At 42.3% G+C, this 121,896-nt stretch overlaps 9 protein-coding genes across 20 annotated transcripts in view; 6 read left to right on the top strand and 3 right to left on the bottom strand.

The window, feature by feature from the left end:
• Nucleotides 1-11,134: 11,134 nt before the first annotated feature.
• On the bottom strand, nt 11,135-30,709 carry LOC139340141 (rho GTPase-activating protein 6-like). The gene is made up of 13 exons (XM_070975780.1): nt 30,419-30,709; nt 19,044-19,203; nt 18,591-18,662; nt 17,557-17,819; nt 17,168-17,363; nt 16,926-16,981; nt 16,690-16,840; nt 16,422-16,570; nt 14,771-14,950; nt 13,855-13,952; nt 13,430-13,689; nt 12,503-12,577; nt 11,135-12,412 (listed from the first exon to the last, which is right to left on the bottom strand). The coding sequence occupies exons 1-13, from the start codon at nt 30,563-30,565 to the stop codon at nt 11,847-11,849; spliced, it is 2,373 nt and encodes a 790-aa protein (XP_070831881.1). The 5' UTR covers nt 30,566-30,709; the 3' UTR covers nt 11,135-11,846.
• Nucleotides 30,710-38,001: 7,292 nt separating this feature from the next.
• On the top strand, nt 38,002-69,857 carry frmpd4 (FERM and PDZ domain containing 4). 4 transcript variants are annotated; one of them, XM_070975671.1, is made up of 17 exons: nt 38,002-38,064; nt 51,486-51,602; nt 56,961-57,121; nt 57,407-57,509; nt 59,340-59,385; nt 60,348-60,452; nt 61,498-61,605; nt 62,003-62,134; nt 62,777-62,896; nt 63,064-63,200; nt 63,513-63,639; nt 63,841-63,930; nt 64,018-64,200; nt 64,391-64,523; nt 64,607-65,584; nt 66,541-67,749; nt 68,084-69,857. In XM_070975671.1, exons 1-17 carry the CDS (start codon nt 38,021-38,023, stop codon nt 69,322-69,324), a joined length of 5,034 nt encoding a protein of 1,677 aa, XP_070831772.1. In that variant the 5' UTR covers nt 38,002-38,020; the 3' UTR covers nt 69,325-69,857. The 4 variants fall into 4 exon arrangements, with proteins under 4 accessions (XP_070831772.1, XP_070831773.1, XP_070831775.1 ...); XM_070975672.1 differs by lacking the exon at nt 38,002-38,064 and adding an exon at nt 43,779-44,219; XM_070975674.1 differs by lacking the exon at nt 38,002-38,064 and adding an exon at nt 49,804-49,818.
• On the top strand, nt 62,759-75,039 carry tlr7 (toll-like receptor 7). Of its 2 annotated transcripts, none has more exons than XM_070975677.1 (2): nt 62,759-62,767; nt 71,893-75,039. In XM_070975677.1, exon 2 carries the CDS (start codon nt 71,893-71,895, stop codon nt 75,037-75,039), a length of 3,147 nt encoding a protein of 1,048 aa, XP_070831778.1. In that variant the 5' UTR covers nt 62,759-62,767. The 2 variants fall into 2 exon arrangements, with proteins under 2 accessions (XP_070831778.1, XP_070831777.1); XM_070975676.1 differs by lacking the exon at nt 62,759-62,767 and adding an exon at nt 71,572-71,586.
• Nucleotides 75,040-75,441: 402 nt separating this feature from the next.
• Nucleotides 75,442-80,205, top strand: LOC139340074 (toll-like receptor 8). The gene is made up of 2 exons (XM_070975678.1): nt 75,442-75,527; nt 76,999-80,205. The coding sequence occupies exons 1-2, from the start codon at nt 75,525-75,527 to the stop codon at nt 80,077-80,079; spliced, it is 3,084 nt and encodes a 1,027-aa protein (XP_070831779.1). The 5' UTR covers nt 75,442-75,524; the 3' UTR covers nt 80,080-80,205.
• A 16,246-nt stretch (nt 80,206-96,451) lies between these two features.
• Nucleotides 96,452-104,466, top strand: egfl6 (EGF-like-domain, multiple 6). Of its 3 annotated transcripts, XM_070975681.1 has the most exons (13): nt 96,452-96,689; nt 97,971-98,077; nt 98,387-98,479; nt 98,663-98,782; nt 98,910-99,029; nt 100,089-100,223; nt 100,307-100,429; nt 100,896-100,958; nt 101,342-101,590; nt 102,988-103,062; nt 103,158-103,253; nt 103,343-103,605; nt 103,847-104,466. In XM_070975681.1, the coding sequence occupies exons 1-13, from the start codon at nt 96,616-96,618 to the stop codon at nt 103,952-103,954; spliced, it is 1,626 nt and encodes a 541-aa protein (XP_070831782.1). In that variant the 5' UTR covers nt 96,452-96,615; the 3' UTR covers nt 103,955-104,466. The 3 variants fall into 3 exon arrangements, with proteins under 3 accessions (XP_070831782.1, XP_070831784.1, XP_070831785.1); XM_070975683.1 differs by lacking the exon at nt 100,896-100,958; XM_070975684.1 differs by lacking the exons at nt 100,307-100,429; nt 100,896-100,958.
• Nucleotides 104,467-105,158: 692 nt separating this feature from the next.
• rab9a (RAB9A, member RAS oncogene family) lies at nt 105,159-107,987 on the top strand. Of its 2 annotated transcripts, none has more exons than XM_070976785.1 (3): nt 105,159-105,288; nt 105,998-106,117; nt 106,246-107,987. In XM_070976785.1, the coding sequence occupies exon 3, from the start codon at nt 106,285-106,287 to the stop codon at nt 106,891-106,893; it is 609 nt and encodes a 202-aa protein (XP_070832886.1). In that variant the 5' UTR covers nt 105,159-105,288; nt 105,998-106,117; nt 106,246-106,284; the 3' UTR covers nt 106,894-107,987. The 2 variants fall into 2 exon arrangements, with proteins under 2 accessions (XP_070832886.1, XP_070832885.1); XM_070976784.1 differs by having other exon boundaries at nt 105,193-105,628.
• A 230-nt stretch (nt 107,988-108,217) lies between these two features.
• On the bottom strand, nt 108,218-109,509 carry trappc2 (trafficking protein particle complex subunit 2). Its single transcript, XM_070976786.1, has 4 exons — nt 109,339-109,509; nt 109,041-109,185; nt 108,564-108,649; nt 108,218-108,477 (listed from the first exon to the last, which is right to left on the bottom strand). Exons 1-4 carry the CDS (start codon nt 109,429-109,431, stop codon nt 108,379-108,381), a joined length of 423 nt encoding a protein of 140 aa, XP_070832887.1. The 5' UTR covers nt 109,432-109,509; the 3' UTR covers nt 108,218-108,378.
• Nucleotides 109,510-109,971: 462 nt separating this feature from the next.
• Nucleotides 109,972-118,604, top strand: ofd1 (OFD1 centriole and centriolar satellite protein). Its single transcript, XM_070976772.1, has 23 exons — nt 109,972-110,139; nt 110,244-110,368; nt 110,453-110,656; nt 110,763-110,831; nt 110,912-110,933; nt 111,021-111,128; nt 111,216-111,352; nt 111,512-111,685; nt 111,810-111,916; nt 112,020-112,139; nt 112,352-112,425; nt 112,512-112,603; nt 112,822-113,011; nt 113,810-113,940; nt 114,106-114,217; nt 114,689-115,408; nt 115,672-115,828; nt 115,931-116,022; nt 116,519-116,647; nt 116,815-116,978; nt 117,052-117,240; nt 117,331-117,395; nt 117,710-118,604. Exons 2-23 carry the CDS (start codon nt 110,273-110,275, stop codon nt 117,753-117,755), a joined length of 3,198 nt encoding a protein of 1,065 aa, XP_070832873.1. The 5' UTR covers nt 109,972-110,139; nt 110,244-110,272; the 3' UTR covers nt 117,756-118,604.
• An 860-nt stretch (nt 118,605-119,464) lies between these two features.
• Nucleotides 119,465-121,896, bottom strand: part of gpm6bb (glycoprotein M6Bb) — a 387,662-nt gene continuing 385,230 nt past the window's right edge. For 3 of the 5 annotated variants that reach the window (XM_070976783.1, XM_070976782.1, XM_070976781.1), the window contains exon 7: nt 120,383-121,896. This exon is cut by the window's right edge. Coding sequence is in view for 2 of the 5 variants with exons in the window: in XM_070976780.1 (XP_070832881.1) it covers nt 120,133-120,282 (150 nt within the window). In the remaining 3 variants the exon portion in view is untranslated. Of the gene's footprint in view, nt 120,283-120,382 lie in introns of those variants that run through there. The other 2 variants (XM_070976780.1, XM_070976778.1) reach the window with 1 other exon arrangement.

Here is a 121,896-nt window from a genome sequence, read left to right as displayed (position 1 = left end):
CACACAACCGATCTAAACATCAACCGAATAAATGAACACCAGGCCAATTAACAGTGACTCCAATTTATCTTTAACTTTCAACAGACGTGTTGTTTTGGCGCAATTTAACGTAGAATCACAGAGAAAATCTCCCCCCTGTAATGGTTAAAGCTATTTCTCTGCGTGCAGGGTAAAGGCTGAAGTTTGTAGAATATGTGCTGCATGCACCTCACGTCAGCCAGCGTCTACATGCATTTAGTGTGGTTTATGAGGGGCTCGCAGAACATATAGAACTGCTGTGGGCAGTGACCTGGAATTGATTCTTTTCCTCTGAGTACGCTGCAGCGTTATTGGTGCTGTGTTCGTAGTTTTGTCAACAACAGAATCAAATGTCAACCTAGTTCTCCTCTAATGTGGTATGGCAAACAATTAAAAGCTGTAATCTTAACTGGTGTGACTGAATTTAGTATAAAAGACAGGCAGTTCAGGGATGTCATGGACGACTTAGTTTAATATTCAGGAGAAATGCCTTAAAGACACTTAACATTTAAAGAGATATACCATGATACTGTACATATGTTGTATATAAGCTTAATGGTTTACTGTCTGTTTTATTAGCATGATTGCATCATAAAAACTACATTAAGGCACACATATTCACCATTGACTAGCATGCATGTAAGGAGCACATTGTCTCTTCATTAGTTGTTATAAAACACTTATTAATGCCTTATTCTACAACTTCTTGACCATTAACTAAGAGTTTGCCTCAATAACCTAATCACTGATTAATGATGGTATGTAAGGAAGTTGTGCATGAATTATGATCTTAATTACCTAAAACTAACCCTTAATGACCCTAACCCCCAGAACAAGGCATTAATAGGTGCTTTATAATTACTAACTTCATAATTACTAATTAAGTTAATGGTGAATATGTGTACCTTAATATAGCATGTGAACAAAAACGATCAAAAGAAAGAGAAAGCCAAAGGAAACATTCAAACAGCACGCACCAAGAAATCCTGTTAAACTTTATGGTTGAAAGCAACACAATGAAATACTGTGCTGTCTCACTGAAATGAAACAGTTTTGGGAAAGTAAGGTCATGTGTTGTGTTCAGTCCACACCACAGCCTGAAAGTCTTGGCTTTTATTTTTTCCTGAAAAAATGCATCCTTCAGAAAGGGTGCGGTGAACGCCTGCTACATTCTTTGCTGCTTGGAGACGTCTGTAATTGCTTCCAGCTTCTGAGGGGATCCACTGTAGAAAACCAGTGTCACATCTTTATCAAGAATCTCCAGCATCTTTCAACAACCCTGAACTTATCTTATCAGAGACGGTGCTCATGAGGCTTTCAAGTGCTCTCCTGAATGGTAACTCCACCTGAAATCCAGCCGCTGAACACTATATTTAGTCCTTTTATTGCAAGTAGCATTTAAAGACACCACAACTCTTACACAGACTGCAGAGCCTGTAAAATTCGACTCCATCACCTGCGCAGCTCCTCCACGCTGCAGTCTAAAAAACTGAGTCGCCACACACTGCACTCAGACCTCCTACACCAAGAAATGCTAGAGGAGGTCTGAACATCTGTTGTGCTGTGCTGTCTTCGTGTGTCCAAGGAGACCAAGTCAGAGCCAAAGGCAGAAGCCCAGCTGTTGGGATCTGGGTCGGCTGCATCCGGGCTGAGGGATGTTTTCAAAACTCCGCTGCTCAGGATAGGACACCTTTGACAGTGTCACACTCAGCGCTACCACTGATAAGCACCAGCGTATGTATAAAGCATATAGTTTCAAGCTGTGTTCCACATGCTCGAAAGGTTAAGAGGCAGTCAAACTGATCAGTTTTCTGCTTTTGCTGTGAGCCTTGGCTCAGCGTGGCCCCACAGAATATCCTCACTTCATCTACATGTCAACAAAGCATTCCTTCAAGACAGTGTAGGACACATTCCTCAGCCTTGGCCCGTGAAGCGCATTCTCTGGAGTTTGAAATGGATTAAACATTTGTCTTTTCCCGCAGAGGCATCACCGATACAAGACTGCAGCACAGTGGTGACTCCACACACACACACACACACACACACACACACACACACACACACACACACACACACACACACAAACACACACACATACAGTAGAGTTGTTTCTCTATCACTTTGCATAGAAGTTGCAGCGCTGAACATTTACTTCCTGGAGATTTTCCCTAACCATAACCGCTACTTGCCTAACACTAAACCTAACCCTAACCTTAACCAAAGTCCTCATCCTAAAATCTAATGATTTACATTATGGGCACTTGTGTTTTGTTCCCATAAGCAAGACAAGTCGCCACAATGTAAACAGATTTATGACCCCACAACTAGAGCAGTACACGTCCACACTCATACGAGCACCCCATTTCCATCCACAGTTACTGGCTCTGACACTGAGACTGTCACAACAAGCGGGCCCAGAGAACTCACAGCTGCCAGCGGAGACAGTTTTGTACATCATTTCGAACTAGGATCGTCAAAACATGGCTATGTAACAAGAAGAGTCAGATCTTAAAAAAATAGACCGAATAATCACCACATATTCAAAGCACTCAAGAAAATTATAGTACATTCAAAGTAACTGCTTTCCCTGTCTGCTTAGCAGTATGAAAAAGGATGGCTGAATAAATACAATTCAATACCAAAGGCACAAAAGACTCATAAGAATAGGAATACTTTTCTTCCAGTCTCTTAAAACTGAGAGAAGAAGGGCGTTTTAGAGCAATAGCAGAACCAGATGCTTGCACAAAGTGCAGAAAACTAAAATGAATTCACCAGAATTCCCTATCCACAGTTATTTGGCACAATTACGCATTCTGTTCTCTCTTAGAACAACATGGCATCGCTTTCACTCTCACCAAAACAAAGTCAGGAGGAGAATATTGCTGCTCATTGAAAATCATAAGCTTTCTTGTGAAAACACAGAAAATTGAAAATCTTGGACAACACTAGTATGACAACAAACTGCTGCCTGTGCACAGGAAATGTTCGATTTTTGCCAGTTCACTAATTTGCCGGCAGGTGTTTTATAAGCTGATATCAGTGTATTCCACTGTCAGCAGATACACAGATGCGTGTGCAAACAAGACTGAACTTGTCGGGACAACACATCTAGCTCTCTTCTAAATTAAAATTCTTAAAGAGAAGCACTTCTTCTTGCACAAACCTGGCTGTTCACTCCTGAGCATCCATGCATATGCGTCTCTAACATTTCCCTGACTGTGCAGACCTCAGAGTGGATTCACAGTGTGGAGAAATCAGCGCCCAAGTATAACAGATAATGTGCAGCGATTGGTGTGTAATACTATAAAACTGTTAAAGACTCTTCCAAGAATACACAGGAATTGTGAAGGATTCAGGCCCTCGCAGTCACTTTTTCTCACTCAAGACAAAAGTGTGAGTATTTCCATGAACTGCTCCCCCTCTGCTCAGTCTGAGACGACTTACATTGCCACTCTGAAACAAAATTTAAGACCTAGCACCAATTAAACTCCCTCATGCCACTAAACGTTTATCTATCAGATCTTACCTGCTTCCCCATGGCTGCGGTGCTATGTGTCTCTCCCTGGTGAATAAATACTAGGCTAATACAGAATGTGACTGTTAGGCAGCTGGTACTGTGCTTCCCCCGAGGTAAAACAGACAGGAGACAGGAGGTTGAAGGTGTATCTGTCTGCACGTACACTCCCCTTCATCGGGGTGTGTGCACACATACCTCACTGACATGCACTCTGCTTCCCATCTGCTCTACAGGTTCACACAGGAGCATGGAAAGCTCCTGAGAAGAGTACTTAACCCTTGCGCAAGCTGGCATTACATGGAATAACAGGGGAAGACGTTCATTATGCTGCACGCATAAAGATCATTTCTTGTTCTGGCATCGCTGAGGCTGGCAGTGGTGCTGTTAACGAATAGCTTTCCACATTTTATACAGGTGGGGGGAAGAAGTGGCAGAAAACGTGTGTCTAAGGCCAGACCAGGTATTGATGTATTGTAAGTCAGCATCAGATAATAGGGATAAAGGGCTTTTTCTTTGTCACCACAGGCAGCTCCATTGAGTTAGCAAGCAGAGAAAAATAAGGCTCAAGCTAGAAGATCCACAGCAGCCAGCAGGCAGGAGAGCAGAAAGAAAAAAAGCTTGCTATTAAGGAAGAGAGAATTGGTTTTCTCCACCCTAATGAGAATTCATCCTGAGAGATAGATGAGTCAGTCTGAAAACACAATTCCATACTTGTAATAATGAGATCATATTTGAGGAACTGGGTGTACATCCCTCAAGTGGGAAAAAAAAAGTCAAGGTTACAGAGAATTTCAGCGAGACCCCGCCGTACCCTGAGGAATTTCCCCTTTTCAACTCCTAATAAAATACAGTTTCTGAGTATTAACATTCAGAGTGCGTTCGTGTCAAGAAAAGGCTGCAAGGCTGTGATGGTCACCACATCAGGAAAAACTGCATGGATAAAAACAGAGCACGATCTAAACTGGGGCATAAAATTTAAAGCGTGTGAGGTCAGGGATGGGCCACGCCATGGCCAGGCCCTGCACTACAAACAAAACTGAACAAAGGATTGGAAACACGTAGACAGAGGCAAAGCCACTTGGGGAGGAATCAGAAATCTTGGACTGTAGGACGGGATTTTTGGAACAGAGAGAGCACACAGCACACAGGAGCTCAAATACTTACGTATACACTACTGGATGACAGAGCGGAGTGAACCATGCTGGTATCAATTATGGCCTGTGTTCCTACATGAGGCAGCGAAATCCCAGGCTGAGGAGTGCTCTTATAGAAACTGGACCTCTGAAAAGTGCTGCAGTTTGGTTCAGCGTTACCTCTGGGTTTATTGCACCCTGATAGCTAAATGGTTAAGGTGTAAAACACGTAACTGCATCATCCCCTTTGCATGTCTTACCCCCCTCTTCTCCCCTTGTTTTGTGTCTGTGTCTGTATCATCTGCTATCAAATAATCAAATAAAGGCAAAGCCGCGCCCCTGCAAGCCCTCCCAAAAAAGTCTATAGCAAGACTAAGAGTCTACAGCGACGCAAGCAGCTCAGTGTGAGGCTGTACTTTGTAAATTAGATCAAAGCACCACTGCTGATTTGGGGTTTTCGAGGGTGTTGTGGAGGCAGAGGTAAGGAAGTAGGCAGGGGGTGGAGTAAGCAGAGACGACTGGGCACAGGTGGCAATGAAAGATGAGGATGATGACTCATGGGCAGGAAATGGTCACAGTTCTTTAATCTAAGAATAGACATAATGGAGACTGTTAATCTGAGTGATAAAGAAAGTCTGGTTTAACAAAGCTGATGAGTTGAATAAAGCAGATATATTTAGACCCTTTAAAGTTTGCTAAAGTTTAAATCCTTTGCCGTCTCCTGAATTGCTTCTTGTTCTCTTTACCCTTCCTGTCAGAAAGTGGATGTTATAAGAGGTTTGCTGGGCTGTCATACAAACTCCATTCGGCTGGAGACAAACGAGTCTGAGTCTTGCTCCATCTTTCTGAAAGCCTGAAGTTCGAGGAGTAGCGATTGTAGTTTCATAACAAAATATTTGAAATTGAGTTGAGTGTATCCATTGAACTGATCTGATCTGGCTCAAAAGACTGCTGGAAAACTAGATAGACTGCCAAATGCTAACTCCTCTACTGGGACAGATCAGCACGGATTGAAAGCGTCAGTGCAATCATTCTTACTTAGGAGTAGTTTGGATTGTATTTCGAGCCTTCATACAGTCTAAATTATTCATGGGAAAAGGCGGCACCCACATGCTGCCTAGTTTTTTTGTTGCTCAGAGAGTGTTTGCAGCAGCTTTCAAGATGCCGGGCTGTGCCTACATATCAGGAGGCCAGGAGGGGGAAAAAAGTTGGGGATTAGAGGGACTTTTTACACACCTGTTAAGGTGGGATGATTATTACCTTTGCCATATGATTCATTTGAGTAAATAGAGTTTGATGACTTCAGCAGATTTCCAGCAAAGCCAACCCCCAACATCAACCTCAGCAGAAGTCTGATCGGTCAGATTAAGCGAAATGTTTGGGTGTGCAGTGATTTGAAAGTGCAGATCTGCAGCGTCGAATCATGTGGCACGGAGGGTCACGAGTCTCAAAAGCATGCGCTCGAGGGAATCACTGTTAGAACTGTTTTCCCAGCAAAAACAATATTCGACTGATATTGATAAGAGTGAGACGGACTTCAGTAATAGCGCCGTGCGTCTGTACTTTGTGCATGACATTTTGTTTTATCCAGATATTTCTCAGAAGTGAGGCCGTCACTGCTGAGATTGACGAAACAGTGGAACATTTTCAGATCGTCAGCTTTGAAGATCACAACAAATGTGCTGCCGGGACTACAGAGAAGATTCTTGGCACTTTAGCCTTGTGGGAACAAAAACACAGAACGAAAGCTTCAGAAAGATCCCAGAAAGCCACAGCATCAATCACAAGTCACTTATGAATCTGAAGCACGCGCTCAATTCCAATAAAAACTAATTTCATACTTTTAGGTGCCAGAAACGCAAATAATGATGATATTTATTGAAATTCAAATGATAATGAAACGATGAATCAAAACAGTTGATGTTTGGTTATTTATACAAATCCACTGATGCTGTCTTTGTGTCAAATCTGTCTGTACAAATAAGTTCTCTTGGTTTTGACTGTCTTTGCTGCCCCTTTCAAACTGTGAAAGTTCTGTTTAATTACCTGGTACAATAGTTTTTTGGTAAGTTTTTGTGTATTCTCTGACACTTAGCTACATAAAGGAGAGGTGGGGATCTCACAAACATCTGAGATAACAGTGTATTTCAATATCAGTACAAAAAAAGCTTAAAACTTGCATATGTGTGTGCTGACAGTTGAAATCCTCTGGATCAGGTGGCTTCCAGTGTTATAGCTTTGCTCATTGACACATATGATACAGACAGACAGTGATATGCAGGTCATTGTGGAAAAACTGCTATTAATTTGGCAATTTTAGGAGAATAAAGAAAACACATCTGAACATCAGGACCAAAGGGAATAAAGACAAAACCAAGATGGCAAGAAGGAGAGTGAAGGACACAGTGGGGAGAAGGTTCGCAGAGACGGCTGCTCACACTTTTCTTCAGGACAGCAGTGTGAAATCTCAAAGGTGCTGATTAAAGCCTTTCCTCTTTCACGGGTACACAGTCATATCGCCAAAGTGTTTGTGTGTTTGCATTGTAACTCTTAGAACTGTTTCATTTCTGAAGTCGTCCCATGATAATTACCCAGGTCGATCTTCTGCTTAATTATTAACTGCTGGCACTTTCTTTGATGCACAAAAAGCATGATTATATGTTTGAGGCTTGATTTAAAGCTATGTGTCTACTGCAGCCTCGAAGCAGCAGCTTCTGTTGCAATCAGTGTACAAAGGGGAATTACATGGTATTTTAACAAACCTGGCCTACAGCGTGCTGAGAACTCACTTTCTCTCCAAGAACTGAACGACTGAATATTTTGATCACTTTGCTGCAGAAACACACCAACAGAATACAGCAGAGAGTTGCACAGGCACTGATGTGAACAGGATGAGTCCCCACCCTTTTGTCTGACACGACCTGAATATAGAACTCATTTCACATGATAGCGCCGTGTCTTATCAGTTGCAAAATGGACATGTTTAAACTTGACAGCTTTATCCCAACAGAAAACACACATTTCACAGCCGTCTCGAAATTTATGCGAAGTGACTGCTAAATGACTCGCTGACAGGCCCGACGAGACTGTCAGCCATAAAAAAATAAATAAATAAAAAAGATAATAATAATATGAAATAAGACAGAGTCAGCATGTGTTCACAGCTGTCCCATAAAACCAGCTTGATATCAATGAGCTTTGGAGGAAAACATCTGGATGCTCTAATTCCCACTGCTGCATGGGAGTCGTTCTTTCAGCCACATAATTCTCTGTTTGTTGCGCAAGTCTGAAGGCTGAGCAAAACTCCCTGCTGAAAGCTGCCTTTTGGTGGCCGTGCTGAAGTGTGCTGCTAACACAGTTTGAACAGCAAATCATTCACTGCCCTGCCTGCCAATGAACTGACACACTGAGGTTGACCCAACTTGATCCCCTGTCCCACCCGATACACAGCCCGCATGAACTGCTGCGCTGCATCGTGTGGATTCAAGGAGAGAAGAGGAAAACATTGCTGGCAACCTCACTAAAAGCAATGGAGTGTTTGGGACAGCACAACCACACGCACGCCCACTGACATACTGCATTTCACAGTCTACGTGAACACTGATCATCTGAACGCAAACATCAATATGAACAAATTCAGCAGCGTTTCTTTTTCTGGGTGCAACGTGGGCCTTGTTTCAAAATGAGAAATATCTTTATCAAATTTATCCCAACTGGAGCTTGAGGCAGAGCAGATGGGGTGAATGAAATTAGATTTTGTGGGCTGTATAAACACAGCTCTGGTGTTGCTTCACTGAGATTGCAGGAGAGAGCAGAAAGCGTTTCTTGGTATACTGGCCCGATAATCTCCTAACATAAATAAATCGACTTGGAGAGCCTTGAAATTAAATTAAAAATTAAAGAAATCGAACCAGAAAGCTTCACTTCAAACAGCCCCCTCCAAAGAAAAGAGGGGAGTGTTGCTCGGAATTCATATCCGGCCCAGAAATTGCACCAAAATTGCTTGAACTTCTCTTATCATTAAAACACTTGGTTTGTAAAACTTTGCATTTTGTTCATAAAGTGCTGAACTGGACTAAGCTGAGAGGCCGAATACACTCGCTGCTGATCCTTTAATCTTGAACATTTTTTTCCTTTAATTAAACTTCATTACCCAGTCATGACCGTGACTCCTATAAGTCACTGGTATTGACATTTGGGCCGTGTCACTCTTGCATTCATTAATCGTCTGCTGACTATTGTATTGCACATTTTTCCATTAGTGAAATGATGGGCATTGTGTTCATTCATTATCGCCATATACTATTACTGCTATATGCTGTCCCTCCCTACCAAAGGCGTCCCAAAGACATTTTCAGACACAATGGAGGACAAGTGGAGTCATACTTCAGCACAAAACAGCGTTTTATCTCAACTTTTTAAAATGTTAATGCAGCAGTGACTGATGGCAGTTGTCTTAAAGGCACACTCCTGGATTTTCTTGTCAAAAAATCAACAGTTATTGACGAGCAGTCAGCATACAGGAGCATATCGAGCAGTCCGGACTTAGCATCTAAAATGACAGAGAATGGACTGAGGCTTTGCAGCATTTGTTTTCAAAGTGTTCTGCGCAATAACCAACACCTTAATGAGCTCCACTGAGCTCCATTTCTCCTCTGTAGAGATTTGTGTATCAATTTCAACCTTGAAACAGCAGGGCCACGGCTCTCTTGTTTCTAGACATTCAGACTCATTTCGGCGGTGACCTTCCTCTGTCCTCCCTGCAGCTGCTCCTGATGCCAGAGAGCGGACTCAGACAGGATGGACCCCCTGATGGGAACAGTTGCAGCTCTCTGCCAAAGGATCAACTTGCATCCATCAGCGCTGCAAAGATAAGATGTGAAATTAAATAGTGGATCTTGATTGTTTGCTTTCCAGAGGCAGGTCACAAATAAAGAAGAGGGGGGAAAAAAAGCATCTCCAGGCAGTTTTTTTCTCCACCGCTTGGCCTGTTAGTGGTTAGGACATGAAACGAGTCTTAAGGCTGACTGCTGCATTTGCGGCGCAGATACAAAAGCTTAGGAGAACTGCAGTGATTCTGCGGAAAACACATCCAGACATCCTGTTCTGTCTCTTTGGTCTCGTCAGAGTGGGACTGCGCGGTGGCCAAATACGGCTCTGCTCACACAGCTGTAAAGACAGATACGGCCTCAAAAGTTTCACCACAAACGGCTGTGTTGAGGAAATCCCCTGAGCTTGTTTAACAAGGGAGGCGTTATTGGCAAAACACTGTCACAACATAATCAACATAATCATCTATTAAGACACGATTTCAGTCATCTCAGTAATTTATGGCAACTAATACTGTTGCATCCTCAAATATGTGCTCCCAGTAATCCGCACCAGACTTCAATAGCATCCATTTCCTGCAGAATTGCTTATACTTATTGTGAGTATTTCTTGCAATCCCAGTTCCTTAAGAGTTTACCTCGGGGCAAACGTTCTAGTTATTGTCTCTTCTCAGATCTCTTATTCTAACTCACATAAAGCAAGATTACTGTTGTTGAAAGAAGATGTGTAATGATGTGCGAGATAGAGTGTAAAATTACATTTTACAGTACACAAAAAGAGCCATCATCGACAACACATGACATCAACATCATGCCTGTCTTGTTGGGAAAAGGAGTGTCACTGGAATGAAATTGAACTCATACTGTTCAAGGCGTAATGACTCGTTAAAACAGACTGAATATTCACAGGGTCGATTTCAAGGAGGCAAGAAAACAGAAAATCATTTCCTGGTCTTATGCTTCCCTCTTGTGGACAGTCAGGTAATTGTTTCGTTGACTGAAATGTAGCCGTAATTTGGGAACCAGTGGAGTTTCACTTCATGCTGATCCCTGAATGAACTCCGCAGGGAAAAAGTTAGATTACCATCTGACACCAGAGACCATGGCTCCTTAAAGGAGGTGCACCCTACTGACTTTTACACTCATTTTCTACAGTGGAGGTAACATATTCTGTTCAGCTGTAATTTAGATATTTTTTTAATGATATTACTGTATATGATTGGAAGATTCAGTAAAGTTTGGGATGTACCACATATGGCACCCATGGATAGGGTAACTTCTGTCCATAGTGCCTGTTTCAGTCCCATTTCATCCCAAAGCATACTGAACAAAAAAAAGATACCCATAACTGCACGTTCTGACCTACATGTGTCACTATGCACCAACTTATTCTACTTTTCTTCCATTTTTTACTCAGCTTGTCTAATGTGTCACCACAGAATTCAAATTCATGCTGCCACTTTCCTCACTGACCATCTGTCTGCGGTTTACTACACACTCCCACATTTACAGATGTGTCTAACTCACCAATCAACAGCCAGAGACTGAGGCCAATGATGAAATGAAAACATCACCTCGAGAGCTATTTGTTTTCTGTTGAACTTCAACGTACCAATCACGACAGGCTGAGATTTGTTGTATCATTTTCTCCATGAAACTAATCACCGTTTATTAAGAGGCAACTAGAAAAAGCATGGATAATTGCTGTTCATTAAATTACAAAGTGATGTAAATTTGCAAATAATATACATCCCTGTAAAGGATGCCGCTTAACCGTTATTCCTGCATCTCAAACACAAAAAGTAGTAGAGTGCTACACATAACATTAGCATAATAATCCATATTCAAAACAAAAAAACATGGATGTTAATTTGGATGCAATCTATTTCCACAAGGAAGTGCATTCTAATTGGAGCCTGTAACAAAAGTCAGTGTTAAGGCAGCTTCAGCATATAAGTTTAAAGCAACATTAAAACAGAAACAGAGTTTCTTTTCTTACATTCAGCATTAAAACACATTCATGGCTTCAAATTAAGCATTATTATCATTCAAGTTACGACATTCAAGTCTAAATACAACTTTATATAAACTAAACGCCAAAAAATAATGTACAAAATTACATAAAACAATTTATTAATAGCATGTTTACATATGCAGCAAAACCAATATAACATATTATATATATACAGTTAAAAACAAAATAACAACACATTTAAGAAGGAGTTGTGGTGTAAAGTTCCATCAGTCTCACAATGAGCAGAGCAGCGTTTCAACAGCTGATGTTTTGACGGGAGACGGACCACTTTCACTTAGAGTTTGCAGTATATTTCATCATGGTCAAAGGATGCATCACACCAAGGTTTCAGGCAAAGCATCTGTGTTCTCTTTTGACAGTATCTGCCATATATGCCACCTCTCCCTCTGCCAGTCCGGAGCACCAGGGCCCCTCGCGTGTCCAGACTCAGAGGCGTCGGCAGTATTTACGTTCTGCGGGGCCGGGCTCTGCTGGGACGGCTGTGGGGTTTGAGGGTCAGGCTGATATGTGAAAAGGGAGGGTGTGGAGCGAGAAATATGGGTCTCCCTCAGCTGTCCAGAGCAGTGACGGGGAGACAAACTATGCGTCCTGACCTTAAGTAACGGGCATGCAGGGTGTCCTGTCCTTCCTGCTAAGTCGTCCGAGCTGAGGGCTTCTGATTGGCCACTGAGCCCCTGATGTAATGATGATTGCGGTTGCGTCTGTCCCCTCTGGTCATGAGGACCACTGCTGCTGCGAGTCACCGGGAGGTGTGGCCTGACTTCCAGCATGCCCAATGAGGTTTGGGTTGGTCTGATGGGCAGCTTGTTGTTACCTTGGCGACAGCTCAGCCCCTCTGATGATCCATACGACTCACATTCTGACATGTCTCCAAGGGAGCCTGAGAGAAACTGCTCATTAACATCCAGCATTCATTACATATCTCAAGACCATCTGCAGCAACATGTACAGAGGAAGAGGATTGTATTACCAGTGATATGACGGCCAGTAAAGTCCTTGCTGAGCAGTTCCTGCCAGGTGTCCCAAAAATGATCAGCTGAGGCCTCTGTCAGGGAGAAAAGCACCAAGAGGGTCGCTTGCTTTGGTGTAATTGATCATTAAGTCAATATAAAATAAGTCACGCTCAATTTCTGGTCATGCTTCTATTCGCCTAACATTGGCTTTCATCTGTTTCATCTAAAAAGCTAAATCATGACACTGAGGTCTGTTTTGACCATAATCCAAAATAAATGACTGTCTACTACTGTAATATGAGTAAAAATTGGGAACCTTGTCAGTTTAACAAAGATAAAGTATCAGCCACTGCTGCACTGGGACCTGTTGTTTTTAGAAGCTAACAAAATAGCAGTAGTATAGTAAAAGTCTTTTAACCTTCTTCAAATTACATTATACCAAGTACAGGAATCACTGCATTTTCAAAAGTTCCTTTTTTTTGTCTTTATGACTGTTATTGACTGATTCAAAAGCTCAATTATCTTTGAAAAGTTTGAGTTTCTGCCAAAAGTTAGACGAGAAGATGACACTTACATCTATATGGTAAATATGAAGTTACAGCCAGCAGCTGGTTAGCTTAGCTTATCTTAGCTTTAAGACTGGAAACAGATGGACACAGCTGTTCTGGTTCTATCCAAAAGCTACAATTAGAAAAGCATGCACATAATTACACATGCATTAGAAACATTTTGGTTACATTGCTACAGAGCCAGGCCAACTGTTTCCCCTTATTTCCAGTGTTTATGCTAACTAATTAAACTTACCGCCTGGTTACATATTTACCCTACAGATGTAAGAGTGGCATCAAACTTCTCATCTAAATCTCAGCAAGAAAGCAAATGAATGCAATTCAAAAATTATACTTCATAACACTGAAAGATACATTGCAAAGAATCTCGTTCACCTTTGTCTGTAGAAAGCGCAGGAGAGGTGCTGCCAGATCCGTCTTTAGAATGGCCACTGAGTTTGCACTGCATAGAAAGTCTGGGGATCCTGCCTGAGAGCGGACTGCAGTCCTCTGGGTATTCACACAGTCGATCTGACAGGACAGGGGAGTTGTTGTCATAGGGAGACACCTCTCCACTCGATGCTTTGATGGAGTCATTGGATAAGCATCTCTCCGTCAGAGCGAAGGACTCTTGTGCTCTAAGAATGTCTGATTCTCTGCAGACACAACAAACAGAAGTGCATGATGTTGACCATTTGAAGGCTTGGAAGAGGGACAGCACGCGCACGCACGCACGCACGCACGCACGCACGCACGCACGCACGCACGCACGCACGCACGCACGCACGCACACACACACGAGACAAAAGGCGGAAACTCACGAGTGTTGAGAAGCCTTCCTCCGCAGTAAGTAATCCACAACATCCGGATCGGTTTCTCGTAAACTCATTAGCACCTCATTCTGCAGGTCAGCAGGAACCTGGACGAATGAAAACATGAAAAGAGACAACACCTGTAAAATTTTTGTTGACTTCATTTCACTGGGCCTTAATAATTAATCACACTTGAACTGAACCAAATAACATTAAGTACACGCGCCTCCTGCATACAAATGCCTGATCTTTTTTTTACCACATTCAGTGAATTGCTCTTTTACACCGACATTTTTATGTTGCCAGCATGTCTGCGATGCAGTATACAACAGAGACAGCATGTTGTCTGTATGCTATAAGGCAAAAATAATTAACAGCAGCTTAGAAAAGCAGAACTAATGATGCAGAGCAAACGTCTGATAGGCTTTTTTTGCCCTCTGGCTTCCTTAACAGATCATTTTCAGATACTCCAATTAACTGCATGTGCACTTAAGTTTGTGGGGAAAATCAGAAAACATCATGTAAATGAGGATCGTGCCCTTAATCCCAATCATTGTCTATAAACAAAAGGGAGGCTCGAATGACACTTATTAGCCTCTGCAGTGAGGCTTATCATTTGCCACGCACCAAAACGAGCATTCACTGAACTGAATTTCACAAAGTTCAGGAGAGGAAAAACAATTACATGGATTTCTGTTTTACTGTGAAACTGCTTTGTTTTATAAGACTGTAAAATGTCAAAACCTGCAAAATTAATGTTTACATTTTATTAGGTGGCTCCACTCTATTAAGCTTTATCCCCAAAACATTATTATTTATTTATTTTGTTTTGCCAAAGGAAGACCTGACTAAGACTTTGGGGTTGCTTGGTTGCACCCAGGCTTTAATTGTGCATGCCTTTTGGTCTGCAGTGAGATTGGCTTACCATAAAGAGTGTGTCATAGGTATTGATCATCCTTTGGACCACGCTGATGATGGCTGTGCTCTCCTCTGCACGGGCAAAACTCTGGACTGCAAACTCTTTGTCTGAGTTCTTCTGCTTGTGTAAGAGGTTGGGTCCAAAGATGGTGGCTAAATTGAGCGACGTCATCTTGTTTCCTGTGATCTGAACGAAACAGAAGACAGAATTCATTTGTTTGGATTGTCTAGAACATACACAGTCTCTTTCACTGCATATTTTAATAGGGTGGTGGTTCAGCAACAGTAATGTAAGCACTCCAGCAGCCCTTCTACATGGAAGATTTCTTTAATTAAAACTTCTTTTATTTGTAACAATTAATCCTTCAAGTTAAAAGAAAAATAATCTTGATCAGCAGCTTTGCAAGTGAACCTCGCACATCACAGCCAAAATGATCCTCTGTGATAACCCGGATTTGACCCCTGCAGTTACAAGGAATGTTTTCAAGACTGAAACAATTTGTATGAAAGTTAATAATGGAGCCAAATTACACTTGATTTTCTTTTCATCTGTCCATGTGCGCACACACAGGAATGAAAACTCTTACATGCAAAGAGTAATTATCCTATTAAGGGTCGGCGTCTTTTGTTGTACAATGACCCTCCGTGGCACCCAGATAATGTTGGGAATGTGCCCCTAACACAGCCCTGCCACCACCAATAAGGCTGGCTCTGCCTTCTATGGTTCAAAGAGACCAAACAGACCTCGCCGTTACACTATGTATACTCTAGGACTGAGGCCAGGAAGAAACTGGTTTTTATATCCGTGGGAAACAATTAATCTGGATTGTGGTCAAAAAGTAAGATTCTTTTAATAAGATGGTGATGACAATAAAAGGACTTTTAGCCCATGTTTAATAGCAAAAACACAATGATGAGGGCAAAGTGCAAGGTCTCGTTCACAAGGACAATGAGTTCATAAAAAGTGTGTGCTATAAAAAGAAGGGTTCAGCTAATCACATTATCAATCTCATATCTTTTAACCAGGAGCTCCAATCACAGAGGACTGACAAAAACCCTGTTGTCTGTGGGCGCAAATGTGTGTCCCTGTCCCACTCTGTCACAATTTTCTTACACTTCTTGTTGTTTACAACAGACCAACTGGGGACATAAATTATGACCAAACTGTATTGATGTATGCAGAAGCAAAGCGTTCGAGCGTTAAAGGGTGGTTTGTGTTGGTTGTGCATCATTTAATCAAGATACCCACAATGGATCATCGTGCATAATTTGCAGCACTTTGGCACAGCACTTTCTTCAAATTAGAGGCTGCAGATGTAACAAACATCCGTCGTACTGCCCTCTGATGGCTGCTGGAATTCATCACAATCACATTAAATTTGTAAACCATCTATTTACATTATTCAGCATTATCATGAGATAGTTGCTTGTTTCCTTAACACCTATTTTTGTACTTGCTGGTGGAATCAGCAAGTGTCAAGATACATGACAAAATGCCACCAGAGCTGGTCAACAGAAACCTTTGACCAAAATATAAACACCCAATCATGTGCTACCTGGTGTGTAATAAATTTCATCTTGTCACGGGCCATGAAAAAGCAGGCGCTTGCACCTTTTGATACGCTGCCATAAAATCAGAGCATGTACAGTTTCTTTACCTCCTGTCCCTCATTGTCCAGGCTGTCTTCAGCATGTGCAGCCACTGTGGACAACAAGCAGAGGAGGCGCTGCAATGTGTCGCTGTTACAGGGAGGAAGCAAAAATATCAGGAGCTGGAGGGCGCTCTCTTGGTCTGAATAATCCAGCACTGTAGAAAAAAGGCCACCACAATGACGTCGATTAAAAACACGACACAGCTGAAAATGTTACCAAAGCACAGTGCCTTTTTATTTTTTGCTTGAGTGTATGCGTGCGTGTGCTCCTCACATATTGTGTTGATGAAGGCCGTGTAGAGTTCTCTTGTTAGCAGTGGGTCAGGCATGTCTCTGAGGAACTCCTTCAGCAAGGCAGCTACATCATGGACACTGTGCTCCTCGTCCAGCTGTACCTCCCATCCCTGGTCAAACTCCTCGCGAAGCTGGATGAAATATTGTGACAGTGATTACAGCAAAAATGCTGCTCGTGGTTGAGACAATTCATGAGTGCAGAGGTGTGTAAAGTACCTGTCGCACTCTCTTCTTAGAACTCCCAACGCGGAAAATTCCAACCGTCTGCAGGCCTGAGCAAAGATGAAGTCCCAATGTTAGAGCTAATATTCAGCCTCACACACATTAAGATTGTATAATTCACAAGGTTATGACCAAAGTTTCCACAGACAAATGCTGGACTGGTCTATAGCATACACTGTACACTACCTGCACCATTGTCATACAGTGTGATTTTTTTCAACTTTGGTAATGCGTACCGTGTTTTTCCAGGTGCTGGCAGCAGAGATCCACTACCCTGGGAACCTGTCTGTAAATAGGGTTGAGGCTGAGCTTTTTGTCATGGCGCTTCTTCCTATTGCCAGCTGCCTCTACTGGCAGAGACAGCTGGAGGGCCTCCAAGAGCCGAGACTGGTTATCATCAAGGTCAGTGATGCAATCCACAGATACTCCGCCCTGTCAAGCAGATGGGTAACAACCATGCAGTGAGCGCCTTGAGTGATAAAATGTGGCTGCCTCCTCCACCCACTGAGTGAATTTCCAAAAAAAAGGTCACAAATTCCCAGAGAAATCTACTGTGCAAGTGTAATCAGACAGATTTCCTGTCGTTCTACAACAGCGTGTCGGGTTTCTGGTCAGAAAAGCCTACCCTCCTGCGTGTCCGTGGGGCTGCATCTGGTGTGCTGGGCAGAGGTGATCCATTAGGGGTCTCAGAAGTGGAGCTAAGGGATGAGTTGCTGCTGGAGAGCTCCTTGTTGGCCCTTTTGAAGCTGGCGGTGAGGTGAAGGAAGGATAGCATCAATTCAGTGGGGTCACTGTGCCCCTCCCGTGGGGGATCGTGCCGCAGCTTGTGTGTGCGGTCATTGGATATAACCTGTGACAGCGGTACGCCAAACGCCTGGGGCGTAGTCTCTGTGTGAGGGGAAAGGGCAAGATAAGGAGACTCACAGTTCATCTTGCTGGCCCCAAGTAAAAATATTCTATATTTCGACCTGTGATTCTTGTATTTCCTGCACAAAGTGCCTAAACTGTGTTTGTATTCATTCTTTATATTCTTTTAAAGAAATGCTGCTCTGAATAAATATGACAAGAGAAATGCCATGAACAGCGCTCTGCAGTGCACACTCAATATTCACAGTCAGGGAGCGCATACTTTTTGAAGTGCTTTTGTAAACAAAAGGGGGAAAAGAGGATAGAGGGGATGGGCCATGCCGCAGGATAGGCTGTAATGAATGAGCCACCACTTAAGATTGTTTTCGTTATTTCCCTCGACTGCCTGTCTGACAGAGAACATCACTTTCCTGCCACATTGTAGCAGCGGGCGCGGCAGTCGAAGACCACAGCTCCCTCTGAGACTTCTTTACTGTACTGTAGATTCTGATCGCTCAGTGCTCCACGGGTATAAACAGCTGAGAATGTCTGCTTCAGTGAGTTTAAAAGCTTTAGGATTGGCTTTAGGAGTATCTTTTCTCGTGTCGGAGACTGACTAGATACTTGAGGGGAATAAAAGTCTGACAGGGCTCAGTGGCTCTCGTACAGTCCTAACAAACAACTGTTTATCTTCACTGGTTTGGAAAGACTGACAATAATATCCCCAGTGTGTTAGAATTTTTTATCTAAAGACAATTTACAATGGGGGAACGTACATTCCCCTTATAGTATGGAGTATATCTAACACATTACCTTTGTCTTTACTCTTCTCCTTAGATAGTGAATCCAGCTTCCGCCTGAGTGACTTCTTGTGCTTGTGTCCATCTGACAAGAGGCAAAGGTGTCACAGTTAAATAAAGAGGCATACAGTATGCTCCTGCTCTCAACAGCTTCATTTGATGTTCTTGGGCTCATTTCCTAAATGATAACACGATTCGAAAGAGTTGGCAAACTGCTCACAACGTGTCAAGACAAAGAGGTAGAGGCCTGTGACACAGAGTGTATTGCAATCAATCATGAGCACTACACCACTGCACAAAAAGGAAAATAATTATATACATGTAAAAGAAGAAAATAAAAGGAACTTTCCGACTGTTTAAGAAGATATGCTGTGACAAGCTCTTGTATGAGACAGAACAGCAACTTGTTCAATAAGGAAGAGGACCATTAGCATGTGTGTGTGAGTGTGTGTGTGTGTGTTAATACATTTAGGGATGGTGATGTGGCAGCCCAGGTCATGATCCCGGAGCAGTCGCCCCAAGGCCACGTCCTGGAGACGAACTCTCTCCAACTCTGAGAGGCTTTGCAGGGGGACGGGCTTCAGGCCAACGCTACGTCCTGACACGCTGTTCCAGGTGAAGTCACCCTGAGGACACACACATACACACATTCACACAACACGTCTGATACATCTATCATTGCCATCATCAGTTCATGACCAATCACACCCTGTTCAGACTCTCCGCACGCCTGACAGACACCCATGCTTCACTTGCTGGCTGGAACAGTATCATTAATCATCTGCCGTTTCCCATGACAAAAACTGAAAGGTAACACTGTAAACACACCTTTGTCTTAAGTAGTTTGCAAACCAAAAGCTGAATTGGACAAGTTGTCTTCCAGTGAATAGTGATTATGTATATTATCCTATTTTACAAGTAGTAAAAATATGCTTTATAAATAATGCAAACGCACTTTACAGTGATATGTTCAATACCTCATTGTGATTCTGTCCCAGCTGCACTCAATAAAGAGCATGATGCTGCATATAATTTCAGTTCAGTACTCCACTCATCTTCAAATATCAAATCAATATAAATCACACAACACTGTGATCCTTAATAATAATACTTCAATAGTAAACATAGCTAGACATGAGCCATTCTGAAGTTTTAGTACTGTACTAATGACAGGGCAAATAATCTGATCTGAAATCCTCAACCTTTGAGCATCTCCACGCTGGAGATTACGGTGCTTTGATCCAGTACAATCGAGGCAATCATATGAGCCATGTTCCAAAGAGGCTTAGGAACTCATTATCAGGATAAGGCTTAAACTAAAGTGGCTCACTCCCATTAAAGGAGAATTAGGACCATGCTACAGAAGCAGAAGCAAGTTGTGGAAAGCTCCAAAAACACCTGTTTGGAACATTCCACAGGTAAACAGGCTCATTGTTAACAGGTGATAGCATCATGATTGGATAAGAAAGGGGCATCCTGGAAAGGCTCAGTCGTTCACAAGCAAGGATGGAGAGAGGTTCACCTCTTTGTGAACACATGACTGTATAAAGGATGTTACTGCATGGACTCAGGAACACTTTGTAAAACTGTCTGATTGGAAATGACTGCATTCTGTTTTTATTTAGGTTTTAAAAAGCATCTCAGGGTTGCACAGTCAGTGCTGTTCGCTTTTAAATAATGTCTTAACGGCATGATTTAAAGGGCAGACAATGTATTGTGAGTAAGAAAATAAATTCATGAATTGAACAGGCAGTAAATGATGGCAGACCTTAATGCATTTCAAATCAACTGCAGGGCTTCAGCTAACAATGATGTTCATTACAAATGAATGGATTTCCTTAATTAACCATGCTGCATATCAACTGTCAGAAAATACCAATTTCCTGGAGCTCAAGATGGCATTATCTGATAGCTTGATTTGACTAACCAATTGTCCAAAAACCGAGAGATAGTCAATTTACTGTCACATACTGCAAGACAAACGAAAGCAGGAAAACCTCAGAATTTAGACGCTGAAACTAGGAAATGTTTTTGCTTCACAAATGATTTTTATAATTAAGCAGCAATCATGGCTAATGTCTTCTCACCTGGAGCCTGATCCACAAAGCGAGATTAGTGGGTTAACCGCTATGTTTGGGCCTCACTTGGGTTTTCCTGTATCACAAAGCTAACGGTGGGTTAACATCAGAGGGTTAGATAAAAAACCTGTTAACAGCCCAACCACTGACCAATCAAATCAGTGGAAAAATAGAGACATCTCTCCCACAGGATCCTGACAGGGATTCTTGTTCTGTTCTACTTATGTGATTATATGATTGTAGACATTTTGCATATTGTGGCAGAATTTTCCTGTGGGTTCATTGCTGTTTCATCATATTTCATATCTGTTACTTATTGCAGTTGATTGTATGTTAGCTGACCAAACTACGCTGAGGTGTCCATCACTCTGCTTTGCAGCTTGCAAAGATTAAAATAAAACACTAGCAGAGACCAAATACAGGTCTGTATTCCATTATCCTTTTATTTATCTTGTCTCAGTATTTACTTTTTTTTTTGCCTCAGTATCATTTAAGCATGACTAGAGATGATCAGAACACACAAAACTAACCATTTTGTTCAGACATTCCTCTTACATGATTGCATGGAGTGGGACCCTTCTCCCCATCCGATGCAAGAATCAGCTGGGTTCCCACAGCTTCTCTTTGTCAGTGAAGTGACGTCAAATCAAAGCTAATTACTTTGGAATTCAAAGTACTGTGTGCAGCATTTTGATGCAATAGCCCTCCATAATCATAGGTCTGAGTGCATCGAGTGCACAATCACTTGGGTGCAGCATTGAAACTCACTTGTTTCTTATTATTGTCATTTTCAGATGGCGGATAAGAGACAAAAAATCAACTTTTATATAATAATCTTGAATCATCATTTTGTGGGATGGCTTTTTCAAACATAACCTTTGATCATTGCTTTTCAATTTATCACTGTGGAAAGTCAGACCCAAACAGCTGCTCCCCGTTGTTACAGAAGCCGTCTTTGTGGAAGTTGGATGGAGTTACTGTTTCTTATGATGCCGACCTCATGATTTCAGCGGTCACTCTTGAAGCCAGTGCTTTATAATCTTAACAAGACACTTTCAGATTTGTCCCGGCTGCCTCGCCCCAACATCATGAGCCATCTGACATTACAGAAAGAATCCTGCACAGTGTTTAAAGCCTTTATAATGCTCTTCTTCTTAACTTTTGAACTACTTTCAGTGTATTTAGTACACAGATTAGACTTAACAATTGTTACTTTCTGTATTTATTCATCTATTTCTATCCTGTTACAACAAAGTTGGCAACAAAGCAAGCACACCCATTGAAATGTATCAACAGATTCAATTTATCTCAGCCCTCTGCTGTTTCAGTGAAGGTGCACTTTCCCTTCCTTTAATTCAAAGCCTTGCTGACATGCAGAGCTTTTGTTAGCGCTCCCTGGAATACAAAGAGAGGAAATGTGCAAGGTAGTTCATTCAAAATAGCAAGATTGGAAACTCAGATTACACCAATCAGCCACACTTGAACTCTATCCAGTGAGGTGATGGATATTCCTCAGGAAGCCATTATATGGAGCATTGAGGGAAGAGTTTTCCACAAGAGCCCCGACACACTGTCCATTAGTATAGTGCAAATTCTGCATTAGTTGCTTAAAAACTGCAGACATTTAACCCTTGTCATATTTTTCAAACATATGTATAAGTGTAAACAACACCAAACTAACATTGGGGCAACTGTGCACCAGCATACAAAGCCATTCAGTTACTCACATCCTGTTATTCTTCAAGTAAACGCATAAATGTGCTCCACGTAGTGTTTGAAATGCAAGCTCACATATCTACTTTTTCTCTTTGCGTTAAAGGTAATGACACACAATTAGTAAACCTTTATTGTTAACCACTGGACTGATAATAAGTTAAATTGGATTCATTTTGGTGATGATAGTACTCTCCTGATAAACTAACACTTGCACGTCGTTTGTTTCTTCCACGCCTTCTTGGATGTTTCAGTACTTTTCAAAGTATGGCCAACATAACTTACATTTCCTGTGTAAAGTCAACACTTTTCTGTTTACTCGTCATTTTTTCCTCCACTTTTATGAACTTCTCGTGTTACTGGTGAACCTTTACAAAGCCGACAAATCCAACAGACAACAGCAGCTACTCACAAGGCGGGTGATGCTTCTCTCGGCGAGGGGGTGCCCCATTACAAAGAATAGTGTCGCCACGGATGAGAAGTCGCCCTCTCAAACTTGTAGACCACCACTTAATGCCAAATAAACCGACGCCATCTGACTGGAGAAGAAACGCCCATAAATACAGTCCACATGCCCGCAGCTGAAGGCTGGCACAAAGGCTCACGAAGTGAGAGAGGAGCAAGTTCAGCGGCTGACTTACGGTGAGCGACGCAGTCTCTGTAAACAACATTAACACTGATGGATGGACTGGGAGGGGTCAGTCCTCTCACCTGTTATTTAGCTAACGCCACATACACACAGGGTTCAGTCATACAAAAATATATTTCTCGACTGGAAGTAGTAACGTTACGGTGTATTGGTAAAGCATTAAGACTGGTTCCAGTCAGAGTGTTCAGTTACTGATTGTGTCGCATTTTAAAGACGAGGCTCCACTTCTCGAACTGCAAAACATTTTTTGGTCAGTTGGAAGACCGGCTCGTTCTAAATACTACAATACCCATGGGCCTTAGCGAGTGTTGCTACGGGGGGCAAGTGAAAAACGCGAAATGTCAGCAGTCAAACAAAAAGCAAAAATAAACAAACTATTGGACCAACTTACCAAACAATAACTTATTGCTCCAAATTAATCGTTGAATTTGTCCTTAATTGAACAAGAAACACAAGTGGACGTATTTAAGATGTTGAATGCATTTGAGCTGTTGAGCATGATGTGTAGCTAGCTAACATTAGATTTCTGTGAACAGGCTAATCCTCACCTGTTTTAGGGTGTTGGTAGAAATCTCAGAGACATGTCTCAAAATCTTCTAAAATATACCTGCATTACTAGAAACCAGTAACATTAAGTGATAAAATATATTGTTTCTTGGTTTGTGGTATGTGGGTGAATTGGTTTGTTAATGTCACAGCTGGGAACAGGAGGTGTTACCCGAGTAATTGATATGCATCTCACACAGGAAGACCAGAACTATAATGACAGCTCCCCCCCGCACAAGGAAGTCCAAGGCCTCCCTCCTGTTGATGTTTCCGAACACCAGTAGCCTAAAAAAGGATCTCCAGTTGTAGTGAATTACATAAATCAAATGATTATTTTATTGATAGCTTCTTACAAAAATCATAATCTGGAAATCCTCAATCACTTAAAGAGCTCTTTAGGCTGCACAGTATCGTGAGTAATAAAAACACTAAATCTCAATGATGAAAACCTCAACAAAGTCTCAGAAACTTTAATATACTAATAGCTTAATGTTTTGGACATTTAAAAACATAAACATAAACACATTTAAGTCCCATCTATTTATTTATTTGTGTGAACTCCTATTCTCTTGTGAACTCCTATTCTCTATTGTTTATTTTTTAGTATTTATTTTGAGTTTATTGTTTACTATAGTTGTTAGGACACATCTGCCTTTATTCTTTGTGTCTGTGCACTTTACTGTTTACTTCAGTGTACTTCAGAAATGTCTTGTCACACCGTAGGATAGTGGGAAATGTAATTTCAATCCCTTTGTATGTCTGGTACATGTGAGGAAATTGACAATAAAGCTGACTTTGACTTTATTGTACAGTGTATGCCAAATAATGAGTTTATATCATCTTAATATAGAGTAGCTACAGATCAGCAAATGAACAAGACATGGGCGAGAGGCAGGGTACACCCTGAACCAGTCGATTGCAGGGCCACATGCAAGGACACACTCACACTCACACCTATGGACAATTTAGAGTCATCAATTAACCTAATGAGCATGTTTTTGGTCTGTGCCGGAGTACCCGGAGAGAACCCACGCATGCACGGGAAGAACATGCAAACTTCACACGGAAAGGCCTCGCCTGACCCGGGGATTGAACCGGCAACCTTCTTGCTGTGAGGCACGCGCACTACCTGCTGCGCCACCGTGCAGCCCTACTGAACAAGACAAGCATTTATTATTTTCAATAAATATCAAGAGCACGTGAACAGCAGCTGGAGCAGGTGCTGCCTGGGTCCTAATATCATATTATCATATTATATCATGCTGTGAGCAGACTAACAGCTGCAACAGCCTGCAAATGGGCTTAAATACCCATTCTGTTGAAATGTAATTAGATGAATAATATCAGTTTTCCTCTTCAGCTACAATGTGAGGGTCCCTCTCAAATGCAGTCAAAACAGATTCTGTGTTCAATTATTTAGAAATCACTTATTCCTTAAATTTCTCTTGTTGCAGTGACAATTTGGCTGACATGGGTTTCAACTGAAAGCTTTAGTGAGTACATCTTGACGAGTCACTTCAGCTGAAAATATTTGGTTGAGTATCTGCCTTTAGAAACTTCAACTGGAGACCTACTTTCAGTGCCGTTGATGGATTTTATGTGAAAATATTTCCTCTTGCATTTACCAAAGCCAATTCCTTTTTTGTGAGACTCAAGTGACTATAACACAGAGAGAAGTTTTCAGTTTCCTCCGACCTCTTTGTCCTTCAGGCCGTCTCTCCTTCACGGCGCTAAGAGGAATGCAAATGGCATTCCATCGAAACACTCAGACAGCACAGCACTCTTTTCTGTCATTGCATGGACAAATTATTCCACCGACATGTTCAAGGAGCCACGGGACACTCAGATGTGTGTTATGACACAATGTGGTTTTTCAGTTCGGTATATTAAATATTTCAATATTAAACTTGCAGGTTTGCTTAGTTGTATTTGAAATGTCCCTTTAAAGCTACATTTCATCAATGACGTGGAACAAATATTAAAAATCAACATAGGAAACATGATATTCTGTGGGCACCTGAATCACTCTTAACCCATGTAGGAGGGCGGGGACCATGAATTCAGCCTCCTCCAGCCTGACATAAAAGGAATGAGATTAAAACGGCATTTGAAATATGTGGTCAAAAGCTAGCGCTGCTTTAGCACACAACAAAACCTGATGTTGAAGTAACATGCTATTTGTACAATGTCAAAACTGCAGTGCTGGTATAAATAACAGTGACAGGATTTCCGTGCACGTTTTATAAAATGCACAGTTGAAGAATTTTTGCTTTATACAAGATGAGTGCACACGTCTTCGGATACTACCCACTGTACTGTCAACCCTTAATCTTTGTCCCAGTGATTAATGTCCTCTTTTGGTCCCTGTATTACTGCTGCAGAATGATGAATGGCTCCCTCTAAAGGCTTTGTAAAATTCTACAATTTACCAACTTTCTAAAGGAAGCGTGAGTGAATGGGGATATGCACTCACTGGCCACTTCATTAGGTACACTTGTGCAGTCTGTTGTAATCTAATACAACAACTCTGCCATTAATTCTGCTTTTGCAAAGATAGAAGTGTAGTTTTGATTGATACTATCAGAGAGGTATATGTTTATTATTGAGACTGTAGTTTGCAGTGGTATTGAACTGGAAACTTTCAGTATAATACACTCCAGTTCGACACCACCAACCACTACAACCTCAATAATAAAGTAAAATTATTACCTTTCTGACAGTGTCAACAAATGCTGAACATTTAAAAACTTAATAAATGTAGAACTCATGGCAGAGCTGTTGTATTGGATCACATCAGACAGTACAAGTGTATCAGATCAAGTGGCCAGTGCAGTGTAATTTCATAGTTGCATATCTGATCTGGCTGTTTGGAGAGACTTACAAAGGTATTTCTCTGAAGGCTTGTGCATCATATCAAATAAATGAGGATTACATCACACACTGCCTGGGGGGCTTTCGAAATCACCATCTTCCGCAGACGAGATTTCATGTGGACATTATTAAAACAGAATGTGGAAAAAGAAAAAGACACTGAATTATAGTTAATAATGTTATGTTAGTTCTTTACGTAAAAGATTCAACAGAAAGGCAGTATTTTCCAGGGTCTCACAGGGTCTTCATATCCACAGGCTAGTCTAATAACAGCCCAAAATGAAATACAGAATTAGTTTAAGTGAATCTAAACATGTCTGTAACCAATGCGAGGCACTCACATGGATCAGAGAACGCATCCAACAGGGTCTCATTAAACAGTAATTGACTTGCAGTGGGGCGGTCATGCGTACTGTCATGACATTCAAAAGCATCCAAAAATCTTCCCGATCAGTTCTATAGTGCAATATGGCAGGCAGATGGATACAGGAGATGAATGCAGACCAAAGCTATTGCAAGCTGGAAGGGAAATAGCTCAAATTAACTTTAATGTGCATGTAGTTAATATTGCCTTCACAGCCTGTTTGAAGCTTCGATGTCTGTTTCTGTAACTGTCCTCTCCAACCCAAAAGAAATCCAGAATGATCTAACCTCATACAACTTTCACTGCTCCATCTTCTGTCTCCTCTCCCACAATTCAGTGTGTGCATTGCATTTTTGGGGCCTAAAACAATGTTCTACAGGAAACATACTGATCTTAGTTGATGGAAAGTTGCATTGTTGTTTGTGATACCCTGAGGAAAACTTGGGAAGATAGGATAGACTGGTGATAAAGTAATTGAATGTGCAAACCCCATACCATATTCTCATAGAGAGACTGTGAGCTGAATTTGTTTATAGAGTGCAGATATCTGGCTATTAGGCTGAGAATACCCTTTGACTTAAAAGATCATATATGCCAGTTATGTAACCATACAAAGGTACTTGAAAGTGAGATTTGATTGAACTGATATGAAGCAATGTTGTACCACCTGTGTTCACATCTAACCCACTGTTTGCTCTTTCCAGACACAAACTGGATGTTATGGGGCTACAGTTTCGAGACAGCGGGTTTAGTTCCGTGCAATGCAAGTGGACAGCCGCCCGTGGGAAGAACTATGTGCCTGAGGGACTGCAGCCAAGGATCAGGTCATGCTGCTGTACTGCGAGAAATAAAACTTGAGGCTTTCTTCATGTAAACCAGATGTCTCTGCTTTCCATCTCAGCCGACTGACACCCTGAGTGAGTATGCCTCTCACACAGTGATGTTCAACCTATGGAAAATACAAGGTCATTTATAGCATAGATCAGAAATACCGCTCTGACACTCCTTTTTAAACACGGGAAGGCATGTGATTCTATGCCAGGATCATGCTACTAAAAGTTAACGACCATTTGAGTCATATGCAGCACAGACATATAGCAGAGCATACCCTATCTCAGACAGCAGACCTTAATTAGGATATACTATACCTAAACACATTGCAATGATTGATTTCCATTGATTATATACTCAGCAAGCTGTGGCACCAGGTATGTGGTGTATGCCTATGGTAATCTATGTGACTTACTCTTCGCCAAGCGCAATAAATATACACTGTTTGGCATTTAAGAGACTAAATACTGTAACTTTTTATTTTTACAAGACTGGGCTACAAGACACATAGTACATCTCATAAAAGGAGAGTCTTGTAGAGCTGGGGCTATTATTGGGTGGAGGTGCAGCAGTATTTGGTGCAAAGGGAGAAACATTGTCAGCCTGACTTCATCTAATGTTGTTTGGACGGTATCTTAGATACTATTGTCCCTGGATGAACCGCTGGTTGGATATTTGCACACCCAGAAAATGTGACTTTCATTATGGACTTGGTGAGGTTTGCATGCAGCAAGGCACTTACTTACTGTTGGTTTAAGCTGACAGCACGGTCATGTGAGTCTCCAGGAAGGATCTCACACCTCAGACCTGAGCTCAGTTCTTCTCAGTGGCATGTTGGAGCTCTAGAAATACTGTGGTAGAGCTGTACTGTCCACAAATGCCCTGGAAGATCTCGTATTAGTGATGTTAAAATCATCAATGATTAATGAGAATATGTAAAACTACATTTTCACAGTGTGTCTGAGGCTGTTATCCACAGTGGAGTTAACGTTTTCCAACTTTACAGTGCTTGGCAAAAACTAGGCTGCAGTGCAGCTCTCTGAGCATTATGGTGTTGGCAGCACACAAGCACTCCCCATAGTTATAAATCACATTAAATACCCTCTGTGACACAGAGCTGTCTCCAATATTAATCAGCTTCATTCAGATTTACATTTCTAAGAGCTCTGGTTGTAGGACCTGGGTTATTGTTGATGACTGTTTGAGAGACCAGACACCTGGTATTCATTACAAGCCTATTATAATGTCATGTCTGCAATACATTTCCATTATACTAAACAAACAGTGTTTCCATGAGGACCAACTTCAGCACAGCAGTGCAGATTGGCTCAAATTATAATATGACAATTCTATGATCTAAAATAGATCAATCTCTAACACAAGAAAAGAAGCAAATGGACTTTGTAATGGATTTTTGGATGTCTTGTTATATTTTTCCTCTCCTTCCTGCTAATTATATGGCACAGTGAAAATCATGGGCAGTAATCTTTCTCCATGTGCCCAGGTCCTAATATGCAGTAATAACTCAGGTGATTTGTTTCCTTTAAACTGTGGAAAGGTGATTCTTAACAGAAATGTCAGTGCTTTTAACCTCGCATTTGCTGCACTGCTACCACTGCTTTACATGATGTGGCAAATGTCAGACTTTCATCTCTGGCTCTACTAATGAATAAATGCATCAATAAATCCAGAGTTTCTTTGCTTTCTGCATATCTAAAGAACAAGAGACAAGTAAAAGCTTCACTTCGAATGGAAGTTGGATTGAAGGGAAAACTGTTTACTGAGGTGGAGTGACCATGAAGAATTGCGTTTTCAGACTCATTAGGAGTTATGTAAGAGTACCTGCCCTGTTCTAAAGGGCCGTGCACACATTCACAATGTGCGAATTTGATAGTTTTGGATACTTTCATCACATTTTTGTTGTTGCCATGTTTGAACCATTATTAGGCTGGATGCTTCACTGCACAGGAAATGATTAAATCACCTCCCATTGCAGTCTCTTCCACACTTTTTCCCAGAACTCCACCTTAAAATCTGTTTTATGATGTGAGGACATAAGCTTTTTTTTTTTTTCTTTTTAGTCTAACACTTACCGAATGTGTGCCTCTAGTCACACATCTTTGACATCAACAAGTTACCACAAGCAAACGCTTCTGCTGACATCATTTCATGAATAGGAATGAGTTGAATCATTTTTGGCTTCCAGTGATGCAGCTACAAAGCAGCTTTGTTTTTTTCCTATTCGTCACAGACCTGGTTATGTTGCAATAGTGGGAGATTTCCTCTTATTTCCCATTTAATAGAAATAACAACATGCACCAAATGTGTAGTCAGAATACGTTTCGAAATGTGTCTGTTTAAGATTAAAGGACCCTCCTGACTGTCCTGTACTTGGCTGCATCATCCTTTTGGGAATTCCAGCTACTTCCGGAGTTTGGACACTATGACGTACAGCACTCAGCCTCGCGCTCAAGTTCTGTCGGCTCTCGAGCTTTAATTCTTGTGAACAGTCCTTCATGAATAAAGTGAGAAAATATAACAATCAAAAGTAGTACGCGTGAAGATTTAAATCGCATTGTGAGACGAGTTTTTTAGGGACATTTGCGACCCCCCAAAAGATCGTATTGTCACATTACAATCATCATCATCTTCAACATCATTTAATGCCATCGACGTCTGAATAGTGCAAGTCCAGACATAACTCTGGCTTTCTGGATGCTGTGTGATCAAATAAAACCTGACAGCTACAACCGCCCGCACCACGAAGCCGTCGGGTCACTGACACTGACCTTATACGACGTCTCCTCTGCTTCGGTCCCATAATGCCGCATCAACGCCGCGTCCAAGCTCCGGGTTTGCCTCAGTCTCCGCTTGGAAATAGTTTTGGGGCTCAGCGAGCATGAGAAGACGCTGCTTAGCAGTCCTTGAGCGGACATAGTCTCCTTTTTAAATGATTGAGATTAAATGAACGTAAAAAAGACGCATGTGTCTGCCACAAGTCCAGATGGAAGGAAGGAGCGGCACCGCACAGCAGCAGCGGCAGCAGCGGGTCCCCAGCGCGTCACCATGCCGAGTATTATGAAATACGCGCCTGGAGTCCCTGGTCTCCCCCCTCCGCCACCCACACACTCTGACTCAGTAGGCCACTTCCTCCTTTCATCATGCTAATAACGGTTTGATTTGTTCAGGTGCTTTTCCCCCACAACACCAAAACAAACAATTAAGCATCCAGCGAGAAATTAGGGCAAAAGTTCTTTATTAATGCTCGGCGGGGACGCAGTGTAGTCCTGCTGGTAGATTAAAAAGGTGAATTAGCATGCACACCAGTCTGTGTGAACACCAAGGTAATTGCTTTCAAATATGACTCATGTAGTTAAAAAAAAAAAAAAAAAGACCCACTAGGAAAGAATGTAATGTTCTGGTAGCTTTACAGCAGTAGCATTTATTTATTTATTACTGAATAAAGTAAATCAAAATCAATAAGCCCTTTTTACTCAAAACAAGACATTGCAAGTTATTTAAAAATTAAAATACACAGACTTAAGATTTAATATTGTGAGAAAGAAGCACATTGTTTCTAGGACACCTAGTGTATTGGATATTTAATGCCGCTGCTTTTTGTAAAGTGGTTATACAGTTCGACATTATTGTGTCACTGGGACGGTTAAACTGAAACTTTTGAAAGAAGTATATGGATTTGCAAGAATTCACAGCCTCTGAATTTTGCGGACCAGAATACATGAAACAAACTAAAGCTATGACAATTAACCTTAATTCTTCTAGTTTGGTTCACTTAGCCTTATGAGACCCTCGTGGTGACAGAAACACCGGACAAACCTTGCCTAAATTCACAGTCCTTTCTTGACCGCACTGCATTTTTTTTCCTCACCGTAAGGCAGTTGAGCTACTTGGCATGTAGTGCCCTGGGAACAGACTCTTCCTGTGGGAGCCCTGGGGAAGGGACCTGTGTGATAACATGACATGTGAACCAGCACTGTATGGCCACGATAAGGATTCATCAGATACCAGAGTCCACCAAACAGACAGGGGAAGTGGTGATAAGGGGGCAGCTTTGCGTTTGATCCACTTATTTGGTGGTGGCGAGGTTTGGAGTGCGACTCCTAGCAGATTCTCATCAGACTTCCCGTTATGTCATTTCTCAGAGGGATAAGTGCAGCTTTGGGAGCTTACATCCACTAACCTTGTAAAGGATGTCAGAATAAAGGTTTGGCCTGCACCGGCCATTTATGTGGTGTGTTTGTCAAATGTAATTCATCTTACTGAGTGTAGACGATGATTGCTCTCTTCACCAGCTGAACAGCTTTCCAAGAGGCACTCTACTGTGCAGTGCCGAGTTATACAATAGGAATATAATGAGGAGTTTAATGTGCAGCCTGCTGGCAGGGATGCTGTTAAGATTGCTGTCTCGCTGGAACCATGCAGGTTTCTGGGGATATATGTGGGAGATCATTTTTCCTCCTGATTTATTAGGTCAATTCTCCAGTGCCATTAGATTATTAGATGAAGGCTAATCAGGCTCTGAGGCAGCATTTAGATTCTCTTACAGTCTTACGAAGACCTGTTTTGAGAATATGATGACCACATGTTTGTCCACAGCAGTGCCATCAGGTGAAAATATATATTTAAGAGGCTGAATGCTAATATTGCACAATTAAAATCATTTTTTCAACACAACCCTGATTCCAAAACAGGTTGGATGCTGTGTAAAACATAGATAAAACAAAACGTGATAACTCCTTTTTAACATGTACTCATTAACACAGTACAAAGACAATATATTGAATGTTTCACCTCGTCAACTTCATTGATTTTTGTAAATATCTTCTGAATTTGATGCAGTGTGATTCGTTCACAAGCGAGGATGGAGCGAGGATAAACACTTTGCGAACACATGCTTGTGTAAAGGATGTTACTACGTGGACTCAGGAACACTTTGTAAAACTGTTTTGGGCAAACAGAGTTAGTTTGCTAATGACTGCGTTCTGTTTTTATTGATGGTCTATACAACATCACAACTTTTTTGTAACCAGGGCTGTACACTGGGGCTTGGCCACATCGGGTATATTATGAATAAGAGGTTATACTTAAGGGTTGCGATTGTGTGGGTCAGCTGAAACTATTCTCCCTTTGTGAAGAACCAACCACTGGACAACTGGCCACTAGATGGCGGTAGTACACCTGCATTGCTTCTTAAGCGTCAGCGGCAGAGTGTGTCATACTAATGACTGATTTGGAGAATTTACCTTGGTTGTTGCCATGACAGGTTTAAGCTGCTTGGGACCTTGGGAGTAGAAATTAGTTGCTGGGCTTCTATTAACCCCCTGTTCAACCCATTCCCTCTGCACTGTGTACTGTGTTTCTTTGGCAGACTACTATAGCCTCAGGTTTGCTGTATGGTAATTTGATTAAATGCAGATTAGTGGATATGCACCGTGGAACTAGATGTAAGAGTTTGTCACAGGGCCCCTCTTCAAGACTGGGCCACAGAATGAGGTATGCTAGCAGAACCTGCTTTAAGGCCCTTTTGTGTGAGTGGATATTGTGTTTTGTTGGTGTATATGATATGTCCCATATTCCCAGACAAAATTACAATTAATCTTGTTGCTACAACCAGTTGCCACACACTGAATCTGCTCTCTGGGCCCCTGTGGATCTCTTCCATTTCTTAGTGAAAAGAATACCTGCACAACACAATGCAATCTAATCCAATAGAAGCCAATTGTAGATTTGTGAGGCTTCCAGTATCTTATCTTCACTTGTGTTCAGTGTATTTACTGTGACAGATGCACTGATTGAACGCATGTTTGAGGCCTTGGTTTGCAGTGTAATGAGATTGCATTTTGCGGACAAAATAACATGAAACAAGTCTAAAGTCATAAAGTCATCTTAGACAGCAATGGTGGAAATGTGCACTTCAAAACTGGTGTTAAATCAACACTATGTATGTATGTATGTATGATGACCGCCCTTCGTAATATCCTGAAGCTGTGGGGGGAAAAGTATAGCGGTAAGTGAAGGAACACTGCGCCTGTCTTTACATAGCACTGATCAAATGCAGTGCCTCCTTTCTGTCACTTGTCTGTGCTAGTGAGCTGTCAAGCACAGATTTAGTGTGAGCAGCCCATGGCATCATACTGTTCTGAACCTTTAATTATACACATTAAAGAGAGAATCTGTCTTCGTGGGCCACCAAAAGAGAGTGAAACGGCACCATTGGAAGTGTTGCGCTCGCCATTCTCTTTACGACACCTATTTCTCTTCCATTAATGTGCAGATATAGAACAACAACCCCAATGAGCTGAAAGATAAATGGCTTGGTTCTGTCTGAAATTGTCGCTATACAGGGTTGATTTTAAAGGAAATGCCTGCTATGTTGCCAGGAGATATGATTTGATTGCATAATTTTTGCTGTATGTCTCCTTTTCTGCATTTAAGGTCTTAACTAAATGGTAGAATTCACTTTAACGCAGCAGAGAGGCAACATTTCACTGTAACCCTTGAGTCATTGAATCATTTCCAGGAGATCGTACAGTCTGGGGATCAAACATATGTATGCCTCATGTGTATGTCACCCGATGCGTTCGGAGCAGGAGTGAAAAACAGCGCATTTGTCTTTTGAAAACTGAGATGTTAAGAAAACCCTTCAGCAGAGTGCACCTACATCAGATTGGTGACGGCTGTTATTACTCTGATTACCATCGCATACATTTGATAGCACATCTCCTCTACAGTGAAGGGGAAAAATGGGAGTAATGGTGAGAGGAAAATGCAATCTAGATGTCAGACAAGCACTTGATTAACCACTTACAGAAGCTGCCTCTGCGTCAGTGCAAGGCCACGCCATCTCACATTTCCACTCAGCCTGATCCTTCAAACATTACTGGCCACGAGGTATTGATTTTTCATTCCTCTGAATATCTCCTTGCCGTTAATCGAATTTACACCAGACTATCAATGTTTCGAGGAGGCCTCCCCTCCCCTTCCCGGACTGCTGGGATCTGCTCACCCGGTGAGAGGGCACACTTGAAGCTTGCCCTCCATGAGCTCCAGTTGTGAGTTTCTACCTGACAGAGAAGACATGGATAGTGGCAATACAGGCAAAACTGAAATTTGTGTTAGCAGCAGTTTGGATAAAAACCAAGAACAGCAGAGGTGAGTCTGAGACTTCTCACAAATTCCAAAATGATTGACAACAGTGAATGATGAGTCATTTACAATAGGGTTGAAATATGTTTCCTGCCGATCTGTATTATGTCTTGCAGGAACAGATCCAATCTGTGACTGCATCAGTATTGATTTTAGACCTTGAATTCTGCCTGGAAGTTGAAAAAACGCTATGTTTCATTTCAGCTATAAAAGAAATCCAATTGAAAAGACATTTAGTGTGTTTGAGGCTGAGTTATAAAGCATGAACTAAAGCTAAACCATAACATGTGAAATAGTTCAGATCTTTTTTAGGACAGAGGTATAAAAGCTAATAAAATTAAGTCAGTCATGAGTCGTGTTGGTTCTGTGAAATGATTTCTATTGAAAATGAAAGTTTTCATCTGTACTAATAGATGACTGAAATCTATGCTGATTTTCCATTCTACCATGATCACATGCAAAAACCAATTATCTTCCATATCATCAGGCTAATAATTATCGTAATCCACGGCATTACAAATGATGTGAGTGTTCTCACAGATGCTGGCTGATAGGCTTGGAGCCCAGCCTGCAGCGACGCAGTGCTTCTGATTCAAGTGACAACGTCGGCTTGGTGACCTTAGCAGCTTTCCATGGGCACATTGATTTTTCTCCCACATTACAGATAATTGCTGGATGCTGTGAATCCTATCCTCCCAGGCCAGCAGGGAGGAGCCTCTGTAGTGTGTTGACACAAGAGTGGCTATCTGATTTGAGGAACGTGATATCCTGGCATTTCATTGACTGCCACTGACTTCTGTGTACTTCCTGTCTATGGTTTGAGTAGATATAACAGCTTATTGGAAGAGTTGTTTTCATGCCTCTTGGGCTTGTTGGAGTTCAATTTTACTGACAATTAATTGTGCCTCAGAAAAGTCTAATTATGACCGATATTCTGAGAAAACTGTTTGATTAAGTAGCACACTTGAATGTTTGATTCAAACAGCAAGAACACCTTTCAGACTTTAATGAGAGCAGCAGCCTCGTCCAACTCGGTTAATGGCTTTTCAACTAGTTTAATTAATTATGATTAATGACCTATTTGGCATTCTTCCGTGATGGCAAAAAAGATAATTATCCCAATTCAGATTTGTAGCCAAACAGTCTAAATCACATTATTGGAATGAATGCAGTCTGCAGCTTTTACAAATACATCGGTAACCTTTAGTGAGGGCCAAGCAGTATTACTGTATATTAATATGAGTTTTCCTGTTCTGCATGGAGCAACTCTCATCATTTTATGCAAATGACTGCATCTTCTGTTTGTTCTGCTCCATAAAGTAATGAAAAAGTCACTTCCTTGCTGTTATTATGTGAGGCACAAATCTGCTTTGATGGACTGAAAATTAACTTGGATCTTCTGCATGTGGAAGTAACTGCAGCTTTTGCATTTGCTTGTTTGTTGTAGCCATTATATATTAGTTGTTTAGAATACTGGGATGTCTTTGTTTCATGTGCCCTTAAGTGTATTTTACTAATTAATCAGAAATTCTGAGCTGTGTGTTGCTGTCATACAAGCTGTCAGAGCAATTTGCAAAGAAGCATGCAGCTTCACATTGTTCTAAGGAAACAAATGAGCCGTCCACCCACGCACAGCGAACAGCACATTAAAACAGACGAGTCTCCAAACACACACTGCCTATCATCACCATCTTAAATCATCGCTGTTGTGACCCCAAGACAACATGCTAAATGTGATTCTCAGTCGTGTGCAATGTGCAGGGTTATTGCACTTTGAACATCCCCTGTCCTCACTCTAAGTGGTGCGGCCTGTGTGTCACGGAAAAAAACAGGCCACTGATGCAGCCCGCTGTGGCCCAGGGGCGGGTGTTAGGCCACATGATTGGATGGTTTCATGTGCAGCATTTATCTCACAGAAAGGTCTGCTTTTGTCTGCTTTAACCTCACACAGCGCTCCATAGTGGCCATAGGACCATGCACAGCTACTCTATCCACAGAAAGAGAAACTGTGTTCAGTTTGCACTGTGCACTGAAACAGGAGCGCGGTACTGCAGATATATAGAACAAAATGTTTTCATGAGACTTTCTGTTACAGTGTTGTTGTTATATAGGAAGCTGAACTTTCAGTTGTCACAGACTGCCTTGCGTACATGGCATGGGATGTCTTATGCAAGCAGCTCTGTTTGCTTGCAGAGGCAAAGACACGTGCCTCAGTTCATAACTAATGGAAGACTGTGTATGCCATTCATGCATGAGAGAGTCTGCATGGCATAATCCAGCGTGAACTATCATGATGTTAAAATGTCACAGCTTTATGGGAGAATGCCCTGAAAATCCAAAATGTTGGCTTGATAAAAATATTAAATAAACCATATTTATTAGATTAAAAATATAGTGTGACAAGGTGCATTATTTGATAATATATGAGTTAAAACATTAACAATACAAAGAATAAACTAATACCTGATGCCACTGTATAGCATTTAGGTTAAGATCTAATTCTGTGGTTTATATAGGATTTAGGTTTGGCTCTGTTAAGGGTGACAGTTGGCAGGCAGATAGTGATAGAGTTTGGATTACGGCTGAAGCTTAATTTTTAAGCTCTCATGGATGATAAAACACATGCCGTTTCCAAATGCCTCGTACAGGGATCAGATTAATATTTCAGATACTGCAGTTTGGTTGTGTGCTGAAATGTTGTAAATAATGCCATTGAGATAAAAAAAAACACAGATGTTTGCTTCAGTTGCTGGAAGCGCTCTAATATGTTTTAACTCTCCTGCTTTGACCAGTAGAAGCGAGTCGAAATAGGAAAACACCGCAGGTGAATTTCACCAAAACAGAACATGTTTTTTCATGAGAGCCTTGCTCACTGAGGCAGCCTCGACCAGCACTGCAACTCGTTGGAGTCCAGCTGTTCAGCATTGATCCCTCTGTGTTTTCTGATGCACTGGCCCGGAATGTGATGTTATTTCATTACTGAGGCAGAAGCGACTAGCTCGGTCTCCTCCCCCAGGGCACCGGCCACTCACTTGGACAGGGGCGCTGTATGTAATCATAACTGAATGGCTTAGTCAGACAAGCTCAGTTGCCTATGGAAAGTCCAGATCAAGCAGGGAGAAACTTTAGACGGTAGGACGGGAGCACACATCAGTGAAAGCGGCTTGAAAGGCCTGGACAGAAAAAACAGAAACAAGTACTGCATTAAAGACTTGTCATCAGCAATGGACCCAGACGACAATGAGCTTGGCATCTTCACTGTCATTCAGTGAGTAGTGTGCTGTGGATTGGTGTTCTGTGCTTACTTTGTAATTCAGTCAGATCTGATTACTCACAACGGTCGTATTTCTGAGGATGAGTGCACTGATGGCAGCTATTGTGCAAAGAGTTTTGATTGTTAAGACTAAATACTGAATGCATATAGAGGGTAGCAGAGATAGTTGATCTTTTCACTTCAGCCCTACACCAGCCATTTTAATGAAAATTAATGATAGACTCAATTAATGCTTCGTGATTTTGTTTGTGTTGTGTTTGTTGTTGTGAAGCAGATTGCTGCCTGAAGGTTGTGGGTTACCCAATATATTATTTGCCACTGCATCGCACTAACGATGTATTGTATGTTCCTGTGGGATTGCCAAGGTTTCCCTTTGAGACCCAAAGCCCTCCTTGAAAATAATTGGTGTTTACAACTCTCTCAAGAATTTTTTTTTTATATCTCTGCACCTGAATGACAGTGCTGAAACTCATGTGTGGATATACAGTTTTCTACCAAAACATCAGGGTTGCAAGGCCATAGATTATACTGAAGATGGTTATTTCTTGGAGTGGGCTATCAATAGGATTGCAATTTCCGCTTGGGTTAATAGGCTTTTTTCACACTCACATTTTGACATGTCATAGTAGGAAAAGCACAGCTGTAATTAGTAACTGTTGTTGGTTGATGGCTGCATTCAGTTTCGATGTGTCAGTTCAAGGATCCAGTTATTGTGCATGCTAACTCACTGGCTTTGGCTTAGTGGAGCACTTAAATGGAAGTTTGCACTTAGATATAGATTAGTTTGACACGTAGCAAGCTGGTCATAAGAAAAATTAGGTTTGTAAGAATTTTAACAAAATGACAGTAGTTTGTTGAGCTGTGATGGATTGGCAAATATCCATGGTGTGTCCGGCCTCCTGCCCAGAGCATGCTGGGAGAGGCTTCAGCCCACAGTGACCCTGAGCAGGATAAGCAAATGTAGAAGATGAATGGATGTACAAACATGACCTGCCAATAACCCACGTTTAATAACCTGCCAGTTAACCAGACACAGAGTGACAAGAGAGGTGTCGAGTGTCTTGGCAGTATCCCCATTATGTTGTTTTATTCAGTCCACACAGAATAGGCTACAGCCTCCCAGTATTACTTTGAACTTTATCAGCAGGTGTAGTGAAACCAGCAAACCAAATACATAATCTTTTCCAAAGCGTAGCATAACTCAGCCAGGTAACACTTCACTTCTTATCCCAATTAGTCACACCACTGAATATTCATGGCAAAACAGCGTTCAGATCTTTAAACTCCCTTCTAAAAAGCTGTTTAATTCACTGAATAAATCAGCCGTGGCACAGGCATAATTTGTGTCGCACTAACAGGTTGGGAACGTTGAGGTACTGAGGTAGCTCATAGGCAGATGCAAATTGACAAGTACACACAAACAAACACAACACTGCAGATGAGATGTGTAAGTGTGGTGTCTGAGGGCAGTTTGATGTTGTGTCTGCTGACACACATCTGGTCCAGGTCCAAGGGCCACGATGCTAAGTTTGTATCAGAGGGCAGTAATCACTATACTGCACAATGAAGTCTATAATGCTGCTCAGTCTGCAGTGCAACACTTCATATGAAAACATGGTCTTGTAGCCCCACTCAGTGGATATTTTCTGATTCAGTTTTCTGATGCTCATGGGGGATTGTTGGTGTTTACACCATGGGCAACAGAGCCGAGCTCAGCAACCTCCCAGTGAACACAGCCAGATCGGGGCCAAACACAACCTCCAAGACCAGTGGAGGCCAGTTTAACGACAGGGAGAACAGTGCCAAAGTGATTTACTGTGGCTCCAAACAGGACTCTCCGCAGTGAGAGGAAGCTCGGTCCTTGTCTCAGCATCTAGAGCTGGAATATTTTCACAACTAACTCAGAGGACCAAACCAGAGATGATTTTTATAACAGTGGAAAGACAAGATGGTTTTGTCGAAATTTACTTTTTCTATCAAGTTTGAAGTGTGTTTTACAATGAGTTAACCTGGGTATTAAGCTTGTCTTAGTTTGGTAAATGAGAGAAACCTGAATTCAGATTGGCATATCTTACACATTGGACCTTTCAGTCATACCTTACAGACAGGACAATCTATGTTGGCCTTCCACCTCCAGCTTGCATTGTGGAGTTCCTCAGGGTCCAGTGCTAGGCACGGTTCTTTTCACCATTTACATGCTGCCATTGAGACGTCTCATAAGATCTCACAACACAATTTTCCATTTGTATGCCAACGATATCCAGGTTTATCTTCAACTTCAGTGACATTTTTTAGCTTATGAACTGTCTCAAAGACATTCAAAAATAGATGACCCAAAATTCCTTCAATGGATATTCCAACACTCAAATTCAACACTCAAAGACCTGATGTTTTAATTATCAGCAACCTCACTTAGCCACATTAAATCCATCACACACTCTTTTTTTCAACAAAATTTCTAAAATTAAATGTATAGTAGGTAATGTAACACACATTCTTTTGCTGAAATTCTCTCTATATCCAGACAGCAATCAATGAATCAAATGCTCTGACAAAAAAAGAAAAAAAGAAATCCAGTATCTGTGGCTGATGCAGGCCTATAGTAAGCCCATCCAATCAGTTCATTGGGGCCAAATGTAATGAGTGATAAATGATGAGTCTACCTGCCTGTCTACCTACATACCTGCCTACCTGCACGCTCTCTGGCCATGTGCTTATTTCACATAACCGTAGTCTTCCACAAAGCTTGGCAGATATATTGCTAAAGCTACAGCGAGCTAGCCAAGAATTGAAGGGAAAGAGCAGCCAAAATTTCCCAATACTTGCATGTTAGCTTGGCAGCTATGATCACTAACAATAGCCATGTTTGTTGTTTACAGTCATTATGATAATGTTGGTGTTTTCTTACAGATGAATGAGACATGAGGTACTTGGATACGGTTAGCGATGACAATGATGCGCTGCTCTTGTAGCACAGCACACATCCCCTGAGCCGGAGAAGAGGCATTCATTCCTGTTAGATTGTTGCAACTCTCTTGTCTCCGTCTGTAGCAAAACTCTCTCTCTATACCTGCCCCAAAATACAACCACCAGGATTTTAACAGGTACCAGAAAACGTAAGAACGTTACACCTGTCCTTTCACCTCTCCACCGGCTGTCTGAAATTTTGTTTATCACTTTTAAAGCCAGAACTGTTTGGCCCCAAGCTATATGTCTGACCTTTTAACTTCCCATGTGCCGTCAGGGGCCCTGCGGTCCTCATGTGCTGCACTCCTGCTGGTTCCTAAATCTAGACTGAAAAACAAAGGTGACAGAGCATCAGCCATCAGGGCCCCCAGACTCTGGTCCAACCTTCCAAAGGAGAGAGAGATATTTGCTGGCTAAGCTATCCTTGTGTATGTTGTGAACATCGTTTGGAAAGGTGCTAAATAAAGTGCATATTTATGCCCTTGCTATCTAGCATGGTTAGCAATTTATGCAAAGTGGTTATGCTCTGCTTATTTTAGCTTTTTACAGGCAAACAACGTGATCCAAAGGCACTGCTGGGTTTTAAGTGGCCAAGTGTGCCAGAATGACTGAAATCAGCTGTTTGAAAAGGGACTCAGAGAGCAGAGAGTTAGGGATCAGCAGGTCAGCAGGGTTTTATAGGTCAAAGCTTCATCCATAGTCTCCTTAGATCACGCTTCTGTCTGACCCTAATATCCTCTGCCACTCATGTTGGCCTCTGGGCCATGAGCCCAAATGGACAAACATGACTGTCCAGAATACGCTGAGTCTCTCAATCCTCCTGCCACAGGACACCACGATTGCACTTGCAGCAAATAGTCAGACATGTTCTCCTCGCTCGTCACTGTATCCTTGATGTCTTGTGTGTACCCAACAGAGACGTATCATCAGCTAAAGTACTGTGTTTTAGAATGGGATTAACACAATGATGCTCTTTTAAACAACTGCATCAACTCTCTGAGCAGATTCAGAGGATGTCAGTAAAAATTCAAATCTGTAGGGACAATCCACAGGTTCACTTTTTTTTATTCATCTAGTTGCATCTATTCTATGACAGCAAACAAATCTGAGGCTGAGTGGAAGTGACAACATTCTTTATTGCATGTATCACTCTCAGCAAAGGCACATTGACTCACCCTGCAGAGCCTTACAAGTTGTGGCATTTTAATATAGGATGGTTGCGACTTGATTTTGGAGGCAGTAACAAATTGTACCTTGAAATTCCTCAACTATTATCTGCATTCTGTGTATTCGTATTTATTTATCTATTACGACCTGACATTTTTGTCGATTACAGTGTTTATTGTTCCGCCAAGCTCCCTGCCGAGATTCAATTCAGTGAATCAATTCAGAATGAATACAATTAGGAAGGGAAATGTCTCCTTTTAACACATTCAGTTAATTTTGACATCGCTTTGGTATTTTGAAGAGTAAAAATGCTTGTTTCCACAGTTTGTTGCCTTTTTAAGCTATATTTGTTGTTGGCAGTAGCTGTATTCACACATTTTAACAAGTGGAGTAGATGCCTTTTATGGAATATATTTTGATGTTAGCTTTGTGTAGCTGTGTGTTTCCTGTCGCAGATCAGAATAACAGAATAAATTGCTGCGAGAATTTCCTTTTTAGCAAAACTGTCTGAGCAAGTATCAAGCCTCCCTGGATCAGAGACAAGGCTAATTGGCTCTTGGCGGTTTTCAGCGGAGGTACAGAGGTGCCTCGTCGGTGCCGTTTGATTAATGAAAGGTGATTCCTCCTGTTTGGGATCATAGATGCGTGGTAATTCTTCACTTGCCGATGGGACTGATACGTGATGTTATCCTTTGCCGTGTTATATCTGGTTTGAAAATTTCAGGCCTCCCCTCGCTCATTTATCACTTTATCAGCATTTGGACCCTGACGTGAAATAGAAAGTTCCCGAACACACTGAAATTGCCTTACATCTTGAGCTAGATGGAGCAAGATATGAAAATTTATGGAGATGTATTTGGATCTAAAGAAATATCACAGAGAGAACTGGATGCTCGAAGCATCTGTTAACATGCAGCCGACTACTTGAAGCACCGTGAATCACAACAGCCCTCGTCTTCTCCCCTCCGGGCATTGATTAATAACACGAACCCACTTATTATCCCCTGTTCCATTCAGCACGTGCCGATCTAACAATCTTTTGAGACCATTGCATCAGCTGCTCAGTTCTGTGTTTGTTTGTGTTGGGCGGATTGCTAAAATGTTTGGAGGCCCTCTCATGAATGGTCTCATTGAGAGTAAGCATTTAGCAGCTGAACTGTTTTGAAAGGTCAAAACAAATGCAGTGTACAGTATGGGCATAGTAATGTGCAGCTGTGAGGCAGAGACCTCAGCTGGGGAGGGGACCCATTAGGCCCTCCTGTCTCTCCAGCTGCTCTCGCCGTTCCTCGGTTGCATTCGCACTCACATTATGTGCACATCATGCAGTGTGCCCCCGTCATGTCGTCCCTCTCGTCCTTTTCAACCTGTTCCTCCTCTCTGGAAACACACCACAGGGCTCAGGATTGATGAGGCTATGCCTTTGGGGAATTCTTGGAAGCTGGCTGCATCCTTTAGTAGTAATTCATGTGGCCCTTGCTGCCATATGCACACACACAACATCCTCTCACATTCCGCTTTCCTCTCTCTTCCACTCTCGTCTCCCACCGCCGCCGCTGCCGCCGCCACCCCTGTCCCTCCCTCTCTGCCTCTGCCCCTGGCTCTGGCTCTCTCTGCCTCTCTCCAAAGCTGTTGTTACTGTGCGGCTCCCGCACATCATTCCACCGCGATGGAAATTAAATGAAGGTGGCTTAACGCAGCTAACAGAGGCATGCTTTGAAGGATGTAACCGGGGGAGGCTGCTCTGCCAGATCCTTTTCCATGGGCTGTGGATTTGCGCTGCTGAGGCGAGGACACAGCAATCACTCAGCCATGCAGAAGCCCAGACAACAGGACTAATCTCTCCACCTGACTTGTGGAAGCTCCACTTTTTTTTTCTGAATTATTTATTCCTCGCTGCCAAAGACAGTGTGGGACAATGGAGCCGGAGTGAAGTAGATGGTAAATTTGTAGCCTTGACTGCAGTCTGCTGCACACATGGATGTGTTCAGCTTTGTGAAGATGCCAAAGCTGTCAGGGTGAGTCCAACGGATGTTGCTGTGCGTTTGCCTGTCTGTGTATGTGCCTGTTTGTTCTGTAGGTGGTGTTATGTACGTTCACATAGGCACGATTTTGGAGAGTGACACAGGAATCACATGTGGAACGGGGGTGATTAAAAATGCTGAGCTATTTATTGCTCAAGAGAGCAAGTTGTGCAGTCATGTATGATGTGAAATGAATGAGCAAGTGAGGTGGATGGGAGTGGGGGTGGATGCAGAAGCTGATGCGGCTCATGCATGTAAACTGTCTGCATCTAAGTTGGTAAATTTCTTATACCGCAGACAGCGCTCATGCTTTGTCATCTGTTTTGTGATGTCATGAAAAGATACAGGTTCTGGAAAATCCACTGCATTTGTTTCAGCTTTTAAATCACTTCAGGTACGACGGGTAACGATCACGAATTCACAGTGGAGTAAGTCATTTTTTGGTAGTGTGATATAAACATATCTTCTTTACATAAATAGTTGAACATGATCCTTCCTGAGTCATTACAATCATTACATATCTGTAGTCATCTCATACTGTGTGATGGTCAAGTTCACATACCTATGGCCAAAGCAGGGGGGTGAACACTTAAAGATGATGTAGAGCAGCTGAAACCTAAACCTAAAATTAAATAAGATGCGAAATAGGAAAAAAAAAAAACAGCACATGGTAATTTTCATTCTTATTCTTTTGTCCTTTTATGTTCCTCATTTGGCAAATTTCAGTGTAAGACACGACTGAAAACTGATTTTGTTTGTTTGTTTGTTTTACAAGTATGTGATTTGTGGAGTATACGTCAAACCAACAGTCACGAGGAATTCATTCATCGCCAGGGTTGACACCTCACCTTATGCACCCATGGGTCTGCTAGATTGAGTTGATCTGCCCCAGTGGACAGTAATCCTCCTAGGGGATTTGGCTCCATCAGAAACACTACAGACCACTAGTGGCGAGAACAGCTGATCATAAATGTGAAATATTAAATCAGAGGCTGTATGTGTCACAAGAATGGCCATTCAGTGAATTTCATTCCACTTATGAGTCATCAACAGACTGCACTGGGATTTTTTTTTCATTAGTTTTTTCTTTTTTTAAACAGACAGAATAATTATGTTGGAGAAAGAATTACAGCCATTTACCGTGCTGCTGGGGCATAATCTTTCACCTCAGGACTTTTTTCTGTATGCAAATCACAGCTTCTTTTTTTAAACATTCCTACAGGAAAGCAGGCTTGTACCAGGGATTTTCCATCAGATGATTGCACTGTTGTTTTCCAGTTAGTATCCCTCCATGGCAGCTTTTATGATGCGGCTCCCAGTGGACCACGAACGTCACTGCATCCTGTCGCTGTTAATAATGCCACACAATGCTGTTCCTGATTATGAGTTACCACTGCTACACTGGTGTTTTTTCTTCTTCTCCCGTCCAGCTGCCAGCAAGAATTTAAGCCAGCAGGGTGCTGTTTTGCTAAGGTTGATAGAACATTTAAAGAGAAACCCACTGTATGTATTTCAAGATCTACAAGAAAGGAAACGTTTCCCCTCATTGTCTGTTCCTTCTGCCACGCAACGCCCCCAGATATGTCTGCTGTCAGGAACAAAAGCGTGCTCTTGCTTTCATTTTCTTCGCTCTCTGTCGTGTTTAAATCTTGCAAACGTTTCAACATGTTTGATGCTCTTTTATTGAAAGACAGCTAACTTTCACACTTGGTCTTCTCGTGTCTAAAGAGCCCAGTTTGAGCCAGTTGACCGAAGTCGTGAAAGCTGCTCTGTTTTGATCTTTCCGTGAAGAACTTAAGCTTAACTTAGCAAGAAGTGCTGTTACACTTTTAATACATCCTGTGGGTGTTATAAAGGGTTTGTTGGCAGCAGCACTGTGGAGATAATGAGCATGAACTTCACATATTCATGTGGAAAGTGTCAATTATCAATCACTGGGATTGCCTGACTAAATAGGTTTGCTGAAATGGGGCACTGTGTAGGTGATTGCTGTGCATGCTTGCATTGCATGCATTAAAAAACATACAGATTATGTGTTATTGTAAGATGATGCAACTATTTTTAGTCATCCTTATATAACAAATAGATGCATACATTAAATATGTGTGTGGAAATGTTTTTCTGGATGGCGTCGGCAAGATTTTTCTTCAGCACGAAAAGCATGGAAGGACAGTTCCAGCAAATTTAGTTGGACTGTGTGATTTCACTGCTGGCTATGTTGCTTAAAAAAAAATCCATTATGTGAACCATTGCTTGACATGTTTTGACTGCAAACTTTTTAGACAGGAAATCACTGGTCTGGACACAAATTGATTAGCCTAAATGTTCATCAGAGTACACAAAGACCAAAAGATCCGTCATTGGTAGCTGCTCACATGAGAAGCTCTCGGCGAAGAGGAGGGTCAGAAATGTGAGCCAGCTGCCTGGAGGACGAGGTCTCCGGCAACCATTTATTTTGTTCTGTCCTTTAGAGCTTTTAGCATAAAAGCAGAGAGTAGCACAATGAGGTGCAGCAGAATCCGAGACTACTTGCCCACAGGGTAAGTTCATCACTATATTTGGTGAATGTTTTACATAGAGCACTGTGGAGCGATGCAAGCCTTGGGAAAATGCAGAGTAATAACCAAACAATAATAAAAACATGGATGTCTTCCTTCATTCTTGTGTCTATCTTTTTGCTGCTGGATGTGAAATTACTCTGGGGTCTAATGAGAAAAAGTATTGCTTGAGTATGTGTTTTTTTAATTATTTCCTGCGATGCTCCAGGTTGGTGTTGATTCGAGCAGCAGCTCTTTTGTAAGATCGTGGTGTTTTGCTGTTTAACAGGTGAACTCAGACTCACTCACAGCGAAATAGCAGTAGGATCGTAGTGGGTGGGCTGGTTCCCAGATGCAGTTTTATTCCCACCCAGAGGAGATTAACTAACCAAAAACCTTTCTATATAGAGGCACCAGAGAGCTGCTCAGGATAGTGCGGTTTCCCATGGCAACAATATCAGTGCTTCCAAAGACAAACACAGAAATACAATATTCAGTCGGAATAGCGAGGGGGAAAATAGACGCTCTTATTCTGAAGTGAGTGTTACTGTGGAGAAAATTTCAGTATTACTGCGTAATGGGCAAAATTCGAGCCATGCAGGCTGCCTGGTTTGCTGATGTCTTCATCAGTTTTTGCTTCATACAAAATCACATCAGGAAGATATCCCAGGGAAACAGTGTTTCCGTGTCTGATGTCAGATAAACACAATGCAAAGTGGATAAAAAAGATAGTCGTGTGACTTCATGCTCAGCTGTATTTTTGGAATCCCTGAGAGCTGAAATGTTTTATTGCGCTGCCATATTGACCAAAGGGTTTGAGTCACGGCGGTGGTCAGACAAGTCAAGCGGAGGGCAGATGTTTTCTGAGACAAAAAGCAGCGCGTTTGTGCCCTCGACAGGATGGAGGCAGGCTTAAAAAAGAAAAAAAAAATGGAGAAATAAGGCCCTTAATCAGAGCGGTTCCTCTCTGTCTGAGCCACTTCTCTGCTTCGCTCCCTGGGCCTCCTCCCAGGAGATGGTCATCTCATCTGTCTCTGCAGATTTCATATCCAAACAGAATCACATTAGCGGTCTTGCTCTGCATAAGTGTCTCTGTTTAATTCAAGAGCACAGAAAGAAAGCGCTGTCACTGCCTCTTCACCGCGTTTCTCAAGTCATACTTGTGACACCCTGTCACTCAAGGAGAGAGAAGAAATACTTTTTATTTTTAACTCGGCTCTTTAAAGCGTTGGGTATGTGTCAGTGATTGGTAATAACAATGGAGCGGAGGTGATTTCAGATCCACAGCATGTGTAAAGATTTGAATTATTCTATCTCTAAATTTATGTAAAACTAGCATTCTTATAGCAGAAACTGCCAAGCATTGATCAAACATAAGGAAATAGCTTGTTGATACAGTAGATTCTGAGACTGGATGCCTGTATTCAATCACACACACCAAACTGGCTGCACTGGAAGAGAATAATGCGATGCTTAATTAATGATGGCGTATGTAAAGACAATTGAGATTAATATGCCTCTCTGGACCTCTCCAGGATGCTTCAGTTTCTCTCACTGCGTGCATGCTGGGAAAGAAACGAGTGTGTTTAAATGTGTGTTATCCTCAGGATATGGCATTTCCATGTAACATGAAAACCTGGTTATTCATATCCCTGAAAACATGATTGTAACAGTTGCCAGGTTTCTGATCGTCTGCCTGCAGGCCTGTCTTGATTTCTTACCATCTCAGCCACTATGAGATGGTTCAGAAACCTGGACATGGTTTTACATGCCACAGTATGCTTGTAGTATATCTCCAGTTATTATACTCAGGATAAGATGATTACAGATACAAAACATAACCAGGATGATCCAAAACTTGATCATTGTGCATGTAAGCGCACTCAATAAAGAAATACAGTTGGAACGAGCATGTAAGTGATAGGAAAACAGCTGTCTGAATACATGAAAAAATACATTTCTTTAATTCTCAGTATGCGTAATGGCAGACATGTGGCACCAGAGCGTGGTTTCATATAGCCAGCCCTCTTGGAGATTGTTGCTGTAAATTATTCACACTAACTTGAGTGTCTGTGTTGGAATGCGCTCGTCCTAGCCGTGGCTTGTCTATAATGCATAGTTACTCGCTGCATTAACAGCATTTCAGCCTTTCACAAGGCACCAGAATGCTTCTTTGCGAGCAGCTTGTATTCGGGGAGATGAAAGCGAAAGTGAACTACTGTGATAAAGGAAGGATCACATTGTTCATGCAAGTTTTATGAAGGCCTGAAAAGTGATCTTTTCCTCATCTCTCAGACGATTACACTAATATCTTCCAAATTAAAAGTGATAGATTTGGATGACATTGTCACTGTTCATCATAAAAATATCAAGGCAGATGCACAAAATAGAGTCTTTAAATAAAGCCGTGCTGTGGTCTTCCAATTTTGATGATAAAACCCTGATGTTAGTCACTGTAGTATCAGAGCTTTTATGTCGTTTCATTGTACTTTATTGATTTTTATGAACTATGAGTCATTTTTCCCTTTGTTGCTGATGTCTGTTAACGATTACTTTTTGCTTGCGACTGAATAGTGCAGTAAGCAAAAAGTCCAAAGAGATGCACAAACAAGGCGGCATGCATTGTGTCATTTTCGGGCAGTCTGTCCTGACTGAAGTCCTTTGGGAACACACGTTCGCTTCTAACTTCTTGCTCTAATTGTCCTTCCTCTGACTCTTGGGTAACGTGTTCATGAATTGTGCAGCATGGCTTGCCCACTTGGCGCTCGATTACTTAGTCCGATGTGACTGTGCAGGCATCATTTATTAATGTTGGCTGAGGAAGATCAGTTTCACTGTCCACCAGTGGGTGAACCTTTTCAGCCTCTCTGTAAGTCGGAGTGCTGCGAATCAATGGCATAATGCACCTCCCGCCTGCAGACAAAAGAAATCAAAGATCACAGTATCTATGACTGTGCCGTTAATACAGAGACACTGTGGCTGAGGGACACAAAATGGATTTTGTGGAACAATTTGTCAGTTCAGAAACTTGTTTTGAAGGCACAGCGTCTGAAACTGTAAGTACAATATGCTTTATTATGCCATAGACCTTTGGAGAAATGTCAAACATATCGCTAACGGTGTGATCTGCAAAAACACTGTCATTATGAAATAGTATTCATATGCGACAGTTCTTTGACCTTTCATACCTTCCACCTCTCGACTTAAACGTGTAATTCTGCAACGTCAAGCGCTGTTGTCATGGCTGTGAGCTTTATCCCAGAAGCTGAAATGGAGGGTAACAAGTAGGACTGATCGCCGCGGTGAACATGGCTCCAACAGTGTCAGACAGCATCCAGTTGTGTCCACACACATCATTTGAGCTGCAGGAAATGTGTTCTAAATATACACCATGGAGGCCTGCTCCCAGCTAATGTACTGTAGGTCAAATAAATCCATATCCATGTGGAAACACTAATATCCCCCAAACACACCACTGTATTGGGAAAGAAATGACATTGCTTCCTGCGTGCGGGGACCTACTTCAAACCAGCATGTTCAGCTGTAGTAAAAGTTCTTTTATGAATTAATTATGAATGAACGCACCCTGTAGTAGCAGGTGTGTTTTGTTAATTAATTGAGATGACCCCTGAATATACATCAATTTGTAGCCAAGTTCCTAACTCTTGCACCAAGCAGCTTTACAGTATTTTCTTTCTCTTAGCTTGTACTTTGTGTTGACAATATTTTATTCATACCTCATGAGGCGGGCACGTGCGCCCATGCAGCCGGGCATGTTCACGGGCAAACACACACTCCCATGCAGATACAAGCACGCTGCACACAATTTATTATCGCCGGTTCAGTAACTGGGGAAACATTTAGAGGGGAAAGAAAGAGGAGCTTTGAATAATGAATGCGAAGAGCCCTGTTACACGGCAGACAAGCCTTTGAAGTGACATAACTTACTGCCACCGCTTTCATAGCATCACCAGTGTGCAGACACAAAGACAGAGATAAAGGGAAGATGGGGACCATTGGGGGGGGCAGCAGACAAAAAGACAGATGAAAACATTTTAGCCAATTACAGCTCTTCTGAATACCTGCACTCTGCCAACTTGTAGCACGGGGAAGAGGCTGAATGTGTTCTGTTGGTGAAAATCAGAAAATCAGCTAAAACTGAGATTGAGATTGAGACAGGCTCCGTCTTCCATACAACAGCCTGCAAATAATTGTTTGGTGAAAAGATAGTTATAGCTGGTTGTATTCTCTGATAAACTTAATCAAATCTTCGTGGCATTATACAAATCAAATAGCCACTTTATAAGGAAATTCCTCCGGGCTTCTTTTGTAAAGAATGTGCTGACATCTCGAAATAAAACCAATTTCATGCCTCTCAAAGCACAAGAGTGAGGCATGACAACTCCGCCTGTGTGTCGAGCTTACGTAATTAATTTGATTTGTATTCAGTGAGTGAACTGTGGCTATGGAACATTGTTTATCACGCTGGGATCATTCTCTTATCACTTGGGTTGAGCTGCTTCATAGCAGCCCACAACTCATTTACTTCTACGATGATTTAAGTATTTCTTTGACAAATATTATCCTTTTGGAGATGGATTAACTGCTTCTTCATATATCCTTGGAGCTTGATACTACAGGTGTTATGCAAGTAGATTTTTAATGAAAGCACGCATTATGATATGAAGCTGATCTACGTTTAAAGTCTCTTCTTCCTCTGCAGCCACAGGACCAAATCCTCAGGCTGGCCGCCCCCATCAGGGACCTGGAGTGCTTCACAGGGACCCCCCAATGGATGGGACATGGGCACCAATAGAGAGGGGCGTGACTGCTACATCAAGTAAGTGCCCTGTGTTTAGAGAAACAGAGGGGGAGCTTTCTCTGTCCCAGATGTTTCAGATGCTTTGCCAACCTGTGATTATTCCAGCCACGTCACAGCCTCCACACTGTCTCCATCTGTGCATTCAGAATACTGATTCTCTATTCCCTCCGCTGCTGCGCACACTCTGCCCCTGCCTCCTCTCACTCTCCCTCGCACTCTCTCGCACACCCACAATTCTCCTCATGCAGCCTCCCAAATGCAAGGAGAGGGCTTTAGAGAGTGCGTGCACGCTGCCGCCGATGAAGAAATTCACCTGTGCACGGACTTTTGTTTTGATCCGAGAGTCTGCACGCTCCTCGGAGGATGCTGGGTTGTAGCGTTATCAGCGTAATTGATCCTTCGTAATTGGCACTTGTGGATATCTGCGGCAGGCAGGTAAAAAGAAAGTCTGTCTCCTTTGTGTGTTTGTGTGCACATGTTCCAATGTAACAAGTGAGGCTTGTTTGCCTTGTTTCATCTGGTCTGTCGACTCGGCTGATCTTTCCTCTATTTTTGCACACCCGAGACGTGCGACACTGGATCTGAAAATATTGCTGCATTTATGAACCCCTGTGCATACTAGATTCGGACTGTTTTTGCAATTTTTTCCCCTCCTTTCATTTGTTCACAGTATTGTTACGTCTTCTCAGTTAATACACATAATAATGGAACAATGTCCACAGTAGTTTTTGTTCCCTGCATGCATCTCTTGAATGCAAACAAATCTGTATATCTGCATGGTTTGCGGAACGGGAGGTGAGCTCTTGTCACACATGGGTTATAGCATGAGAAGCGTGATGTCAGAGGAGTTATATAAGAAGTAAGGAGCAGTGGAAGCGCTGGATGCAGAGTGTGCCTGGATGAGGCAGATCATGGAGGCTGTTTTGGCTCCAGCTTTAGCTTCCTACATTTGAGGAAGACTCATAAATAATCAAATGTCTCTTTCTGTGATCTGTCTGTGTCCATCTGAGTTTGTCAAAGCCACCGGGTGCTGATGCTAAAATGCTGTATCTCTAAGTGGAACACGTCTCATCTGCGTGACAGAAACCACATGAAAGAAGCGGTAGACATTTAATATTTACAGTGTGACTCACTGTATTTAACATAGATGTAATACATTTTAGAGGCTGCTGAGATCATATTCTGGAGGATTATTCAACAGAGGAGATCAATATCACCGGGGAATGACAGATTGAGCGAGGCTGAGCATGAGATGGCAGGGTAGTAATTTCGTTTCACGGCACACAAAGATGTCTAAGCAAAGTGAACAGTCGCTCTATCACGTGCAAAATTGACCTCGCCAAAACATTTAATAGACAAAGCTAGATTTCCATCTGGAGGGTTTAGAGAATTCACAGTCGCCAGTCTTCTGAAAGGAGGAGTGACACTGCAAAAAAAAAAAAAAAAAAAAAGCCAACACAAACTAGCTGTGATTGCATAATTAAAAAAAAAAAAAAAGAGGTTGTGTTCCAGGCAGACAACTAAAACCGCCTCAGCACCAACAAACTGCGAGTCGTGTCAAAGCAGCCTTTCAAAACCAGAGTGACGGGATATTGCTTTTGGTAATGAGCTTACGACACTTTGTCCAAAATATGCTTTATGAAAACAAGAGTAACAACAGTCTTTGTGCAGCGACAGTCAGGCCAACATTTCTCCCTGCTCATTTTTGCTCATCTTGTTAACAGCATAGCTGACAGTGCAGCATCTGACTGCTGTATAGAGCGCTGTGGAGCTACACTAGCAGCTAATGAGTATGATTAGGGACCATTAGATGCATGGCTGTCTGCACAATGGGAATCCAGCCATGTTTAGCAGGTGGCCTTGCCGGGGAGGAGACAGTACTCTTCCTGGATGCACAGGTCCATATGGTTTTGGTTTGTGCACAATCTGTTGAGTTCATCACTGCAGAGATAAAACTGACGCACAAATCCAAAGTAAATGTGGCTCAGAGGGACCTCCAGAAATGTGAAGTGGAAGAATTCACAGCGCAGTAATTGTTCTTATGAGCTGTCGTCTCGTGACTGTCAAAATAATATCAAGCAGATTTCTTCATGTTCGTGTTGGGGTGACAAAGATGAGGACAAAATGGGGTATTAAAATATATTGAGTGTGAAACAGATAAAAGAAACACTTTCTGACAGGCTTGAGTGTGGCCCTGAAATAATTATGAATCATATATTACGGGATACATTTAAGAAAGCACTTTGGCTGAGTCAGACGCTCGTTGCATCTAAATGATACAATTAAAAAGATGTTTCTAAAAATGATTACCAAATGCACAATTAATAGTCTATTTGATATTCTGGCCTGTAGCTTCAGTGGGCAGTAAACATCCTTTCTGACATCATATTAGAAAAATGACATAAAATCAAAGACGGTAATAATGTTTTAGAATATCATACAGGGCCTGAAATAATAAAGTTATTTGTGCTGTGCTGTTTTATTTAGTTTTTATTTGTTTATTTATTACTCTGTACGTGCTGACGGCGTTTCCCACCCTCACATTTTTATGCAGTCCCTACAACACACCCCCTGCTGCGTTTGACAGAGACATACAACAGCTCATTCCAGGGCTAATCGTCATTTTTGCTCACTGAGATGGAAGTTGTTAAATAAGTCACCAAAGGAAACAAAACTTATTTGAACTTATTTGACACAAAGGCTTTATTCTTATTTAGAAGATGACGAAATGACTGTTTTTCCTCAGGTAAATAAGTTTCAGGGAGACCCACCGAGCCCATCATTCTTCATTCCACCTCCGCCTTTTCAGTCTTATTACTGCAGACTTTGCACGTATCATTGCCAGCCTCTCTGCCAGCCAATAGGACTGTGCCACGCCACAGTCGAACCAGACAACTCTATTTGACCAATTAATCAATATCCTCCTTTTATTTCCTCGCCCTCACAATTATTAGACAATTAGACTGCTTTACGTGCAGTGTATGCAGAATTACGAAACTGATTGACTAAAGTGTCGAGTGTGGGATTGCAGGTTGTTTGTTTGTTCATTTTTTTAACATTTTTTTTTTTAAATAAAACCTGAAAACAGCACACATAAACGGTTTAAAGCTAAATATATCCGGCCTTGTTGCATTCCACTTTTGTATGCTGAGAGAGAGACGATGCTGTCTTTATCTTCTGATTACTCCTTAATGCAGAGGTCTCACCAAACTCACCTGTGGAGGACTTGGCATTATGTCATCTTTAACTGAAACAAAGAGGATAATAACTTAATTGCAAAATACACATATTATGGCCTGTGAATAATACACACGCACTGCATATTATATTCACCTGTATTATCATTTAAATTGAATCAGTAGCACATTACTGTCAAGGCATTTGTTTAATTACCATAAAAATAAGATTGGGGGCCCCCGCCTGCATGTGTGCACCAGCGGGTCAGATTTTGTACAATATTTACTGGATTCTTTTAGAACAGAAAGGCATGTTTCCTACAAAAAGGCGAGCTCTTGCAAAATGTTTTTGTGACTTTTTTAGAATACATAATTTAAGTATTATTGCAAATGACCATTAATTATTCTTCACTCTTCCTTCCTTTTGTTATGACAAAAGCATACAGAGCCAAACGGGAGTGGGATGAGGGATAAGAACATCATCCCTGTAATGGGAAGCAGATGGATACTCAGTATTACCGTAGTTCCTTTTACATCAGCCAGTCAAACATCGTACCCTCGTTCAGTTTGAATAGAAAGCATTTTATTTGGAACTAAAAGAGGAGACCGTTTTGCGCATCTTTATACTGTTTGACATAAGTTGTAGACCTAAAAGGTTTAGCTGGTTAATTTTCAGGCTCAGCAACGTCTGTTCCCCGCTGTCGCTATATGCTGTCGACCTTTTAACCTCATTCCAAACAATAAAGGCTCCATTTTAGTAGAACTGGCTCGTAAAGTCACTGTTTCCAGACTGGTGGTAATATTTATCCTTCTTTGTCCTACATTCTTTTCTTTAGGGTTACTGAAGGGCTGAGCATTTGATTTATGCATCTAAAATCTCCATTTCAAGTCTGTAAAGGTGAATGTGAGAGCACCACAGAGGAGTGGGTTCACCTGTAGTTCAGGACTGATGTTCAAAAAATAGAAAAATGAAGGTTGAAAAAAACTGGTATAAGCATTCCTTCCACCTCCTGTTGCCTTCCTGTATCTGTTCTGCAGCTCCGTTTTTACATCCGAACTCCATATCATATGTTCAAGGTTTCCTGTTTAGCAGCTCTGGGAAAGAATTGTTGAATCCTCCTCCAAAAATATCAGTTGACAATCACCTCGCTTTGAACATCTTGTTGCCCTTGTTTTTTCATAGTATTGGGATTACAATTGACAGATCTCACTGTGCCTTTGTGCCATGAAAGATTAATTGTTAGTATTTAGTGGTTGAATAGTACATGTGTCAAGAATAACTGTGAATTACACACTGTCTGCCCACGGCTTTAATTAACCAACATTGTTGGCACCATACGGAGCTGCTGCTGCTGCTTCTGCAGCCGGGAAAAGTGCAGAAACACTGTAAAAACTCCGATTGCAGAATGTGTGAAAATGACATACAGTTTGTGCACGTCCTCTGAGCTCAAGAAGCCAAACAACCGTATTGCTGGGATGCAGAAAAATGCATTGATCAGGGTAAATAAGGTTGAAATTGTCTTGGTTTGGTGCCAGCTATCGAGAGCAGGCGTCGAGATGGCAGTCAGGAGGTTGCAGCAGCACGACGCTCCACGTCCTACCTGTCCTGCATCGTTACTCGTGTGGCAAGGCAAAAGCCTGCTCTGTGACACATAGCAGTGTGAGTACTACAGAAAACTGTAACTGCCTCTTGATAGAACCCACAGTGGATCTCTGCAATGTGAGAATACAAACATCAGAGCTTGATTACCATCGCCCACATGTTCTATTTTTGCAGCGTTGCTCCTTATTTCAAAACAGTATCTGCCACCTTGTCTTTAACCATTTTATTGATTTAAACACAAGGTAACCAACCGTTTTCTAGACAGCTAGCGGTTCTATTTTTGAGCAGCTGTGTTCAGTGGGAGTTTTGAAGGTGATCAGCACGCATATTTTGGAATCAGAGCTGCAACTGATCGTGATTGTTTCCGTTAATAATTAAGGAAAGGGAAAATGTTTTATGGATGTTCAATCAGTGATGATAGTAAATGTAATCGATTGAAGCGCTAATTTCCTCAGCATGTGCTGTACTGACCGAGAAAGCTGAGCTCTCCTGCTTGCAGAGCTGTGCTGGTACTGCCTACGTGTACCAGAGCAGCAAAACCAACAGAAAAACAACCAGTAGTAATGACAAAAACAAAAATTTCTCTTCCTCTCACAGCCACATCTCCCAGAGCAGCTCCCTGGAGGAGGTTCGCCTGGACGGGGACAAGTTTGTGCCGCCAGCGCCCCGGAAGGTGGAGATGAGACGGGACCCAGTGCTTGGCTTTGGATTTGTGGCAGGCAGTGAGAAACCTGTGGTGGTCCGCTCAGTCACACCAGGTGAAGTGCCTCAGCTGTGCGGTGAGCTCTAATACAACAGTGACTCACTCGTTCCGTGGCCATTATCAACACATTCCCCCATGAAATCCCCCTAAAATGTAGCCAGATAAGGAGAAAACCCGCTCAGTCTGATGATTCATTGATTTTAACAGCATTCAATGAGTAAGCATTCATTAAGGCCTTGGGTTACTAGACAGGAAACAAGGACTATCAAGAAAAATGGCCTGGAACACAGTGCACAGTTACAGTATTACCACTTAACTCTTGTTTGGTGTTTGCTGGCAGGGGGTCCATCAGAAGGAAAGCTGATCCCAGGGGACGAGATCATCATGATTAATGATGAGCCAGTCAGCTCAGCACCCAGGGAGAGGGTTATTGACCTTGTCAGGTATGACAACACGCTAAGGTGAGATGCCATTTGCCTGCTGTTAAACCTGTTGTGGATAATTGTGCCTAAAAGCTATTCTCTTACAGTGTTGAATCAGAGCAGAGTTGATGTGGCTTTTTTGATGAAGATCTTCAGAAACAGACTCGATGACAAAGTGAAAATTGATCTCTACAGAGTGATCTTACTTCATTCTAAATATCAAACACAAAATATTTTTTTACTCCCTCTAATAGGACAAATCATCACCGGTGCAGCCAGGTTGTTTTAGAAGTCACGTGATTCGTTAAAAGGCGATCACGTGTTTTGTCAGCTGTGTTAGGTTAGTACAGATGTAGTACAAATACATCTGTATTAACCCGATGCACTACATGGTTTGTTAAACAGAACCATCTGGGAGGTCAGCCATGCAAACTGGAAAAGGAAAGGCACTTTGAAAAAGAAATACTTGGCAGGTGATTGGATGAACCATCTGTATATCACTTCTACCACAGGCTAACTTCAACCAATCAGACCAATGAACCGTATGATGCAGCAGGAGTGTGAGAGTCAAGCCGAAGCCAGTCGGGAGAGGACTGAAAACATCTTTTCTGTCGATCTTTTCAATGAAATACTCTCTGGTTCTTATATAACTAACGCTACAGCAGCAGTTGCTCTGTCGTCACACCTAAACCACACCTGTAGCAGCAGTTCCTCATAGCACCCTGATTGGTCCAAACCAGTGTGCAGTGTACTGTGTGCAGAGACACTTCAGGAGCTGAGACGCCCCACTGAAGAGTCATTTCCTGTATCTGTGTCATGTGGACGTGGCCACTGATACGCCCCCTTAGGAGGCGAGCAGCAGGTCCTATGTCTGTTCACTCCAATGGGAGAAGTGAACACGGACACAGACATCCTAGCCACCAAAGTAAATACTGGGCCCATTTTTAACAAGCTGCATATATATATATATATATATATATATATATATAAAAACAATAAATTGTCAGTCAGTAATGCGTTAGTGTTAAAAATGCCAATGGGGGTGTGAGGGAGAGGCGACGTGCCCACTTAGGAGACAGGAGGCGTATAACATTGGTGTAGCTTGTAATGGATAATCTGGTTGTTATAGAGCATCTTTGATGAAGATGGATTTTCCCACTGTGTGATCTCATGATCTCACAAATCCAGCTGCCCCAAGGACGGTGAATACTTTCAGCACTAGAATTAGGCCATCATGATATATATATATATATATATATATATATATATATATATATATATATATATATATATATATATATATATATATATATACACACACACACACACACACACACACACACACACACACACACTGTATATATATATACACTGTATATATATTTAATTTTGTTGTCATCATCTCATAATAAAAATGATTCAGTTTGCTGTTGCAAAGCCAATTATTTCAGTCGGACATTTTTGTGGCCACCTGCTCCACGGTGACTTAGCTGTATGCTGGTGTTAGTGTCTCTTCATGCGTCTCATTAGATTAATATCAATGACACAGCTGAGTGGCTGGCTGTGAGCATTTGGTCCTCGTATGACCTGTGCTGCAGTCTGTAAACAGTACATTAGCAGAGGGAAAAGTGCCCATGTGGCCTCCTTCACAGCTCCTGTGGCCTTGAATGAGCTCAGTCTCTGCAGTAAAGCTCTGCACTGTGGAGGCAAGACAGGGCATCACAGGGACACAATGTTCCTCCTGCAACCGTCCACCATGATGTCTTAGAAATAACAAGAAAACTTCCTATTTTATCTACCCTCTTAACATTTCTTGAATATTTCAGTAAAAATGTTTTTTGTGTCTTGCAGGAGCTGCAAGGAGTCCATATTGTTGACCGTTGTTCAGCCGTACCCGGTGAGTTTCTCCATCTTCTATGAATGAAATGAAGTGCATTCCTATAGGCTGTTTGTTTGCAGAGCTTTTTTTGACTCTATGAAAGCAAGTCATTAATCATGCCATATGTTTGTGCTGGCACTGTATCAGTCCTGCCTTAGCTGAGTGTTAGAGCCCCGCTAACTCAAAGGGAGTCCAACTGCTGCAGTCTGTCCAAGTCTTCTCATGTTGTAGCATCAGATCCTCGCAAGACCTCAGATGAACCTGCCACATCAACGTTTACCACCAGCCATGGAGCACCAGATGGTGGTGAACACACAGTCCCATGAGCATATACATTCGGCCTTTCTTTACAGTTCACAAAATAAGCCGTGCGTCTCCAAAAATAGACAAATCATCAGTGCCTGCTCACAGAGAACAACATATATGTTGTAGGAAAGAAGTGAAATCTGATAACTAGCAATGCACTGGAACAGTATTGAAGTGTTTTATACCATGCAGCACTGCCTAAAATGTGAAAATGTAATGCCTAAATACATTCATCATCCACTTCAATTCAACATTTTGTTCATGGTGTTTTCCAGCATGATGAGTCTTTAGAAAACAGCCGCTTAACAAGTGGCTTAGCTTGAATGAGGATTTGACTTGCAGAAAAAAACATGAATGTAGTATTCCACAATACTCAGAGGACCGAGCAGCTCTCATAATTCAGCCTGTAATTGCTTCTGTTTACCAACTGTTTCTTTGCAGCCTCGATGACACACCAGCAGCGAGCTCGGGTGTCCTCCCTCTCATGCCCTTACACAGAGCCTCCTTAATTTCATCAGCACCGAGTGGAGAAATGGGAGGTTGTCATGTTTTAAGTGGGGAACACGTCCTTGAATTGTGCGCCTGAGATGAAAAAAAAAAAAAAAAAAACATGACTCATCTCCAGACTGATTGTCCTTTAAGTTTTTTTTTTTTCTCCTCTTTACCTCCAAAAGTCGCCCAAATCGGCCTTCATCAGCGCAGCCAAGAAGGCCAAGTTAAAGACTAATCCTGTTAAAGTCCGCTTTGCTGAGGAGGTCATCATCAATGGCCAGGTTCCCGTAAGTGACACTGGACACTGATTCACTCTGTACACATCAAGGCTCTGAACAGGAGACGACAGCAGCTGAGTTGAGCTCTGAAAGCTGGCATAGAGCAGAGGGAAAATATTAGAAATCACCAACTGTAAAATGAAGACACGCATGAGCAAGAAATGCACCTTCTCCTCTCATTTCTCTTCATCACGCTGCCATCGCAGGGATGAAATAGAGAGCATGTGGGTATGATTGACAGAAAAAAGGGGGACGCTCTCACAGAGAGCTTCCCTGATTTGTCGGATGTGTCACACAGAGAGGAGGCTTTTTCATGAAGCAACAGCAAAGTAAGAAGACTATCAAGGAGCCATATCCTCTGAGCAAAAAGGATGGCATCATGCATAAAGCCAGACAGTGGTTATGAAAGAACATGTATCATTGTTATTTTTATTACTTTCACTACTATTTTGGCTCAATAAAAAATGCCATGGAAATGAAATGAAGCCACAGCAGGTCACACACATGTTTAAAGAAATATTTTTGACATTTTGGAAAGGATGCTAATTTGCTTCAGTGCTGAGATTTAGATGAGAAAATCGATACCGCTCTCTTCAGGAGAGCTTAGCTTAGCATAAATACTGGAAGCAAGGGAATACAGGATTTGTCCAAATGTAAAGAAAATCCACCTACCAGCATGTTTAAAAGCTCACTAATTAACATGTTATATATTGTTTGTTTAGCATGTAAAAACAAGTCTCTCTACAAGCTAAGCATGTCTTAGCTGGTGCTTCATAATTACCACACCGACATGAAAGTGGCATCAGTCCTCTCATCCCAGCAAGACAGCAAATTAACTGACTTTCCCAGAATGTAGAACTATTCCTTTACTCTCCCTTTAATCATCAGTCATTTGCACATTGAGTTTGTGAATGTGCAATCACTTTCTCCCAGGGGTCCTGCAATTACTGAATTGTAAAACCAAACTCTTGCACACTTAAACTGCAGCTTATAAACAAGTTTCCATTGGAAGAAGTGAGATTTGTTGATCAGACAATTCTTCTTCCATCCTCAGGAAACGGTGAAGGACAACTCCCTTCTTTTTATGCCAAATGTTCTGAAGGTGTACCTGGAGAACGGGCAGACTAAATCATTTAAATTTGACAGCAACACATCCATTAAGGTAGGTGCTGTGAAAAAAACCTGACTGTGAAATGCAGTTGCGTAATCTGAAGTGATGTTCATTTTAAATGTTGAATGCTGTTCACAGTTGCGCTGTACAAAGTGCAAACTCCTCTCTTCACTGTGGCCTTTGGAGCTTTGTTGAATTTAAATTAGGATTCAAATAAAACCATTTTGAACTTAATTAACTGTGGAGCACAGAGTACTTGGTCAGCACTTCACATTTCCTTCATTAGTTGAAACTGTGACTGTATAGTCACTAGTGGTCACATTTTTTATTATTTTTTTTGTATGTGTTCAGCCGTTAAAATGATTTATGGTCACGGCTGAGCATGAGCATACTGCTGCATCTGCATGGTTCTCATATTGCATTAACCATGACTTTGTCTGTGTGAAAGGATGTCATCTTGACCCTGCAAGAAAAGCTATCCATTAAGAGCATTGAGCACTTCTCTCTGATGCTGGAGCAGAGAGCAGAGGGATCGGCCAGCAAACTCATGCTCCTGCATGAGCAGGAGATGCTAACTCAGGTGAGACGGCTCTTTTGGCCACTAAACAGGAGAGAGAGGTGGTTAAATAATAAAGCTGGAGGATACCACCCTTGTCTTCAGTGTAAAGCACTTTTGTATTCATTCTGTCGTCCAAGAGGAGCAAAACTGCAGGCTCTTTGTCCGTTTCACTGGCTATACATGAAAAATGGTGAAGGAATAATTTGACGTTTTGGGAAATACTCCCTTTCTTGGCAGGAGTTAGAGAAGATCAATGCATCTTTGTCCCTCAAGGAAACCACTACTTCTTGTTTTTACACTTCATTTTTGATCTTTGGATGTGTTCGTAGGCAGATTTCTTCTTTTTTTTATTTTTTATTTTTTTAACCTTTTAACAGATTTTTCCCAGTTTCCAGTCTTTATGCCAAGCTAAGTTAAAGCTAACTATCTCCTGGCTCCAGCTGCATATTTAACAGAATGATATTGATCTTCGCATCTAACTCTCAGCAAGAAAGCACTGAGGTTATTTCCCAAAATGTCAACTTGTTCCTTGAACCACTTCACTGCACTAACCACATTAATTCTGACAGACTCCATGATTTTAGTTCAGAGCCGATGTTGCATGTTTTGCAGTCCAAACACTTGACTAATGGGCCTGTCCTTATCTTTCGGCTTGTGCTCTAGGTGACACAGAGGCCAGGGTCACATAAGATGAAGTGCTTTTTTCGCATCACTTTTGTCCCAAAGGATCCTGTGGACCTGCTTAGGAGAGATGCTGTAGCATTTGAGTACCTCTACGTTCAGGTGAGTATCAGCAGATGCAGATAACACATACTGTATAGTTTATGGTGAAAGATGCTAATCTGAACCTTGTCTCCTTGTCTTGTCATGGCTGCTGCCTTGGTGTTCATGATAAGAAAAGCAACTGAGGTATAACCTGCTCCTGTCCTCTCCCTCTGTGGCTCCTCCAGAGCTGTAATGATGTGGTGTTGGAGAGATTCGGGTCAGAGCTGAAATACGACACGGCCCTCCATCTGGCTGCCCTGCAGATGTATATTCTAACCATCAATACCAAGCAGTCCCAGAAAGTTTCCCTCAAGTATATTGAGTAAGTAGATTGGATTTCACATTGTACCACGTGGGCAGGGAGCCATTTTGCTGTTTCTCATGACTTACTCCAGTTGTAGAGGATGCTACTGAGTCCTGAATGCTGTTACACAACATAACAATAACGATCGCACTAGTACAGTTCAGAAGCCAGAAGATACATCCCCGCTGGTTAGTTAACGATTGTGATAGTAGCCTGTCAGTTAATCAATGCGCAACCTGTGGGTGAAGTAAATCGATCGCCGGTCAAAAATGATGACTTGACTGTTTTTCAGTGATTGAGTGACCTTCTTTATGAATTGTGCGTCTGCAGGAAGGAGTGGGGTCTGGCGCTGTTCCTGCCTCCTGCTGTGCTGTCGAGCATGAAAGAGAAGAACATCAAAAAAGCCCTCACTCACATCCTCAAAACCAACCAGAATCTGGTGCCGCCTGGTAAAAAGGTACAGTGTGCTACCTCTTCCTTTTTCTCTCATCACTTTGCATGACATCTGGAAAGAGCCTTGACTACCACCTAGTGTTGAATTTAAAATCATGGCGCTGGGTGGTCCCTTGAACAGATAATGTTGCACCTGTTTAAACTCAGTTGAACATTCTGCTGTGAATAGCTCACTGAAATGGTCTCTTCTTTCTCCCCGCTCCAGCTGACCGCCTTGCAGGCAAAGGTCCATTATCTGAAGTATCTGAGTGACTTGAGGCTGTATGGAGGACGGGTGTTTAAATCCACACTGATTGTGAGTGAGAACATCCTGTTTTTTTTTTTTCACGTTGTGAACATGCAGAACGCGATATATGCGCTGACTCTCCTTTCCCTTTTACAGCAAGGCGAGAAGCACACAGAGGTGACATTGCTGGTGGGGCCCAAATACGGCATCAGCCATGTGATTAACACCAAAACCAACCTGGTGGCACTTCTGGCTGATTTTAGTCATGTCAACCGCATTGAGATGTATACAGAAGATGAAAACAGGGTTAGAGTGGAACTACATGTTCTGGACGTAAAGGTTAATAAACCCTCTGCATTTTTTAAGATAATGCAAATGAGCATGTGCTGACTGCTTCTTTGAATATTTTCTCTGGTTTTATCCCAACAACACGAAGTCTGTTCGGCAGTCATTATAACCTCATTCTACAGCCCACGCTCTCCCATTTATTTTGTACTCATTGTCATCTGCTTATCTGCCTCTTTCACAGCCCATCACTCTCTTAATGGAGTCTGTTGATGCAATGAATCTGGCCTGTTTGACTGCTGGCTACTACAGATTACTGGTGGACTCTCGGCGCTCCATCTTCAATGTGGCCAAAAGCACAGACAGTATGGAAACAAGTAGGTCTGAAGTTATAGCAGGATGATTCATCAGAAAGTGTTGTGTCGAAATAGACCTGTTTCAATTTTGGTTCCTCTTGCAGGCCATGCAGCGAGAATAAAGCAGAACTACCAGCCCATCGAGTGTACATACAGCACACCACATAAAGGATGTGAGGACAGAAACAACCAGAGGGGCAGCCAAGACTACTCTGACCCGGAGTGTGAATACCTCGACCACGGGAGAGGTGAAGGCCATCCAGTCTACATCACTGAGATCCACCAGCCACAGCACTTGATGCACATGGCAGAGAGGGTGGAGTGCTGCAGAGTCCCTTGCTCCCAGACTTACCTCAACATCCCAAGGCCCAAAACCCAAGACTCCTCCAGGAGTGCAAAGGTCTCCTTCATATTTGGAGATCCTCCCTTAGACAGTGTAAACCCCCAAAATCTGGGCTACCAGAGACTGATGGATGAAGGCACAGAGATTCTAGACAATCACAGCCCCATGTATCGACGTCTCGAGGAGGACTATAAGATGATGGATGCCATAGAGGACGGGGATGGGTATCAGTACTCCACCAAAATCTTTGGTCCTGCTGAGTGTATCGAGGAGCCGCTGCTGCACGACATCTGCTACGCAGAGACAACAGATGATGCAGAGGATGAGGATGACATCAGCTGTGAGGAGGACATGGTGATGAGTGACATTGACAAACCGATGTTACTCTCGCTCTCAGGGTCCAGCGATGACATCATTGACTTGACCTCCCTCCCTCCCCCACCGGAGGGGAATGACGAGGAGGACAATGACGTACTGCTGCACTCTCTTAACCTGGCCATCGCTGCTCCTCCTCCCGGCTTCAGGGACAGCTCCGACGAGGAGGAGCAGCAGGGCGCCGGGACTCGGGCCCAGGGGGCCTGCAATGATATCCCAGTGTCTCTCATAGATTCAGTGCCCACCCACAGAGCAGAGGGCCACGGGGAGCCTCTAAACGACGCAGTGGTGTCCACCTTACAGGCACTTGAGGCCCTCGCTGCATCTGAGGAACAGAGTCCAGCACAGTCCGAGAGTAGCACAGGTTCTCCTTACACTATTGTAACTTTCATCCATTAACACCGCACATGCTCCAGCCATTCACTTTTGATTTGTTGTTGTTGATTTATTTTTTTTTCAATAAAGCCCACTTTGTTCTATGTTTCCATTTGTGTGAGTATTTCTTCATTCATTTCAGCATTCAAACACTTGTGTTCATTACAGCATCCTTCATTTGTTGTTGTTTTTTGTATCAGTTTTGTTTGTTTTCTCGACCGCTCACCACACAGTGTCAATGAGGTTTGTTGCTAATATAGAAAAAAAGAAATAATCAAATAATTTCAAATAGTAAACTTCAGATGCCATAATTTTGGGACTAATATTAATAGTGATTTATATTTATTCATTGTCTAAAGTAATCATTCTTCATGCTGAGTTACACCCTTAATTCCAAAAAAGTTTGGATGCTGTGTAAAACATAGATAGTAAGAACAGAATGCAATCATTAGCAAACAAACTGTTTTTATCAGTTACAGTTTTAAAAAGTGTTCCTGAGCCCATGTAGTCATCTCATTTATACAATCATGTGTTCACAAAGTGGTGAACCTCGTTCCATCCTTGCTTGTGAGTGACTGAGTCTTTCCAGGATGCCCCTTTCATACACAATCATGATACTCTCACCTGTTACCAATGAACCTGTTTACCTGTGGAATGATCCAAACAGGTGTTTCTGGAGCATTCCACAACTTTCCCAATCTTTTGTTGCTTGAAACATGCTACTGCCATGAAATTCAGAGAAAACATATATTTCCAGAAATCAATGCAGTTGAGGTAAAACGTTAAATATATTGTCTTTGTACTGCTTTCCATTGAGTTTATGTCAAAGCTTTTTTGGAATCAGGGTTGTCGTTACCATTAACCATAATGTGCCTCTGGTCTGATTTTGTTCATGTACCTCAGATGAAGTTGTTAATGAGATGTTTGTCTTTGTGTGGTACACAGGTGTAGAAATATCACGAGCATTTAGTCCCGAGTCCTCAGATTCTGGCAACGAGACAAATTCCTCAGAGATGACAGAGAGTTCCGAGCTGGCCACCGCTCAGAGACACTCGGAAACCCACCTGAGGATGCATGTCGCCATGACAGAGGGATACCACGCCGTAAGTGAGGAAAAGACGGAGGTCCCTCCACCAGGTGATGGTGGCGCGGCAGGCATGCAGTACAACCCCCAGGAGCATCAGGAGGAGGAGGCGAAATCATCTGCCGTCGCCTCCTCCCAGATTTTTCATTCAGATGGTGGTGAGATGGAGCCAGAGACAATGGAAATAAAATCAGTCAGTGAATACTTCACTAAGATGCACATGGGCTCATTAATGAGCAGGCAGAGAGGAAAGCAGAGAGAGGCGGAGAGCAGAATCCAGGGAGATACCTGTGAGTCCTCGGATAGATCTCACGTGATGCCTCAAGACTCCGCTAAAGAGGAGACCCCTCATCTTGTTGGGAAGTATAACGCTTTCACCGTGAGAGATTCCTATTACATGAATCAACTTGATCTGGGGCGAACTCACTTTAAAGACAGGCATCAAAAATGGCAGCAGAGAGTGCCTGGAAACAAAATGGCAGAAAATCTCTCTCCAGAATGTGTGAATGACTCACAGGCTTCCCACACAGACAGGTTGACAGTAAAGGGAGAGAAACAGGACTCAGATGAAAGATGCCAACACTTAAATGCTCATCTCCGCTCCCCATCCAAAGGGTCTGTCTCTGCAGAGGGAGATTCCACTTCACAAGATAATGAGCAGCAGCAAATTAAGATCCCGCCGTCCGAGCAAGACGTCGCGCGGTCATATGAATACCACATGAACAAGCGCATGTCATCAATACAGAGTGAAGGTGTTCATTCGCTCCAAAGCTCACAATGCTCCTCTATAGATGCCGGTTGTAGCACGGGCAGCAGCAGCTGCGTCACTCCCATGGATTCTCCCCTTTGTGCCGCAGACAATGTGCATGTACTGTCAGAGTCCTCGCTCAAAGGGCTGAGTTATGTAACAGCTGAGGAGAGAGCTTATGGGCCCGCAGGTCAGGGGAAGGCTGGACATCCCATGGACCCCACCCTGCTGAGGAAGATCCATGCAGCTACCAGTGCCGAGCCTGGGTTCACAATTACAAGGGACGGCAGTCACAGAATGCCCAAAATAAAAGAAACCACAGGTAAAACTAAACATGAGGATGCCCTGTCTTATCTGTGCCTGTGTACGTGCATGAATGGAACAAAGGGGGTATTAAAGTCACTCTGCATGCAAATAAAAGCAGGAATACGAATTTCGTAAAATGTCGCTTTTGTGCTTTTCATCCACTTTAATCTTCAGGAATTAAGATAAAGCTTAAGTAAACAAACAAAGTCAGGAAAAGCAGCAAATCATCATTTCACATGTCTCTACACGTAGTGCACATAGTAAAGTGTTATTATTAACATGTATGAAAGTATGTGCTGTAAGGGAGATGCTTAACAGTTCTCTTTGTTTTCCTGCTACCCCTAGTGTAGCTTGCACACAGCTGAAGAAGACTGGGGAAGAATCATCTTTAACTCTCTGTAATGAGACCAGTACCACCACCACAACCATGTCACCATCATCATTAAGAAGTAGCACAGAGCCGAGCGGGCTAACACAGGACAGCCCCGCGGGCCACACACACGCCCTGACTTTCTCCTCAAGCGGATCTTCATGCAAACCTACGTCAGGCAGCCTCAGGAAGCCACGCAGGATCCGGATGCTCAGGAGGAACTGGAGCACCATAATGCCAGCTTCCAGGAGCTTAGAAGCACTGTTAGATAAGACCAAAGCCACACTTACAGGGAGGAGTCATGGTAAGAATATCCAGTCTCAAGATCCCCCAAAAGTGCAGAGGATATTCTCTGCCAAAATCTTGCCCAGGAGCTTGTCCCAGGGCTCAGTCGCGTCTAATTCATCTGGTAGAAGGCTGCTAAGAGGAGCCTCCCTCTTTCTGCCAGAGTCACCAGCACCCAAGCTGGACACAGGTACGTGGAGGTGCCGTGGGCCGTTCAGTCACTGCTTCCTGCGGAGAAAGAAAAACGCTGATGGTGATGATGAAGACAGAGAGATGCCGTCACATGCTCTGGTCTCTGTCAGCTCGGTTTCTTTTAGCTGCAAGGGAAAAACAGTCTTGAAAGCTGACTGTAAAGCTGAGCAGAGTAACATGGCCGCAGCGATGAATGACATGAGCCTTAAAGCAAGGCTAGCTCGTGTAAATTCCATGAAGGGAAAAACCTACAGCCTTCAAACAGGGTTCGCACTTGCACGGAAGGATGCCTTAGAAATGGCCGGCGTGTTGCGTTCCAGCGTCGGCCACTTGCGCAGAGGCGAGAAGCCGGAGGTCGACGAGGCCGACATGGATACGTTCTCCCAGCTGCTTTACATGCAGGCCAAAGTGCTGAGCAGTGCCTGCAGTCAGATGGCCGTGGAGTACAGCAGCCCGGAGGAGTTACTGCTCACTCTGACGCACAGCTTCCACACCCTCTGCTGCCTAACGCAAGCCTGCATGTCACTCGTGGAAGGCCTGAGCACCGAGAGCAAGCGGCGTGAGGTGGTAGCCAAGGTGGACGAGATCGTCATGAACTACGTGTGTCTGCTGAAAGCTGCTGAGGTGGCTTCGGGGGCCTCCCCCAGTGACCAAAGTGTGAATGCATTGACACATCACTCTGCCACCATGTCCGCTATTATAAACACACTAATGCACTCACTGAAAACACTGCTCAACAAATAAACTGATGCTATTTTGTCCTGATTATTGATTTTAAAGCCATACATAAGAGACAGGGGTTTAACAACCAATGTGAACGGCTGTGAAAGAAAAAAAAACTTGCCTTGTGTATACAATATTTTATTATGTAAAGTAAAAAATAAAATTATGTGAATCATTAAAGTTTTAAATAGATTATATTAAGGCCTCTATGAAGAAGCATATGACCCTCCTCTCAAATATATTATCTAATATTACATAATAGGGATTATTTTAACGTTTTATTGGTTATATTAGGGGCATAACATGTAGATTATTAGAACCTTATTAGTACCTTGTTTATAAATTGTAAAAATATATATTATGTTGAAGAAATGCATATACTATATACAGCTCTAGACAAATCATTGCACATGAAAAGATGCGATCAAATGAAAGTATATGACTTTTTCATTTGGTGGACTCACCTTAATTTAAGGAATACTTTACACATGAACACTGAGTACTTTGCTGTTACTTTCTGTCAACATCATTAAAAAGATTAAAACTTTTCAAAAGTCCAATCTCAAAAATCTTTGTCTGTCTGTGATTTAATAAACATGAGTTTGGCTCAGTTTATTACCAACCTCTCACATAATACCGCATTTTTATTTTGTTTTGCAGGGGTAGCCTACATTCGTGGCATATTCACAATCATTCATTCTCTTTTCAGTTGATCTGTGAAGCATTAAAAACAGAATAACACGCTGACAGAACGACTTCTCTCGATTGTACAAGTTTGCTCATAAAATTGCATTATTCATACAGAAAAGTTGCTTGACCTATGTTTAGTTTTGTAACTATATTAAATCATTCATGATATTACTATTCACTCAAGCTTGAGTATTAGTAATGCTTTTTCAATGAATAATGATGATGTCCCATTTCTATTTATGGGACTGGAGAGAGTGATTGCAGTGTGATAAGTGAGAGCGGTCCAGCACATGCTGCATGATGCTAATGCATGCTAACATGTTGATGTTTAGCAGGAAATTTTTCCCATGTTCACCATCTTAGTTATACGTGTTAGCATGCTAACACTTGCTAATTAGCAGAAAAACAAGAGGTACAGCTGAGGCTCATGTATTTTGGTCTTGGCAGGTATTTTGCCTTGAAGGTATTGGATGAGTTCAAGTTCTGGCCTGATGATGGCGCCAGATGAAGACAATCACCAAAGTTATTACAATTCATCCTGAGGGGGGTGTGAATGTTTGCATCCACTTTGATGGCAGCCCATCAAATAGGTGTCAAGACATTTCACTCTGAACCACAAATGTCAATGTCATGTGACTGGAAAAGTCAGGGGATCACCAGAGTCAGAGGGTTTCATCATGTCACATTTTGTGTGGTTGGTTGGGATATTTCGCAGGAAGTGAAAACTTTGACCTGTCAGTGATGCTAGTCAATAAAATTCATCCTCTGGGGACCATGAATGTGTATCCAATAGTTGCTGAGATATTTTGGTCTTGACTAAAGCGATGGACAGACAGACAGGCCGACATTGGATTCAACACAGCCATGTTGCTAAAAAGCCACTTTGTCATCATGCCTTTTTGTTGGAAGAGAAGCTGATCAGGCAGATCTTTCTATTAAAACTACAGTGTCTTTTCCTGCTTTGGGTCTCAAATAAAGGGCCAAACATACATACCGACTGAACAGGATCACGGGTGAGAGTGGTTGTTACTCAGCCGTAGAGCCAAAAAATAGACACCGATTATGGAAAAGGATTCCTCCGAGTGCCATATTAGCATGTTTACCATGTAAAATGATAAACCTCTACCCAAATATGGGTTTCACTTTCTCCTGTAAGCCAATCAGAAGTGAAACTGTTCTTTTCACTGGTGGTAGCGACTGAATAAGCCACAGCTCCTCCAGCTGCGCCATTACACTGTACCATAAGAGCCAGAGCCTATTACCTTTGCTCCTGCCTAACCTAAAGGAAACCTCTTCATAGTAATCTTAGCATGAAGCACGTGTGTGCACCATTACAAAACAAACAGCAATCAAAAGTGTTACCAAACAGACACTGTAAAATTTGGATTTGGATTTGTGGTTTGACAAAAGGGAAGTGATTCTGGATAATTATACACGCTATGCGGTAACCCTGCCACCTGTTGCTTTCACCTCATCACCGAACATCAATATTACAGTGTTACAATGTTCTTTCAGTACTCGATCCAACTTGACACCAGGACTCATAGCAGGACATCTTTTCAGTCTCTCACATGAACAATGTTCTTCCACCTGGTGAGTCAGTTAACTTTGCTCATATACTGCATTGTTTTATAATCGCATTCATACTATTAGCAGTGAAATAGTAGGCTGGCTTTGATCAGAAGGGAGGTGGAAAATGAAACGCTAGCTTGTACCAGTTCCTAGTTGTCTTATGAAGTAGCATATCCTGTGCATGCCTTACTAAAAATGCTGATCTTAACGTGTGATTCTGCTTGATATGTGTATTAAGGGTACTGTAAGTAACGTAGTAGTGTAACTGCATTGCTGGCTTTCCACCCGCACACATTTCTCAGTGAACCACCCTGTGTTTCTGTACAGATGTGTGTGGCACTGCTGGGCCTGTGGTGCTGTCTCTCCATATCGACAGCTAGCATTTCTTACCCAAAAACACTGCCATGTGATGTCAGTGAGGCCAACAACGGGAGTGTAGTGAAGGTGGACTGCACTGAAAGGAGCCTCAAAGATATCCCCCGAGGCATCCCCAGAGACACTACCAACCTGACGCTCACCATCAACCACATTCCTAGATTAAACTCCACCTCCTTCCGAGGTCTGGACAATCTGACTGAGATTGACATGAGGTGCAACTGTGTGCCCGTCAAAATCGGCCCCAAGGACCGCATGTGCACTGAGAGTGTGACAATTATGGAAAATACCTTCACCAGCCTTAGGAATCTGCGAGCGCTGTATCTAGATGGCAATCAGCTGTACAGTATACCTAAAGGCCTGCCTTCAAGTCTGATTTTGCTGAGTTTGGAAGTGAATCACATTTATTATATTTCCCATGCAAACCTCTCTGAGATCAGAAATGTCGAGATGCTTTACCTCAGTCAAAACTGCTATTATCGAAACCCATGTAATGTGTCTTATGACATAGAGGAGGGTGCGTTTTTGCAGCTTAACAATTTAACATTGTTATGTCTTAAGTCAAATAACTTGTCCTTTATTCCGCATCAACTACCCACAAGTCTGAAGGAGCTGTATCTCTACAATAACAATATTCCGAAAGTCACTGATGAGGATTTCAAAAACCTGACAAACCTTGAGATTCTGGATATCAGCGGAAACTGTCCACGATGTTACAACGCTCCTTTCCCATGCACCCCATGCCCAAACAATTCCCCACTTCAAATCAGCAAGACGGCTTTCAAAACGCTGACAAAACTTAAGACGCTCCGCCTGCACAGTAACTCCCTGACATGTGTGCCATCTGACTGGTTTGCCAGCATGACCGAGCTCAGAGTGCTTGATCTCTCATCAAACTTTTTAGCAAGGGAGATAGGAGTCACCACTTTCCCACATTTCCTGGGCAAACTGCAAGAACTGGACCTTTCATTTAACTATGAGCTGCAGAGGTATCCTCAAACACTAAGACTGAGCAGCAGCTTCTCCTCCCTCAAATCCCTTAAAATTCTCAGAATAAAGGGCTTTGTGTTTCAGCAGCTAAAGACAGACAGCATTGCTCCTTTAAAGCCTCTCACAGAGTTGGAGGTTGTAGATCTGGGTACAAACTTCATTAAAATGGCAAACCTTAGTATTCTGATGGAATTAAAAAGCTTTAAAATCATCAGTCTGGCTGACAATAAGATATCTTCCCCCTCTGACGGCCAAGATGATGTTGGTTTCTCTGGAGGACAGCCTTTGTACTGGTCTCCCATGTCAGCTGCCTCAGAGTACCAAGATAAGGAAGTGAGAGAGATACATTACTTCAGATATGATGAGTACGCACGCAGCTGCAAATACAAAGATAAAGAACTTGGAGTTATTACATCCTTTGTCAACAAAGAATGCAGTCAGTTTGGCAAAACCCTGGATGTGAGCAGAAACAACATATTCTTCTTGCATTCGAGGTTTTTAAATCTCAGAGAGCTGAGGTGCCTCAATCTGTCTGGAAATGCAATGAGCCAAAGTCTGAACGGCTCGGAATTCGCCTATCTGACTAACTTACAGTATCTGGACTTCTCCTCAAATCGCCTGGACCTGCTCTACTCCACTGCATTTCAAGAGCTGAAAAGTCTGGTCATCCTCGACATAAGCAACAACAACCATTATTTTGAATCAGAGGGCTTAACCCACATGCTCAATTTCACTAAGAATTTAAAAAATCTCAAGATATTGATGATGAACCACAACAAGATCTCGACTTCCACGAACACAGAGTTGGAGAGTCAATCTCTAGAGAGGTTAGAGTTCAGAGATAACCGCTTAGATATGCTGTGGAGAGATGGGGACACCAGATATGTCAATTATTTCAAGAAATTACTTAATCTGACGGTCCTCGACATCTCCCACAACAACCTGAATTTCATTCCACTGCAAGTGTTCAGCGGTCTGCCAGACAAACTGTCTGAGCTCTACATCAAAAACAACAAACTAAAATCCTTTGCTTGGGGGAGACTGCAACTTCTACATTCTTTGCAAGTCTTAGATCTCAGTGGAAACAGCTTAACTACTGTTCCACGCATGCTGTCAAACTGTACCAAATCTCTGAAGAAGCTCATTTTACATAAGAACCAAATCCTAAAACTCAAGCCAGATTTCCTCAAGGATGCCTACAACTTAAAATATCTGGATCTTAGCTTTAATTACATACAGCACATTGACAAATCTAGCTTTCCAGATGAGGTTGTTAATCAGATGGACATGCTGCTTCTGCACAAAAACAGATTCCTGTGCAGTTGCAATGCCACTTGGTTTGTCTCGTGGCTCAACAGGACCAATGTGACCATCCCCAGACTGGCCACAGATGTCACCTGTGCCTCTCCAGAGGCACAAAGAGGTCATCCTGTGATCTCAGTGGACCTGCTGGCCTGCCAGCACAACTACCTGTCAATCATCCTCCACATCCTCACGACTTGCCTCATCATCAGCTTCCTCACCCTGTCCATCTCCAGCCATCTCTTCCTGTGGGACTTCTGGTACATCTACCACTTCTGCAGGGCCAAGCTCAAAGGCTATGACCGCCTGTACTCCCAAAGCTCTGTCTATGATGCCTTTGTGATATATGACAAGGAGGATCCTGCGGTGTCAGAGTGGGTGATGAAGGAAATGTGTGTTCATCTGGAGGCCCGCGGAGACCGACGCCTGACGCTGTGTCTGGAGGAACGAGACTGGATCCCTGGATGCCCCCTGATCGACAACCTCTCCCAGAGCATCCACAAGAGCAAGAGGACAGTGTTCATTCTCACCAGCAAATATATTAAAAGTGGCAACTTCAAGACAGCTTTCTACATGGCCCACCAAAGGCTGATGGATGAAAAAAATGATGTTATCGTGCTGATATTCTTGGAGAAAGTTCCTTGCAATTCAAAGTACCTGAGGTTAAGGAAGAGACTGTATAAGAGGTCTGTGCTGGAGTGGCCAACGAACCCTCAAGCCCAGCCATACTTCTGGTTCAGCCTGAGAAGTGTATTAGCAACAGAAAGCCACAAACAATACAACAATCTCTTCAAAGAGACACTGTAAATAGAACAATATGCTGCAGCACATTGTTCCTCCTTTCATTTAAGCTTACTCTAAATGTGCTTCTGCACGTGAACTACAACTTCTGTATATGTACATTTTTGTAATATAAATAAATTCTGAATACCCTGTTTACCGTCACTCATGTTTGCCACTCTTTGCCATTCACACAATCAAACTGTGAGCCTATCATGAAATAGGGAAATGAAACAGAAGTACTTCTTCAAGTGAAATGCCACTTCTGTACCAGAGCTTATCTTGCTGTGGGAACCAGTCAGTTTGCAACTGTTATAATTGACTTCAGCAACAGGGGGATTTTTTTTTTAAGTGTGCTGTTTATTAAAGATGGAGAACACAGAGATTAAGTAGGATATTTTGCCTTGTGTTGACTTGATGACACACAAGACGGGCGCAGATTTTCACATGTAGTTCGTTTTCCAGTGCCAGAAAGTCACCTGCTCTCAACGATCCAATACAATACATGCACAATGGTGAGTTTTACTGACACGAGTTTCTCCGTGCTTTTTTAAGCTTTGCTCAAAATGAACTAACCTTTGACTCATCACTTTGACTTCTTCATGGATTTGCTTGTTACCTGCATGCTTTTTATTTAGAATGTTATTGTAATATAATCTTTAATGATTTTTGTACATCTGTGGTTTTGGGCTAAGAACTTTACTACTACTTTACTGCTGCTTGTAACTGTGTATACATTTATTTGACTCCTTTTCTTTTTTATAATGGAGTCTTCTACAGTAAATTTACAGTACATTAAACTTTACTCACGAATGTGTGGAGAAATACGTTTTTTCTGTCAGTATCACTGCTCATGTTTACAGTAGAAAGTAACAGTTAACCACTTAGCAAGCAGCAGTCTGCCGGCAAACCCAGAGAAACTCATTGTCAATTCTAGTTGCCAAAGATGCCGTGTGAAATTTTAGGAAGTAAAATGCCTTCAATTCAATACTTCATAAGACTTTATGACGAATATAGCTATATTTAACTTGCTGTAAAGATCATACAAGAGCTGGAACAACTTCATACAGAACAAATATCAGTGTGCAATAAAACACTTTTCACGAGTTACAGCTACTCACGGGAAAACTGGATGTTAATGTGAGACTATGTAGCTTTTGGAGGAAGAAATAATTCACTCACTTAGATATTAAAAAGTTGAATTCATAGCAGTGAAACACCTCATGACTTAGTTCAGAACACTCAGGAGTTAGAGCCTTAGTTGGTCTTGTATGACCTGTAGCTCATGATGGCTAATGTTAGCTAATGATAGCACTGTTGGGTTTCTGACATTACTTTCAACTCAATGACTTCATGACTTTTCTCTACTTGTGCTACTGTTGCAGTGTAGTATTCAGTATTTAAAAGTATCCCACAATTGTCTGGCAGTTACAGAGTCTCGCTGTAAGGGGATAACAAAACTCTTAAGTGAGTGTCATTCCATTTGAGTGATATTTAACTGACAGACTCCTGCCACCTGCTGGACACAGCTGGCATCATTTTGAAAACAATTTTCAAAGAACAGGTTCACAAATTTGTCAAATGTGTCTTAAAGCAATAATCAGGTGCCCATACATGTATGGTAATTGAAAACTGTTATGGTTGCTGTAAACATTCCTCTGGCCTTTGGAAGATATCCATTTAATTTGTCTACAGTAAGTCAGACTGCTGAAGCCTCATATTTACTGCAGACCGAGGCCTGTGCATATCGTCGCCCGTCACTTCCACTGACAGTGCATTTGAAAGGGATCTCTTAATATCAAGTGTGAACAGAAGGAATGATTACAGCAAGCAAAAACTCTATCACGGTCCATCAGGGCTATTGTTGACTTTAAGATTTATGATGTCACTTCTGGTTATTACTGACAATACAGTCTGTTTATGAGGTATTTTTATTACATACTGTATAAGTTCCCTTATTTGACCAATTATATTGTGTATCTACAGAGTGTCACATGGTGGATGCCCTTGCTGGTGTTCTGTCTGTGTTGCCATTATGAGATCCAGCCAGCTGCGTGCAAACCTGCGTGGATGTCACCACAGTTCCCTTGTGATGTCACCGCCTACAATAACTCTAAGGTCATATTTGACTGTACTGGGCGCCATCTGCATGAAGTACCTCACAGCATACCTAGTAATGCAACTGGGCTCAGCTTATCTGAAAATTACATTACGAATATTTCAGCTAATTCATTTTCTAACCTGCTGAATCTGACTGAACTCAATCTCAACTGGGCAAACAAGAAAAATGCTCTGACCATTGCTGCCGACGCCTTCAAAAATCTGACAAAACTGCATGAACTGAGACTGACTGGCAACTGTCTAAGCGAAATCCCCAGCAATCTCCCCCTCAGTGTGGAAATCCTTGAGCTAAATAATAACAATATTATGTCACTGGATAACAGGAGTCTTGCTGGCTTAACAAATGTGACACAGTTATGGTTAAGGAAAAACTGCTACTTCTGGAATCCGTGTGGGAAATTGGTTACGATAAAGGACGGCAGCTTCGCGGATCTGACCAAACTGCAGGATCTGGACTTGTCCTACAACAACTTAACTCAAATTCCCAAAGGACTGCCAAAATCATTACACATATTAAAGCTGGGTTCTAACAAAATACAGTACATATCTGAAGATGACTTGCTAGGGCTACAAAATTTAAAAATCCTGAAAATACAAGGGAACTGTCCAAGGTGTCAAAATGCTCCATTTCCCTGCGTTCCTTGCCAAAACATTTCTCTTGGCATCCACCCTAATGCATTTCACAGTTTGACGCAGCTTGAGATACTGAACCTGGGAGGAAACTCTCTGAACCACCTGAGTGCCTCCTGGTTTGAGAAGCTGGACAAGCTTAAACAATTGTTCCTGACATTCAACTTCTTGTTAAAACCAATAACTGAGGAGGCAACATTTCTAAAATACCTTCCCAAGCTGGAAAAAATCGATCTTTCATTCAACTTTGCCCTCAAGGACTATCCTACCACAATAAATCTTTCAAAAGAGTTTTCAAATCTCAAGTCACTTCGAACTTTGCATCTGCAGGGTTTGGTCTTCCAGAATATTGGACCAGACACACTTAAACCTCTGTACCAGCTCAAAAATCTGTCTGCACTGAACTTAGGGACTAACTTCATTATTCACTCTGATCCCACCATATTCAGCAAGTTCTCCCACCTGAAAATGATGTACCTCGCAGAAAACAGGCTGTATCCCATTCCAGGGCAAAGTCCCCCACATCTAAGTGAGGGATACAATCAGAAGTCGGACCTTTCTATTTCACCGTTCATAAAACCTCATCCAAAAGACTTCTCTTATGAGCTATCGCACAGTCTGGTCAAGCAAGAGTGCTTTGACTCTGGACGAGTGCTAATTCTCAGTTCTAATAATCTGTTCTTCATTTCTCCAAAGCAATTTGAGGGCTATGGGGATATTGCATGTCTCAACCTCTCAAGAAATGGCTTTTCAGCAGCACTTAATGGAACAGAGTTCTCCTTGCTGCCTAATCTGACATATCTGGACCTGTCATTCAATAAGATTGATCTGGCCTATGACTACGCCTTCAAAAGTCTAAAGAAACTACAAGTACTTGACCTCAGTTACAATGCTCACTACTTTAAAGCTTACGGGGTAACGCATAATTTAAATTTTACAAAAAATCTGCCTGCCCTGAGAGTGCTGAACATGAGCTATAACTCCATTGACACACTGACGACAAAGCAGATGTACAGCAAATCATTAACAGAGCTTCAGTTTACAAATAATTATCTTGGGACTCTTTGGAAGGAGAGAGATGGCTCATATAAGATGCTTTTTACTTATCTTACTAATTTGACAATTTTAGATATATCCTACAATGGCATTACAAAGATTCCAGACAACGTTTATGAATATTTGCCACGTAATCTCACCAAACTATGCATAAGTCACAACTCACTTACTGATTTTATGTGGGACAATCTGAAGTTTTTCCATCAACTTCAAATTTTAGACCTGAGCTTCAATTCTTTGCTTAATGTGACAGGTATGAACGCCACCCACACTTTGACGTTCCTCGACCTGAGTCACAATCACATTTTCCACTTGGACAATGGATTCCTAAAGGGTGCAAAAAGCCTCAAGGCTCTTAGCCTTAGCCACAACAGACTGACTATCATCAATCAATCCACCTTCCAACCGGGACCCGAGAGCCAGATTCAGACTTTGTTCTTGCACAGAAACCCGTTCCAGTGTACATGTGATTCGTTAGATTTCATTCTGTGGATTGAAAACAGTGACGTAAAGATCCCGCGACTGACCACAGAGGTGACATGTGACACACCTGCAAATCGGAGGGGTGAAATTTTGATATACTTTGACATTAACGAGTGTGTAAATGGCAGTCAGGCTTTCTTGATGTACATTCTCACAAATTCCTTCATTATTGTTTTTATGTTTGTGACAACAGTTGCTCATTTATTTTACTGGGATGCATCTTATGTGCTACACTATCTGAAAGCTAAGATGAAGGGATACAGCTCCTTGAACTCACCGGACAGTGCTTATGATGTCTTTGTGACCTATGACACCAGAGATCCACATGTCTCTGATTGGGTGATGAGGAATCTGCGAGTAAAACTGGAAGAGGAAGGCGAGAAGCATCTTCCTCTGTGTCTGGAGGAGAGGGATTGGCCCCCTGGAGTCCCACTGGTGGATAACCTCACTCAGAGCATCCGTTACAGTCGCAAGACCCTGTTTGTCTTGACAGAGACCTACGTTAAGACCGGGATTTTCAAGCTGGCGATGTATCTGGCCCACCAAAGACTGCTTGATGAAAATGTGGACGTCATAGTTCTGCTGATGCTGGAGCCCGTCCTGCAGCACTCTCACTTCCTGCGCCTGAGGAGGAGGCTGTGTGGGAAAAGTGTCGTGGAGTGGCCGAGAACAGCTGCGGCAGAGCCCTGGTTTTGGCAAAACCTGAGGAATGTGGTCAGAGTAGACAATCAGGTGATGTACAACAAGGCTTATTCCAAGTACTTCACCAGCCAATGACGCAGCGCTCGGACGAAGGCCAACTGTCTGACAATGATTTGTGACTTTACAACGTGGACAAAAATATCTGGAGCCTTGTTTTGAAATGATTGTTTTACATGAACTGGTGTGATCCTTCATGACTTTAATCACTTGGCCTGGAGCGTAAAAGAAGACAAAGACATTATTTCATAATTGTTTGCTGATACAATTGCAATGATGCTGAATGTGATTTATGTGCAACAATTAGAGTATAAACAGCTCAGTTCATTTCAAAACTGTTCACTGTGTAGATGTTATAAATGATGTAAATGTTTCAGTCTGTTATCTGGTCTCCACCTGATCAAGAAAAAGGTCTTAAGGTCAACCAACAAAAGGGCAATTTATTGTAAGAACAAAATGCACTGCATTTCCTTTGTTTCAGGTTATTATTGGCACTTTGTTATTAGAGAATAAAAAAAACTGCCAAAACCTAAACTGATGATGAATGATAGAAATTGTGGATCCAAACTGGATGTCATTCTGATGTATTGTCTTTACTACGGCCGGTTTTATTCCCTAGGATGGAGAAGGCATGGCCCGCCCTACTCTACCTCTGGTTGGCTTATTGTATTAATTTACCCTAACTCTAAACAATCTCGCTTCTCATATCTAAACCTCAAAAGTTCAGCCAGCGAAGACAACGACTACTAGCCAATCAGAGTCAGAATAGGGCGGGTTATGACTTTGCCATCCTGAAAAAAACAAAGGTCTACAGGTCCCCACCTCCACCGTCTCATGAGGTTCCCCATTGTATTACTTCCTGGTTATTACTTTGTTTGCACACACGGTGTCGTCCCTGATGCAGTTTCATGAGTGTGCAAGTCGAACCTAAGCCACTTAACTCACTTGTAAAGCACTTTGAATTCCAAATGTCCATAATTTTGAAACAGAAACAGCCGGCATCGTTATGAAGACAAGGTCGCCCTCTTGAAGGCGCAGGAGAAAACTGATTTCACTCACCTCATTTAATGCAGGTGGCTGCGGCGGACAAAACGCATTCAGTTTTCCTCCGGTAAATGCGCAGTCTTGCCTAAACGTAAAATATGGTGAAATTATATCCGGACTTTGGCTCTCATCACTCTTAAAACAAATACAAACTGTAGAAAAACCGGTTTTAGAGGTAGTGGACGTGACGTCAGTGGGTCATTTGCATACTGCGCAGTACTTAACGTGTGATTGACGCCAGAGTCATCACTGTGTTCGTGCGGCTGTGAGACGTGCACCTTACTGTTTCTCTGACTAAAACCCTGGTGAGTGTATTTCTATGTGCATTTAATTACGTGTCACGTTATCTCGAGCCTGCCTTTATTTTAGCCTTGCCGTTGGGTGATCATCACGGTTTTTGAGTTTGTTACGTCTTTCGTCTTCGTCTTAGAGCGTCTTTCCTCAACATCAGACGGTGTCCGCTGCGCATGATGTGTTCAAGCCACCGGAATTCACAAAACGCCGAAAGTCTGACGTGTTTAAACAAAGAAATGCTACAGAATGACTGAAGGGCATGACATTGTCGCTGTGTTCAGTCTGTGAAACGTAACAAATGCTGCGTGCTGTGCCAGTTGCTTGGATGATATTGTTTAAGTCAGGTTTATTGTGCAGAGGTGGGACGCCACAGTTGAATGCAGTCCGCACGTTTAGATTGCTTAGAAGGGCGGTGGTCCCCCAGCTGCACACGCTTACTGGCACACAGCTGTTCTCAAGTCAGGCGCAGACAGAACACCGGCACATGCGGCGTGTTTTGCATAAATTGTGGTTTTCAGCCCGACGGTCAACATTTACACGAAACTGATCGTTTTAGTTACCGTTCCCGCTCTGTTTAATCTGTAGTTTTAATCAGCCGCTCACATGCTCAGGTGTGTTCTGATTTAACTCAGTTGGGGGGGAAAAAAACAATATAATTCAAATGTCTGGTTTCTTGTCCTTTTCTGTTTAAGCGCCTCTGCCGACATGTCTGACAAACCCGACGTCGCAGAAGTCACAACCTTTGACAAGAGCAAGCTGAAGAAGACTGAGACTCAAGAGAAAAACACACTGCCAACCAAAGAAAGTACGGCCAGTAGCTCATGAGCTTAATCCAGAGCATTCAGCTGTGATTCACATCCTGCAGAACTAATGACGCAAACTTTCTTCCCTCTTTTGCAGCCATCGAACAGGAGAAGTCGGCATAATGCAGACCTTCTCCTGTGCACTGTACATTCCACAAGACTCATCCAACCTGTATTCCAAGTTGAAAAACCTAATTGACAACAATGGTTGTTCAACGCCCCCCCAACACCACTCAATCGCCTAGATGGTCCTGTACAGAAAGGAAGTGTGGCTTGATGTCCGCATGGGTTTCTGGTCATCTGTTGCTGCGGCTGCATCTCCAGTGTGGCGTTGAAGAGCAGACGTGCCATGAAACAACTGAGGGACCTGCACTTTGATTTGTAGCACTGCTCTGACCACTTGTGAATGCTAACAAAGCAAGCAGGTTTTTCTTTTTTTTTCCTTTTTTTTTGTAAAAATCTGGAATGCACAAGTTTGTTAAATATGCAAAAATAAAAAATGGAAATTGACTTCAATGTGTCTTTGTGGTTTTTATACTTTCTCTCAGATTTGTGCTCCAACCAGTCTGTAGCAAATTCTTGGCTTTTAACAGCATGTGAACACTTTGTAGGCGTTGCATCTGTCGTCAGTGCTGGCAGAGCAAAGTTACCAACTGACCTAGAAAGTGCTGATAATCACTGCTAAAGCTTGATCGGCTTGCTCTAGTTTTAAATCATTTTCCCACAGCAAGAACTAAAGTTTTGGATAATTCGAGTGGAAAGATGACCATGTATTCATAAATCTGTACCTCTTTGCACTCCAAGGTTAAGATGTTGACAGTTTCCCATCAAATATAAGCCCATATGGATCAGAAAACAATTTTCATGACCTGCAGGATTTTGATGCACTTGCACAGGCGGTAGCTATTGTGCCTTTCAATAGACTCCATCAAACCACACAGGTATGACTGAGGCCCCCCAAAGCATTTGCTCACATCCTGGAATGGCTACAGCTCAAATTTTAAGCTGTTTCCATAACTTATTGCTTTATAACATGCTTTAATTTGACTCCAGAGGCAAGGGTATCCTTTGCATCATGCTTATGAGAAAATACTTAAAATTGAACCACCCTTGGAGTCCTGTCTAATCCTGTTCAGTGCACTGAGAAGTTCCTTCCTTGCAGGCCCATGTTCAGCCAACCCTGAGCAGGAGCACCCACACCCCACCCCACTCTGCCTCCAGTTAGAGCTACAGCAGCTTCCTACTGTGAAACAGCAAGGAGGCAATTTTTGAGACTCTATCCTACCTGACAGCAGGCAGGTCACATAGACCTCAGGAGTTGGATTAGCATTTAGTGGCGTGTGTGTTGCAGAAATGGATCAATCGGTTGACTTTTCAGTGTACAGGTGGATCAGAAAGCAGCATTCAGAGCTGCTTTGAAATGCATTCTATGGTAATAACAGCATTATGTTTATAACAGCAAACCAAATGGTACGTTAGAAAAAAGAACTGCACTGAGAATTACCTGTGTCTGCCGTGAACTGGGTTCCCCCTGATGCCCTGTAGGGCACTCAGTTGATAGGCACACACGGAAGACCCTGTACCTGAACCAAGGTGAGCTGGGGGCATACGTGTTCACGAGCATAAAAAAGACCGGAGCTTTATAGCTTTAGCTGCCAGGTGAAACTGAAGATTTACTGAATACTCAAGTTCAGCCTCTGTTTTCTAACAAGCTTTTTGCTGCAAAGTTAGTTTCACTGTAACAAAAGCTAACATTTTGATAACTGGGTGCCGACAAGTTTGCTCACCCTGGACTGTGATCACACTGTAGTAAAGTGAGTAACAATGCAAGTGAGTGCTTCGCGTGAACAAAAGCCTTGGTCTTGATGACCTCATTGACAACACTGACAAGACGGCACTATTTGGAGGCTGTCATCAACAAAAAAGAAAAAAACATTCTAAGATGAAAAAGAGAGAACCTGTTCTACCTGACTCTCCTGCACAGGGACAGCCGCTGGATCTTGTGGGGGGAGAGAGATTACATAACTGTAACAAGTCTTTTACCTATAACAGCTGTGCTGTAACAACAACAATAGGCTCTGCTGAGGGATTGGCACAAGTTCGCGTTCATCCTCTTTCCCATGAGGCTGCATTTAATCTGAAGTCATTTTTAGCATGGGAAAAGGGACTGCTAGTTATTTTTTTACTTGCCCTTTTAAGAAGCACCAAAAGACAACGACAATTATACTCTGACTCACATCTGTGATGACAGCCCCCCCCCCCCCCCCCCCATCTTTCTAAGTCGTCGACCATCCTTACATGCAGTCCGGTCACACAACAGCTCTTCAGTGTCCGCTAACAATGTGTGCTTTTCGGGAAAACAGTAGTCAATGCTACACATTCCATCACACTGCTGCGCCCTCGTGTCACACTCTCTCCACACTTTGTTAGGCTCATAAATGATATAATGAGCCTCAGACAGATTTATCCTGACAACTTTACAGAAAAAATGCAGCTCGAGGGTTCGGCTTCTTGCCCAAGGACGCATCAAGAGAGGACATGTAGGAGAGAGTAAACCTGATCCTTCATGTGTGGGGAGCAGAGCATTAATCTAAATATTTACTATATTATACTTAGATTTTACGAAAACTGCCCGTCTTCCCCATCAAGACCCGATAACTGTCCATGAAAAGGAATACAAATGATGCTGAAGTGACACTAAGGGCTAATTGTGGTGAACTTGGCTTGAGGCGCCAAGAGGCCATCTGCCAGTGTTGTGACGGGCACCCTCTGGACCGGCTGTGGCTCGGACTGACTGCGGCCCACTGCGAAGAACACAGATGCCTCTGAGACTGCCGATGGCTATGTGCGTAATGTGCTTTGAGAATGAAATCACACTGGGAATGCTGCTCTCCGAACGGGGCTCATTCTGTATACCAACACCCACGGTGGACTGTCACTTGGCTGATGCTCAGAAATGACTTGTGGATTGATTTGTGGTGTGACATGCAGCTTAAACAAAAGTGGGATTGATGTCATTCTGCTACCAGCCAGTGTCAGTGTTTTTAAACCAGTACAGTACAAAAAATACAGTAAGACTTTAATTCATGTAACATCACACCCTGACAGTGTCCTTTTTTTTTAGCAGGAAATGCTACAAGGGCGAAAACAAGACTTGTTCCCACAGGTCATTATTTTTACATGCAGGAGGAAGTGACAGGCTCGTACAGCTGCTCGCAGCAGCATGGTGAAACTTATCTCTGCGCCTCTGCTCCTTCCTCATGTTCAGACTAAAACATGACTGCCCCATCCATGTTTTGTGCACTCTGTTTCCATGGTAGCAGACGGGAGAATTTAGACACACGATCAGAGAGACTGCAGTACTGTTCAGAGCTCCAAATGCATTCAGTGACTTTCGCCATGTAATTTTGATATCCATGCGAGCCTCCATGCAAGGAGCGGCGATTAGCAGCAATTAGCTTGAGACACCACTTCTCTCTGAACACATGGTGGTTTCACATGAAAGACAATATTTTGATGCTCGAAACAACTATTTCTTCTATCTACAGGGCTAATCTTTTGGAAGTAGCTGCTAGGTGAAGTTAAAGAGTTAAAACTCAACTCCCCAGTGGTTTGCTTCACACGGTGCCTGTCAACAGAATGCTTGACAGTCTTGACACCCTCTGGGAAAATTGTCTACCTGTTCAAACATGTCTTTCTTGTCCAGGCACAGCTTAGCGTTTTGTTAGGGGGTTTAGGTATGCTTCAAATGTCATTGCGCAATGTAGCCAACATGTTTTGCTCTAATGGAACATCTAATGCATTATTGTGACTAAATCACAGCTCCTGCATGCTCATTACAGCCAGCCAGCAGTTGACTGTTGTGCATGCCACAAGTTCTGGACATTTTTGCTATCTTTATGTTTTACTGGTAGTAATTTACATTTCAGCCCAGAGGGACACCTCTGTTTCCTGAAAATACAACAGAAGACATTATATAAATAATTAAACAGTTTATTTAGGAGTCCATTTAAAACAAATCCTAATGGCTTGAAATGGATGTGTCTACTATTCATGTGCAGTGTTCACGGGCATAGAATAACAGAACAGAATGACAGCAGAATAATCATTAACACATAGGAACATAGCTCAGTCAAATACATTGGAGTTTATTGAATACACACTTACAAATGTTGTAATGTTATTTAAGGTAAAACAATCTGTCAATGGATTTAAGGTTGCCTCCATTTTCACCATTAATCATAGGTGTGACAAAAAGCTGGAGCTGGGACAAAAATGCTCACTCTTCTGTGTGGGGAGGTTCAGCGTCTTTATGTTCTTAATTCAGAGCGCACCAAGGGAAGGACAATTCATCTTTGTCTTCTTTATCGTAGCCACGGTGGGAAAAAGCAGTTCAGCTATTGTGTGATAGGCAGACACAAAAGCTGAGGGTGTGAGCTGGCCAATCCAGCGACACCCCATAACGGTTGCTATGTGTGACAAAGAAACTCCCAGAAACGTGCCTTGAGCTATACTTGAGATTTGAGGCAGATGAGAGATCTTTATCCATCTGGCCAACAAACTGATCACTTAGCTGAGATACACAAATATTTGTCTGTGTGCTGATTTTAATAGGAATCTCTGGAGAAGCTGTGTAGCTTTTTACATTTTAGCAGAGTTATGTGAAACCTGATTAACACAGTAAATACAAAGGCAGAGTTGCCTGACCTGTTTCTTATTCTCCGACTGTTAACCTTTAGCTCGAGTAACAAACAGCAAATCTCTACGTAGTACAGAAAGCACTCTGCATTGCTGGTGTCTGTCCCAAAGAATTACACTGCAGCCAAAAGGGCTTATGGTCAAAACATAAATACTCCCAAACGAAAGTAGACATAGATGAAAAGTGAATGAAAACCTCCTCACAAATTCTCAGAAGAGTTAGAAAGCACCAGAGGGAGGACTGTGTTCTTAAAGTAACGTGATATGACAAGAAGAGAAGCAATATGCAGGAAGCAGACAGAACAATGTAAAGAACGAAAGACATCCCTTTATTAGTCTCTCACACACACACACACACACACACACACAGAGTTACAGGGGGGGGGGGACTGCACATGCCATGCATTTGTGAAATTCGTTTCTCCACATTTAACCCATCCCGTCACGTCCTTCCTCCGCGGCAGAGCAGGAGCGGTGGGCTGCCAGCCGACAGCAGTTCTCTTTTGTCACTGTGGTCAGGTGGTGATCTTCTTGCATGTTTTTAATGGGGTTTTTTTTTTAAGGAGGATACCCCAGGTGAACATGGGGAGAACATGCAAACTCCACACAGAAAGGCCCCATTTTCCTCAAGCAGCAGGGACTGAAGGCATGGTGGAGGACACGCCCCCGGCACCCACAGCGGGACTCAAACCCAGGACCTTCTAGCTGTGAGACGACAGTGTTGTCTTCCTAACAATGTCTTCCTAACCACCGTGCCACCTACCCCCAGTAAGAAGCATTTAAAACAAAGCCCATTCGCGGGATGTGTCAGTTTGGCAATCAGAAGTTCACAAACAAGCTCCTGCATCATACGTCCTCGCCAAATGTGTGCTGGACTGGAGGAAAACTACTAAGCTGTTGAGCGTGCCAACCACCAAGCAACAGTGTTGAAAACCATATGAGAACACATCAGACACAGACAAACTGAAGTGAAAAAGAGAAACAAGTAAAAGTAGTGAAACTAACAAGGGGGCAGACGCTAGGATTTTAGAAATACTGAGGTCATGAGTCCAAATTCCTCAAGCACAACTCCATCTACCTGAGAAATGTTTCAGCAGTCACCAAATTAAAGACCTTACTACGTCTTCGGCATGCTGGACTACATTTCTGCAAACTGATCAGCTCGGCAGATGTGACCCGAGTGCACTGACGGAGAAGCAGTGTAGCGTGATTCAATGTGACATGTGCATGCAACCTCTCAGCTGCAAGAGTCACCCTGGTGAGCTCAGTGGCTCACCAGCTGTGGGCCTGGCAACCCAAACACCCCCCTTTTCAGCACTACTGTCCTTACAGTATGTGTGTACTGTATGAGCAGGGGGAATTGACAGTGTTATATGTTATAAATTCAGCACTACAGCCTGCATCACGCATGCAGAACAAGGTGAGGGTTTAAGCGAGCACAATAACAGTGATCATGGGCGACAAAGACACAGGAAGTGAGTGGAAAAAGTGTGAGATGCCTGTGTGCATGTGTGTAAAGGGGACATAGAGAAGGACATAGGAAGTGAGTGTTTTAGGTCGCCCGGCAGAGCAGTTGGGAGAAAACACAGACACTCAGACAAGCTGCCTTAAAGCCGTCAGCTGAGCGAAATATCTGACATCTTCATTCAGTGTGACAGGAGAGATTTCGAGAGGAGTGGACTCTTGAGATGAGCTTTCAAGTCACATATTCATCAGAGAAGTGACTGATCCATGTTTGGGTACAGTTTCTAAGCAGAACTCTAAAAATCAGCGCGATGATAGATCAGCATATTGAATACCTTTGTCTTAATGTTAGTTCAAGCTAAGAGGAATGTAATGTGTTGGTGTGAGAGGTCCTTTCACTTGGCAGTGTGGGCCGCACAGCCCCATAGAAATGAATGAACGTGACCTCTACAGGGCCACGCAGTTACGAAGGCAATAGGCAGATGAATTAAGATATGGAACCGGGGCTTTTTCTGTTCTGTTATGGCTTTTATCTAATGCAGCTGTCTCTGCTGTGCTGTCTTTTTGATCAACCCTTTGTTCACCATATTAGTTTATGTGAGTAATGCTTTGTCACATCACAAAGTAGTTCTTATGAGTGTCTGTCTGTCCAGGGTGCAGACTAAACGCTGAGCCGGAAGCAGCGACCAGAATGGCATACATTAAGTAACTTCCTGAGGGAGGCATCTCTGTGATAGTAAACAAAAGACAAAAATTGAACAACAATCCAGTTTTGCTTTGGTTTTCGCTGTCAGACATTGTTATAGTAGTCACATGAAAGATTTCTGGCAATATTTCCCATGGGTAATGAGACAGGACATTGACATATCATTGTTGTGATTGCTGTTATTGGACACAAAGAAGCAAAGCTCCGCTCGTGATGTTGCCTGCAGTTAAGTCCATGTGGCTTGTATACATCATCATACCAGAGCAGGATAATGCTCTTGACAAATCCTCGGAGCTCCTCGATGTGCCAACTTTTCCTCCTCCCACTTGCGCAGTCACACTGATGTTTCTCTGACTTACAGTGCGGCTTTCTAGACTGCTCGTTACGTTGTCTGCACAGGATTAGCATTTCTCTGAGACGATACATAATAACTTTTTGAGCACTCAGAATGTGCCAATTTAAATAATTCAAAGCACTTGTGTTAGTGTTTGATACTGGTCCGGCAATAGACCTTAAAATGGCCTAAGAAATTAGTACTATATTACCAAACCTTATTGACAACACCAGTGTTGCTATCCTTCCCTGAATCCTACATTTCCCGCATATCTCACTTTGTGTTATTTACATTGCTGCTGTATGTTGCAGGAGCTTGTTTGTGAATTCATCTGAACACAGGAGTTTCAAAGGTGTGTGACAGGATGTGGTTAAAGTGTGGTTAAAGAGCTGCAGTGCAAAACTACAGTTCAGCTAATTGTGCCGGTGGACTGACAGCATACACAGACTGAAACTGTGTTTAAATAACATTTCGGAGTTTGCTGAACTGATTCCTTATTGTTGAATTTCTAATTCTTGTATGTAAGCAAGTCAGATTTGCTTAAATCTAACCGATGTCAAGTATCACAGCATCAAAGCAACGTGCTTGTAAGTTTTACATCTTTTGTGGCTGTGAACACCTCTGCGTTCTGTTCACATAAGGTGTCGGTAAACACAGAAGTGTGTATAGAGACTTAAAGTCACCTACAGTGATGTATTCAGGATACTCTGTGTATGTGTATGTGTGTGTGTGTGTGTGGGGGGGGGGGGGGGGGGGGGCAAGATTTCACACAGACTGTCACGTGATCATCGGCATAAACTGTCTGAAATGTCAGGCAGTGGTAAGTAACAGTTTTGCACAATGTACACCTCAACATGATCAGTGAGTTAGTAAAACCGAGCAAAGGCAACACACATTATATTTGTGACGTGATACTGCGGGACAAGAGTCCATTTGTATAAATGTTATTTTAAGCAACGTGTATACGATTGTGTGCCAAGCATGTGTTTAGTTTTCATGAGTCATGTTGAACAAGCATAAGCAATGCCGGCACAATGGCTGTATTACAGCTTTCACTGCTAAGCACGATGGTCCACAGTAAGGTTAACTGAAAGTAGATAGCTCTTGTGACAGAAACACACTAAACCCCGCGGATTCAGACGGCTTGATGAAAACCGTCTGAGGAATGTGCTTAGCTATCGGTGCTCCAATAGTTGTGGCCACATACAGCATGTCTCAACAGCGCACTGGCAAAGTGCAGGGGGTTTTGTGCTGATCCTTTGTACAGGCTTGCAGCTATGTTTGCCTTTGTGGTAGTATCATGAAAGCACACAAACTCCCATTACATCTAATGTGTGTTCTGCAACTGTGTTTGCAGTCGTCTGAAAAGCTTGTTGGGAAACAAAGCAACTAAAGCTATGGCATTCAGATTAATTCTGAGAATGGTTTGATCGCCCCTTAATTAATGTGGATAAGCACTTGAAGATATGTGTGTGTGAGCAGCTTGGAGTGGGTCTGTGGAAACCGTCGAGACAAAGCTTGTTTCTGGTTTCTGAACTGTAACTTCCGACGTCTGCTATTTATGACATTTTCTCTCTTCCTTTTGAGGCAGGCTGTTTCTACTTCATGCTGTGCACTGATACAGAGAAACATGTAGGTGTGACATGCAAGCCTCCGTGCTGTCTGCTCAGAGCTAAACCTTATGATAATGTGAACCAAGCAGGAAGTGCATGCTGACTTACATAACCTACATACATACCTACACCCAGTATGTAAGTATAGAAACACCAAAACATGCTCATATCTTGCAGTTTAATAATAACCCTATACACATATACACCCACAAACACCCACAAGTTCATTACTGGGGGGTTTTCTTTAATCCCTACCTTTTTTGTGACCCTGCAGCACTAGCCACAAAGCTCATTCTAACAAGAGTCAGGAAATGAAACCTGGTTGTTCTCATTGTGCTGATAACCACACAAGTCTGTAATAAGTACACGGACATTTTTTAAATGTATTGTCAGGAGCCTATAACCCCTACAATAGTGCAGGAACATTAAAAGTCCTGTACACACACGGTGGGAGTTAAAAATGATACAGCAGCATGTCTTATCCTGTTAGGCATGCACTTTTCATGAGCGCCGCACTAAGGTGAAGTGGGTTCTCTTCTTAGGGTACATAGTTGTGTAATTATACCCAGCATGCGCCTCCCCAGGTAAGAAGAACAAAGGGCCATTTTAAACTCTGACCTTTGGGGTCTTGCCACTTTGAAAAGGTTAAATAGCAAATGGAACCCCTCCAGACATCAAAGAACAATGAAAGTTGTAACTACAGTATAAAATTGTATCACTGTGACAAAAGGCTTCACTATCACAATCACGTGTTCTTTAATCATGGCTTTGACAACAGCAGCAAATGGTGGAAAAGTGTGGTTTGTATTTCACCTAGAAATCATACAAAGGCTGTCATGGTCTCCAGAACTAATTGGACAGCTCATGGCTTTAACGACACACTGATGGCAATACAGCAAACATAAAAAGCAGGTAAAGCAGGACAGATCATTAGTGACAAAAAAGAGAGAAAATATTAAGACATTAGGAAAAGAAAAGGGACTAGAATTTAGATATGGTCATGTGGCAGCAACCAGACTTGGGAAGTTCCCCATTAAATAACCACAGAAGAAAGAAAGAAGAAATGGAAAGCAAAAACCAGACTGCAATGTCTTCATATATATATATATGTGTGTGTGTGTGTGTGTGTGTGTGTGTGTGTGTGTGTGTGTGTGTGTGTGTGTGTGTGTGTGTGTGTGTGTGTGTGTGTGTGTGTGCAATGCTGGCAAATGGTGTGTGAGGTCCAGTCAGGATCTGCTGAGGAGACTGAATCACAAGAAAACAGATCTTTCAGTCTTTAATGCACCAAAGACTGGTCTCTTCTAATACAGGAAGACTGTGGTGATGCAAAGCATCAGATGTAGTTCAGTGTTGCACCTGAAGCATACCTCCAGCTCTGCAGCAGAGTGGGCAGCATAAGAGCTTTGTTTGAGACTGTGGCAGATTTAATAGGCCACTGTAATGTCTCTGACCGGGTAAGCCCATTAATAAATAATGGTGAGCCACACATCAACCCTCTTGAGATGTCTGGTGCTTCCCCATCAAGCCACCCTCACAGCATGGCACGACTGTGTCTGCTGCTGCATTATTCAGGCGTCCAGCTGAGGCCGAAGCCTGCGTTTAGCCTGTCGTGTCGAGGGGTAAAAGTGTCTGTGTGATCTCGCAGACAGTCTGGATTCCCCAGGGTCTGTCTCTCTGGTTGCGCTGGGTCCAACCTCACTTAGCAGCCTGTATTTGTGTAATCTGGGGGGCAGCAGATGTTCCAGGAGGAGCACCTGGACATATAAATCTAAATTACAGGAGGTTTCTATTGGGTCACACAAAGGATAAAGCCATAAAATGACAACTACGTATAAGCACAAAAATGCAACTTGAAGTGTGAGAGGTGAGGTGTCTTTTGGACACTGAATGTGGAAAATATAAATAAGAGAAAGTTGCCTGTACAAAGGTAATTTTTCCATCCTTACAGGTGGGCATGAAGGATACTCCAGTAAGCGTTGTAGTCAAAAAGATTTCTCAAGGTCACATTCATTATTGCAGGGGGAAGCCACAGCCCCCTCTCTGCACTGCAGCACAGATCATCCAAGAGTAATACACAACTAGAAACTAGAAACACTAGAAACTGATGAAACTGATGTTTTGACTGAAGCTTTGATGTAAGATTCTCAGTCTTCGTCCAACAGTTAACCAAATTTAAATGAGTGCACCGATGATTGTTGCAAAGAACCTTTTTAAATGTTACTGTTATGTAAACTTCCATCAAGTCTGACAGCTGTATTTAAACACATTACCTCGAAGGGTACACCACAGTATCTTTGATGAGCGGTGGCCCATTTTCACAGCAGGCTGTAGTCTCTGCAGTGCATTCACTGCTCATTTCATCTCCCACTCAAGGCAGGATGTGGTTGTGTACACACACCACTTTCAAAATAACTTCTCAACTGCTTTGTCTCTCCTTTTATAGTAAAAGCCTTGCTCATTGTGCCAGGGGCCACGGTGAGAGCCTCTCAGTGGGTGAAAATATGTGCCCACGTAGGGGCCATTGACTTCTGTAAGGATGTGTCTTACAGGGGATAGCATGAGTAAAATGGCGTAACTGGAGCCTGCTAATCCCGGTATCAGCTGCATCATCACATTATAACTTTATCGACTCATGTCTGCAAGCTTGGAGTCGATTAAAGTGAAGGGAGAGTATTGGCCTGTGTAAATGCCAGGAAGTGGGGAGGCACACTTTGTGAAGATGCCTCTGCAAAGTGCTGCACCACATGCAGCCAATGAACATAAGGAGACAAAGACACAAGAGCATTCATATCTTAAGTCAATACATCAAAAAGGCCAAGTGTGAGTTAAGTCTACCATAAAAATGATAAAACTGCCCCTTTACTGTTCAGAACTCATGTTAATGGCAACAGGAAACTGCAAAGTAGACCACTCAGCCATCAATAACCACCACTTTTTATAATGTGTCTCAACCCGTACACCCATTCAGGATGTGATGCGGCTTACTTCAGACAACACAAAATAGACAAACAGGGACCTCTGGTGAAAGAAAAGAGACAAAGCACACAATCAATCAACACTGCTGGTAAAATTCCATTCACTTCCTGCTGAGGTTTCTGTTCAGATCTTTGCAGAACACATTAAACCACAAATCACGATGAGTGAGACCTGCTGGGGTAAAACACATCTGCGATCCAGGTGACAGAGCAGCCAGGCTTTGTCATTAGGAAGATGAAAGTCATATTACGTGTAGATTATCGGCCAAGTGTTAAGCAACACATGGCGTTTTTGTCTACCTATTGGCTCTTAAAACATGTTGCCAAGTGCTGAACTATGTCTCCCCCTCCTGGAAGAATACAGAATTAAAAAAAAATAAAAATAGGTACTCATCTCTGTGGTATTGAGGCAGAACTTATTTATATGACGCTCAAAGCAAACTCTAAATTTAAAGAACAATTCTTTATACTAGCACTGAAAATAGCTAAACTCATTTGTACAGTACACTTTACAACCACAAGCATGGTGTGTTTCATAACTGACTATTATTGAATATTCTGAAAGTTCAACCTTGCTAACAGAAAAGCCACTAAGCTGCAAAAAAAATGGTCCAGAAGCTAAAAAGCTGCCCAGAGATTCCTTTGGATACAGTTGGAGTTGTGGTCTAAATGCCAGGGTTTCTCCTGGACAGAAGATGGTGCTGTTGTTGTGAGAATAATGGCTTTACCAGGTCCATCGAACACCTGCCCGAGCACGAGCCCAGCTCCAAGTAAACGCATGGCTCGCATTCTTGAGGTGTCAGTCATATAGAGTCAGGTTGCAGACTGGAAATGGGACACACAGGGAAATGTGTGTTTGTATGTGCGTTATTCTCCTGTACGGGAGTTTTTCATGCGATAGCATCAAATGAAAGGACTAATGATGACAGAAACTTCTATACTGGGATTCAGGACCCTCTGGTTAGGAACCAGTCCGCTACAAGCTCTCATCTCAAAGCACTGAAGTGATGTTCACATTCATCATATCCACCAAGATTATCCACCACACTTGGAGTTAAACACAAAATTGATTTGGTCAGATGTTCAAAACAACTTTCAATTTGTTCCAAACACCTTTCAATTACAGTGTAACTACAGCCTACCTCAAACAACTAGGTGGTCCACATGAACAACTCAGCTCTAGAAAGGTTGTGTGTTTATGCCTAAGAAAGTAAAACTACTAGTTAAGCTGTGGTGAACTAAAGACTTGAGGTCAAGGTTTGAAAATATCATGCTAATCGTCGCTGTCCATGGGGTTTGCTGGAATATTTGCCCCCGTAGCTTTCTGACAACACCACTACTCACTGCTGCACATTTGTGGTGACGCTTGCCTCCCAGCGACCAAACGTCCACCTCCCAAGCGTCTTATTGGATAAACATGAAGGAATTGCTGCATGCAGATTTGAGTTCAAGTTTACCTTGATTGCTCTTGTGAATCACGTCTATGCCACACAGATTTGATGAGCCACACCAATAAATGGGTACAACAATGGGAGTCTCCAGACTGAGTTCGACTTGATCTCAAGCTGTATAAAAAAAATGAGATATAAAAGACGTTTAATAAGCTGAGACATTTCTGCTTCCTGACATGAGTCCTGAATGCCTGGCGAAATAACCACAGGCTTGTATTGGTGAGCTCAACTACAGTATTTAACTGCAGACTTCCTTCTCATCTGAAAGCTAGGTGCGTTGAAGTTTTCAAATCGTCATTTTGATCCACTTTGGGCTAACCAGGAGTGGACAGACGAGCAACGGGGAAATTCAGTGCAAGAACAACCTCTTGATATACAAAAACATGGATTTTAACAACAAACAGTAAACTAAACGCTGAAGCTCCCACAGAAACATCACCTGTCCATGTCTGATTGCACAGAGGATCGGGACCAGATGTTGAGGCTGACTTTGAAAGTGTGAAAACTCATTAAACGTTTTAATGGCTGAACTGGGAGTTAGCATGTGGAAGAGAGCAAAGCTTTATGTGCGACCTGTGAGAAAGACATCAAAGAGCACTGGAGCTGCTAATGACAGGCCTACGCATGTCTGAGTTCCACAATTAGCTGATACAGCCAATTATCCCAGAGAAAAAAATACAGCATGGGCAGACCATCAAGCAACAAAGGTATGTAAAGTTATCCCAGAAAAGACACAAAATAAGATCAATAGGCCGCACTGCATTTGATATGTGTGTAGCAGTGTGAGATTTCCTGCTGGTGATCCTCAGGAGGTCTTCCATGTGGTCTTGTATAGGGTTTCAGAGAGCAGAGGAGCACCCCTAAACATAATCCCCACCCCCCTTACAAACCCATTCCTGCCTCCAAAAGTCACAACCTCACCCTCAGTGTGCAGTGTCATTTCACTGTCAACCCACCGCTGGAATTTCAGAGAAGAAGAGGAAGCAAATGCAGGGGCGTTGAGTATAGGTGCAGCATTGAAGAGAGTGAGAGAAAGATTTTTGTTTTCCCCCCCGGAGGAGACTTTGACTTTGTGCTCTGGAAATACATGAAATCCGGCGTGCCTTGTGCAACTAAGACCTGTTCCCGTCTAAGTATTTTAATGAGCGTAAGCCCCCAGGAGGAGCAGTCGGAACTCAACCAAAGTCAGCCCCGTGGGAAACACAGCTCTCCGGCTGCTCACGGTCACAGACATGCAGCCATTCACCTTTGTCGCTGCTCTTTTTCTCCTGCTCCACGTCTCCTCTGGGAGTGCAGAAGCTCATAGGTAAGTCAATGAGCTACAGCAACGAGAGCATTTGATGTCATGTGGCGTGTTTCTACCCTGAGACCTGCAGCAGGTGTAAACTTTCCTTGGATATTTACTCAGTCAAAATTTAAAAAAGACCTTCAAGGATCATGTCGGGTAGAGCAGACTCTGAAATGCACAGGCTCCAAGAATAAACCAAAAGTGTCACCATCAGTATTGGCTAATATACAATTTGGCCCACTTCCTGTGGCCAAAAAAGGAAATTACTGCCATTTCAATTGCTAGTTCCTCCACATGCTTCTACTTTAAGAGAAGCTAAATGAGTAACATGAACCTCATTTATTTCGCACTTAAGCATGGGCTTTAAATCTTTATTAAGAAAACTGTTGTTTTTAGATGGTATGTACACACAGGACTGTGAGACACACAGACGCAGTGTGTCAGCTAAATGTGGCACAGCAACTGTTAGTAAATGAAGAGCACCTGTCACACTTAGGAGCCCATCTCCTGTGGGCTATTCTGGTTGATTTCTATCAAGTCTCACATTCCTCCAGTCCCTCTGGAGCCAGGGCTGCTTATAGGATGCTAACCCTGGGACACCTAAACATCTGGGATATTAGAGCTTTAAAGTAGAGATAATGATGCTAAAAGCTTGCAGTCAGATTTGGCTGTGAGATTCTGACATGCCATTCACTGAGTCAATGGCAAACAGCACCTTAACATCTTAATTAAATTTACAGGTTAAAAATACACACATGCAATATAATCTATATGTGCTGCAGGTTATTTTGAATGCAATGCTGACCGCAGCTGAGAATAACTTTACAGTAGATTCTCATCTGACTCCAGAAATTGGAGTCAGGTGAAGATCAAGGCGGAGCAAAGAGAGGAGGACATATGGTTGTGCATAAGGTATCAGTGTGCAACGCAGGAAGTGTCTGATTAGTGTGTTTTTCCCCATCTGTAGCCCACATCCTGTCAGCTGGCTGTTGCTCCACAGGAGCCCCTCTTTTATCACTCAGTGAGTCTGTGAGGGGACGCTTTATTTAAGTTGCTTGTTTGTTTTTTTGCACATAACTACCATTGTGACCAAAGTTAGAAGAAAAGGATGGCTTAAAACCTGCATTTGTAATATTGTGAACTTGTCATTACTGGTTTATTGTCGTTACTCTGATAAGATTTTGCTTAAAGGCCTAATCTGCCATCTAATGTTCCATGCATGAACCATTGAGGGCTGTAAATTTTGATAAGACAGGGAAATTACATATCTTACCTTTACTCCTCTCTTCTTCCACGAAGGCACTATCGACAAGTCCTTACTGGAAACCAAGCAGGTGTGTGTCGCTATGGTAGGAGACTGGAGTGTTGCTACGGCTGGAAGAAAAACAGTAAAGGACAGTGTGAGGGTAAGATTGATGCAAGGACTGGTTTATGATATATATAGTAAAGTGGCAACTTCGATTTACACGTAGTGCTTTTTGAATGAGCAAAATACATATTTTGAGAGAGAGGGTGAATTCACTGCCACACAATCTCCTAACAACTGTTATTCTTTTCATGAAAGGTATTTTCCGAAACCAAAAAATGTGAAGGAAATGACAGTCTAGATTGAAAAACCTCTCCTGCCTTACAGAAATGTGTGGTTTGAATATAATCCATCATCCTCAAACCGCTGATATTTCTGGTGGTATTTTCTCTGTTAAATGTTTTACCAGCTCAGTGTGAGCACGGCTGCAAGCACGGAGAGTGTGTTGGCCCCAACAAATGCAAGTGTTTCCCTGGATACACCGGCAAGACGTGTAATCAAGGTGGGTATTTGTGGTCAGTGAAGAGGGTCTGGACAACATGGGTCAAACTGGGGACAGGATAATCTAATTTCTGGCTTGTAACTCCCTTTACAAGCTAATTTTAGGTAGGTTTTACTTCAAGCAAATCTTTATCTCTTGTTTCAATTAAAAGCAAATACAACTGAGGGTGACTCTTGTTTTTAGATCTGAATGAGTGCGGCCTGAAACCTCGTCCCTGTGAGCATCGCTGCATGAACAGTTATGGAAGTTACAAGTGCTACTGTCTCAACGGTTACACCGTAATGCCTGATGGATCTTGCACCAGTGAGTAACGTCATACTACTGCGTGTGCATGCCCTAAGTGGAAACATAAAGAAAATCAAAGTTGCCAAAGTTTGCAATATTTACACGCTCAACATGTGTTTTTTTGTGTTTGTGTCCATGCTTGTAGATTCCAGGACATGCTCTCTTGCTCACTGTCAGTATGGTTGTGAGGAAATTCAGGGAGAGATTCGCTGCCTCTGCCCATCTGCAGGGCTGCAACTTGGGCAAGATGAGAGGACTTGTGTAGGTGAGCAACCACACTTGCACGATTATAGATGATATAATAGAAAATAATTTAGTGTCTTTCAGCATATAGTGTCGCGCAAGGAAAACCTATACTAAAAATTATACAGTCTCAGCAAGATAGTATGGAGAGTGAAAAATCAGATGGAGCAATAGCTCTTCTCTAAACAGGGAACACAGAGTGAAAAACTATTGACTTTGGCTTGTCTCCGGCTCATGGATTGGGAATTTGCTGCACAGTGGAACAATTCTGTAATGATTCTATTATGTGGCTTTGCCATGCTTGGTTTGCAAATCAGATGGATGCAATTAAGTTATATTTCTTCCCACAAAAGTGCCTGAGCTTTGACAGAGCCAGTCTGACATACTCGCACAGGGGAAGTAGTATTATAGTTCTAGGGCGGGATTAAAAGGGATCCAACACACTCAACAATAGAGGTACAGCAGAGGTACACTAACTGTGAAAATGAACCAAACGTACATTTTTCCTAGATGTGCTGTGTCCTTTACAGACAAATAATGAACCCTCATGAGACAGATGCAGATCTACTGTATCCATCATGAAAGTATAAAGTAGTTTCTGAACCTGAGCTAAACATAGAGTAGAAATATTTCAGTCTGCTCTAGATACAATGGACCCCTAACTGGCCGCAGTCCCAGACTTTAAGTCGCTGACCACAAACAGAAACATCTGAAAACTTGCATAGCAGTAGATAAACATAAGTAAAATAAGATATTAAGTCTGACTGGAAATACAAAGATAAACTGATTGAATTTTTGTATCTACAGCAATAGGCTGACATCTATGACTACTGGGCACTGTATCATGTTTAAAAGCAGTACTAAAGGTGATGTTACTATTAGCGCCTGTGTTAAGTAGGTCATTACATCCACAACAATATCAACAGCTCAGTTACCTCTCAGTGGAAGCACTGCTCCTGCCTGTGCCGGTGCCACATCAAGCACAAAATAGCAGTGACAGCTAGCAGGAAGCCAGTGAGGGCTGGTGATCACCAGGACAGTTTAATGCACTTTCATTTTTCCCAATTTTCTTTCCCATCAGATATTGATGAATGTGTGACTGGGAAGAACCTCTGCCCATACAACAGACAGTGTGTGAACACCTTTGGCAGCTACTACTGCAAGTGCCAGGAGGGCTACGACCTGAAATATGTAGACGGCAAATATGACTGTGTAGGTAAGGTATATGAGTTCACCATGGGGGAACATTTGTGATCATTTCTGCTCTTAAAGGTACAAATAGGCTTCTTCCAATTCCAGACCATGATGAGTGCGCAACTGGCACCCACAAGTGCAGCCACCATGCTGACTGTCTGAACACTCGGGGATCCTACAAGTGCAGGTGCAAGTCTGGCTTCAGAGGCAATGGCTTTGAATGCTCTGGTGAGATCCGAGAACTGCTACACAGAATTCTAAATTAATTAGCTTCAGGGGTGCCTTTTGATGTGTAACAACACTTGTCAAGTAAATCTATTCAAGACAGATTTCTAAACCTCATGTTTCTGACCGTTCCCAGGTGAGAGTAGTCGGTCAGATAGGACAGGAGCAGTTTTATGGCCACATATTTCTTCAGCAAACAGCAGTCCTGCCAAAGTTAGTTTCCTGCTTCCAGACTCCTCTTTACAGATGTTAGTAAGAGAGAGAGCCACAGATGGAAAACACACCTGTGTAAATATATGACACTGTACGGTAGCCAGCCACCTGAAGAAGAAGGAGAAAGACAGGTTGTGTTGTAGTCTTTGAACCAGGTCCAGATAATAACAGGTGAAGCCTTGTGGAGCCAAATGACATAAGGAGAGTAGGGGCCAGGGGTTTCAGCGTAAATGAAGATGCCTTTATTTTTTTATAGTCAAGCCGTTTTATCAGAGGTCGTGGGATGGAGACAAAGGCAGTGCAGATGATTTCCTCAATGGTGAGACTGTGTGGAATCCAAGACCTGCTTCCGCTGTTCACTCCCTGCCCTGCAACCCCATTCATTCCCTCCTCTTGCCTATAAGAACATCTCCTCAAGCTCTTTCTCTTGCTCATGGCTGGAAATGTTGTATGCCTACAGCACACACAGCTTGAGACTTGGAATCCTCAGCATGAACCTTTAAATGTAGAATGTATGTGATAAAAACGCTTAAATTATGTGCAATGAATGTCGCCGTCGTGCTTCTTCTGCATGGAGTAGTACAAGAACAGCAGCTGCAAAATACATGTCAGCAACCACATCTGAAGCCTGGTAAAACGCTGCATCTCCCAGTCTTGATTGTGGTTCCACATGTCTAATCTGATTCCTCTTCCTGCCTGCAGCCATCCCAGACTCCCAAGTGAGGCCTGGGATTCTGGGAGGTAAGCTGGACAATGAGGACTTCAAAAATGTTATTCCTGAAACAGCTGCGACGCCGCCCCCCAAGATCCACCAGCAGCCGTTTGACTATGATGGAGAGGTCTACACTGGCACCAGGGCTGAGGAGAGACAGGAGGATGAACTTCCTGAGGAAGAAGAGGAGGAGGAGGAAGAGGAAGACAACCAGCTCAATCCAAGGGGAGATGTTTTCAGTAAGCGTCCTTTCATTTGGCTCTCTTGCAGCGTTTCTGTTTCTGGCAGTCTGGGTGGTCCGCAATGTATTAACCATACACAGACTAAACAAACTCAGTGTGTTTCTACAGCGATTTTGCTCTTGTGTCTACACAGCATCTGAATACAATTATCGATTTCTCAGTAGGCAGCTGAAATAAGTAAAAATTAGCAGGTCGGGCCTAAGACCTTGATCAGAGAGAAAGGGGGCTTGTTACTTCATGTCCCCTGTCGACCTCAGGCTGCACAAAGGCCTGCATAACTATTCTTGGAAAGTTTTTTCACTGCACTTAAATGTGGCTCTTTTTAGTGAAAAACATGCTGAGACACAGTGAGTATGATGAGATGTCGCAGTCATGCTGATTATTTCCACAAAGAACTCCAAGCATTATTACTGTCACGCAGGCATGTCGCTAACCGTTAGATCCTGTCAGCTCTTTCATAATATTAAACCATTGGCAAAATCAAATGAAAAACACAAAGATCAATCAAAGCTCCATCTAATGATTATGAGACACGATGGCTTCTAGAACATGTCATCATGAATGAGGTTGCCTTTCACCACTAATCTCAAAACCCGAGTCTGTGTAAGATCTCAGACAGCAAGAGGAGACAGGCCCCAAGACATCCATCACCTCCGGGGAGGAATTTTACTCTGTCGACATGTGAGAGCCCAGGGATACAACTCATCCTGGGCTTGCTTCCCATCTCCTGGAAGGAGGGCAAGGAGGGGAGGGGGGTTAAGAAGCCTCCTAGCCTTTTATTATGTTTTCCCCAAAACAGCTGTTGTGCAAACAGACTTGACTCCTAGTAAGGAAGTCTATCATCAACCCTGCAGACCTCTCTAACACTAGCCCACTCTGGCTGAGCAGGTTCAATGACCCCAGCTGTCACTGGGTGGCTTTAAAAGACTTGGGGGGCGGTGGGTTGTATCCTAAAGTTGTAGATCCATCTGAAGACATGAGTGACAGCAGGGCAGGTCTACACCTGTTGGTTAAAAAGCCCTTCCTGGCTTTTGCTTCATCTTGGAAAATCTCTTTGCTGCATAATTTTAGATTTTTTTTTTTTAAGATCACATACTTTTAAAGGAATTCATAGACAAAATGTTCTTTGTCATTTTTATGAGGCAGCATTGAAGAGATTTTACAAGATTTTGTTAGAGCGTAATTGCAGTGCAATCTAATACAACAGTCCTGAAATAAATCCTAGCTCAAACTGAACATTATAATTTTCATGAAAGTAGGATTTATTGCAGGCCTGTTCCAATAAAGCAGTTTAAGTTTAAGCTAGATGCACCTAATAAACTGGCAAGTGGATATATATTTGGTTGAAAAGTCATGAATTCACACAGATTTTTTCCTTTTATCTCTAAATACAGTTTCAGAGGATTTTGAATCTGTGTTTGGCCCAGCCACAGAAGTCAAAGAAATCAAAATAACACCAGTTCAGGAAGGTAATTAAATATCTGTTTATGTGCCATTGTTATATAATGACTGTTTACATTATATGACTAATTTGCTACTTCACTCCTATTGTTTTACCTCATAGAGTTTATCATGGATTGCAACTTTGATCAGGGAGCATGTGAGTGGGTCCAAGACAAGGCTGATGACATGGACTGGAGTGTCGCCTACCATGATGATGGTAACAGAATTATTAATACGTTTCTCACAAGGTATTAAAGAATAATTTCATTTCATGCATTCACCTATAAGTGCGATAAACTCGATCAGGTGCTGAGTACTACATGGCCATGAGTGGGCTCATAGGGGAGCAGGAGGATACAGCAAAGCTGAAGTTGCTGCTCAGTGACCGGGCCCAGCAGGGCAGCTTGTGCATCGCATTTGACTACCGTGTGGTGGGCCACAAAGTGGGAACGCTCCGTGTGCTGCTGGATAACAATGCTTACCCAGTATGGGAGCAGAACCAAAGCAGAGACCAGAGCTGGCAGACGGAGTTCCTCACTGTGGTGTGGAAAGAGGAGGCCCCAGAATCTGTGAGTCATTTCGCTGCTTTATAAGACATATTATCAATAGATGGTTGTCAAACCAGTCCAGTAATTGCTAATAACAATACAATCTGTAGTACCAAAGGAGGCTAAATGGCACAAATTATATTATAAGTCTATGCAGCATTTATGTGACTAAATTGGTTGCTGATATGTTTGAAATACAACCCTCATATTGTTCATTCATGACTGCAATCCACAACCTAAAGATGCACTGACTGTCTTTCAGATTGTCTTTGAAGCTCAGCGTGGGAAAGGTGTTGGAGGAGAGATTGGGCTGGACAATGTTGTGCTGACCTCAGGGCCCTGTCAAGAGGATGTCAGCCCTGTCTTTTAAGAATCTCCACCCTGGATTTACACTTTGACAATCTGCTCAAACTGACACACGTCAAAGATTCCTGTTTCCTGTTCATATTATAGTCTCTTTCCCGTGGAGTTCCTCGACGTTTTCTCATGGCTTAGCTACAGGGCATTCACATAAACATCCAGACACATGCTCTCCAGGGAAGGTTATGTACAATCAGTGCATGCATGTTTACTCTATCACCGTGCTGCTACAATAAATACATCCTGGCCCATTCTTAATCATGATTGTCAAAACAGACTCTTATGACACAGATAACTCAGATCTCAGGAATACATGGAAATGCCTGCTTTGTCTGTTAGTTAGGTTGAACAGTATTGTGCTTAGCCCTTTGTTGTGTATGCGATAGTGCATTGCTGAAGTTAACTGAAAATAGTTTTGACATATAATGTGAATTTTTAGGTGAATTATAGCTGAAATTCAATCTTAGATGAATAACTTTTTTGAAGGCTGATTAGTTTAAGTGATAAAAAGGATCAGTGCATATCTGCTGTACATTTTGCTTTCATATTATACTGTACTACTGCAATAAATTTGTTTTTGTTTTGTTTTTTTCTATCTCTACCATTTTTTTTATTCACCAAATATTCTATGATTTTATAACTCGGTTTGTTGAAACAGAAATCTACAATCAGCCAGGCTAATCTGGCAAAGGAAGTGAATGGTATCATACACTCATGTTACAGGGTGGACAAAATCTAAAGTAATGTGAGAAAGTATGGGGATAATTTTAAGAAATTCAGTCTGCTGATAGAGGAAATGTCACCACAAACGAACCATAAATTTATGGATGCCAGGGCTGGTCGTTTATCACAGAAAATATTTGTGGTAGTCAATGGCATGCAATTTGAATGTGAAAAGTATGCTTTCATAATAAAGTAGATCCACATCAAAACGGGAAAAAGAGACTTGTTTTGTCTGGAAAAACTGAGATACAGCTGGTGAGAGAACGACAGAAGAAAAAAGAAAACTGAGTATGTTGATGCTGTGTTTGTTTGTGGTGTAAAATTACCTTCGCTACACATCTCAATAGAAATCTGGATAAAATGCAACAAGTAGCTAGCTGCTAAATTATCTACTGCATCCAGCGTTTTTCAGTGACGCTGAGTGGTTGTTACAGTTTTACAGCTGGGATGCTAACAGATCACAGCTAAATGTCGCTCTCTGCTGGCTGTGCATCAATAATACAGAGAAGATGCTCATGATAAGAAGTAAATCGATGTACTGTCGATGCACAGACGCTTAGCTAGCGAACGGTGGGGCTAGCGAACACCCATAAACGAACGAAAGTCTCGTTCGGTTTAAAAGTAAATATTATTGTTTTGTTTTGTTTTTTAATAAGGGCAGAATAATGTGTAGTTTGTGAATAATATTGTGCTAATTAGTTGTGAGGGCCTGAAACGTTACCTCAGCGGTCGTCGGTTGTTTCTGTCTGGCAAGATCACATGATCCGAGTCTGTCCATGTATCGTTAGCTTGTTAGCTGCGTTAGCACCGAGCCTTTGGAGTTGATCAGGAAACGGTGCGACCTGACGTTGTCTCGATCCACGCTAAGACGAGGACCTGTCAAATATATGAATTAATATCATTTCAGTTATTTCGTCGTTTATTTGTTGTTCACTCTGCAGAGGTCTGGCCGACTCTTAAGGTACGTTACTAGCAAACTTGCCTGCCAGTAAATGTGAGCTAGCGAATTTTGCAAATTTCATTAACCTAACTCCGGCTGTGTTCCCTTGTTTTCCCTTTTCGTGTTAGCCTAGCATAGCTAACACTTGGCTATCTGAAAACCCACACTTCAGACACTCTCCGCTAGCATATTACAGCTATTCTTTTACCATTGTGTACGTTATATGCTACAAGCTAAATCAACACAAGTTACCTCGGTAGGGTGCATACAAACGGTGTATTGAACGTTTGGTAGCAGATTGTGTCAAATTGCAATGGGGCTTCTCAGCAATAACTGCTGTGCTGGGCCATCTGTTAATCAGGAAACTGGTTGTTTGTCACTGTGTTACAGCTGGTTGAACGTTACCTACATGGCTGCTCACATCAACATTAAACTAATGAGCATGTGACCGAGGACCAGGGTCAACAGCACATGATCTGTAAAACTGGAGGAGGCTGATATCAACCAGGGGTGAGTCAAACACAAAACATCCATAAAACTTGCTTTTGCAGTAAAAAGTGGTTATTACAGTATTTTGCTTCAAACTGGTGTTGTATAGATAATCAAAATATTCTTTGCACATTGCATCTCTCAATTAGGTAAATTATTTCAAAGTGGTCAACCGGGAGTGAATAGCCATGACAACAAAGACGTCCCTGCTGAAAGTCATTCTGCTGGGTGATGGCGGTGTGGGAAAAAGCTCCCTCATGAATCGCTACGTAACCAATAAATTTGATGCCCATCTTTTCCACACCATTGGTGTAGAGTTCCTCAATAAGGAACTGGAGGTAGATGGCCACCAGGTTACCCTGCAGATCTGGGACACTGCTGGCCAGGAGCGCTTCCGCAGCCTGAGGACTCCTTTCTACCGAGGCTCTGACTGCTGCTTGCTTACCTTCAGTGTAGATGACAGCCAGAGTTTTGTCAACTTGGGCAACTGGAAGAAAGAGTTCATCTATTATGCAGATGTCAAGGATCCAGAGAAGTTCCCATTCGTAGTCTTGGGCAACAAATTGGACGTGTCAGAGCGGCAGGTGTCCACTGAGGAGGCTCAGCAGTGGTGCCAGGAGAACGGCGACTACCCCTATTATGAGACCAGTGCCAAGGATGCTACCAACGTCGCAGTGGCCTTTGAGGAGGCAGTGCGCAGAGTGTTGGCATTGGATGAAAGAACGGACCACCTCATCCCCACAGACACTGTCAAGCTCCACAGAAAGCCTCGCTCTGCTGCCACTTGCTGTTCATAACATCCAGGAGTTATCACTAACATCAATTTGCTGTTCTGCCTGTTATGTGATGAGGCTGTAGTTGCACAATACTGTAGTGACATCTTATTTAAACAAATGACGCTACTCGCTTTATTATCTGTGATACTGTTGATGGTTTGATAATGCTAATAGTTGGATTCGTGTTTGAAGAGAAAGAGGGGGAACATTAAATTGACCTCCATCTAATTACAAATAAATATGAAACCTCTTATTCACTCACTCAGTCTGCCATCGTTCAAAATCAAGCTTTGAAGGAGAAACAGAAAAATACACCATATATTGCATTGGTCCAAGACTACCTGTGTGGAACTAAAAATGAGTCATGATTGAACAGAGGCAAAAAAAAAAGTTTCACTTCCCTCTCAAAGAGCTAAATGTTCCATTCTGTTACTCTCAGAATACATGTGTAGATGTGCACTACCATGGGAATGCGATGATCAACTTCACTCCCAAATGTAAGAATGCAGATAGAGTGATGACCTGTTTGTTTATATTCAGAAAATAACCGCATAATTAATTTATACAGCCCAATAACCTTATTCCTGAGAATTATGAAGTAGCTAAGGCACTACTTTGTGTAACTAACAAATTGAAGCTTGTCGTGATTATTGCACCTTTAGTTCTTGTTTGTGCACATTCTGCATAGTGAGTCGATTATGGCTGTGTGCTGGCAGCACTGAGGGCCATGATCCCTAACAGAAGATACATGTTAAAGCAAAGATAACATGCATGGCATATGGTGTACTTAAGTTTCTGGAGACTTTTGTATTTTTTAAACTGTTTTTACCTTAAAAATCACTGATTATTTCCTTGAGGACAGTGTAATGAATTAGCAGCCATGATTGAGTGAACCTTTTTCCTTATTGTTAGGTTTATTGTTTAATGGTTTTGATCCTTAAAGCACTCTAACTTTTTTTTTTTTTGTAACATATTTTCAGTTGAAAGTCTTTTCCTACAGCTTAATATTTAAAATGGTGAAGCATTTACCATAACTGTTTCCCAGTAAGATTTCATTTATATTCAAAGTTGTACTACTGGTATGCCAAATGATAAATAAAACCCCTGAGACATGTCTCTTTAAGTATATTTTGTTGCCTGAAAACTCTGTTTTTTATTGTAAGGTGTGAACTGCACTGAATGTTGCTGCTGTGCTTTCTAACCACTACAGTGATATAATGCCTAAAAGGTTCATAGCATGATGTTTTTTATGCCGTAAGGTCTAATGTTGATAATCAATCATATCATATCCATCCAATCCATAACCTAGCCAATGAAAAATGAAACAAGCATCATCTCATAAACTACTTATACAAGAAAGTGTTTTATAGAAAATCCACATCTTCATTCAGTACATTTTACATGAGTTAAACAGGAAAAGACAAACGTAAACATTAAAGTGTGTTAGGTATATATATATACAACAAAAAGACAAGATGCATTGAAATTCTTGTGCAAGTGAAGTGATTAATTCAGGAGATGCTTCTTTCCAAGAAACTGTACTTTCCTCTCGAAGGCTGTAGACCGGATCGGTGCATTGATTTCATAGAATGGATTCATTGCAAACTGGAAGACAGAACAAATTATAAACTCAAAACACTGAAGGCAAAAATAGATGACTGATAGTTATTTGAATCATATGGACAACTTACTTTGATGTACAAATCATATACATCATTAAAAAAGTTTTTGATTCCGTCTTCTTGTCGCACATCGTGCAGCATGATGAATCTTATATGTATGGCAAATAATTAAGGAAAATAAAGCCATCGTAATTGATTTGTTGATTATGACAATACAGAATGACAAAGATGTGAATGATTTTTAAGAAATACATTAAATTGCAAACTAGCATGTTAGATTATGGCAGTAGGGGAAGTTATCTATCTATCTATCTATCTATCTATCTATCTATCTATCTATCTATCTATCTATCTATCTATCTATCTATCTATTGTATCAATGGGCTGATGATTTTTTCTATTATATAATCTATAAAAGGGTTTTGTGTCTGTCTCCTCCGTCAGTACGGTAATATTTCATAAATAATGTTTAGTGATTACCTGCAACAAAGCATTTTGTGAGGGAATAAGGAGAGCAGAATCAAATGAAATAGAAACAAAGGATATGTCCTGCGGTGACAAAGGCAGACACAAACCACTCGTTGAACTTGTCCACAGTTTTCAAGTACATGTTGTTGGACAGCCACATGTTCTCATCCACCAAATCCAGGGCTGCGTGTGCAATGAACTGGTTCAGGTGCCGATGGTCATCCTGTGGAAAATGAAACAATTCGCATCAAACAAGATGAAACTTCCTATTTTCCTATTTCCTATAAACTGCAGTGACCTTGAATATCTTACATTTAAGACAGTGTAGTCATAAGATTAAATCCTGAATGCTGGTGTTATCAATAATCCACGTTACCTTTGATTCAGGCTTCCCAGCTGGCAAGAACTCCATCTCAAATACAGGATTGTCATGATGACCAACCATGACGAAGTAAAAGCTCCCAGACATCGTTTTCCCTTTTTCGTAGCAAAGCCAATCTGTCCTGAAAATAATTCAAACCAAACGAAATAGACTGAACGACTTTATTGTCCAAGATATCGGCGTCAATCTTACCCAAATGATATGAACCTTTCAGATATCAAGCTAACATTAGCCGCTGTGCTCTACACACGCTTGGCGGCGTTTCAGTCTTTAAATTATTCTGTTAGACTAAAGTAAAAATGTTACAACTAGAAAGATCATAAGAATGCAACGCAAGTCAAGAAGGAAAGCCAGTTAATTTTGATATATGCGACATTTGTTTACCTGTTAATTTCACTTCCTGGAGAGTAAAGAGATCAGTCGCGAAAAGATGACGACATGGTCAAGTAGCCAAATATGTTTGTCGGTTATCTGCTGTTAAACGATTTAGAGGCAATAACTTAGAAATCGTCATTGCATTAAAATGTCATTTCATTTTGTAACATTAATAATAATATTAAATATTATTATTATGATTCTAAACAAATTTCTGCCTTTCTATTTACGTCATTACTGTGGGACTCTCGGGACAAGACTTTCCGTTGACAGATTTAAATGTTACAGGCACACCTCCTCGAGAGAGACACCGAGACGCTTTGTGGTCGTTAGGCTGGTAACTAGAGAAACTCTTCTCTTTTTTGAGATGCTTGTAGTACGAGGTGTTAAGAAGACAGGGTGATAACAGTCTAACGCCAGGTAAGAAAACTGAAAACTTGTTTAAAACTGAGCATTTTGTTGTCTAGCTGGCCCTGCTCGCGTTATTGTGCTGTTGTCGACTATACTTGTTTCTCCTCTGCCAGGAAGAGAAACAAAACAACACTCTGCAGTCATGTCCTCGGCCAAGGAAGACACGTTATCTCCAGATGAGCTGAGGAAAAGACTTTACCAAACTTTTAAAAACAAAGGAGTGCTCGATACTCTCAAAGTAAGTAGACGTTGCTGTTGGTTCTTGTAGCTCATGTCAGCTCGTCCCTTCAGCCTTCTTCTCTTTCACTCTGGTCGGATTCAGACACAGCTGCGGAATCAGCTCATCCACGAGTTAAGGCACCCACCGTTGACTGGAGGAGAACCAGTTCCCAGACCGGTACCTGTGAGATCCGAGCCCCTTTTGGTGTCAGCCTGTAACAGCATAGTGGCCGATCATCTCCGCACCTCTGGGTATGAGTACACCCTTTCTGTATTCTACCCTGAAAGTGGCCTATGCAAAGACAAGGTGAGATAAACTGCGTTTGTCTAACTGACTGCAGCTTAAAGTGTGAAGATCATCATTGCACTTTTGCACATTCATGATGGTTTTGTTCTCTGATTCATTTTGGCAGATCTCCATGAAGGCGGACCTTCTTCAGCTTCTCAGAATTAGTCCTGAATCAGCCCTTTATAAATCCCTGGTAATTAGTAATATCATTAAGCTTGCAGAATATTGACATAAGGAGAAAGTAATAATATTGTTTTTAATTTTTTTTTACAGTCGTCAAACAAAGATGATAAAGGTATGTGCAGCATTCTGTTCCCTTTAATATAAATGCTTCTGCCCCTGAAGCCTATGCTTGATATATTTCATATATTTTCTCTGCTAGGGTTCCTGATCAGCCTTCTAACACAGCTCACACATCATTACACTCACGGCCAGTGCCACGATGCTGACACGCAAACAACCAGCATAACAAGTTATGGAGAGTCTCTTGGTATGATGAAAGAAGGTCTTAAATTGTACTCCGCACACATGCCTTTCAGTGCACCATTTCTGAGGTTTTCTCTCTCCCCGTACACAGTTGAGAAGATGAAGATGATTGATAAGGAATATGAGAGCTTCACTTACGGTGGGGACAGATGGTTTTCGTCCCAGTCAAAACTGGCTGCTTATAGAAAAGAAATTGAAGCTCAGGTGCAAGCAGAAATGAACACCAAGGTACTTATTTTTCTACAAAGTTGATTAAATAAAAACTGTATGAATCACAGCAGCGTTTTCATATCTGCAATAAACAAGGTTTTAAAAGGCATAAATTCTATTATATCGAGTTTTCCTGCAAGTTATGTGGCCTTAACATTGTGTCTTTTGTTTCTTCAGATGCTCCATTTTAAAGACGTTGAAATTGCCAAGGTGAGAATGGAAGAGAAGGCAAACTTTCACAAAGAATTTGATAAGCTGAAGCAAGAGCTGGAGAGGACTTACGAAATGAAGGCGAAGGCACTTATGGACCGGGAGAAAAATGCCATTGATCGGTTACAAAAACAGCAAGAGGTAGATCACCTCAAGATGACGCGCTCTCTGCAGGCTCTCAGTATCACAGAATTCACTGGCAGAATATCCAGCAGCTTAAATATAAGAGTGAAACTGATGTTACTTGTATTCCTCTTTTCTTTAGATTGAAGAAAAAAATGTGTATATGCAGCGACAGTCCGTCCTGAAAGAGATTGAAACACTTCGCAACAGAGAAAATGAGCTGAGGATGAGAATGGAGGCTTTTGAAAAGTAAGAAATTTTTAAATTTTTTTTTACCTTTCGTGTTATTAAATGGATCTTTCATTGTGACAGCTGCTTCATAGAGAACGTCCCTGTGTTTGTGTGATGATAGAACTTGTCAAATTCAAGAGGAGAAGGTCAAGACCACTGAAGAGCTGCTGAGGAGGAGGGAACTGGCAGTGAAGACGATGGAGGACACATACGACCAGAGGCTGAAGAGTGAGCTTTCCAGGTATTTTAACAGATGTCTCATTTCTTTGTTTTTGGCTCACAGTGTCACCACCAGTTCACTTGACCTCTCAAGTTTAGAGTATTTATCCTCCTCAGGGATATTGCCATTGTGTGACCAGAGGATGCCATTGTTTTGTAACTATAGTAAAAAGGATGGATTTAAAGATATTTTGTCATGATTAAGTTGTTGTTCTCGTGTCTTCATAAAACCAGGTATCAGCTTGAGCTGAAAGAGGAGTTTATCAAGAGAACAGAGAAACTAACCGAGAATGAGAACAGAAATAAAAGTGAGTATTTAGATTGAGGCAAAGTTACTGACTGGTTTGCCATTTCCCGCGTTTTTGATCGTGTTTACATTCGTTTTATTTTTCAGTGGAAACTGCTCGTATCCAAAAGGAGTCGGCTGTAATTGATGGCAAATTAGAGGAGCACAACAGAGCATGTTCAGAGCTGAGACGGCTGCAGGTAAACAACACAACCAAGTCCATGTTAACGTCACCGTCTTCAATAATAAATAAGCAATATTTCACTCCTACGAAATACCTGAATGCTTGTATTCAGACTAAACTTTTGATCAGTCACTGTGATGTGATTCTGTATTATTCTTAAGTTGCACAATATCTGATTATGTCTCCAGCTGTATTTTGCCTGCTCTTTTTCATGTCTCTTCTGTTGTCTTGCAGGTTGAGCTAGACACAGCGCAGCAGCAGATTTCTCTGCTGACTCAGCAGAAGGAGCTGTTAAAAGAAAGACTGGAGAGCGTGAGTGACTACCCCAGCTTGAAAGCAGAGAAAGCAGACCTGCAGGGGCAGCTGAGGCTGCTAAAGAGACAGCTGGAGGAGACCCAAGAGGAGAACCGGCTTCTCCGTGCAGGTGAGGAGTGGCTGCTGTTCCCAAGTACCTCCCAGGAGTCAAAGCATGCTGCGATGTTCCTCTCAAGTCAGGGTTTTCCACCTGTAATAATGTCCAATGAAGTTCTTATTACCGCTTGTTACTGCTTATAATAATGTAATCCTAGAAAACCAGTACCAGTGCAGAATATTTGTAGTCATGACTGAGATAAATCCAGTTCCTTTGTTGCATTCAGAGTGCTTTAGTCTGGGCTCGTTGTGAGCTGTGGGAGATGCAGTGTTCTGTGAAGCATTCATGTTAGTCTGTCCCACTGCTTCTGGCTCCACTGAGTCTTTCTGAATGTGTCTTGCCTGCCAATGTGGGGGCCTCTGTGCTGTGTCTGTAGCTCTACAGACAGCTCTCTAAAAAGGAACCAGTGAGGGAATGGGAATGAGACGTGGAGTGAAGAGGAGCAGAGAGCACAGTGAGCAGAGACAGACAGCTCCCTTTACCCACAGCAGACAGCCAAAATTTTACCTCTCTGAGGGATACAGTACTCTTCCTGTTTGAGGATGAGGCAGGGGAGCACTGGGCCTCTCGTCTCATCACTAACAAAAGGCAGCGATATGGCGCTAAGCCCTGTGTGCTGTACTCACATGCTTGTCAGATCCATCCAGCCAAAAATCATGAACTGGACAAAACAACACCCTAAATCAGAGCAACTTCTGCATGTCACCAGGGGCTTTTTCATCAGATAGCTTTCCCCCTGCACTGTATGCTGGCCTTGCAGAAAGGATGCACTTTCAGGTGATGTTTTGATTCTAATAACCCCTCTCTCAGATTTGGGCAAGCCATCCAAAGAGCAGCTGGCCTTGCAGATGGAGCTCCGGAGGCTGCAGAGCGCTCGCAGGCTGGATGAGGAAGAGTTTGACAACCAGAAACAGGTGCTGCAGGCACAGCTCCAGAGTGAGGTCAGTCACATCACAGCCTCTCGCTGAGTGTGGGAAACTATGTGATCAGCTGTTTTTATTTATTTTTTCCTCATTCCATTTTTTTCTCACTTTGGGGAATGCGGTTTTCCGGTGACACATACAATAACTGCTCTGTGGTGTCCTGCTGTCTGCTGTTTCCTGCAGGTGGAGCGGTGCGCTCAGCTCAACGCTCAGTTGATCGCGTGTGAGGAGAAGTCACAGTGGACGACGAACCATATGGAGGACATTAAGATGCAGCTTCGCCAAACTCAACAAGGTACCCCATGACCGGGCATGCATGTCTGCCACGTCTCAGTGCAGAGTAGTCACTTCCACTCATGTGTGTTTCTCTATGTAATGATGCAGTTTGGTGCAATCAGTGATGCGTAACTTGTGTAGTTAACTTTATTTCTGCTTTTCATGAACTGGCTTCCTTTTTTGGATCAATTTACATTATCAACCATTAAAAGGGGAAAAAGTTGGCAAATTTTAAATACATTCAATTACTATCAGACAATCTGATCAAAAAACAAGAAAGGAAGCTGTTATGGTTGTAGTTACCAGATCCTAGGTGTAAATGCATGTAAAGTGTTTTTGGAAAGTAGTTGTAGCAGCCCTTTTTTCTTATTTGTGCTCTTAATTGGTGGTTGGTCTTCTGTATTAGTGTTCAACTCTCTTCTCGTTTGCTTTGCCTTTTCTTTTCTGTCCTCTCTCCCTGTCTTTTGTGTAATCCGTGCGATGATGGCAGCTCTTGAAAATGAAGTGCTGCGTAATCCCAAGCCCTCTCTTGTTGATCGCTCAGTCCTGGAGCTCAGCGCTGACAAGCTGGTTCCCCCCGACATCTATGTGGACAGAGCTCTGCTGAGGGCCAGGGTGGGTTATGATGATGTTTGTGAAGCAGGTGGGCCCTTGCCAGGATACAAGTCACCTTGGAATGAGTCTCCAGACTCTGACATGGAGCTGGTGGCTGAAGCCAAGGCTCGGATCCAGGAGCTGCTGAGGGAGGCCGAGACCTTGGACGAAGCTTACAGGAATTACCAGCAGAGGGCAGTGCGCTCCACCGTCTCACATATGCTTCCCACAAGACCTCTTTCCCCACAAGGAGCACATCCTTCACATCGCCCTGACTCTCCTCTAAGAAAACAAGTCTCTCACCAACCACACCCACACTCAGCGCCCAGATCAAAGGTCTCACGCAGACCACTGTCCCCACAGACTAACAGAACCCCCTCCTCGGCTCCCTATGACATCAGAAACACAGCAACACCTGCGCAACCAAGAGTGACCTTCCTAGAGGACCATAACCAACCGCAGTCCACAGTTGTCACTGACCACAGTCTCCATTCATTGACTGATCTGTTTCTAAGAGATGGAGGCCCTCTGGATGGAAGCAGCCCTCCACCCAGACGTCTGTCCTCCACGCCACGCTCTTCATCCAAAAAAAAGCTTCAAAGAGAGATTTCAGAAGGTACCTTCAAAAAAATGTTTTATCCCATGAAAACACTTCAAAAGGAATTAGATGCACCAACCTTTTAAGTGTCAAGAGATAAATAATGAAATAGTTTCGTGTTGCCAGTGCTCATATGCAGCATATTTAACACTTACTTATTTTTATTAATGCTCCACAATGTCATCGTCAATGACAGTCAGATTGCACCTTTTCACGTCAGCCCTTGGATTTTAATCCTTCATCCGAGAGTTGTCTAACTTGAAGTTTTTGCCCCCTGATAGAGGCGACCATGTCTCCAGTGGCGTTCCCGGAGCTGTCGCCTGACAGGCCGCTCCCTCCTGCCCCCCACGACGAGGTGGCGACCTCAGGTGACTCCTCCTCGGAGCTCAGTCCACCGCGGAGTCCTCAGCTCAAGAGCACAGCACGAGATCAGTCCAGGTACCATCTGGCATCGCTTTGGCAAGGACGTGACATCATTTTTTATCCACTTTCACATATAGTGAATACTAATGGCCTCATGTTTGCCCTCGTTTCTGTCAGCCCACCTAAGCTTCAGGCTGGCCCCTCCAGCTCGGAGTCTTCGCCACAGCCCGAGAAAATCAGCCTTGAGGATCTCACAGGGATTTTATCAGGTACTCTAAACTCGTGGGTGTTTTTTTTTTTTTTTTTTTTTTTTTAATACCTTCTTCTCCTCATGACGTGAGACCTAGTTTGAGATCTTCTCCAGTTTGCAAATACAACATGAGAGTTGTTGTCTGGTCAGGTCATTGGGCTTGACATGTACAAAGTGATCTATTTGTGTGTGCTTCATCTGTCCATTCATAACATTAAAAAAAAGACATTTTCCTCACAGGTTTCTCCGTGATCCATTAGTGTGTGTTCTGTTTTCATTATCATTCATTTAAACAAAATCCCCGGAATAAAATGAAGTATTAGCAGCGTGGAGGTTTTGGGTTTTGGAAAGGCTGTTTTTTAATGAGTGTGTGACTGGCCTCCAAAGTGTCCTTTCAGTGGCCCCGCACAATGGTGAAGATGAAGGGCAGCTGATTATGTATTCTGTGCCGGTCCTCTGGCCCTGTTGCATTATGGTGGAGCATAAAAGATCTCTTTGTGCTTGTCTCCCTCCAGAGCCCGGCCACATTCCAGAGCTTCTCCTGGACACTGCCATCCCTCTCTCTGAGGAGGCCCCTGACGGCCCCGCTGTCCCCCGCCTACCGGACCTCCCAGAAGACCCGGTAGACTTGCAGGGCCAAGCGGGTGAGTCGTTCGCCCCCCCCCCCATTACCGACTCAGTTGACCCCAGATAACAAGAAAGGCCATCTTCTACTGTACACCATCATTCTGACTGTGTGAATCGCTCATGTTTGGCTCTTGAAGCCACGCACTGACAACTGATTTGATTTGCCAATCCATATGTGTTATAGAAGTCCCACAAACGTCTGGTGAATCTGCTAAGGGAGAAGATGAAGAGGATGAGGAGCAGAGGTGGGAGAGAGAGCGAAAAGAAAGACAAGAACGAAGGCAAAGGGAGCAAGAGGAAGCCAGAGAGAGGGAGCTGCAAGAACTTGAAAGACTGGAGAAAGAGATGGTAAGTTCTTCTAAAACTCCTCTTTCTGATCTTCCTGATGAAATGAATATTGAGACTCTGTCTGTCTCCCCAGCTTTTGCAAGATGTGGAGCAACCAGGACAAGAAAAAGAGGAAGAAGAAGAAGAAACTGGAAGCAAGAAAGGAGAAGATGGAGAGCAGAAGCAAGAGGCCGATAAGGGCGAGGAGGAGTCCAAAGGTGAAAATCCTCTGGAGAAATACATGAAGATGGTCCTGGAAGCTCGGGAGAAGCAGCATGCACAGGTGAGTGCGCACACATTTGTCTGAGACTCCTGTAGAACTTTGTTTTGTGACTGGACTTATAGCAGCGATCCTGTGTGTGTGTCGTTTCAGAGCCCTGCAAGAGAAGAAGCAGGGAGCCCGGAGGCAAAGAGTTTGTCTCAGGAGAAAGACGACAGGTAACAAAAATGGCCGTACACACAATAGATGGAGAGATTAATGGCTGTGCTTAAGAATAAAACAACTTAACTTTTCTCATTCAAAAGCTATGCTGTTACAGTAGGGAGGTTTAATAAATGCATAAGCCTCTGTAATCCTCTTCCCAAAACATTTCATTTGTCTGTGGTTTCTCATCTCCTGCTCTGTTTCACGTTGTTGTTTGTTCTGGAATCATGTCGTCTTAAGTATGAAAACATTGAGAAATACTATTTTTGGTTTTGCTTTTTTCTGTCCCTTCAGGCTTTCACTAATTAACTTGATTTTGTTTTCCCAGCATCGCAGCGTATTCACACAAGGATGAAGACGATGATTTCTGGTGAGCTGTCATCCCAGAGTTCTACCACAGACTGAGGAATTACACAAGCCACTGTGTTTTCACGTGTGAAGCTTTTATTGTGTATAGTTTTTAAGATTTTTGACCCCGTATTTTACATCAACTGCACATGTATGAATAAATCATGTTGGATTTTCTTTCCTTTGAATTGACTGTGCATATCCACGTGAGACATTCCCATCATACAAAAGAGAAAAAAACACAACGACAGAGACGTTTGTCCTATTTTATTTTTTATTTTCATAAAAACAGTCAACAGGCCAGTTGAGTAATGTCATAAAGGGGTTTCCAGTCAGACAGGATGCTGGATTGTTGTCCTCCTGGTGATTGATAGGTAGCCTTTATTCTTCAGTTTTTGGTTAATTCAACAGGAAACGGCATACAGAGACGAGATGAGATGCACAGAAGCTTCCTGTACATCTGTCATCTTTCTCCTTGGCCACTGAAAACCTGTGGCTGTTAGTCCTGCAGAGAACTATGCAGGTTTTATACTACAGTATCTCACAGATACTGTGTAAAACACTGGGCAGAGTCACAATGACATTCAGACTTTGGCTAGATTTACCATTTAGATTGGCGTACAATTTTAGAAAAGACTGGTGTTGCAACTAATTGTTAATTTGAAAGTTGAATTAAAAGGATCAGTAATTGATGAGGAAGCCCTTGACATTCATAGAAAATATAAGTATACTATAAAGCAACCAAATAATAGAAGAATCACATACTTTTGAATTGAAGAACCTAAAATACATCTAGAACTAATCAGCTACTTAAAATGGATTAATCTGTATTCAGTTAGAAAAAAAAAAGGAAACAGGCAAACACTGCCTACTACTGATGTCAGTATACATGACTGTACATCACGTGTGTCACTGCAGAAACAGCTTTCTTCATGCAACAAAGAAACACATCAAGTTATCCTTGTAACTCAACTAATAGAAATAAAAAGATTACATGAGTAATTATGTCAGCATTAGGACAATTGCACGTCAAAAACGGGTGCAATTATAGAAAATTAAGAAAAAAAAATGAAGTGGTTGTATCTTACAAAATAACAAAACACTGAAAAAATTCCGACTCGTAACAAATTTCTATTGTTCACACATTCAGTTCTTTAAATTTGTAGGTTTTTCCATTGCGCCATTGCACATGCGGCATGATTACACTTATTTTATAAAAAGGGTTTTGCAAAAAGGTCAATTTTGATCATAAATTACAATATATATGATCAGATATTACAACAAATAATGGGCTAAAAAGCATTTATGAGGGATCAGAGAGCTCTCTTTGTTGGCAAGCTTTTTTTTTTTTTTTCATTTGCATACATAAATACATGTGGACCAAACTTTTAAGATACCAAAAACACTGAGAATCCTTCTGGGTCAATATTGGCAGCACTTCACATTTAGCAAGCAAGTTATTCTTATGGCATTATGCATACACATAAAATCCTATGATACTGTGACGTAGAGGAGCTCCTGATGTGTGTGTGCTTACCAGCTACCAAATACTTTATATACTGAGGCATCTTTTTACAATTAAAATAGGATTTTCAAACTGTAGTTTTACAAGGGAGAAGATGTTGTTTGTTCCAGTAATATTGTTCTATAGGCTCTAGTGCACATCTGAGGTAGTGTTAATGTAGGCCATGAACTTTCTGAGTGACTTTTAAGTAGCTGTATATTGAAAAATAGGATCTAGAACCAATTATTAACAGGATTAAGATGCAGAACTGAATCCACGTTATATATTTGACCTGTTTCCTTACTGCATTCAAAGCAAAACATCTTGTGACATGCCGCACTTGTGTCAGTACTAACTCAGATTGGGCGTACAGGTAAGGCCTTGCATCTTGTGTGTAATTCATCTGCATTTTTGATTGAGAACGAGCAAACAAATAAAACGTTACATTCCCTTGTTGAAAACTGGCCGCCACAGCTCAAAAGGAAAGACAGAGCAAGACTGTAAAACAAACTGTCACCATGATGCGTGGCGTAAGAATAGTGCAATGTCTCAAGCTTTTGCCAGCAAAAACTGGCCATTAAAAGGGTGAGTGAAAATTAAACACTGTGTAATATCTGAATTTTCCTGCAGAAAAATAGAAAAATGAAAACAGCATAATGAAATTTGGAGTGGCAGTTCCAAAACGTGAGTTAGTGCAGAAAGCAGCACTGATGCATTAGTTTGTTAGGAGCCTGGTTAGTACTGCACAGCATCACAGCAGTTGGCAGGTTATTTTAGCTGAGTGTTGTCTTGGTCCAAAGGGGCCACAGTGGTTGGCCACAGTGTCAATGTGTCTCTATGTGTGTATGTGTGTGTGTGTGTGTGTGTGTGTGGATTGTAGGTGTGAGCGGGCCATATCCTTATGTGTAGGAATTGAGGCATTCCTTTGAGCGTGAGGTGATGTCCTGCAGCTCCCGCTCTTCCTTCATTTTGATGTCTTGGTAGGCATGCATTTGACTGGCATCCTTAAGGTAGGCCCAGTTTGCTGAGAGAATCATGAGGAAGTGGATCTGGAAGAGAAGGGTGAGGTGGATGGCCGGTGAGCATGTCAAAGATGCAAAGCAAGCTACAGGAGTCAGAGCTACATCACAGACATACAAAAACAAAAAGTTTTTGGAAAGACTTAACACACGAGGGTGACAACAGATTACTGAAAAAGACTTCACTGTTGCATTTATTGTAACATTACTGTTACAATTTTTACTAATACTAGAGTTACGCTGCTATCTTGCTATGCACGATACTACAGACGTGACACTCTGAAAGGCGTGAGAATTGGAAGAGAAAGAGAGCCAGAGATTGTGCATGTGAGTTTTAGGCAGCTGTGAAGCTTGAGGTTAGTGCAAAGCATGAGATTTAGTGTTTTTTGAATCTGACCCTGCTCCATACGCAGTTCTGGATTGTATTTCTGTAGGATTTATAAGAATTAGACCAAGTGGGGATACTTTTGTAAACAAAGATTGTTTATTTTATATAGAAAGTAAAAGCTACAGTCTTGAAAAACAGGAGAAAATTAAATATATGAAATATGGAGTATAAGTAACTATAAACAGATCAGAGAATCTGGAAAATGTAAGCATGCAGGCTCAGTGTTAAGATAAAAACAAATGGCTCTTTAATGGCACTTTGAGAAAGGATAAAGGAAAATGTATGAAACAAAACATCAACTTCATGGCTGAGGCTATACCAGCATCAGCCCTCATAGAAAAAAAAAACACATTTACTCTAAAATAGGAGAATTTCTTTTTTTTTTTCTTTTATAAAATACATGAAATTAAAATGAGGCGTAGGGCCTCATGCAGAAGTCTTCCCCTGGTACTGGCCTAAACCTTCATAGCAACGCTGTGCTAGGTATGTGCAGTTACTTTGAAATCTATGATAAACACCGCTGGTCACCATAATACTCCTCAGCATTAGACAGTCGATGAAAGCTTTTTAGTTCAGTTTAGAATCTATCTTGTGACAAAAAAAGAAATAACACTGAATATTTTCTGTGGAACACTTTGTGGTTTCATGGGCCGGTACCCAAATTTTAAGGCTAAGGAAAGAAATCAAAGAAATATAAAAAGGACGAGGCACTGCTATTTTGCCACTGTAGCTAGTCCTTTTTACATATGTATCACAAGAATTTGTCCTCACCAAAACTGCTAATCTGGCAATCAAGATCGTAAAGCCTGAGAACACCTTTAATATTTGTCATCAGATGTCCACGTGGACTCATTTCAGAGCTTTATACTGTACATCTACATGGGATCGGTGCAGCGTGTGTGTTAATCGGACCTCACAACGGTCTCAATTCCAATTTGGATGATTTTTTTTTTTAAATTGAGCATTACAGTCTGCACAGCTACCTTACCTTCATGTCTCGCGAGTGCCTCAGGGGTTTGTGCACAAATTCTCAATTCAGCTCTGACTGCAGTCAAGTGATGCTTGTCCTGCTATGCGAGGTGAGGAACTGCATGCTAAATACTGCAGGATTTTTGAATGAAACACTCATGCAGTTGATGCTTTTGTGCAGGTCAAAATCAGCTTCACACATTACGAACATAAATAACACTGTTGTGGATTTCTAGCCGTGCGCATTTCAACAAAATCGGATGGTGACATATTTCTGTAAGTGAGTG

This window comes from Chaetodon trifascialis, chromosome 12 (genome assembly GCF_039877785.1).
Source record: "Chaetodon trifascialis isolate fChaTrf1 chromosome 12, fChaTrf1.hap1, whole genome shotgun sequence".
NCBI lineage: Eukaryota > Metazoa > Chordata > Actinopteri > Chaetodontiformes > Chaetodontidae > Chaetodon > Chaetodon trifascialis.
This window is presented reverse-complemented; position numbering and strand designations above follow the sequence as displayed.

Bases quoted from the DNA above. Each gene is read 5' to 3' on its own strand.
- LOC139340141 (XM_070975780.1), bottom strand. From the start codon at position 30,565: ATGTCCGCTCAAGGACTGCTAAGCAGCGTCTTCTCATGCTCGCTGAGC. The intron at 17,364-17,556 runs GTAGGCTTTTCT...TCTGCTTGACAG, and splicing joins CCCCACGGACACGCAGGAGG to GGCGGAGTATCTGTGGATTG. The intron at 12,413-12,502 runs GTAATACAATCC...AGTTTCTCTCAG, and splicing joins TACTGGCCGTCATATCACTG to GCTCCCTTGGAGACATGTCA.
- frmpd4 (XM_070975671.1), top strand. From the start codon at position 38,021: ATGGACCCAGACGACAATGAGCTTGGCATCTTCACTGTCATTCA. The intron at 59,386-60,347 runs GTGAGTTTCTCC...TACCTCCAAAAG, and splicing joins CCGTTGTTCAGCCGTACCCG to TCGCCCAAATCGGCCTTCAT. The intron at 63,201-63,512 runs GTAAGTAGATTG...GTGCGTCTGCAG, and splicing joins GTTTCCCTCAAGTATATTGA to GAAGGAGTGGGGTCTGGCGC.
- egfl6 (XM_070975681.1), top strand. From the start codon at position 96,616: ATGCAGCCATTCACCTTTGTCGCTGCTCTTTTTCTCCTGCTCCACGTC. The intron at 98,480-98,662 runs GTGGGTATTTGT...TCTTGTTTTTAG, and splicing joins CGGCAAGACGTGTAATCAAG to ATCTGAATGAGTGCGGCCTG. The intron at 103,254-103,342 runs GTAACAGAATTA...AAACTCGATCAG, and splicing joins TGTCGCCTACCATGATGATG to GTGCTGAGTACTACATGGCC.
- rab9a (XM_070976785.1), top strand. From the start codon at position 106,285: ATGACAACAAAGACGTCCCTGCTGAAAGTCATTCTGCTGGGTGATGGC.
- trappc2 (XM_070976786.1), bottom strand. From the start codon at position 109,431: ATGTCTGGGAGCTTTTACTTCGTCATGGTTGGTCATCATGACAATCCT. The intron at 108,650-109,040 runs ATATCCTTTGTT...TATTTGCCATAC, and splicing joins TGCCTTTGTCACCGCAGGAC to ATATAAGATTCATCATGCTG. The intron at 108,478-108,563 runs GTAAGTTGTCCA...TCTGTCTTCCAG, and splicing joins TATATGATTTGTACATCAAA to TTTGCAATGAATCCATTCTA.
- ofd1 (XM_070976772.1), top strand. From the start codon at position 110,273: ATGTCCTCGGCCAAGGAAGACACGTTATCTCCAGATGAGCTGAGGAAA. The intron at 110,369-110,452 runs GTAAGTAGACGT...GGTCGGATTCAG, and splicing joins GAGTGCTCGATACTCTCAAA to ACACAGCTGCGGAATCAGCT. The intron at 115,409-115,671 runs GTACCTTCAAAA...GCCCCCTGATAG, and splicing joins TCAAAGAGAGATTTCAGAAG to AGGCGACCATGTCTCCAGTG.